Here is a 125,518-nt window from a genome sequence, read left to right as displayed (position 1 = left end):
TTGGTTGGCAGAAGTTTTTTCAGTACTTGGTGGACCAGGGGTACTTGGTCATCCATGGTTTCAGTGTAGATAAGGATGCCATCTAGGTAGACGAGGACCCCCTTCTAGAAGTGCTTGTGCAACACCTCGTTTATTAACTGCATGAATACCGCTGCGGGCCCCTGCAATCCGAAAGGAATCACTTTGAATTGAAAGCTCCCTAGGGGGCAGTTGAACGCTGTTTTCCACTCATCTCCCTCTCTGATATGTACTCGGTAGTATGCTTCTCTGAGGTCTAGTTTGGTGAAGACTTTTCTCTTGGCCAGATGAGATAGCATGTCCTTCATGAAAGTGAGGGGGTATAGGTTGTGTACACACACCATTTATCCCTCAAAAATCCACACACAACCTCATAGTTCCATCTTTTTTTTTCTTTGAAGAGGACTGGTGCTGCAACCCGTGGCTTGGCTGGCTCAATGAACCCCCTTGCTAGGTTTTTGTTTATGTGTTTGCGCATCTCTTGCATTTCTTGGGGTATCATGGCATATAGTTTTGGCTTGGGTAGTTTTGCCCCGGGAATGAGTGTGATGGCACAGTCTGTCTCCCGGTGTGGAGGCAGAACATGGCACTCGGCCTCGCTGAATAGTTCTGCGAGGTCCTGATATTCCATCGGAATCAGTTTGGCCTCTTGGGTTTTGTCAGATGTGGTTGCCAGTTGTTCTTGTGGGCTCTTTTGGGGGGTTTCCAGCATGGGTGGTGTTTCTGCTTGCTGGTGTGGGAGGGGTTGGGGGCCCCTTGATATCCTAAGTCTGCGGGTACCCCCTTGCCACCAGATGGTCGGTCCCCACTTGTCTAGCCAGAAAAGTCCTAGTATGACTGCGCGTGTCATTTTGGGGGATATTATGAATCAAATTACTTCCCAATGATACGCTAGCTCTAGTCTCACTGGTTCAGTCAGGTGGGTGGCATAGGCTCCTCTCATTAGGGACCCGTCGACCTACTCGAACCGGATCGGGTGGGCCAGTCTTTTTGCTCAGATTCCAGTTTCAGGATTGTGGTTAGTTAATCAAGCACCTTGTGCAGCCTGAGTCTATTAGGGCTTGAAAATCCCCCTGGTTTCCTGTTTTGGGGCTGTGGGGGCGCATTGGAAAAAGGAAAGGGTTTGTTGTTTGTTTGTTGTTTGTTTGTTTGTTTATTATATTTATATGCTGCCCTTTTCCCCCGAAGGGGACTCAGGGCGGCTCACAACTCAAACCAGGGAAGGGGGATACAGACAAAATTAAAAAAAATAAAAAACCATTCTCACCATTCGTCATTTTCTCCCTTGTCCTCGCTGTCATATGGTTCAGGCAGCTGGTTGTCATTTCCTGGGGTTCCTCCACTTTCGCCTGAGGGGGAAGGGGCGTCTGCAGCCTGGAGGTCTTTTCCGGACCTGTTGGTGGTCCCTTTGGGGACTTGTTCTGGTCGCGCCCTGGGCGGTGGGTCTGGCCTTGATTTGGGGGCTGGCGTTGGGCATGCAGCTGCTATGTGGCCCATCCCCCTGCATCTGTAGCATTTCAGTGGACTTCGAGGGAGGCTGGTCTCATGGCCTGCTGTGGTGCTGTGGTTCCCGGCTGGCTGGGTGGTTTCAGGTCAGGTTGACCCCTCTCTTTGTTGCTTTCTTGTGTCGTTGGCACGCAGCCCGCTGTCGACTTTTGTTGCTACACAGAACCACTCAGAGAGTTGATTTGGGAAGTCGCGGTATGCGGTTACCTGGGCAATTTGCTTGTCCAGGCTTGTTCTGAAGAAATGCACCAGCAGTCGCTCTGGTAAAGGGAGTAGCCTTCCTATGACCCTCCTAAATTCACAGATGTGCTCTTTGATAGGGCGGCCCCTATGCTTTAGTTTGCTGAGTTCCTCTTCCACATATGGGTCCTCCTCCTCCCCCTCTTCAAACCTGGCCTCTAGCAGTCACAGGAAGTCATCTATGTCTTGCAGTTGGGGGGCTCTCCTCTTGTGGAGGGCTGCTAGCCATTCCCTTGCTTCTCCCTCTAGACCCTCTGCGATAGCATTCACATGGTTCTGGGGGAGGGTAGAGGTGCCCATAGTGTTCTAGATGGATATCAGCTGAATCAAGAATAGGGCTAGCTGATCTGAGTCTCCGTCAAACTTTCCCCTGAATTGGGGCAGGTCATTCAGCCCTACTCCTCCAACCTCCTGTTGGCCTCTGTATGCTTGCGCCTGATATGTCTGGCCATCGTCTTCACTCCTAGTTCGGAGAGAGGGAGGGAGTTGCCTGCTCTTGGCAGCCTGCCTACTGCATGGGAGAGGCATTAGTTGCCATGTTGGGCTCCTTCTCCTTCTATCAGGAGGGGGAGGGGGCTGCGCTCCAGTCTGCATCTCCTTCCTCAACAGGATCAGATATCCCTCTCCTCTCTTTTGGGCAGCATGATGGCCCCTCATCAGCAAGGGTGGCCTGATCAAGATCCTCCCTCTGTTCCTCTATTGCACTCCCTAGGGATTCCATCTGGGGCTTTGGGAGCCTGGCTTGTTCTAGTCCCACCTCCAGTCCACCCTTGCCAGCTTGCTTGAGACTCTTCCCTGTATCTGGGGACTAGGGCAAGGGAATTCCAGCTCAGCTGCTTTAGGGGTTGATTTCCAAAAGTACTCATCTTGTCTTGCTTCTGCTGCTGGAGAAAACATCACTGCTTGGCATTGCCGCATACCTCCAGCTGCCTGATTTTCCCTCCAAGCACCCCAAATGTTGGGGGAGTGCTCGGAGAGCCCAAGATTCAGGAAACCCAGAAATCTTAATAGATTTTTTAAAGTCAGTTTCGGCTCTCTGTGAAGTTTCCAAGAGTTGGCCTAATTAATTTACGAGCCTCCAGACAAAGTTCAAATAAATACATTCATTTATTAGGACTAACATCTGGCATGGACTTCTGTGGAGCCGAAACTAAATCCCACTTAATGGCATCTGAACTTTACCCCTGTGTCCCCTCCCCTCCAACAGGATGTTATGGCAGGGTTTGGGACATGCGCATTCACATCCCAGTACAGAAATATGAGACTTTTACTCTGGCCAAAAGTATGCATGGCATTTCCGCCCCCTCCTCCTCAGGTTGATAGTAGTCATGGAAATGCTGTAGACATTGACAAATGTCTTACTCTTTGAGGAACATAAGCCATACAGAAATGTGAAAAATGAAGTGTCTTCAGAATGTTAAGACAAATGTACCACCTTGCATATTTAGCAAAATAAGACAAGCTGAAAGACTATATGGATTTTTCTGGTTAATAAGTTTATTTGTTTTGCGTGGCCACCCATCTCATATGTATAACTCTGGGCAGCTAACAGTTAAAAGAGAATAAAAACAGAATAGAGACTGATCTCCAAATCAGTGTTTCCCAACCTTGGCATTTTGGACTCAATTGTGGTCGTAAGTCAAAGACTACCTGTAGATAGTCCTGTAGATACAACTAAAATAATGCAGAACAGAAACAGTTTTGTGCTGCCAATGAATTGGGCTGTGGGAATTACACATTGTTCACATGGTCCTTATTAATAGCTAGATGCCACTTTTGCAAATGCTTTTTCATATGCAGAGTGAAGTGGGTCCCAACTTTTTTTTTCTTCCTGGAAGAGGGAGCTGAGAATTTTCAAATTAGGACAGCCAGATCTGGAGTATAAAAATCCAGATAATCTTCAGATGGCAGCAAAGACTTACCGTATTTTTCGGAGTATAAGATGCACCATTTTCCCTTTAAAAAGAGGCTGAAAATCTGGGTGTGTCTTATACACTGAATACAGCATTTTTTCACCTCCAGAAACCATGCCCCCTTCACCAAAATGGCCGTGCATAGACTTTAGGAAGCTTTCAGAGTGCTCCTGGGGGCTGGGGAGGGCAGAAGTGAGCAAAAAATGGGCCTTTTTTGCTCAGTTTCCCCCCCCCCCGCCAGCCCCAGGAGCACTCTATAAACCTCCTAAAGGCTATTCATGCCATTTTGGGGGAAAACAGGCATATTTTTGCAGAAAATGTGCCATTTTTGTTCATTTTCCCCACACTCCCACCCCCAGGAGCACTCTACAACCTCCTAAAGGCTATTCATGCCCTTTTTTTTTGAAAAAACACTCCCGTTTTTGTGAAAAAACGGGCCGTTTTGTAGAGGTCTGCAGAGTGCAAAAATGTTTTTTAAAAAATTATCTATTTGGGAATTGCCTCTTCAAAATTGTGGCTCATCTTACACTACGATGCGTCTTATACTCTGAAAAATACGTTAAGAATTTTCTACATAACTTTGTGGGATATTTTTCACCCAATCAAGCAATCAATCACATGAGAATAAAGCTGGAAAGAACCTTGGAGAACTTCTAGTGAAGTCCAACAGCCTGCTCAAGCACGAGACTTTACACCATTTCAGATAGGTGGCTGGCCAGTCTTTTCTTAAAACTTTCCAGTGATAAAGCACCTGCAACTTCTGATTTGAAATCCTGATTTGCTGCCCTAATTTTATCCAACTTCCCTTTTATTGCTACCACTAACTATTTTCCTTATCCTGAACCAGAGAACATCCTAACCCCTCCATACTTGCTAACAATAGTGGGTCTCCCAGAAAGGAGCCCTGGAAGAAAACTATTGTTTAGAAGTTTGAATCCAAGCAATGTGCTTGTTTGTAACTCATAAAAGGTAAAATTGTCAACTCGCAAAGCATCCCTGGCCTGCTCTCAAGTTGTCATAGGAAATGGTTGATGGGAAACCAATGAAACAGCACAGCAGCACAAGACAGATGCACATTCCACCTGAGGGAAGAGGTCTCTACAACCCGTGAAATTGCCATGTTGGCTAATGTGATTGACAGCACATCATGGGGGACAGGGGGGAAACAGATTCATGATTAGGGCTGTAAATTTTGTGGGATCAGAGTTGGCTTCACTTGGCACCTGCCGATAAATAGTGATTAAATTCAATGAGAAAAAAATCTCTTCCATGGTCACATTTCAACTTGTTCTGGTACTGTTTCAAACAAAGGGCATGTGCATGTGTGCAATTTCTTGCCCTGATTGAGACATGAAAATGAAAACCTGACAAAGGAAAGATCAATAAAACACTACTGGTAGTCCTCAACTTACAACCGGTCATTAAAGACCGTCAAAGTTATGATGACTTCAAATAGCTACTTACAAGTAACGTATTTTTCAGAGTATAAGATGCACCTTTTTTCCTCAAAAAAGAGGTTGAAAAACTGAGTGCGTCTTATTACATCGAATACAGCATTTTTTTTGCCTCCTGAAGCCTCACCCCCTTCACCAAAATGTCCGTGCATTACCCTTATGGAAGATTTCAGAGAGCTCCTGGGGCTGGGGAGGGCAGAAATAAGCAAAAAATGGGCCATGTTTTGCCCCCCACAGCCCGCAGCAGCACTCTATAAGCCTTCATAAGGCTATACATGCAATTTTTTAAACAAAAATGGGCCCATTTTCTGTGAAAATGGGCCGGTTTTTTGCTCGTTTCCACCCCATTCCCCCAAGAGCACTCTGCAAGTCCCTCCAAGGCTATTCATGCCTTTTATTTGAAAAAAAACGGGCCCATTTTTACGAAACGGGCCATTTTTGGGAGGTTTGCAGAGTGCAAAAACTTTTTTTCCCCCTTTTGGAGAGCTCTTTAATTGATTCATGAGAATTACAGCAGGAACAAAGTTAGGTACTACAGATTGTCAGCGATTTCCTTCTCCAGCACATGGATAATACAACTGGAAACATCTACCTACCTACCTTCTCTCTCTCTCTCTCTCTCTCTCTCTCTCTCTCTCTCTCTCTCTCTCTCTCCCTACCTACCTATCTACTGTATTTCTTTCTCTCTCTCTCTCTCTTTCTATTTGTCTCTCTCTATTCCTCTACCTACCTACTCTCTCTCCCTACCTACCTATTGTATTTCTCTCCCTCTCTCTTCCTCTATCTACCTACCTACTTTTTTTTTTAATTTGCCAATTCAAAACCTTGGTGCGTCTTATACTCCAGTGCATCTTATACTCTGAAAAATACGGTAAGTCATCCTTGAAATTCTGACCCTCTGTCACTTTGGTCACGTGATCACATTTTGGTGCTTGGCAACTGACTTGCACTTACAACCAGTTGCAGCATTCTGCGGTCATATGACTCACATGACCACAATTTGTGATGGGTTTTTTGCCAGTTTCTGGAGGGGGAAGGCCATCTGGGAGAATTGATTTGCTTAATAAGCATATAGTTCACTTAAGGACCACAATGACTTATTTTATGACCTTCATTAAAATATTTATAAATTATGTCCTATCACACAGTGCTTCAACATTTTTACTTCAGTAACTTATGACCAAAATTCTGAACTGTATTGTGTCATAAGTCAATAACTACCTGTATATTTTCATATGTTTCGCATTAATTAAGCTTAGCTGTATAAAATCGTATTTGCAATGGAGGATAATATAGGATAGATTTTTACACAACTAAAATTGGGGGGGAGCATTAACAGAAGTAATAAAGATGAAATATTTAGCAAACATCCAGGGTATTTCTGGAGTGGAATAAGAATGAATGCATTTTATTATTTTTTAACCATGACTGGATCTTGCCTTTAATGAAATTCTAATTCTAAATTAATAATTTCTCAAGAGTTTCTGCAAGTGTTACCACTAGATGTCAGTAAAATTATTAGAAGCAAACTATACTTCTGTGTTCTTAAGCATGCAATATATTTTCTGGTTGGCTGAGGTTGTGGCATTCATTAACTGTATTAGGCATGCCTAGTCAGAAAGACCAAGAAGACTCACAGAAGTCCCATGAATTTATGGGAATATAGTCTTAACAGTTAACAGTTCTATGTGTCATGTAGTAATAATTGCTTAGTGCTGAACTGCACACATTTACATGAGCCTCTTAAGTGTAGCCTTTAATAAATCCATTTTCATCTTCTTGAGAAGAAAATGTCTAGTCTCTGTCGCCTAGAGGTGGAGCTCTCACCTCATAACCAGGATCCTAGGTAGAGGCAGATGTAGGGTCTCCTGCTTGGGCAGAGGGTGGACTAGATCAGTGTTTTTCAACCACTGTGCCGCGGCACACTAGTGTGCCATGACATAGTGTAAGGTGTGCCGTGGGAAAATTACTTTATATATAGTCAATATAGGCACAGAGTTAAATTTTTTTAACATTTTCTAATGGTGGTGTGCCTCGTGATTTTTTTCATGAAAAAAGTGTGCCTTTGCACAAAAAGGTTGAAAAACACTGGACTAGATGACCTACAAGATCCCTTCCAACTCTGTTAATGTGTTTAAAACATGAGAATTTACTTAACACGTAGAGCCCAGGTGTCAAACCTATGAAACATGTTGCCATCACGTGGTGATGTTTTTGTGAGGTTTTTTTTCCTTTGCAGACCCGGGATGAGCATGGGCCTGTGTGTGACACATCTGGCAAACTGACCGCCAATTTGACACCCCTGACTTAGAGTGCTGCTAATAGTGAATACAGATAGTATACAGAAAGTGACAGAAAAATGAAGCTTACCTATGGTTAAATTATCCATGGGGTATTATGCACTATTATACCATATATTAGCCAACCATATTTTAGCCAAGTATGTTGTGTGAATCTTTCCAGAAGAAGTCAAATCAGACTTTCATTTCCCCCACCCAAGTTTGTTTGGCAAAATCTCGCTTAAGTTTCATTAAGTCACAATTTCCCAGACAGAAGATTGGCAGATGAGGCAGTAAATCATATCAAGACATTTTTTCTCACTCGCCTAGATAATTTACATTTCTTCCATGCTGTGCTACAAAAATCTAAAGGACTATTGGACCCTGATCTACTAGCCCAGGGCTATCAAACTGGCAGCTCATGGGCCAAATGCATCGCATGCAGGCCATGCCCGCCCAGCTCCGCAAATGGGAAAATGTCACAAAACGTCACATGACATCAGCGTGACATTGGGAGTTTGACACCCATGCACTAGCCCTAACTCATTCGTGCATAGACTGGAGTCACATATTCATTAATATGTGAAGCCAGCCATTGTGCTTTTATATAATTGATTACAAAATGAGAACCCAGCCAGTTGCGTTTAGTCAATAAATCGTAGCTAAGAAAACTGCAGTTTAATGTAAAAGGTAAAGCCATCCTTGTGGCATAGTCAATGAACTACGGTTAAAATGAATTAAGGCACAGGGGAATAGTGTGTATTAATCTAGCCATGCACACACTATCATATGCACATGATACATTAGGACAGTGGTTCTCAACTTTTTCTTCAACTCACCTTAGATACCTTGTGTGCCATGAACCATAGCCACAGAACACCAAGACTTAACTCCAGATTTAAATCATAAAAGTTCTTCCAGCCTTCGTGGACTCCCTGTGATGGCATCACGCCCCCCCCCCAAGGGGCCACAGAATACAGGTTGAGAACCACTGCATTAGGATATCCAGTGCTTTTAAAACTAAAAACAAGGCAATGTGGAAAACACCTTATATCTCCCTCTGATCCTTAAATATATCTATGCTAGATATGTTAGAGCCATGCCTAACCATATAAGGAGCCTTAACTTGTGCCAATTAGGGGTTTTCATGAAGCACTCTAGCCCAATTGTACCAACGCGTTAGTACAACTTGCCTTCTGTCTAATGCGAGGGTCCAAAACCCTTGGTCCATAGATTGGCATCGGGCTGCAGCATGCCAGAAACTGGGCTACGCAAACAGAAAAAATCCATCTACAGGATGCAGACAGCATGGCAAAACCACGTCCCCTCTGGTCCCATGGAATACCCTTTCTCCACAGAACCAGACCCTGGTGCCAAAAAGGTTTGGAAGCTGCTGCTCTAATGCCTAGGCCCAGGATGGCTAGCCTTTTCTGGACCAAGTGCCAAAGCGCGTGACTCCCCGAAATGCAATGCGCATGCGCCCCTGCACATGCATGCCCTCTGCATGCACCTCACCTCCCCACGCATGTTGTGCAGCCCCCCGCATACACCCCCTCATGCATGCGCAGCAGAGAACTGAAGACCAGTTTGCCCGGTGGGGAGGCACGCGCTTGTGAGGTGGAGCTGAGCTGGGGGAGATGGCTTATGTGCTGATAGAGAGGGCGCTGCATGCCATCTCTCGTACAGGTGTCATAAGTTCACCATCACGGGCCTTGAGGATATTCCTGTTAGCGGGCCAGCACTTCAAGAAGAGCATAGCTACTTGAAAGAACATGGCTGCATTCCACTGCAGGAAATTAGTTTAATTGTTACTACGAACAGTCCCACCTTGTTCAGCCTCGGTATGCCAACTGAGGCTACTCTCTCAGCAATGTGCTAACTGTTAATGAAGTTATAAACCAAAGTCTGAAGTGAATTATTAAAAAGATTAATTATTATACATATTTGTCATATGTATCCTATCTGAAAATTTACTGTTTCTATGTACATTGGGTTTCCAGGTGGAGATTTCTGCTACACTGCTAGTATTATACTAGCATACTATATAAAAGCCATATTTAAACAAGCCACTGGTTAATATGATGCAGGAATTCAGCCAGTTGGGTTGTTACTCAGAAAGGGATGCAAGATTTGTAATATTTGCTTTATTTGCAAATATGTAGGATAAGTATATTGGAAGCAAACAGATCTCCTGCGTTGAAATCCTGAAATGTATCTTTTACAGCTTTTTTCTCTACTAGAAAGTTGGATACCACCAAGCCTCTTGCAACTAATATAGCCAGAACCTCTCCACATTCTTTCCATTTCAGCCTTCAAATTTTTGTTTTTGCTGACTCTGCGGGCCCACCCTTCTTGTCTAAATGGGAACCTTTTTCCTCCACCTTAGGATGAAGGTTGAGGACAAACTAACTTGTATAGTCAAATCAGAACCACCCATCCAAATGAGAGAACAGCAAGGGGAAAATTTCATTCAGCACTTGCACGAGTATTAAAAGAAACATTTAAGAAGAAGAAAAGTAAACAGCTCAGCAGTGATTGAGTAGGCTAATGGGCAGAAAATTACAAACAGTGCATGGAAGCCACTGAATGAAAACAGTCTAAACCCTGAAGAGAAAATCCACCAGACTGCAATATTGCTATTTATTGCTATGTATTTTAAGCTAATTTAGATGGGTGTCCCTTTGCCAGATAAGGTATTACAGGTTTGTTTTGTCCTTCCAATCACAAAATTGTTTCTCAGTTATTAGTAGTCCATCTAACCATCATTATCAGTCACCTTAATAAAGCATAAACTTTCATTTTGAACTCTTAGCCATCAATCTACTTGACTGTTATACCTATAATAAAGGTAAAGGTTTCCCCTCGCACATATGTGCTAGCCATTTCCAACTCTAGGAGGTGGTGCTCATCTCCATTTCAGCACTGAAGAGCCAGCACTGTCCAAAAACATCTCAGTGGTCATGTGCAGTGGGCATGACTAAACGGCGAAGGCATATGGAAATCTGTTACATTCCCACCAAAGGTGGTTCCTATTTTTGTACTTGCATTTTTACATGCTTTCGAACTGCTAGGTTGGCAGAAGCTGGGACAAGTAACAGGAGCTCACTCCGTTATGTGGCACTAGGGATTCGAACTGCCGAACTGCCGACCTTTCTGATCGACAAGCTCAGCATCTTAGCCACTGAGCCGCCATGTCCTATACCTATAATAGTCCCTGTTTAATAAAATAGTGTGGGATGTTTACCCAACATATAGTTCTGTAAAAACAATGTATACACTATGAGGACTGTCCGGTCAAAGTTAAGAAATATATAAGATACATTCAATGGAGAATTTAGCACTTGTTTAACTTTTTTCTTACAGAGCTCAGTAAAGCTTCAAAATCTTGCCACTTTTGGCTGGATTGTGATATATATTGAGCACTATTAATTAAGTACTCTAGTGTCATTTTCTATTAATATTTTTTTCTTATCCAACATATAAACTCAGACTTTAGAAACAACTAAATAATGAACTTCTTAAAAAGTGATTAAAACCACAGACACTTTATTTGCATTGTATGTAACCCAAATAGTATAATTTGTTTGTTTTTTTAAAAGGACCAATGTTAAATTATTTTTTGCTTGTTTTATGTCTCCACAGAATCTAAAAAGATTGTATATAATCATTTGGGAGAATCTACTGAGTACTTGTGAAGAAAGCTGTTATTCTAGCAAACATTAACCAAATGCTATTTTTCAAATGCTATTTTTTTAACTGGGTATTTTATTTTAAACCTTTGTCATTGTAGCTATTATTTTGCCTTTATCTCTATAATAATCTTCTGTAATTGAGACATATGGGAATACAGTATACTATTTCCTGTAACAATGTCACTTTCCAATATGTGGAGAAAATTGGGTTTAGCCATACCCATTAAAATTAAAATGATTTAAATTAGCTTAATTTGTTAAGTCTCATGTGTCCACCGAGTCTATACTAATCTTTCATTACATTATCTGTTACTGATTTTAATAATTACATTAAGCCATTGTTAAGCCATTTTTAAGGGAAGAGATTAACATTTTATAACAAATATACTGGAAAAAATATTTACTTGATTATACAGCCTTTATTCTATAATGAAACTAAATTGCATTTAAATGCTACCCTAAAAACTACTATCTTCCTTTCTAATGGACTGATAGACATCTATAACATGCTTGTAGCTATATCATGGCAAATGCATCTATTGTAGAATAAACTTATTTTCACACCACTATTTTTGTATTATTTTCTATTCCGTTGAAGACTATATGCACAGCCATATTTATAGAAAGTACAACAATGGTTCCGTGTTTGCAGTTTTGTTTTTCAAAACGTCAATTAGAAAGAAAAAAACAAGATTTAGAGAAATTATTCTGCTGACTTCCCATTAGCATTTCAAGGTCACTTGTCCAATTGTGGTGAAAGTTGTAACAAAAATGGTAAATGACAAATGTGGGTTCCTTCATAAACATGGGAATTAAAGCATTCAGACATGCTGAAAACACTTAAGACTAAATAAATTAGCTCTGTTTGGTACCAGCTAGAATGAAACTGGTTAAAGAAACATTTGATGGGAACAGTTTCAGGACAAATGAAATTCCTTGCAACTAGCAATACACTGAGTTCAGTTACGTAATAGTATACAGTATTTCATTTCCTACATGTGGAACACCAAGAAGAGGTGCATGCCATCAGTATCCATAGCTCCTTTTTGACATCAGGAAATGCCCCTTGGCTTATCTTTTTGATATAAAGTCAAGACCATGAAAATAAAAAAACAAAGATGGCTGCTTGACCAGTTTTAAAAGTATATTCTACTCTTGATTCCCACAAGGTCATGTTTTTAATACTAGAACATTTCTGCTGCTTTGTATTTGCAAATCTTATTAAGCTTGTAATCATATCTGCACTTTTCAGATTACTTCAGTAAAAACAAATATGATATGACGGCTGTATGATGTAAACTTCAAAATTCTCATGACAGGTTCTCAATCTGGTGCATGTTTTTGGATCCGCTGGCTAGTGAACATCCAATATTTTTTTAAAAGGCGTATAGGTACAATCACAATTGAACCCAACATTTCTGTGGTTAAGTGAAAGATTTGTTACAACCTTTTACAGATAGAGCCGAGGTGGCACAGTGGTTAAATGCAGCACTGCAGGCTACTGCTAGATCAGCAGTTCAGCGGTTCAAATCTCAACCGGGTCAGGGTTGACTCAGCCTTCCATCCTTCCGAGGTGGGTAAAATGAGGACCCGGATTGTTGGGGCAATATGCTGACTCTCTGTAAACCGCTTAGAGAGGGCTGAAAGCCCTATGAAGCGGTATATAAGTCTACTGCTATTGCTATTGCTATTACAACCTTTCCTGCCATAGTTGTTGAGTGAATCATTGGAGTCATTAAGTTAGTAACACTGCTGTTAAATAAATCTGGTTTCCCCATTGACTTTGCTTATCAAAAGGTCACAAAGGGGAATCACATGATCCCAAGATGCTATGACCGTCATAAATATGAGTCAGATGCCAAGTGTCTGAATTTTGATCACGTGACCATGGGGATACGGCAACAGTTGGAAGCATGAAAAATGGTTGTAAGTCACTTTTTTCAGTGCCGTTGTAACTTTAAACGTCACGCAATGGACTGTTGTAAGTCAAGGACTGCCTGTACAATATTTGAATAATCTTAGAGCAGGGGTGTCAAGCCCGCATCATCACGGCGGTGACATGTGACATATCGGGACTTTTTTCCCCTTCACTAACCGGGGGGGCGGGGGGGTGGAACAGTGGTGGGTTGCAGGTGTACACCCCGGTACGGGTGTACTGAACCTGTCCCGGCACCAGATACCATTCTGGTACAGTGCTCCGATGGGCTCATCCGCCCGCCCCAGTTCCTTACCGATCTTTTAGTCTTCCGCCTTCCGCACATGCGCACAGCGCGTACAGCACCTGCACTGGAATGGGATCCAGAACAGAACCCACCACTGGGGTGGAGCCAGCACTTGACACATCCGACTCGCAGGCTGCCAGTTGACATCCCTGTTTTGAGTATTGTAACAGTTCGTTCATATGGAATGTAGTGTTGCTAAGAGAAGCACAATATAAAATATTTCTTTGTCCGTGCAAAGAGGTCTGACTTATTTTATTTCTTGGATTTTTACTCTAGAAGAGGTCACCAACCTGTCAATCCCCAGAAATAATTATTTAAAATGCTTTTAAATGTAAATCTATATTCCAGTTAAGGCATTGGAATAACAGAAGTAGTAACAGAAAAGCAGTTCCAAAAAAAGCAGTAAAAAAAATATCTACACTATAACTGCCTGTTTGGACTGTTCCAGTCCAAAAATCATAACATAGGTACTAAGCTGAAAAATATAATAATCTAAATAATTAAAGTACTTAGGATTCCATCATCCATACACATTTAAAATGAACATGCCTGATAAATCTTGTTTTGAAAGAAGTTGTATATAGATACCCGTGTTCCCCGAAAATAAGAAAAGAGTCTTATTTTCTTTTGCCCCATGAAATAGGCCTTGGGCTTAGTATAGGGGGAGGGCTTATTATTTTCTGGGGCAGGAAGAAGCAAGGTGTGCCTTTTACCTTCCAGCTCCATCACGTTCCTCGCCATTGTAATCCAGGGAAGCCCGCTGGTTAAAAAAAAAAAACCTTCTTGCAAGTTCAATCAAACTTCTTGAACTCACGAGAAGGTTTTTTTTTACCAGGGCTTCCCTGGACACAATGGCGAGGACCGCAACAGACCTGGAAAGGCCTCGCGCCCAACACCACCCACCTCACTCCAATGGTAAAGGGAGCCTGCCTGCTTCCCTTTCCCGATGTCCCTTTATGAGGGGTGGCAGAGGGGGAGAAGCGAGACGCGTGTCCTACTGCTTACCAGAGGCTGACAAACTCTGCTGCATTCCTCGCCCTTTCATCCAGTGAAGCTCCTTGTTAAAAAAACCTCACCAGTTGAACTCATGGGTTTTTTTACAAGGTGCTTCCCTGGACAAAAGAAGGAATGCAGTGAAGCTGTCAGCCTCCAGTAGAACGCAGCAGAGCTGTGCCAGGGCATTGTGAAGCTGGGAGGTGTGCGATCGGGGAGCGGAACAGCCGCCCGGGAAACCCCTCTCCAGCTGGGCACAACACCACTCACCGACCTAGCAGTATCCCAAAGGCGCCAAGCAATGCGAGTGCCTTTGCTCCCTGGTTCCCGCGGCTTGGTGCCTTTGGGATACCGCTAGGTTGGTGAGTGGCACTCTGCCTGGCCAGAGTGGGGTTGTCCAGGGGATTTATTTGGGGGGGGGACTTATATTTTTGCCCACCTGAAAAATGTGGCATGGCCTTAGTTTCAGGACATGTCATATTTTCGGGGAAACACAGTAATACCACTTTAAGGAAGGTTCTGTTTTTGATAAACCTGATGAATCTGGTAAGGTATCCATCATTCAGAATTCTCCAAGTTATACAAGACATCATTTCTGGATGGCTATGTGCAATACTGAGTTTTGAATGCATAATAAGATGTGGGCAAAGATGGAATATAGAGATTTTTAGAAGAGATTGCCATTTTCCTGCTTATTTATATATTTAATTCTTTACCTTCCCTACATATAGCTTTTTCTAACCAGGCAAATAGAATTGGAGCGGGGGGGAGGAAAAATTATCAAGAGAACACCATTAAGAGAAAGTATGGTTGTAATTGTTATTACAGTAGTTTATTTTTGAGCTACTTTGTTTTGTATGAGACTGAATTCCTCCAATATCATTACAGTATTTTGATCCACGTTTTTCTTTGCCAGTGTTTAATTGCTAACGGTGGCCCAGTGGCTAAGACGCTGAACTTGTTGATCAGAAAGGTAAGCAGTTCACCGGTTTGAATCCCTAGTGCCGCGTAACAGAGTAACTCCTGTTATTTGTCCCAGATTATGCCAACTTAGCAGTTCAAAAGCATGTAAAAATGAAAGTAGAAAAATAGGAAGATAACAGCGCTCCCTGCTGCTCCGTGCACCCTCGGCATCTAGTCATGCCGGCCACATGACCACTGAGACATCTTTGGACAGCGCTGGCTCTTCGGCTTTGAAACAGAGATGGGTACCATCTCCTAGATAGGGAACGACTAGCACATATGTGCAAGGGGAACCTTTACCTTTAATTGCTAAATTGAAAAAGGACAGGTGTTGATAATGTTTTTTAGTTGCTTTTCTTAATTTGCTTTCCATCTTGTAGGAGCCACAGTAAAGAGTTAACCTCTGGGTGAATAACCTGAACACGGAGAAAATCACAACATTAATCTTCCAGGCAGAACAAACATTTCAAGAAAAGAAAAAAATGCTGCATACAAAGGGTGTGTTTCTAATGCCATGAGAACAGTGCATACTTGTAAAAATATAACTTACATAATAGAGGTAATAGAAGTATTTATTTAAACTCATCAGAAGTGGCAGTTGCATAGGACAAATTTATCTTTGTGTCTGTCTGACTCATGTGCAAGTTATTGATCTGCAAAGGATTTCATAATTATTTGAAGGATAACCTTCTTTGGGTCTGCTAATGGCCATCTCCTTGCATTGTCATGCTTGATAAAATGCCTGGGTCTTGTCAAATTATATCACTAAGCCTTAACAAAAATAACTCCAACCATGATGATACATACAATCCTTCCAACCAATTGCTAGAAGGCCAAAAATAGATGTCAGCCATATAAGATGTAAGAAGTATGAAGATTGCCTTACAGCTCTGTCTCAGTGTGCTGCATTGGTTCACCTCTAGGGAGCGCTGAGATGATGATGATGATGATGATGATGATGATGATGATGATGATGTTGTTGTTGTTGTTGTTGTTGTTGTTCACAAATCACACCACTGAGCAAAGCACTACAGCTGTTATGCCCCTATGCAGATAAACAGGGCATTGCCTTACTTTGAAGGAACACTTTGAACCAAACTTCAGGGAAGCTAAGTGCCCCTTTGAAGATCTGCACACAATGAATAACTAACTAGACGACGGTTGGGTCAACATTTCGGAGATATTTCCTCAAATAAACAAAAATGGAATGACCAAGGGTGGGAAGAAAAGCAGTGGGAGCAGGAGTGATTTCTGACTTCCCGCTGGTTCCTCATTGAGTTTCCTTGTGGTAATCTGGCAGGGAGTATTGAAAAGCCAGCCTGCCTGCCTTTCCAGTCCTTTCCCTTCCCTTTCCAGCAATGGCTGCTACTGGTAGGGGAATAAGGCAATGGATTGCAAGGCTGGCTGGGAAACTGTCATGCAACATTGAAAATTAAGATCACATGACTGAAGCAGCAGTGCAGCACCAGCCAGCACTGAAGCAGTCACAACCTTCCCAAGTTTCATTCTGTTGTGAACCATGGATCCTGGATTTTGGATACATTCTGTAATTAGTCCTTTTGAGTACCTTGGTTCAAAAATTGTTGCCCGTGATGCTCTATTTCACCCAGTCATGATGAGAGTTTTAGTAGTATATAGATTCTAAAGATATATAAAAGGCATTTAAACTTACTGGTAATTGCTAAACTTTTCCATTTCTCTTTCATGAAAAGCAAAGATCATAATAAATCTGTAAAACAGGACTTTAGTGTTCATAAAAACACCTGGAAGAATTCTCAGTAATTCACAAAAACCTATGAGAACAAAGGAAAAGATATGTATCTGTCTCTAACCCAAAATAGGCAAGAGAGCCACTCATTCATTTATGAAAAAAATGATTTTTTATAATGCTAACCAGAACAACATTAAGGGAAAGTAGAAGGGGGATATTATTTGCCTTTCAGTCCATGTATGATTATGTCTCAGGAACACCTATATTACCAACCGACTGATTTCATAAAGAATAAGAGTAGACCATGTGTTGATTTTTGTATGCTCTATCACTGCAAACAAAATTTCAAAATTACATTTTTGTTGTAACAATCTTAATCATTTTTAGCACTGGTATTTCAATCTATATATAATTTTTTTGGCTCCAAATAACATCTAAAATGTTTCTTCTGATACAGACTTTCCCATATAGTTGCAACTAAGGAAAATTCTAATTCAGCTTATGCCTGCTATCACTGAACTACTGCTAATTTCAGTAAGGAACTCACTATTGGGCCATCTAAAACTGCAAGCCGAGTAATTTCGCAAGATTCTCCTTTTAAAAAAATTCTTCATATTACATTACATGAATCTACACTCTTAAAACAACTTTTGAAATTCTAGTTGCACCACTTACAATTGGATTCACATTTCCACACTTTTAGGCCTACTGTTGGCCTTTTAGCTGAAATAGGAAACATCAGAATTCAGTTCCTCTTTCAGCTCACCTTGAAAGTGACTAAAGTAGTTCGCTCCACTATAATTTTGAAAGAACTGTATTGGGATCCTTGTTTATTGGAGATTTGGTTACAAGAGTTGCTCTAAATGCTGCAAAATATGTAGGACAACAGTGGGTCACCAATTTATTGGTTATCCAATAAAAGTTTATATTATGGGACAACCAAACTTTAAGAATAGCTAGTTAAGTCCATGTTGTGGGCAAAGTAGATTTTTCATGATTGCTTTACCTTAAATCAACTTAATTCAGTGTGATTAACACATTTGTATTGAATTCAATCCAGAAATACCATGAACCTTTTATTTTTAAAAGAATTACTTGACAAAGTGTTCCAAATTCACGAATGGGATCAGGCAAACGTAATTAAAACCTCTATCTTGACAGTTTATTCTACTTTAGAAACATGCTTATACCATCATCACTCTCAAGGATACTATGTTTTTTTAACTATACTTGTTAGTCATCATTTTGTATTTCTTGATGATTGAAATCTTCAGTGAGCAGAAAATAGAATTATACATCTCATTACCATTAACACAGTGACCTGATTCCTATATTGGACTTAATAAAAGTATGAGTTCTTTAGCTTCACATTTTAACCTAGCCAATGTGCTTCATAAATAATGGTTTGTGATTATTAACCCAGATAATGTTAAGCCAGAAAGCATCACGTACAAGCGTATAATGTTTGAGTTTACTCTAGAGTTAGTAGATCTGGCAGCAAGAATCTAGGCAATCACTTGATAGCAGCAGAAAGAAAAACCCATCCTTTGCTGTCATCTGGCCTGGTGTTTTGCAGGTCAGATTTGGCATAATCTTAGTTCATGAATTCTGAGCCACACTCTAAAAGCACAATGCTTAAATTCAATCAGAATGACAAACCATAGCTAGTCCTGTGTTAACCCAGCCAACGAAATGTGTTTGGCAGTTTCATGTATGTTTCTTACCAATAAAATATAAATTTACAAGAAACATCACAAATTGCTACAGATAGCAATTCCATAATACTTGTTACCATTTAAAAATATTTTCAAAGGCAGATCACTAGTTCAACTTCAGATCGTTACTCCTGAATTGTGTGACACACACCCCTCCTCCTTTTATGTCAAAAAGATGTTTAATGTATTCAGGAAAGCAGTCCGTTTTTTTTTTCCAATTCTAGTTTGATTCTGATTTTCCTGTTTTTGAGTTGTAAATTATCCAGAGCTCTAGAAAGACAGCAAAGGGGAAATCACGTTTTTCCTGAAACGCTTCCATTAAAATGCCTATTTCATTAAGAATGCAAGTTGCAGTTTTGATGGAGAGGAAAAAGTCAGCCTACAAACCAAAGCTGGGAAACATAATGGATGCCAATCAGACAATAATTCATTTGAGAACATTCCCAATATTTAAACCAAGGCCGCTTCATAAAAATCTGTCACAACTGGACAGGAGGAAAAATGAACTAGATGAAACTTATTATTGATCAATCACCTTTACAGAAGCATACTTATCCACACAAAATCTGGCTATGGTACTAAAGGACACAAACTGACTGTATAGCTGAAGGCATTCGGAGCAGCATTTCGGAAAGGCCAAATTAAGGCTCGCTGGTGCCTAAGCATTGCACAAATCTTGGTGGCCCCCCCCCTCCTTTGTACATACTGTACAAATCTTCACTGGTTGTTGTTTTTTTCCTTTCTCAACTTTGTGGGGCCCCCCTTGTGCCTGGTGCCTTTAAAGTATGTGCTTAGTCTGCTTAATGGTTAATACACCACTGATTCCGGATCAGGCACCAAGTGAAGTTACGGCAATTCGCGCTATCTCTGTGGATAGGTAACCACGCTCGTTTTAACACCGCGTCTCTTATCGCCTTCATCGCCCGGCCAGCCCAGCTATTTATAAGGCTCTATTTTAACCTGTCCCGTTCAATTGGTTGTCGATCTTTATGACAGCACAATCGCGCCCAGGGCAAAGTTCCACCGCCCGCCCTTCGTTTGCCCCCGCCCCGAGAGAACGAAACTAGACGGGAGAGGAGCGGTAGGCTCTCAGTTTACAGAGGCGGAAGTTTCCGCCTGCGATTCTTTTATGTACAGAGACTTAATTTGACCTCCTCTTAGGCTTGGCTCTTTTTTTCCTTTTCTTTTTTTGCGCAGCAAGCGGCGCCCTCGCCGCCTCTGACAACGTGGACAAAGGACAGGTGGTTTAGGAGTTCCGTCGTCGACTTCTCCGAGGAAGTAGTGGCGGGGTAGATGAAATCGGAGGGGAAGGTCCAAACTGACAGACAACACCCCCCCCCTCCGCCGCCTCCGCTTTCCTTTTCTGAAATATATTTTGAGTCGGAGTTTTGTTTTGGGTTTTTTAATCACGGAACTTCCACGATTTGAAAAGATGCCGTGATCTTTTCGGTACTTCAAACGAAGTTTACTGATGGGGCAACACTGAGGAGGAGGGCGGGTCCCGCAGCTCCCGCTGAGTAGGAATACTTAAGAGTGGGCTATTCAACATTTTCATGCCTCTGTATCCAGGCTGCAAAATAATCCACGGAACAAGAGGACCTGCTGTTGTAAAGAAATGTTCCGTGAGAACAATGTGGTGCTTTTATCTGCCCTGATTTTTATTCTCAGGGATCCTGAAATCTTTAGACTAGAGGCCATACCTTCCTGAGGCCATGTAAAATTGTACAAATATCACTGCAGGCATTCCGTTTCAAGAACTTTTTTCCTCTGGCAAGTTGGTTAGGAAGGGGGGTGAAAAATGGGGAGGTGATCCAAGTTGGTACCATCAGTATCTCCTTGGGTTAAATTATCTCCTTCAGTCATGCAAATCAGGATTTATCAAATGCAGGAGAGGATGTAGGTGAGATAAGGACTTGCCCAAAAGTTCCTGGGAAGAAAAGCAGATCCTTGTGAGTTTTCATTTTAGGCAGATCCGGGAATTCTACATCTCAGAACTTGATATGCCTCACCAAAAAAGGGATGTGAAGCCAGCCTTGCAGGTGTTGTGTAACAGTGATGCAACAATCAGTGTCACTGTTTCGAGTAGGAGTTACTTTCATGCTGCAGACTCAAACAAGTATGTAGTTGGGCAATTGTGGCAGAAATGAACAAAATTGTAATTGCACGTTTTCTGCAAGATGCCAAGTGCTTAATACAATAAGCATCATACTAAACCCAACCACATTTTTTTTAATCAGGGAGTTTTCAATTTATACTCATCTTGAATGGAATCTCAAATAAAAAGGTGTGTTTTAAGATGTATTCAAGATTAATCCCCAAAACAAGACACTGTGACTTAAAAATAGTTTCTCATGGTAATTTTTTATATGCCATCATAGCTGCATTCACAGCAAACATCAAGCATCTTTTCTTTCCTCTTAAAACAAATAGCTCATATAATCAAATGGGGTAGCTTGGAAAGTAATTTTCCTTCTCACTTCTAGGAAATAGATAATGATTGAATAACCATTATTGAAGTTCCAACCATTGATTGACTTTGAGTCATGAGAGCCTTAGATCTGTTCTGCAATTTAATTTGAATTTCTTGAACAAAGTTATGCAAGTGTGTTATTTTTGCTTCCCTCTAGTCAAATGTAAAGGTATCCATTCCAGTAAAATCACATTACCCCATATTTGCTGTGACAGAATCAGCCTTTCTGCTAATTCTTCTGTAGTTCAACCTCCTCCTCACTAGAGTTAATTAAGGGTTAACTAGAGTGAGTTAGTTAAGTTAATAGGAATTGATGACACAGAAGATCTCAAAAATGAAATGATATGGATATTTTATCCACCATATTTTCCAAATAAGAAGTATGTTTTGATATCAGCACCAATAATTATAGCTATGGAGATGCTGTCAATTCTGCAACACTGTTTTCATTTTCTATTGATGAAAGAAATGTCCTGGGTTCGGCTCCAAGTGGAGAAAAGACACAGGAGACATGGAGGCTGCTTGGAAAGATGTTTTATTGGTGGACAGGACCACATGGCTTGAGTCCTGAACAGAAAAGGTGATCAGATGCTTCAATGTTGGTGGAGAAGAAAAGAAGGAAGGATTGAGAAGCTGAGTCCCTGGTTTTATGCCCTCTCTGGTCTTTGATCTTGAGCTTGTATTCTGATTGGTTGTCAGACTCCCATGGGGCCATGCAGGGGCAACTCTCTAGGCTGCGTTTTGAATCCAGGTTTGGTTGAGTTCTCAGATGCCATGGGGTCAGTTGAGTAAAGGGCCAATATTCATGCTTTAATCCCATCCCCTGGAGCTGAAGCAGAGAAGTCTTTATAATGTAAAGGGACTAGCTTGGCCTTCTTAATGGCCCATTGACAAAGTGGGGAAGGGCAGGAAGCTACAGGCAGCTATTCTGTCTTTTAAAACATGTTCTTTCTTTTCACATCCAGAGAAAATATTCTGCCTTTTCAATATTTCCTAGGATATTTCATTTTTCTGGGAGAGGGCTGGGTGATAACTTCCTGCACTATCAAATCCAGTACAGTATGGAAAATAATACATTCTTTTCTGAATCGCCCTTTTTCCCCACTTCTCTGCTCCTGTCATAATAAGGGGTTGCCACAAAGAAGAGGGAGTCTATTCTCCAAAGCACCTGAAGGCAGGACAAGAAGCAATGGTGGAAACTAATATAGGAGAGAAGCAACCTTGAACTAAGGAGAAATTTAGAAAGTTAGAACAATTAATCAGTGGAACAACTTGCCTCCAGAAGTTGTGAATGTTCCGACACTGGGAGGTTTTAAGAAGAGATTGGACAGCCATTTGTCAGAAATGATATAGAATTTCCTGTCTGAGCAGGAGGTTGGACTAGAAGACCTCCAAGGTCCCTTCCACTCTGTTATTCTGTTCTGTTCTGTATCCAGAATATGTACAGGCACATAAGCACGTGTATGGAAATACTTTGAGGAAAAAATTGAGCCTTTTCTGTATTTTGGGCAACATATGTTAACGCAGGAATGGTGAACTGTTTTGGAAAACATCTCACACTTCAACATGCATTTGGGGGCATTCCCCCAGAAGGGAATAAATACCCAGAATGGGAAAGGACAAAGTTTAGTGATAATCACATATTTCATGCAGAATGTGGCAGCACTAACACCCCAATAAAAGGTTAGCTTCTCATAAACCATGAATCCTATTCTCACTATGGCATAGGATTAGGCTGTTGAAATGTTATGTACTTCACGTCATTAAATGTGCCCTGTGGATATATTATTTCTCTAATATTCATAGCTCAAAGGCATCGTCCAACTGAAGAAAGGAATTGGTTTCAGCTGACTGTGACTCAGCTTCCACACATTCCATTAAGGCACGATTTGGTTTAATCATGATTTAATGAATAAACTACATTCAATAACATGCTAAACCATCAAACATGGATTGCAAAACAATGTATGATGAAGCTGTGCCACGAAGCCAAGACTTCCAAACTTTTATACAATAAGATACATTTCAAACCTGAATCACAAAACATTGAGAATTATCTTGGAGATCATACAGTCCAACCCTGTACCTTGTGCAAGAAGTCATTTTTGCAGAATGCCCAGAATGATCATCCAGCCTTTGCTTAAACACATCCAGCAAAGGACAGACCACCACTTTCCAATGCAGTCTATTCTAACTGCAATTTAAGAAATGTTTCCCCAAGTCCAACTAAATATATTTCCTTGTAATTTAAACTCACTTTCTGGAACAACTCTGAATAATTCTAGTTCAGAATTACTGTTCTTGAAAGTCCTTTGGATTTGTGAAAGCAGTTATCCTACCTTCTGGGTGTCTTCCCCCACCCCAAATTAAATATAATCAATAGTTCCAACTATTCCTCAGAAAACATTCCTTCCAAGGCCCTTGTCGTCTTGGTTACTTTCATATGAATATGCTTTAATTTGTCAATCTGCTCGTAATGGTGTAGTCTGACCAATGCAGACTAGAGGAGGACAATACTTCTCTTCATCCTCAAACTATTATTTGGTTGATGCAGCCTGGGATTGCAGTTGCGTCATTATGGTGTCATGTCACACCATAGGTTCATGTGTAGCATATGATCTATAAAAACACCCTCTCACTCTATCCTATATTCATACCTTTATTTTTTTTACCCAATGTAGGACTTTGCACTTATCACTGTTGACATGCATGGGAAATTCAGAAATTCATGTTCTAGCTTGTGAATATGCTCCTAAATTTTGACAGTGTTCTCTAAATTGTTTGCTATTTTTTGTTTATGTCAGCTACAGATGTAATAATTGTATAAAATTGTACCTGTAAATCTAATAATTGAACACTTACCCCAATGAACAAAGTCATGCATAAAAGTGTGGAATACTACAGGCATAACACTTCTTTCGACCTGGGTACAGAGCCATTGACTAAATTCATCCATTCATTGAATAAAATTCACTGTGTAAAATTGATCAGCCAGTTTCTAATCCATCTGATAACAGCATCATCTCCTTTGTGTCTCTTGCCTGTCATCCAGTGGTTATCTGGATTTTTGCAGCTGAGCATATAATGGTATTGTCTTCAAGGTAGGACAAAGTGGGTTTGCATGATTTGACATAGTGTGCTGTATAAACCAGGCCACCCTTGGTTGTTCAGCAATCCATTCTAAAACAAACTTATTTTGAGAAACAACTTTGGTTTTAACAGCTGAGAAAGCAAGGGAGGGAGGGAGGGAGGGAGGGAGGGAGGGAAGGAAGGAAGAGGAAGGAAGGAAGGAAGGAAGGAAATGTATTTAAACAAGGTGGCTATCTACCTAATAATATACTTCCTTGACTCATTAGGGGCTGCAAAAATAGAGGCCACTACTAAATAGCAACTAAGGCAAACCAAAAACCTATTTATGTTTGTTATATTCTAATGGTCTTCTCACTTTTGCAGCCCTACAGATAGTCCTATGGACTAGATGCAAGTCTATCGGAAAGGGCTGGTTCTCCAGATCAACAGATATGGTGTAGTCTTTAAAGCGCCTAATTGCAATTCAAGGTATCATGCATTTAACATTAAGAAAAAGAATAACATTTTAATATAGATTACAATGCGTTAGAATACAAAAAGTAATTGAGACAAGAAAAGGAAGTCATTGTCAGAATGTGGTTTAGCAGAATGTTTTGACAGGAGTTGCTAATAAACACTTTTTGTTTACTGTTCTGCTCATGAATCATAGCTAATTCTTTCACAGTGGTGTTCCTCCGGCTAGGTGTGTCATAAGGAGAGACTGAATAAACCATCCATTTTCGATGACCTCAGTGCTCCATGTTGCCAGGTGAGGAGAGAGAGAGCCTTGCCTTTTCCTCTAATCTCCCTCCCACAAAGTTCACTGAGGCCTCCATAATGCTTCATTTGCTTCTGAAATTCGACTCCCAAAGTCCCAGTGGTTGACTAGATAAGGAAGGAGTTCTGTAACAAATCTGCTTCCTGAATTCCTCAAGTAAGACAGTACAGTATGTTGAAGCCTCGTTGTACAGGTTTTGTAGGGGCAAATTCAAATAGCTCAATATTGAACTTTTTATATTTGAGCTGGTTGTTATGCAGTTAGCTTTGAGTCTCAAAAGCAAGCTGTTATGCAGAAATTAGAAGATATCGTTGTCTGTTCTTCAACCAGAAAAATATTCTGTTACTTAATCTCTGCATGTCAAGCATATGACTATTGGGGGGGGGGGATACATGAGATTCCTAAAGCAACAGAAATCCATAGTTTTTTCAGGATTGTGATAATCAGGAGCCAGTTCAACACTGGGGCTACGCGGGGAGGGGGGGGTGAAATGCAAGGAGGCTGAATTTCTTTAATGAAGTATAGGAGAACTACTGAAGTTAAAGTAAAGGTAAAGGTAAAGGTTTTTCTCGCATAATGTGCTAGTCGTTCCCGAATCTAGGGGGGGCGGTGCTCATCTCTGTTTCAAAGCTGAAGAGCCAGAGCTGTCCAAAGACATCTCCTTGGGCATGTGACTGGCATGGACTAAGGCGCACAGAACGCTGTTACGGTATCTTCCCACCAAAGGTGGTTCCTATTTTTTCTACTTGCATTTTTACATGCTTTCGAACTGCTAAGTTTGGCAGAAGCTGGGGCAAGTAACGGAGCTCTCTCTGTTACATGGCACTAGGAATTTGAACCGCTGAACTCTTGATCTTTCTATATCGAGAAGCCTCAGCGTCTTCTGAGCAACTGCGTCCCTTTCAGTTAGGTACCTGGAAATTTCAACAAAGCTTTAAAATGAATATTATATAATAAAGCAATAAAATAGAGGAGGTCATTTTCTTTATGCTTCACCCCTGTTGGTGGAGATCTGTGGCTAGAGATTTTAGAAGTTAAAAGTAACCACGGAGTTGCAATCAGTATCTAGAAAAATGGCAAATTTCATTCTTTTCTTGTGTACTGTATCTCTGATCTCAAGTGGTTCTGCTTTGAAGACATCTGAAGACACAGCATGAATCTCTCCAAAGCATTTTGAAAACAATTGGCAGGATTGCCTGTCTCTCACTATTGAGAATAGAAGCAGAAATAATTTAACCTGAGCTGCTGTGGCGGGATTCAACCAGTTTGCAGTGGCGGGATTCAACCAGTTTGCACCACTTCGGGAGAACCGGTTGTTTGGTGAAGAAATTGTTTTTTGGAAGAAATCATTAGGGCAGAGAACTGGTTGTTAAATTATTTGAATCCCACCACTGAACATATGTGTCTGATTGGAAGAGAGGGTCCTTTTCATCTCAGCTTATTTAGACTGGGCTACAGGGAGAAATAAGAAACTGTCAAATTAGCATTTTATTTACAGTGCCTTCCAAGGCAGGGAAGCTCAGAACTGGAAGAGAAAGCTAGGACTCCCAATGGAGAAAACTCCTATCCACAAGCTACTCAGACCACCCTAGGTCCTAACTGAAAATGGTTTAAAATGGAAGTGCCACATGGAGCAAGATTAAGTGTGAACTATTAAATTTTCCTTCTAACTTTTTCTCAACAACTTTATGATGATTGGGATATACCCTGTTGCTATCTCACGACAGGCTTCTTGTATCAATACTCTCCATATCTACGCTATTTCCTTCCATGTGCAACATAGACAATGTTCATTAGTAAAGGACTAAGTATCCAGTTTCCTCCAACTTTTTTAAACTGTAACTTCCATATACCCATGCCATTTGCCATGACAATTGAGTTGAGGGAGTTCTAATTCAAGAGCTGGGAGGTTTATCCCAAGTTACCTGTCCTTGAAATAAAGTGATAGGAGTGGTATGGAGGACATCAATTGAGGAAAACTACTCTTAAGAGCTTTAGAGAAACTGGACCAGTTTTCAGAGAGGAGTATGCCAAAACTGTAGACTGAAAGTCAGTGTTTCACAACACTGCCCTTGCTTGCACCAGGCCTAAATTTAGCAAGCATATGGTATTTCACAACAAATAGGGTGACTTTAAGGTAGATGCGTTTTTGGATTCCTGCTTCTCCTTTAGTATTCTGTGATCAGAGGGTAGGAAACTCATAATGAAAAACCAATGTGGGAACTCCCACAGATTTAATGCATCATACATGTCTAGGTATGATTTTCTATGACACAAAGATCTGATGGCAACTGAGTGGGAGTCAGCTTTAAAAAAAGTAGGCAATTATTTTGTTGACATCATATTCCTATACCTTTTTAGTTCACTTCTATGCCATTTAATTATTTCATTAGAAATATTAGCTGCAGATCTGCCAAATTCTTTGTACGCCTAGGAGGGACATTTTTAATTAATTTGTTTGACAAATTTACATAGTTGCCCAACTCACACATAAGTAAATCCTTGCCCCCTCTTGTTGGTGATTTCCAAATAGTTATAATATGTTTTTAATGTCATCTTTGAAATAATTTTCTTAACTTCAGATAGGTTTAGGGGTCTTGATTGAAGTGACCTGATCTATTGAGCCCATTTAAAGACAGCTTGTGTCGGCTTAAGATATTGTTACACTATTGTGCTTGTCACCAAAAATTATTTCTGCACAGTATGAAGTTATGTTGCTCTGCTTCTAATTCAATTCTCTTCCCAATTCCATGAATTGTATAACAAATTGTATGGAGGCTTAGCATAGCATGTGCATTTACCATGTGATCTAACCAACACATGCAAGAATACCTGGCTAGTGAATAACAGTATGTTTGACCTACCTGAGAATTCAAGATTTGACCTAAGATTTTTTTGTAAGCATTGTTACAGTGCTTTTAATTGAATAATTTACAGTAACTCAGTTCGTCTCCAAAGCAATTACTCAGTACAAAGCACTCTCTGTATTTTAAAATGAGGTGAAATATTTCTCTAATTGCTCATACTTGTAGAATGCATTGACTCTTAAATCTGAACTCAGGAAGTTTGCAGTTTGCTTGCCTAATGGGAAGAGGTAAATGCTGTTTCAATGTAAAATGGTTAGCAAACGACAAATAGACACAGGCAGCAGATAGAAATAAAAACATTAGCAACTTGTTTTGTTCTAAACTTTTTTCCCTGAGCTTCATAAATGTCATTCACAGTATTTTAAAAAGTTTGTGTTTTTGAGCACATAATTTACACTTCACATAAATATTATATTGTTAACTATGTTAAATTAATATATTGTTAACAGCTTCCTCGTTTATGCAACTTACAGTTTTCCCGCTCTTTTTCAATCAAATTAATCTCTATCTCCACACTTGTCACTCTCAGCAAGCTTTGAATTATTCTAAATTGGAAACTACCTGTCTGTCAGAATAAGAGTTGGAAGAGAACTTAGAGGCCCTGTTCGAGCAGGAAACCCTATTACCTGGGATGGCGAACATGCATGCACCTGCCAGCTGACTTCAGCCTTTTTTTAGGCCATTTTTTCGCCCTCCCCAGGCTCCAGAGGCTTATAGGAGCATGAGGAGGGGCGAAAACAGCCTCCCCCCGGAGGCCCTCCGGAGGCTTCAGGAGCTTCCCCTGAAGCCTCGGGAGCGCAAAAAAACAGCCCTACAGGCAAACCGAAGTTCGAGAACAGACTTCCGGTTTGCTCGTAGGGCGTTTTAGCCCTCCGGAGCCTTCAGAGGTCTTCTGGAGGCTTCCCTGAAGGCCCCAGAGGGCTAAAAATGGCCCTACAAACTGGTAGTGATTTCCGGTTTGCTCCTAGGGTCATTTTTTTGCCCTCCAGAGCCTTCAGGGAAGCCTCCAGAAGACCCCTGAAGGCTCTGGAGGACTAAACCAGCCCTACAAGCAAACCTGAAGTCCGTTTCCGAACTTCCAGTTGCCCATAGGGCCAGTGTTTTTTGCACTCCGAAGGCTTCAGGGAAGTTCCTGAAGCCTCCAGAGGGCCTCCGGGGGGGAAGGCTGTTTTTGTCCTCACCAGGCTCCTATAAAGCCTATGGAGCCTGGGGATGGCGAAAAAAGCATGCAAAAAATTGGGGGGAGCGCTGGTCATATGTGCATGCGTGCTGGGGGTCGCACATTGCATTATGGGTGTGGAATGCCCACGTGCGACACCCCCCATGCTCCCCCCCTTTTGGAGGTCAAAGAAGGTTCGCCATTACTATACCATTTCAGACAAATGGCTGTCCAATCTCTTCTTTAATACCTCCAGTGATGGAGCACCCACAACTTCTGGAGGCAAGGTCATTCCACTGATTAATTGTTCTGTCAGGAAATTTCTCCTTAATTCCAGCTTGCTTCTCTTCTTGATTAGTTTCCATCCATTGCTTCTTATTCTGCCTTCAGATGCTTTGGAGAATAGGTTGATCTCTCTTCTCTGTGGCAGCTCAATAGGTAATAGAACATTGCTTCAAGAGGAACACCTCTTCAAGACTGCTATAAATCAGAAAATAGCTACGTCATCATCAGTATGGAAAATCAGTGGTGAGAGTTAAATGAGATTGCAGGTATGGCCTGGCTCTAACCTATAGCACGTCTTTATGGGTCTTCACAGAAGTGGTTCTTCTGTCCTGCCACCCCTACATTGCAGTTGTGATCTTCTGTGGTCAGGTAAGAATTATGGTGTTGGTACAAGAGATATTAGTAACTGTTTCCTGCCCTTTAGTTTTTTCCCATACCACCTCTAACCTTGATTGATTATAAAGAATCTAAAATGAAAAAATGATAAGGTTGGTTTGGCCCATGCTTCTTGATTTTTTATTTATTTATTCAATTTATGGCCAGTGTTCATTCAGGAGGTCATGGAGGTGTACACAGTGTGCCTTCCTCTTTTGTCCCATAAGTCCCTTTCAGGTGAGCTGAGCTGAAAGATAACTGGCTGTATGACAAGCAATGAACTTCCATGGTTGAAAGCCGTTAAATATGGGCAGTCCTGCTCAGTACCTTAGCCATTATATTACACTGGTTTGGATAACTTCTGGTAGCAGGAATATAAATATAACCTCATTGTATAGAAGAAACTATTTTATTTGTCCGTCTATGATATAATATTTTTTTTAAAAAAGTTATCAATGAACTCCAGAAGAACATTACAATAAAGAGGCTATGCATCTCTACACACCATCATATGCTTAAAGGATACTTGAGGAATATTTCTAATAAGTGCTCTACTGTAAAATCTAACTAAAACCCCACCTTCCCTGTATACAGATAGGTGCATTTCGAAAAGATCAGACTGCAAGTTTTCCTCATTACAAGTTTGCTGATAGATAGCTAGATAGATAGATAGATAGATAGATAGATAGATAGATAGATAGATAGAAGATAGATAGATAAAGATAGAGATAGATAGATAGCTAGATAGAGATATATAGAGATAGATAGATAGAGATAGATAGAGATAGATAGATTAGATAGAGAGATAGATAGATAGATAGATAGATAGGATAGATAGATAGAGATAGATAGATAGATAGATAGATAGATAGATAGATAGATAGATAGATAGATGAGAGATAGATAGATAATTACAAAGCCAAGATGGCAACAAAGTGAGATTGAAACCCTATCCTTGCCTGGAATTTTGCAGCAGTGATGGGAGCTCTACTTGAGGGTGTTGAAGTTCAATACATATGGAATTCCTAAGGTTAGGAAAGTTCTCTTTTACATACAGGTTCGTCTTTGCCATTTCAATAAAAAGCAAGCATTTTCTGATATTGAAATTCATAAAGCTATTTTTCATAATCTTTCCTTCTTTCCCAGCAATGCAGCATCGCAGTAGCAGACAGCAGAAAATGAACTAAAACAGGAATACCTATGTCATTGTCACCTTTTCCCAATTGATTTGCATAAGAACTTAGGCATCTGATTAGTGTTGCTTCTGCTTAAATATTCAATCAGGTTGGAAGGGTTAGCCATACCTACCTCTTTTATAAACCTATAAATAATATCTCCTCTCCCCAAAGGGCTTTTGGTTTACAAAAATAATAATTATGTCACAAGGGAACTCCTCTGCCTTTGTATAATTAACTAACTGAAAATAAACCTCCAGTTTTACTTAGACATCAGCCACTTGTTGTTTGCCTGCAATATATCATTTATATGTTTCAAAGGAATCCCCTTTTCTTCCTAGAAATTCAAAGCAAACCCGTAATTATTTCTCATATGATTTCCATAGCAGCTCGTGGGAATGGCAAGTGTCCAAAGATTATCCAATGAAGTCTGTGGCTAACTGGAAAGTTATGAGTTCAGATCATTATATTGCATATCTCTTGCATATTAAACATGAATAATAAAATGTTATGTGCCTATCTTGCATTCTTTAATAAGCATTAAAACATTTCTTGATTATTCAAACTACTTATATCCAAACATTCCAAAATATTTGCACTGCTTGGAGCAGTTTACAAAAAAAAATAATTCAAAACTGAAAACAGAATTAGCAAATAAAATTACACAGAGCCAGTGCAAAAATCACCATCTACCTGAAGATAAAATCTACTTCAAACAGTCAAAATCTTTGAAGATTTCAATAGTCAAAATTTTGAAGACAAATCTACCTCAAACAGTCCAGCAATAATAGAGGCTAACAAGTAAATGGACATTTTTTGGATTAAAGGAGTCTACTGTGTCAATATGGCCATTAAGTCTTTTAATCTCATTTATGCCTTCACTACATATTGGATATATATCCCTAGCATATTCTAGGAAGTAAGTAGCTGATATTTGTGGTGTCCCCTTAATATAGATGTGGACAACATTTGGTCTGGAGATTCATCTGGCCCACAAAGCTGGTCTACCTAGCCAAATCTATTTCCTAAACCGATAAATAAATAAATAAATAATAAATAAATAATAAATAAATGAATGAATGAATGAATGAATGAATGAATGAATGAATGAATGAATGAATGAATGATGAAGCATGACTCAGTCTTTGGGACATGATATATTCCCTAAGATCTGTTCTGGATAATGAGATGGGTGATATATAAATTTAATAAATAAACAAAGGGGGAAGTTGAGATTGCAAGAAGTTATGCTCCAAACAGAACAACTACTCTCGTCTCAGCTGTGCTACATTATCATCAGAAGATATGGTACAGAAGACCACTGAGAGCAGAAGATGCAGGCATCCCAGCAGAATGGCAGGAAGCATAGCTCTTTCACCCAAAGCATGGCTGCTCTATTCAGAAAAGAAAGAGGTCAGCTTTGCTCCTGCTGGAGGGCAGCAGTCTGGTTATGAGTAAGGTTTCCTTCATGCAGGGGAAGACAAAGAACTGTCATTCACTTCTGCCTTCTACAAGAAAAATGCAAGTGTCAGGGGTTGGACTTCCTCTTCCTAAATTCCAAACCCCTGACTATCCAGCCTGATAGAGGAAATGAAGGACTGAATCCAGTCCTCAAATCATATCTAGTTCCCTATTCTGGCTTAAGCACTTTGGACTTAAGACGTTTATGGCTTTCAAGGTAATCACCAACCTTTGTGCTCAGAAATTTTAGTTCTCAGTGCCATTGTTCATAGTTAAATATCCCAAGAGAACTTCCTCACTAATCACTTAAAACTGGTCCAACTTTTTTTAAAATAGACTCTGTAGGGATCTATATAGCATGGATGTCAAACTCAATAGGATCTTTCCTATTTGATGACCATTGGCCTTTCAAGCCAAGAATGGCAATCTCAAAATCTAAATTTTGACACTTAACACTTAATCTTATTAATTTCAATAATAGGCTAAAATAATTTGTTAATCTTTGCCTATTAAGTCCCTACTATTGCAATTAATTCTAAGATTTAACAGTGTATTGATAAAAAGAATATGCATGGAAGGCAATCTGATGGAAATTATATGCAATAAATGTTAAGACTTATTTCACGCAAGTCTGGGAAGGTACCTTCCTTTCCTCCATCTTTGCTTCCCAGCTATTGAGATAAAGTCTCTATCGCTGAGATGATGAAGTGCAATAATGATTTCAACTATTATTCTAACAATATACACCATTTCTTTTAGCAAATTACACAAGCAAGTAAGCTTATGCATCTGGTGACTTGCGAATTACATAAGCAAGTCACCAGATGTGTTCAGCGCACTTTACAAGCCATGGAGATGCTTCGTTGGTCATTAGACATTTCTCTCCCTGACAATGTCAGCAATGACACAGTTTGTAAGGAAATGGACATCACGCCAATATCAGAGAAAATGCAGGACAAATGCCTACAGTGTTATGACCATGTTCTACAAGCAGCACCCCATCACCTTCTATTTTAATACTGATGTTTATTTTAATAAACAAATGAAAAGCCAAAGCAAAGATGGCAGGATACATGTGAACCAGTGGTGGAATTCAATTATTTTACTACCGGTTCTATGGGCATGGCTTGGTGGGTATAATGTGGCTTGGTGGGCATGGCAGGGAAGGATACTGCAAAATCTCCATTCCCACCCTGCTTTAGGACCAGCCAGAGGTGGCATTTGCCAATTCTCTGAACTACTCAAAATTTTCTCTACCATTTCTCCAGAACCTGTCAGAACCTGCTGGATTTCACCCCTGATGTGAACATGAAAATATCCAGTTGGATCAGGGTGCTGCATTTGGTTATGTTAGTTGATGCTTGTTGATCCAAAAAGCAAACCCTGCACCTGAGAAAAAGATAGGATGGTGGTAAAAGAAGCCACTAAAGTTCAGTTTGAGATTCATAATGTGGACATTTACTCACGTATATGCATGCTCACAAACATCACCTTCTTGCTATCCTGGCTGAGTCCCATAAACACATACACACACTCATTGAGGTTTCTGAATTCTTATAGTGGAAAAATAAAATCCACATATGGACTCTATAGGAGAAGAGAAGAATCTTCTTTCTTTTTTTTTAATCTTGATTGTTAATGTGTTTTTATTTTTCCATTTTCATTTCGTACAGTCACATATACTGTGCATAACCGGGGCCATATAACATTAAACAATAAACACAGCCATTCCTCTTGTCAACAATACCCCCAAAATAGAAACCCAATGTACCTCTTCGACCCTCCATACACCCTTTCTTTGCCCCCCCCCCAACTTTCCATCTTCCCTCCATCATTCCCCTCTACCCTACTTCCCCTCCCCCTCTATCACTCCTCTCTCCCGGTACACTCCCTCCCTTCCTTCTCACCCTCCCTCCAATCCTCTCTCCCACCGTCTCTACCCCTCTTTCTTCTATCCCTCTACTCCTCCCTTCGGTGTATTTCTACTATCTATTAATATATTCAGCTTGTCCTATTTTTACAGTGGAATTAAAGAGCAAGAGTATACAAGTGCAGTCGCGTTACTTTGAAATCTAACACCTACTATATATCCCCCCTCCCCCCTCCCCCCTAACACCCCACTTCCCTTCCCCCCCCCGACATTTTTTTAATCTTAAAGGAAAAGATATTCTTATAACTTTTTTAAATTATGAATAACAGTGCACTTTCAAGAGCTCTTTCTTGTTCAAACCTACAATTATATGTAGACAATATTTCTTCACCACACTGAACTATGAATTGCTCCAAGTTAGTTTTGGCACCATTTTCTCTTCAATAATACTGTACTTAAGTGCAAATGCAAACCAAATTAGGGAATATATGTATCACTGGCCCAAGCACTGCTTTGAAAAATTAATCCATTAGGATCAATGATCTTTAGCCAGCAAAGCCAACAAAGACATCAACAGAGGATGGGACTCCCTTCGCACAAACTACTTAGCCCTTAGCTCACCATTGCAATATTTCATGTTAAATGCATGGTTTCTGCTACCTTGATTGTGAAAATACAACTGTATGTAAACCAAATTGAATGAATTTATTTCCCAGCTACAAATTAATGAGGCAATTACTTAAAGCATATATCAAAAATTAAAAGAGTTGTCACATAGATTGAAAAAATAAAGATATAAAAATCTAAACACTGTTCTTAAAATATCATAAAATGGGAAGTATCCACAATAAAAAGGCCGTTAAGTGGACTGAGTGGCAAACATATTCTTTTACACTTACTCAGATTTTTCATTGCTAATGTGTTACTAATTATAGCACGTACCAAAGAAGCCAATGTTATTATTGTTCCTGTGTGCAATAGTGTTTTTCACCTTTGCTTTCACTATAGTCTTTAAAATCATATAATGTTCATAGTTATCTGTTCTGTACCCCCTTCTTCGCTCTTTCAAAGACGACAGTCAGACAGACTTAAAAGGAAAGAACTTTATCAGCCTCGGCTCACGCTGGCTGCAAGCCCAAAAATAAACATAAATAAAGTCTCTGGCAAGAAGATAACAGAATGCAAAAACAAAGATCTCTTACAAAGCAAATCACTTCTCCAAGTGTCTCTTTGAATCAGGGTTACAGAAAGCAAATCACTTATCCAAGTGTCTCTCACAAACAAACCACGACTGATGATCAATGAACCATGCACGAATGACAAACGTTGACTTCTGCAACTAGGGCGTGGCACCATCAGTCCTTTTATCTCCAGAAGACCACACTAACCAGCCCCAGCTGCATTGTTATTCCTGCATCCCGACTCAACTCACAGCAAACTTCTGCTGAGTCACAACAGTTATCTATGACCAATCTTCTGATGCATCCTTCACTGGTGTCAAGATGTTCTACTATTATACCTCAGCTATCATGTGACCAGGCTTAGAGCTATTTTCTATATAATGGCAACAGTGATGGCATTTTTGTTTGAACATATCCCCCTCCAGATACAAAGTGCACATGTGGGGGAGTGCAGATGTGGGTGGGTGGGTAGAGAGAGAGAGAGAATCACTGAGCCATCTTTCAAAGATACTGGAGCACCAGGAATCTAGCAGATGACTGGAAAAGGGCTGGTGTAGTTTCCCTCATCCAAAATGAAAAAAAATGGATCCAGGAAACTACAGACCTATCAGCCTGACATCAATATCTGGGAAGAGTCTAGAAAATATAATCAAACAATGAATCTGAGAACATCTAGAGGCAAGCAAAGACATGGCCAGAGGCCGACATGTGTTTTTCAGAAACAGGTTGTATCAGACAAATCTTATTATATTCTTTGACAATATGACAAAATTAGTGGACCAGCAAAATGCTGTGGATATAATTTACTTAGACTTCAGTAAGGTGTTTGATAAAGTAGATCACAATCTACTATTTGATAAGATAGAAATGTGTGTTAGACAGCTCACAGATGGATTCATAACTGGCTGACCAACATCAAGCTGGCAGGAATGGCCAACATTCCAAAAGATAAGCTCAAGATCCAGATCTTGATGGATCTTGACAGACCTCAACACTGGAACTTATCTAATAAAATGAAATTCAATGGTAAGAAAAGCAAGATTCTACATTTAGGCAAGAAAACCCAAATGCACAGGTATAGAATAGGTGGTACCTGGCTCAACAGTAGTAACTATGAAAGGGATCTTAGAAAGTTAGTGGACAATCACTTAAATATGTGCCAACAGTGTCTGCAGCCATCAAAAAAACCAGTAGAGTTTGCATTAACAGAGGGATAAAATCAAGATCACATAAAGGGTTATACCACTTTATAATGCCTTGGCGAGACTTGAAATATTGGTTTTGGTTGCTAGGGAAAAAATGATGTTGAGACTCTAGAAAAAAATGCAGAGAAAAGCAACAAATATGATTAGGGGACTGGAGGCTAAAACATATGAAGAATGGTTGCAGGAATTAGGTATGTCTAATTTAATGAAAAAAAGGACGGGGAATGACATGATAGCAATGTTCCAATATCTAAGAGACTTCCACAAAGAAGAGGAGATCAATCTATTTTTCAAAGAAATGAATGGAAACTAATCAAGGAGAGAAGCAATCTAGTACTAAGAAGAAATTTCCTGAAAGTTAGAATGACTTTCAAAGAAAAAAGTCCTAGTTCTACTAAACAAGAGACTTTTTTTTGGTCTTTGGGCATTTTGTTGTGTAAGGAGGAAAATGGAAGAAGCAACTTTAAAAAATCCATCATAGCCCAGTGACAACTGAAGGACAATGCGAAAGAGACAGTACATCAATCAGGCAGGATGATTGCAGAAGAAAATTCTTGATTGGAAATGCAAGCTGTACTTACTACAGTAGCAGTAAAAATAGCTTGTCTCTATGTTACAAATAGATTGACAAATACGAAGTTTTAGCTGAATGAAGTTTCTTCCCTACCAGTGGATTTTGGTTTGGTTTGGTTTGGTTTGGTTTGGTTTGGCTTGGCTTGGCTTTTTTGGAACAAAATTCAGTGAATCATTTTCCAAGAAGATCATGCATATCTTGTTTAAGAAAATTGTGCATGTCTTGTTTAGACCAAACAAACATGTCGGTTGCCCAGTTTCAATACAAAACAGGATCTACTCAAATAGAAATATACTAGCTTGGATTTGAAACTGATCATGAAAGTATTGGCTATGTATACATATAGCCTCCCTGAGTCATTGAGAGTAATGTGTCATCCAAGCTTAAATTATTATGGTTGGTCTCACAGTCATTCAGATGTCATCCAGACTGGATTTGGCATTTTTGTCCCTCTGTCAAGTCCTTCTCCAGGATTTGGGATTATTATTATGGTTGGTCACATAGTTTATGGTTTAGACTGGATTTGGCACTTTTATCCAGCTATTAAATCTTTTCCATGAATTTGGAATAGGCAGATGTTGTTTGATAGTGTTAAAGCTACGTATCATCACAGGATGTAAACTGTTCCAAGTAAAGCTGCCTTTTGCAATTCACCAGTGGTGATTTTTGTCAATGCCAGTGGTATTCTAAGGATTGGATCCAAGAGGGATATTACTATTTGTACTATTTTTACTTTCTTTTGCCACAGTTGTTCTATTTCTATTTGCAGGTCTTTATATTTTGTGATTTTTTTCTCCAGTTCTTTCTCTTCTATTCTGCTGTCTCCATATTCCAGTTATTAATGTGGGCCTGCAATGTTCACAAACTCAACAGAGTGGACTTAATCACAATCCTGGCCCCCTTCTAGAATACAATATCACAATCAAAATGATGGCATCCACACAGAGAGCAGCGAGTAGCATCTTTTATCAATATAAGGTGTGATAACTTCCTTCATAATAGACTATACTTTCTACTAATGTAGAATGCATACAGTAGTAAAAACTACAACGATCCTTCCACCATTCATCACTTTGCACATCCAAACAGACTGGGTGCATTCGCCGAATGTCAGAGTTCTATTAAGGAAAAAAACCAAGTAGATTCACCAGGCTATTCACTGCTAAACTGGAATATATGAAACCTTATGCCACAATAAAGGTTATCAGATTTAAAGGTTATCAGAGTTATATATTGTCTCTGAACCATAAATATTGTTTCATGGAAATACTTAAGTCCCTACTTGGACATGGATTATTTCATCAGAAAATCTAGGCCAGGGGTGTCAAACTCAAGGCCAATGGGGTGCTTACATCTGACCCACGGGGCCCCCGTGGAAACAGTGAAGCACCGGCCCATGGTGCCACTGCCAGTGAAAATGGAGCTAGGGAGGGCCGCATGTGTGCCCCCCCGAGCTCAGTTTTCACTGGCAGAGGGCTGCAGAAGGTTGCCATGGTCAAAAATTGGGCATGGGGGAGCCGCACATGTCCCTCCCGAGCTGCGTTTTCACTGGCATAGGGGTGCAGGAGGCTGTTGCAGCCCAAAACAGCTTGGGAGCCCGTTCTTGCTGGCAGAGTGCTCAGGCTGCCACAAGTGTCCCCAACATGAGTGACATCAAGCTGGCCATGCCCACCATAGCCATGCCCCTCCCCTACCTCTCTGAGGTCAAACACTACCCTGATGCGGTCCTCAATGAAATTGAGTTTGACACCCCTGATCTAGGCATTCTATCTTGTTTTGATCTTTAGTCCTAATTAAACATTACAAGCTGATTCTGAATTGTACTTCCTCTCATTCCATTTATGAAACAAACAAGCAAAGCCATCACAACCAGGATTTCCCTGCCCCTTTCAGCCAACTATTACTGAACTGGAATGTGGAAGCTGAAAGATTTTTTTCTCTCTCGGGAAATGTATCTTACATTTGTCTATATATGGAAAATCATGGTTAAATCATTAATAAATTATCTGTGTATTTTGTTCTCTTTCCAGAATAAGTAATCCTAGATTTCCCCATATGTGAAATCCTAAAAAAAGAAGTGCATGGATGTAAACATTAATCTTTAGTAATGTAAACACCAAAGACACCAATACATGAAACTATATTCATGATTGGACAGGCCAAAGAATCCTCATAATGCCTAGATCAGGGTTTCTCAATCTTGACAACTTTCACATTGTTGGCTGGGGAATTCTGGGATTTGAAGTCATTCATCTTAAAATTGTCAAGGTTGAACTACACTGGCCTAGGTCAATGCAAATTGTACAAGTTCACGTTAAAATTATAAAGCTGAGCTCTGTATATGCCAGAATTCCATCCCCAAATAAGGAGAGAAAATTTGATTTGTAACTATTTTTAGCATCTGTAAGTTGTCCTACAAAACTGTTTTCTGACCAACCAGTATAAAAAAACATAAGGGAGTGGGGTAGCAGCCCCAGTCTCTATCATTCTCTCTCACTCTCTGATCTCTTAAATCTAATCTTTCATCCATCTGCTGTTTCCAGGATTTCTTTTTGGTGTGGTTGAAAGAGATCTTACCATTTATTTTTCCAATTTTTTCAACACTTATTGGCTTCCTGCAAGTATCGTATCTTATACCCTGTCCCCAAAATATCCTTTCTTACAGCCTGAGACAATTAAAAGCTACAAAGGCATGAACTATAAGGACAGGCAACATGCCTTGCCTGTCTAATCTTCTCCTTAGTTATTTTAAAAAGAATTAAAATGAGAAGTCAGCTTGTTATTCAATAGGCCCAAGCATCTAGCACTGATTGCATGTCTCTGGCCCACCATATAACATGTTAAAATAAAAATGGTGAATCACTGCAGCACTCAGGTTTGCCAGGATGAACACATGCCTGCCCCACTCCCCCATATAAAAAAGCAAAATGAAACAGTACTAAACATCCTATAACATTAGAAAACATAGAGGAGAACTGCAGCATTTTGCATAAAATTGGTATTTCGTGATTGGCATATCACAACCGTTGTCCAAATGTACAACCATGTCCATGAGAACCATTTGGTGAAGACACTGATGTAACAAATGTACTCAATGGCCAATGAGTTGTCTACTTCTGTCATGCAATATAAATATGTGCAGTTCAGATATGTGCCATGATACATGTAGACATCTGTGCTGCCTATAACACGATGCTTTAAGTTAGAGCTGGAATTATAAAACTGCTTCAAAGAGTTTGCTGCTCATTCCCTTCTGAGGAACTTTGATTTATGTAACAAAACAACAATTGGGGGCTATACAAATATAGTATCAAAGAACTTTTCACTGATTTGTCCATTTCTTCTATGAGCTACCCACTCTTCCGCTAGGACACTAGATAAAAAGCAAAGAAAAAGAGAGATTATATTAATAAATAACCTATGTCAAAGTAGCCAACCAGCACAAGTAGTAAAGCATTTTGAGAAGATCAGTAACATTGTGTTAGGCCATGGGTTACTTACTCTGCCATTGTTTCTTCTCCACTAATTATTTACATGTCGAAAATAAGTAAGATGTCCACATCAACACACCAATATTACAGCACCATCTGCTTTTAAAAGGTTCTTCCAAAATTCTGGTAAATACTCTGGCTCTCCTTTCTGATTTCATCCAGAGGGCAGAAGTTACAATGTCCCAATAATTTAAATTCTAGCTATTGTATACTGTTTTGAGTAGGACTAGAATCAAGGAATAGAATTGTCTTTGGATGAATAGAGCCTGAGTGAGCTTTGCCAAAGCTGACAGCATTAGCAAGATTAAACTGATGATGTCAAAAGTTAAGCAACATCAGACATGGTGAATATTTCTAGACCAGGAAGAAATCTTACATCCATAATTAGTTGGGGAATAAAGGTATCACCAAATTACTTTCATAGTGTTGAAACAAACAAACACACACACACACATGCGCGCACACACACACACACACACACACACACACACAATTTGGAACTGACCATCAAAGAGCCCAGGTCAAGATTTTATCTTGGTCCACGAGTCCAAGTAATAGGAGTATCTTCAATGAATTCCAGATAGAGCTCAGTAGTATCAGGAAATTATTGTTTTAATCTATTGCTGCCAGTGCATATATCTTTAGTATATATTGTGATGCTGTGCAAATGCCCATGGCTACACTACTGATCTGGAAATTGGAAATTCATGAAAGTCATGTGATAATCATTTCCTCGGTGTTTTAAAATACCACCTGGTGCTTTGTAACATGATATTGATGTCTTTGTAAAATCATGGGTATTTTTAAAATCAAACCAATATCATTATGTAGGAGACACATATTCATATTCATAAGGGCTAGGTAGTGAATTTTAAAAAAGAGAAATGCTACTTTTTCTTCCATCTTTTGCTTCCCTGGGGTTGCGACTTGGGCTTCCTTTTTTACTGTTTTTCTCAGGTGATCCATTTTCTGCTTCAGGAAGTTTGAAGACATCTATAGCCTACACATGTTTGGTCTTGTTTCATTAAATTCTTTCATCAATGAACAGGATCAATGGAGTAACATGGACACCCTCACAGGGGTGGCAGTGATAATAATGGTTTAAGCCAAGAATGTCCAACCTTGGCTACTTTTAAGACCTGCAGACTTCAACTCCCAGAAATGATGCCTGGGGAATTCTGGGAGTTGAAATCCACAAGTCCAAAAATGACCAAGGCTGAACACCCCTGGTTTAAGTTTCTCAATCTAAAGTTTCTTTCCTAGGTAGCCAAGACTATTATTACTTCAAGTTGCTTTGTGTCCTGCTTTTCCCAAGAACCTTTTCACTACTTCACCATCACTGCTGCACTTTCCTTCAACAAGGTACACGCAGAGAAGTAACTTTTCAGGCTGCGTCGCGATTGTGCGTGAGGGTGGACGGCCGAAACGGACCAGACGGGCCTTCTTTCTTTCTTTTAACAAGAGTTTGAAAGTAAATGTCCGGGCGCTTTGCAAATCACAGGACTCGGCCAGGCTTAACACACCCGCTGCGGGCGTGTTAAATCTTTCTCCTCCGGTTCTCCTTTCCTCGGGTTGACAACCATCTGGGAGGTCACTGCAAGGCTTCGCATGTTCCCGGCTGGGTTTCCACCAGCACGTTGGCTTGAGGGGCTTCGGCAGCGAAACGAGCGACCGGCCACGCTCGCCCTCTCAACGCCGTCAGCCATGTTGACGCGGCCAGCCGGGGAGGGCCAGGGAAAGGCACGCCCAGAGAAAGAGCCAAAGCCGCTGGGAGCAACCGCGCCGCAGCAAAAGCCGCTCGACCCGCTTGAAGAGAGAGGAGCGCCGACGAGGTAAGGCCGGCAAGCGAACCTTTTCTCCGCAGGTTGCCTTGCGTTGGCGGGAAAGGAAAAAACAGGTGGGGGCCGCCGAAGGATCCGAAACAGTTTCGGGAAGCTCTCGCCTCCGAGGCGGGAAAGGAGGGGGTGACGGGGACGCATAAGGCTTTGGCCACAGGTGCCGCGGCGGGGGATTCCCACGCTGCGCTTCTCCCTCAAAGGGAATTTGGGCTTTTCTTTCGGGGCGGGATTTGCGCATTCTCTTTTTTTCCCCTAAGCCTCCTTAGGAGTTTGGAACAAACTTCGCGCTCGGTTTCCCGAAAGTTTGCGGAAGGGAGAAGTGTCCCTCCCTCCTCGTCCCACGGAGTTGAAGGAAACTTCTACCCCAGGAAGCGTGTGAAAGATTGGCGCTTCCTGGAATCTGGTTTTTCCACGACGGTTTTTTTTTTTTCCCTCGCGCGAAAAGCCCCCCTTGATTTAGGAAGACCCACCCCCTTCGGCGTGGGTGGCGTTGCGCTGCTCTTCGGGTCGGCTTCGTAAGAGCGCGTTTACGGAGAGTGAATAAGAGAGCATTTCATCTGGCTACTGAAATGGAAGAACTGAGCTACTGAAAAGAGTTGATCTCTCTTCTTTTCGCGTGCAGGAATGCGAAAAAAATAGAAAATCCGCTCTTCCCTGTACGTGAACGTGAAGGTGGCGCTACCAGTACAAAATGAGGACGTTTGTGTCCTTTGGGGGAGGCGGGGGGGGGCGTTGAACGAAAGGGTCTCCCTCCCCCCCCAAAAAAAAACCCCATTAAGTCGCTGAAAAAGACTGCGGGTTACATCTGACCTACATTATCAGAAAATGTCCCCTTCCCTGTTTATAGTATGAGGGGCACCAGAGAACAATTACCGATTCCCCCCCCTCCTCCCCATGGTTAAGATCGACCCCTCCGTATGTTTGAGTCCTATGTGGAATGGGCGCTTGCAGTTTGCTTATTGCGGAATAGTCCTAATCAGATTGCAGCCATTGTCTTCTAAAGAGAGCCGACTTTGAGAAATACGAGCTATCAACTGGTGGCCTGAGAGGCTTAGCACAAGTTTTCCTTCCTAGGGGTTTGGTTGATTCTCTTGTTGCTGGGATACTGGCTTTAGATACCACCCCAGACAAGTCAGTCTCTCTCTCTCTCTCTCTCTCTCTCTCTATTTCTCAAGAATCTTGAAATTATAGCTGCTCTTATGGGTGTGGCTGGCAAAATGACCTTCTCTACTTACAATTGGACTCTTTTTTTTTCCTACTGGGTGAGGCTGCTGGTTCTGTTTCTTTGTAAAGTGGTGGTGTGTTACTAAGTAATTATTGGTCATGAGTGAATCATTTTTGCTTACTTAACCTGCCTAAAGCTCCTTAACTATGTCATGTGTCTTGAGTTGGTCTTCCTTGTAACCCATTCTACCAGATCTCCTGGAAGCAAAGAGGATATCCATAAACTGCTGTATGAATATTTGGTCTTGGATCAACAGGAAAACCTCAGGAATCAAAAATGCCGAAGCCGGTAAGTAAAAATAAAGAGCTTTACTTTGTTTTATGATGTTTCTTCCATTAAAGTTTCCTTTAGTATGAGTTGCAGAAATTATCATTTATAAATCTGCACTTACATGTAAGATGTTTTTTAGGGGCCTTCTGAGTCTAAAAATGCAAAGAAATTTATAATCTTTGATTAAAATTTAATTAAATTATACTATTAATTGTGGGTTATTATCTTCTGATTCGGAATCTATTCCATTTTAATTGCAGTAAACCTTCTTAACATTATAAAACAACCCTGAACTGACAGGTATAAAATTGTCATCATAGGGAAAAAAAACTGCAGTTTTTTTTACTGGCAAGAAATCTAGGGGGAGAGAGAAAGATTTGGATGGCATATTGTAGATATGAGACTAAATAGATTCAATTATACAAATGCAACCACTTTTTATATAAATCTGACACATTTTGTGCTTGTATATTGTCTGGCTAGATTTTGATGGTCCTAAGTAAAACTAACAGCACTAATGTTATATGAGATCTAAATTTCTCCTGTGTTGTTATTAATGTGGAAAGAACTGATTGAGGCTCTGACAAGTGACATTGAGGTAAAAAAAAGTTACAGTTTCGGATTCTTAAGGATTTTGATGATAATAATAATAACGAGCCGTTCCTACACTGCTTTCTGCAGTGCTTTGATACAGTAAAAGGGAGTGGCACACTTTCGGCTTTTTTATTGATCTCTTCCCTCAACTTCCAATTCCTTGAATATCACTGTTAGCACCATTTTACAGAAACAACTTGAAGAATATGTTCCTTATTTCTCCACTCAATTTTCTTCATGCTCTTATTCAGCCAATGTGAATTTTTAATATTTTAGTTTATTAGAACATGAATATTACCATCTATGATTGTCTATGTATGGACTGCTTATTGCAACTATAATAAAACATTGTTGTCCTAGACTTGCATTGGTTTCCTGTTGTCTGTTGAAATGTAAAGATAAATAAGGACACCATACCATATAATTATCCTGAATTCTGCATAGCTTTTACCCATGCTCAAGTCTTGCAGGTAGATTGTGTTCCTTTAATTCATCACATGAATGTAAATTTCTTAAGAAAATTAAAGTTGGCTCCTTTAAAAAAAAGTTAATGTGAAGGAAGACCACTGTTTCAAGATAAGAAATTGAGACATTCTGTAAGACATTTCATGTGTTTTATCAGTTTCTTCTGTGATTCTTCTCTCTCTATTGGAATGCTTTCCCCTTTGTCTTTGGTGAGGTTGATAATGTTATATTGTTTATTCTTTGGACCCAAGATTGCAAATATTGATTATGCAAGAATGGATTCCTATGAAAAAATCTGGACCTTGCTTTCTCTCTCCAACACCCTGTTGCACTAATTCACACTAATTGTATCTGGCATGCTCCTTCCTAAGTATCTGTGGTATTAGCTATTGTTCTTTACAGATTGACAGGAGAGAAGAGCCTTTGTGCCTTTGACCATGTTTTTCTCTGTTTATTTGGGCAACAGGGGAGACCCACCTTTTCCCCAAAATTAAATTTAAAGACTTACCTTGAGCTCCCTAAATGACATCAAGTAATTCAGCATACCCTTATGAAGGCTTCGACTATTCAAGTGTTTCTTTTCAGCCCAGTAATAGGTACAGGAACATCTCTTGCATGAAATGTCCTTCATTTTTTTCTAGAAATTGTCTCATTTAATAGGATTTGCTGAATAGCTGCACTTTGAATTCTAGCTTAGTCAGAAAACCTAAAGCAATTAATAACTTTTTTATTTAAAAATTGTATCCAACTGCTTTCATGTACGAAAAGTAGAAAGTAATATGCACAAAATAGTCAGTTCCATGTCTAGTACACTATAAGCCATTTCTTGTCCTGAAACATTAACTTCCGGAAGGTTGCCAGACTAACCCGGGAATGGCTGGATTGTCATAGAAAAAATATGGAACATTCTGTAAATTCCTCATAAGTTTGATCTCCAGAGCAGAATGTTTTGAGCAGTCCTACTACATGTATGACCGTAATGGAGTCTGCCCATCACAGTCATAAGTCACATATAGTCTTAAAATGAGTTGGTTACATGGCCAACCCAATTTTTATGACCTTTTTGTAATGGCCATTACATTAAGACAGCAACTATAAAATGGTCACTGTGGTCATTAAGCAGTTAAATTCTTCGCTATGGAGATAGTTTTCCCAAAAGAAAGGAAGTGCCGATTTTCAGAGAAACGATTGTAAAATGTGGTCATGTGACTGCAGGACACTGCAAATGACCATATGTGTGGTTGTGATGTCAAGACCCAAAAGTACCACTGGAGGGACACCTATTTAACTTTAAATCCATGTCATAAGTAGCCCCAAGTTAGAAGATCCTGCATAATTTCAAATGGTCTCAAGTCCAAGACAACCTGTAAAAAATTCCAGAAGGCAGGTTCCTCACATTTCTCAGTTGTAACCTTTTTTATATACACATAGATTAACAGGAGTGGTTGCTGTAGTTCCCCCTATGACCTTGAACTGTGCATTTGCACTGAATGGCTGCTGTTCTGAATTACTTTTCCACAAGTCACATGGAAACCAAGAATGTGCTTCTCCAGCACATTGGTATCTAAAAAGCTGTTTAATAATGAACTTGGAATTCGGAAAGATGGCAGAGTTCATTAGCTTCACAAAAGTAGGTTCCTTCCAAGAAGATATTGCAATATTTGTCTGTGTGGTTAAGGCTAAAGGAGCGGTTATTGCGCAAAAACGATATCTTGCTGTGCAATGGATTGTTGAAAAGTTCTATTAACTTTCCACAGAATGCATATTCATTTTTTGCAATGACAGGGTCAGGGCCAGAGAGCCAGGGAATTACTGTTATTCCAGTCAACTGGTTTAGAGAGATGCTCAAATATCGTACTGCTCAAACTGCAGTTCTCATTATCTTATCCAGGGATTATTACAACCATTGCTCTCTATGACAAATCTACAGAACACTCTCTTCTTACTAGGCTTCAGTTTTCTAGGGCCACATTAAGTGTAATGGGAAGTTTAAAAAGCAAAGAAAAAAATATATTAGACCTTCGGAGAACTAGAGTTCCAATGGTACAAGGTTTATTCGTGAATATTAGTTGCTTTTTAAGAATCACTCTGAAACATTTACTTCTGACAAACACACTAGTTATGTAACTCTGAAAACCTATTAGCTATATTTGCATTAGCAAACAAAAAGGCCAGCACAACTCATGGAGGGGAAAGGACCTGACCGATACCTTAAAAATAATCATGTGCCACAAAGGAACACCTGGTGCATTGATCAGCTCTTCAATGACCCAGTCAATGAAGCCTGGAGGCATTGCAGGTGCTCAGCAGCTTGTCTTTTGGGCAGAGATGGCAGCAGATTCTTCTGGCAGCAACAATGTTTAGTGGCAGGGACTCTTTAAAAAAAAACACCAGCGAGTCACAAAAGGCTGCTAGGAAGGCCATAGTATGTGCAGGCCTGTAATACAGTATACTAAATAGTAATGTTAAGAAAATCATGCCCACTCCGAAGCTTTGGAAGACTAGAAAAGTTGGGGTAGAAGAGTCTGTTCTTAGGGGCAATTTGCTAGTGCAATTTCTACTTTTCTTAAAGAAATTTGCAAGCATGAAATGGATGCAGAGATACAGCTCTTTGACCTAAAAGATAAAATAGCTAATTACTAGGGTGAAGGTATAATGGTTCTCTGTGTTCTTTACAGCTCAAAACATATCAGTTATAGGGTTTTTTGTAGGTACAGCATAGATCCACAGGTTCAGTAAGATAGGCCTATGGAGATTGTAATAATTAAAGCTATGACTTGAGAAAAAGGAAGATAAAGATGCTTTCACCAGTGCTGCTTTTTGTGTTTCCACAAAAGAAGGAAAATTTATAGATAGTTTGCAAGTTAGCACCTTAACTTTGAAAGTCAAAAAAAGTAAGTTGCTATGTTTTTTTATATTTTATTTTTTAGAGGGCCTGAGGATTTCACTTGTCTTTTCTTCCTTTTTTTTTCAATCTTGTATTTATCAATTTTCTTCGAGTTCTAATTTTATTCCCGAGTCTAAAGTATTTAGTATGCTTTATTTCTTAAGCAATCTTCTAGGAATCTTTATTTCCATATTACACAAGGTAATCAGTTAGCAAAGGGATCTTTTCTGAAATTGTAGTTTAGAAATTATAGATTATCAGTTAGAAAGTTAATGTGATACTGAGAAAACCATGGTTTTAAAAGACCACACAACATAGGAAGCCAACCAACATACCCAAGTTATGATGTTATCCTTAAGATCATTAGTATTGAAATCAAAACTAACATTGCCAGTTCTGTAATACTGCGGTCTACTTGCAGCAATGATTAGGAGTATTATATAGAGTTCTGATTGTTAAATCTTTATGAGTATTGTGCATCTGGATAAAAGTTACAAAGAAAAATCAAATTTACCAAGCAATTGAAATAAGTCCTCTCCAGGTAAAATTGTAACTCATGATGTTGATATCACTTAGCCTAGGAATGAAATTCTGCAGGAAGAGAAACTAACTTGAGAATACCAAGAACTCAATACTGAGCTACATATATTCTTCACAATGGGAAAAGTTTAACACGTGGATTTTATTTAGTCGGTGGGAGTGATAAGGGTCATAAGATAAAACTCCTTAAAATTATTCATGTTGTGGATAAAGTGGTTAGAGAGGTTTGTTTTCTCAAAATAGTACATATGGAATCTGCTTAAGGTTTTTCATAAGGCTGAATTATTGACAAACAGAGGTACTTAAGACAGCATATAGTTAACTTTCTCTATGAACATATTCTTTATAAATCTTTAGTTGATCATTGTGAGAAATCATTGTGAGAAATAAGTTACTGGATTAGATAGATCTTATTATTTATTGAAATATAGTAAGTAGACGTTATTTTCCTAGCCTGAAATGTTAACTAGGAGTAATTTATTTTGATGTCTTTTATATCCGTAATTCAAGTTAATGTTGAATTCAGTATCTTTATTAGTACTTTCTCAAGTTCGGTTGCTGTACCTTTAAATGTACTCCTGCTGTTTTCTGCTGCCACCCTATATTTCCATTGCTCCTTCACCTCTCGATCCTGAATAGTCTGCACTGATAAAAAGAAACTGCCCTCCTCTACAATCAGAGGCTTTCTACACTTCTCAATCAAGCATAAAGTGGTACAGTGAATTAGCTAATCAGACTCTGTGATAGGGTTCTGTTTCAATATGACCTCCTGGACTTTATGTCTAAGTTACACAAGAATGTTCTGTGGGCTGAGGAAAAGTTCCTTCATCTAATCAACAAAAGCTGCTTACAGTATGTTCTTAACTGTGCCTGAGTTAGATTTGTCACCTGACATTTAGAAAAAAAGTTTTTTCCAGTCTTTCTCCCCCCCCACCACCACCTTTCTGCTGCTAATTAATGCTAGGAAGCCGAAATGCTGATGTGTTTCTGAAATGTATTGTAAAAGGAGACAAGAGGCATTGATTTTTATGTTACGAATGTGAGGATAGTACTAAGATTTGTAAGCATGGCTGTCCAGGCTCAGCTTTCTACCTAACTGGTAATTAAGCAGCTCTTTGACAGGATAATTAGAAAAGGAAAAGAACCATCATAGGAGATTACCCTGTTTTAAACATATTAGTCACCTACTAGTTTCAGTAGAGAGAAGATGGGAATCATTTAGCTTTGTCCTCCAGTTCTGTGGTTCCCATCTAGTACTTAGCTAGGTGACCTAGGATTAGACCTGCTATTGCACATGAAACTGACCATTATAAATTGTCCTAAACACCCTACAGTCTTTTTAGATTGTCCTAAAGAATACAGGTATCTTAGATACACAGCAAGATGTCTGAAACAGACATCTGTTTTTCTTACGAGAGAGAACCTTTGGAATACAAAGTGTATATATCCCATTGAGTTTGGTTAGCCTTCCATCCTTCTGAGGTTGGTAAAATGAGGACCCAGATTGTTGGGGGCAATGGGCTGACTCTGTAAACCGTTTAGAGAGGGCTGTAAAGCACTGTGAAGCGGTATATAGGTCTAAGTGCTATTGCTATTATGTAGCTATATTAAATCATGAAGGGTAAGATTCTTAATGCATCTGTCAAGCCCAAATTTGACATATGTGTACAGCATCCTTGTGCTAGTCATTCACTGGTAGGTTGCAGGCGGTACACCCCAGTACAGGCGTTCCAGAGCCTGCCCGGAGCACCGGGTACCGTTCCGGTACGGTGCTCCGGAGGGCCTGCCTGCCCGAGCTCCTTACCTGTCCTTTAAGCATATGGCGCATATGGTATTTGCGCAGTACTCCTCCGAACAGCTGGAGCATTGTGGAGGCATCACAGATGGGTACAACGTATGCACATGCTATGCGCATGCGTCTATGTGGGTGACACAGGGCCCATTCCAACCCTACCGGTTGGAATGGGATCCGGAACCCACCACTGTAGTCATTAATGATCAAATATAGTCAATATTTATTGAATAGCTATAAATTTGGTCTTAAGAGCATAATGCTAGAAAAAAAGTGAGATTTAAAAGTAATTAATTGGTGACAAAAATTAAACCTATGTATGATCATTACATGGTTTTCCTATTTTTTTTTCAAGAACTGAAAACTATTGTCTTCTAGGAACTGAAGGTATATTATACGGAGAAGTGGGATGGCGGAAGTTTTTACAAGCTTCTGTAACATCGAATTTGCATTCTTTATGAATTATGCAAATTGTCCTTTTGTTTTGCAGAAATTATTTTGCTAGTTGAGGATGTAACAAGAACTTGTACGCTTTGTTTAAATACAGCTACTTAAACTTTTTGAGTTTCAATTGATATCAGGAATACACGTAAGAGAAAGCAGCTTTACTTAAAAAATATGAAAGCTGAGTTTTTTAGTCGAGAAACGCAAAATAATGATATTCAAAAGATTACAAGGATTTTATACATTTCTATGGAATTGTGGTTTGCATTCAATCCTATTTATATCCTTAGATGTTGGGCGATAATTGAAGATAAAAGAGAAACAGGAAGGGATAATTTTTTTTCATAAGAATGTAGAAAAGGCTTTTTTCTTTCTTGCTTTGTTTTTGGCACTTGTGCTGGAGCGTGATTACATTGTTATAGATTAGCCATGTGTATCTTTATGTGCATGTAAGTTACTATTGCTTTGAAATAAACAGCAAGTTAGAATGGGATAGGAAAGCTTATTAATCAATCTTGTTGCAACAGTAACTGCCCAACTTAAATTGTAGTGCCTTATTAATTCAGCAAATCTAAGTGGAACTAAGGGCTAAACTACAGAAGTTATAAAAACCAGACATTATTAATAGTAACAATTATTTCATTAGATTGAATGGTTAATTAATTCCAGTTTAAATTAATATTATATTAAGGTCAATATTTTAAAATTCTCATACCACTAGCAAAATCCAGATTTTTTTCTGGATCAGGCCCTCTAGCATTTGACTCATAACTAATTGGTTCTTGATTGATACTATAAATGAGACATATTTAAAAGTATCAACATATTTCTTAAAACATTAATAGGGTCACACATAAATCATAACTTCAGCCTCAAACCTATCCTGATATACCTTACCCCTGAGTATTAAAATTGCATTGTTAGGTTAGGTAGAAGAAAATCACCAAACTTACCTGGAAGAGAAGGGAGGGAAGAGGATATTTCTCACAATTGATGTTCATGCAGGTGAATATAATTCTAAGCACTTTCTAAAGCAGGGGTGTCAAAGATGTGGCCCATGTACTGGCCACGCCAGGGGTGGTTCCTCCCAGATCACCCCGGTTCACGCGAACCAGATGGTCGGTGAACCCGGAAGTAATTAACTTCTGGGAACACCGGTACCGCTCCTGGCCCCTGTCGCTGCAAAGCGCCCTTGCCGACAAGGCAGCATGACCCGCTCGGCATGTAGAAACAGCAAAAGAAGGAACAGGAGAGGAGTTCCAAGCCGGGCTTTTCAAACAGCCGAACTTCTCTCCTGTCCCTTTCTTTTGCTCTTTGAACAAGCCGTGCAGGTTGCGCTCCCTTGTCTTTCATAGCCAGCTCGTGGGTGGGCGGAAGGTTGCCCTGGCGCAACCGAGGTGGCACATTGTGTGGAGGCTTGGCGGGCATGAAGGGCTCCTGTCTTCCCTGGCCAGGCTGGAGCATGGGACGGCCTCGTAACAGGTGCGTCTGCCACTTGTGGAGTGAAGATATGGCACTCGGATGCGGCGGTGGGCTTGTTTTCCAGCCGTTCCTGGCCCTGCAAAGGTTCCAAAAGTGCCTGCGCTCTGGGACATCCTGTGCTGTGCCTGCTTCCGCTGCCGCCACCTCCGCTCCCAAACAAAACTGTCAGCTGCGAGCAGGTGCCGGAAGCTGCTGCTTGCAGTCATTTACGGCTGCAGATAGATTGTGCCTGTAGTGGGAAGCTCTTCGCCCTGTGAGAGCTCCTCTCCAGCACTCCTAGTTTGGTAACATCATCAGTGCTAGAAGGGAGTGGGGTTGGGGGGGAAGAAAGAGAAAGGACAAACAGGAGAAAGAGAGGGAGAAAGAGGAGGTGGGGATAGTGGGATCCTTGCTGCTTTCTGAGCTTGGTGGTTTTCTTACAGGCATTTCATTACCAAACTAGGTAACATCATCAGTGCTAGAAGGAAGTGGGGTTGGGGGGGGAAGGAGGAAAAAGTTAGGACAAAAAAAGAAAAAGATAAGGAGGGAGAGGACTGTGGGGTCCTTTGGTGTTCTCTGAACGTGGTGGTTTTTAATTATTTTAGGGAAATTTTATTTATTTATTGTTTATAGAATGTTTATTACAAGAAATGTTAGGGTTAGGGTTATTCCTTTTTGCAAATGTTTTATTTGTGATGCAATATGTTGCTTTTAAGTGTTCAGACCAGGTTTATGTGTCTCAAAGTGGCTGCTTTTTTATGGGCAGACCAGGTTGGTGCAAGGCAGCTTTGCCAGATTTAGTGTGTTTCACCCTCGTTGTTTAGGTAATTCTGAGGTGGTTGATGGTTCTGTGAGCGCCTGTTCTTTATAATTTTCCACATTGCCTTGATGGTTTTTATTCCAGTGACTTTGTCTTTCCTGTCCTTAGGCTTAGGGGGAAAAAAAACTGGTTTCATTGGCAGTCTTTTTTTGGGGGGGGATTCTTATTTTTTTGGTGTTTTCCTGGCACTGTCATAGTTTGTGTGTGTGTAATATCCCGCAGTTATCTACGCATTAATAATGATCTAGTAATATTAATAGTATCTAGTAATTAGTAATATCTACTAATAACATCGTCTTGGCCACTCCCACCAGGTCACATGGGTGGCAGGCCACTCCCATCTGTCACATGGGTGGCAAGCCACTCCCATCCAGTCACATGGGTGGTAAGCCACTCCCACAAAGGAGGCCACGCCCACAGAGTAGGTTTGAACAATTTTTGAAACTCACCCCTGGGCCACGCCCACACCCAATTTAGCAAAGGAGAAAAAAGTCGTGATATGTGACATGATGATGTGACAATGCAAGTTTGACACCCTTGTTCTAAAGGAACACTATAAAAGTTACTTGGGCTGGTTATTGCGCTAGTAAGCAAAACTTGATGTTAACATCTTTATATTATTTGTGTTCCATTACATTTTATATTTTAGGATATGTCAGAACATTAGCAAAATCTTAGGAGAATATATCCAGTGGAAAGTTTAGGAAAAACTGAACAGTTGGAGGTGGTAGCAAAAAGAAATATAGGTGTTCTAGGTTGTATGTAAATTGTGTTTGAAAATGATGCTACATTATTATCTCAAATATTCCGTTTCTAGCAAATATGATTTAAAACAAAATTTTCATTAGTATACTTAACCCTATCTTCTCAGCATGCAACTCTGTCCCTCCATATCTCCTACTTTCTTGTTAGAGTTATCTTTTTAATCAATATTTAATCTTCTACTTGTATTTAGGCTTCTCCTGGGCTAATAAACCAGTTGGTATACTTTGGATTCAACATGTGGAATGGTGACTTGTATACCATTTTGTGCTTGCTGTGTGTGTGTGTGTGTGTGTGTGTGTGTGTGTGTGTGTTTGTCTATATGTATACACCCCACACATATTGTGACACACTGTATATACACACATACACAATATACGCATAGTGTGTTTATAAGCCAAATTGCTATGGCTTGTGTAGTGCAATATGTCAAGATTAATACTATTTGCAGCATGTCAATTCACAAGTAAACTGGACTTCACTGTGACCCAGCCACCTTTTTGCTGGTTTCATGAAGAAGGTTCTATTCTGTGAATTCAGAGCAGAGAAGGGAGGGGGGACCTTTGGGATAAAATGTGATATTTATAATAACACAAATTATGTTTCTGGAAACATGAGCACTCATAAAAAGACAGTTTGTTGTTTTTCTTTGAGTATCACCCAAAAAATGAATTGCTTTGGTCCATTTCCAGTATTTAGCAGATACAGAGATTGCTTCCTTTCTTGCTGCAAAGACAACTATGTAAGCTTTTGGAACTTAGAAATATTGAGGCTGAGCAACTGTTTTGTACCATCATCATCATTAAACAAACTTAAGTTCTGATTTGCATACAGCTGTTAAAACAGTGCAATCTGCTTGGGAAGACATTTGCTACAACTGCTGCTTTTCTCTTTGTCCTTTTCGGAGTCTCTGCATGAAACATGAACCATTTGTTACCCTAATTGGGCAGTGATAATCCAATCAGCGTAAATATATGCAGCATAATTCAGCCACAATTGCTTTAATTGCTTATATTCTGTGGTGAGTCCTGCAACCTGTTTTGCCCAAGTTTAGCCCTACTTTGTGAACCAAGGCCCAATAACCAAAAGAGATTCCCATCCTCTTTCCAAAAAGGTGCAGCATACACCCAAACTTTGTCCCAAAGAATTGGAGGATTAACTAATGAAGAGAATTTATTCTTGCATAAGGATGTGGTGTTGGATATCGCTCATTATCTGAAACAGTGCAGTGTCAACAACAATTTTAAAAAGTGGGAGACTCTTAAGAACTCCTCTGTCCTATCCTTTTCAAAATGGCACAAATGCACACTTAGTATAAGTAAGTGGAATAATAAATGCAGGAATGAATTGAGGCATATAAAGACTTTGCTGAGAGGAAGTGGAAAGCTTGAGAGCAGCTTTTAGAAAAAAATCAGCTGCTTCTTTTAGACGCTAACCAAATAGGAAATTTAAAGACAGAGAAATAAAAATACATCCTTAAGCCAATCTTCCACAATCTGTTGCCTCGCCTTACAGATATTTCGGTCCAATTCTTATACTTAATAGGTTTTTTTGTTTTTGTTTATTATGTTAACATTTCAGACTGTTTGTTTTTTCAAAAGATTAAAGTAATACACCTTGAAACTAGACAGTATGCAGCATTTTCTCTTCTAGATTTTAGTTATGATAGTTTAAGTTGCAATGTATAAGAAATGTAAAAGGTTTAAACAGCCTTGGTTGCCCAGGGCTAAATAAGATCAGGGTTTTTAAGCTATAAAGATCAAAGTTCAAACTGTAGTTTGTGACTTTACACTCGTATCACTTGTTTTCTCCTGACAACAGAACACAGCATACAAATAACATTTCTGCAGCTAAAAGATTCAGATTATTAAAATAGACTCAAGCAGCAAGGTTATTTTTTTATAATACCTTTTAAAATTTTGTTTTACTTAATGTGATTAAACATATAAAATCATGAGATTGTGAGTAGATCACAAGAAGTACAATAATGGTGCGTAAAATACATAAAGGTCTCAGTGAAAATAAAGAGAACATTCTTGTCAAGTATAACATTTGCACAGAATGTTTACGTAGCTACTTAACTCCAATGTTCAGATGATCTTTTAGGGTCTAAATAGTCTAGGCCAGTGATGGCTAACCTTTTTGTTATCACGTGCAAAAGTGCATCCATAATGCAATGTGCACGTGACACACGCCCCCCCCTGCACCCATCATTCCTGTGCATGCGCGTGTGACACCCTCCCCGTGCCCTGTTTTGGCCTCCCTGCAGCCTCCTGGGACCAAAAATGGGCCACTGGGGGGATGCACCGCACACACACCCATGCTCCCCCCCCACCCCTGTGCATGCGCACACAGCCCCCCCAGTCGCCCATGAAAGCTCACATGTCTCTCACATGTGCCTCGTGTATGTACTGCAGAGGCCCAAAAATCAGCTGGCTGGAGGGAAGTCCGAGTGCATTTGTGATAGAGCGACAGCTTGCATGCCCACAGAGAGGGCTCTGCGTGCCACCTATGTCACACGTGCCGTAGATTTGCCATCATGGGTCTAGGCCATTTTATCCCTTTTTTCTACAGTTCTCCATATTCTTGAAATTTAAAGCACTGTTGAGATCAAATGCCTTTACAGCCATTATATTATCTGCAGTAAAATTTGATAGTGGAGAACAATCTGTTACCCCAGAATCCTGTGCAATACCTGAAAGTCTTATGTACAACTACTAGATCTCTAAAATGGTGTAATGTTTAATGTAATAGAAGAAGATGTGTTATAAAACCTTGAGTGGGAAGTGATTCTTTTTAGTTGCATATAAAAGGAAAGATTTTTGTAGGTAACCGCGTCTAAGCTACTTGGCTTATCCCCCCCCCAAAATTGATAGGTTTATATAGACCAGGAGAGAATAATTAAGCTATAGGCTAAACTGAGAATTGCATAAGAAGTAGCCATTGCAAATGGCCTTAGTTTACTGCTTTGTATGGTTCTAGTACTAAAGTTTTTGATTTGTTCACCCCTCGTGATTCAAACAGCAAATAGCTTCTTTTCTTTTTCTTTTCTAATTTCTATTAAATAAGTTTTCAATAGAATAAAACCAGTACACATTTTGAATCGTAAAAAAGAATAGGGAAAAAGAAATAAAGCAAAAAACACAGAAAATAAATTGTAATTCTTTTGTGTTTTAAGTAGCAAATATTTTGTTTCTTTTCCAAGAAAATAATTTCAGCCAAAGAAAAAAATTTATGGCAGAAATAGTGGATTACTAATGGAGCAATTACTTAGTTTGTACTATTAATAGAGGCTAATAAGAGAAAGGAACTGTTTTGTGTTAATGAATGTAACATGCATGTATTTTCAGAACAGAATAACCAGTTGGAAGGGTCCTTGGGGGTCTTCTAGTCTAATTCAATGCCACTGCTCAAGCAGGAGACTCCATACTATTTCAGACAAGTGATTATCTAATTTTCATTGTCCAGTATTAGATAATGTTCATTATATGAATATGAATATATATTAATATAATGATATTTCCTTTCCTCAATTTCTATCTGGAAATTTGTCACCTTCCAGGAAATCAGAACTGGAAGGTGCTATTTTGTTAATAGCTGCCTGCATACATGTATGCAAATCTATGAGTTGCATCCAGAACATCCAGGAAGAAGGCAATAATAATAAAGTATTACAGGTCGTCTTTGACTTACCAATCTCTTAACAAATGTTAAAAGTTACAATGAATTTGAAAAAAAGTTAGTTACCATCCATTCTTGAAGATATCATTGCTATACCACCCCAGCAGTCACAGTCACATGATCTCACTTCAGATGTTTGGCAACCAGCTCCCATTTGTGACTTTTTTTGTGTTTTCCATTGGTGAGCTGAATTCAGACATAACCATGTGGTTAACTCAACAGTGTGGTGTCTCATTTTGTAGAAACAATTTTAAAATTGTATCCGGTCACATGGTGACTAAACTTAGGACTACACCAACCAGGGACATGCAGTCACTAGAGGCAGGGCAGGCGGGGCCTCACCAGTCTCCTGAGGAAAAGAAAGAATTTTAAATAATTTTTTTAAAATAATTAAAGCCAGGGTAGTTGCTACCAGATTCAAAGTCACAGTGGCTTGGTGTCTGCTCTCAGTGTTAACTATGGGAGGAGGCGAGAGAACTCGGAGCCTCTTTTGCCTAAGGAATTGTTCGCCTTTTAAAAGTTAAGGTGGAGTTAACAAATGAACACTTTCATATGCAAAAGAGGCACTGATTCTCCCGCCTCCTGATCGGGGAGCAGCGACTCATGCCTTAAGAGCTTACGTTGAGCACGCTTACGTTGGCCGGACAAGAGGAGAGTTGAGAGAGTTTCCACAGCTGGAAAAGGTGGATCAGACGGAGGGGGGGGTCAAATTTATTGTAATTTAATTTGTAATTTAATAAAAAATTTAATTTTTTATTGTGAGGTTTGTGTGTGTGTGTGTTTTTTCTTTCTTCATAGCAGCGGTGGGGTCGGAGGAGGCAGGGGGGCGAGGCGGCGGAGCACGGAAGCGGCAGGGACGTTCTCGCCGCTGTGTTTCAACAGGCCAGGCGTCTCGCATTTATGTCCGCCATAAACGCGAGACACCTGGCCTGTTGGACACAGTGGTGGTGGGGGAGGAATTAGCTGGGTGGGCTGGCTGGCTGGGGAGGGGAGACCCCTTTAAAGCCCAGCACCGAGCGGGACGAGGAGGAGGAGGAGGAGGAGAAGACCGGTGAGTCCAGGCAGGGAGCAGGTCTGGTGAGGGGTGGGTGGGCTGGCTGCAGGATTGTTCATCAGAGGAGGCGGGGGGCAAGGCGGTGGAGCGCGACGGTGGCGAGAAGCAACACCCCCGCCACTGTGTCCGACAGGCGTCTCGCGTTTATGTCCGCCATAAATGCGAGACGCCTGTCGGACACAGTGCCAGGGACGTTGCTTCTCACCGCTGCTGCAGTCTTGCCTCACCAACAGTTACCGTCACCGCACGTCACTGACACCAACATACAGCCAAAATTCCAGGATCAATATGGTCATAAATCAAGGACTCCTGTACAATATTCTCAAACTTGTTCTGTGTATTAGTGCAGGGATCTCTAACCTCTGGGCTGTTTGCCCATTAGTGGGCCATGAGCTGTTTGCAACCAGGCCGCAGACACTTCCCATGAGCAAATGGAGCTGCATGCACAATTACCAGCCACTTGTGGGGAACTGTCCCCTCTCTCTCCTCTCATCGCCAGTCTGCAGAACTGAAAAGATTGGGGAACTATGTACTAGTGTAAAAGTATTTCGCTGATAAGTATAATTTAATTGTACACTGCCAACAACACAAATTGTTGTTTTATATTTCTAATGCTATATTCTCTACCATATTGATAGCCATGAACATTTTCTTTCTGTGACCTTTAATACGTCTTCATCAACCTAATGCCCTTAAGATATGTTGGTGAGCATTAATCATCTAGCCAACTGCGAGTTGTAGTCCAGTAATATTTTGGGGTATTTGTGAAGGCCCACATATATTAATTATGCACACCCTGGCATATTTGAATTTATAGAAGAGCAGACCTCAATCTTCTGAAATTCAAGAACATTGAACAAACCATTTTGAAATATGTTTTTCATTGAGAATAGGGGAAAAAATGGATGTATCCAAAATAACATTTTCACATTATATATCAGATCAAAAGATAGAGATGTGGCTCTCTTGGTATAAATCTATTGATCTTACTAGAACCATAAATTTAGGTACCTAAATGGTATAGTTGGTAATGGTAATGATTGAGAAAAACATTGAAAATTGTAAAGTAATAAGTAAATCTTAACATGCAGTGGAATCCATGGAATTTAATGTCCTTTGTTATAAACAGTCAACAATACTGATAACTAATAATAGAACAAAAAGTGACCAGTACAAATTGCCAGTTGTCTTACCATATATGGTATTCAGTATTAAATAGAATTCAACATTAGAAAAAGAGGTCATTTTATACATTTTGAACCTAGAATGATCAGTTTTAATATTTTGCTAATGCATTGATTTTAGCTAGAGTCATGTGTGAGAGATAAATGGCCGTGTGAAACAAACATTATAGTTCGGATTTTCAAATTAACATACTTTCCTGTAACTGTCTATGAACTGGGAAATTATTGAGCCTATTTATTTCCTTATGCATTGTTTTAATCTTTTCTTCTAGGTCAACGTTCGAGTTACCACAATGGATGCAGAACTGGAGTTTGCCATCCAGCCTAACACTACAGGGAAGCAGCTGTTTGACCAGGTTAGTATAAGCATGCATGGAATTTAGAAAAAGAAAAAGAAATTGCAGGTGAGAATAAACTACCACTTATTCTGCTATCAGCTGCAGGTTCAATAAATGTGGTAGTTGACATTTCCCTTGCCATTCTATTAAGCTAGGTTTTTGACTTTTCATTATTGTATTTTCATAATGAGATTATTATCAGCTAACAAAAGTTGTCCCATGTCTTTTAATATATTTCTTATAGATAAAAAGACAATGAGCATTCGTATCTTATCCTCCTTCCTATTCTGAAGCATTTCATTTTCCCAGGCTCATATCTTATAGCAATTTCTTATTCATTGTAAAGGTTCCTCTGAACACATAACACAGGTGTGTTATGACACATCTATTAGCCTGAATATAACTAATATTCTGTCACCATTTGCAGATCAGAACAAATTGAAATCTCTTAATAAGTTTTGTTCTCCTTATTACCTATCTTACATTAGCTATCTGATCATGTATCTGTCTGCCTTTTTGGAAACTTGTCTGTTTATTCCACATAAAACTTCATTATTCTTCACAGGATCTTAAGCAAAATGTTGTTTTATTTAAAAAAGATAGTACCATGGAGGTAGTTGTTGTTTGCTTTTGTTTCATCTCTTCTTTATTAGTATCTTTACCTTAGCTGTATATTTTCCTGTGATTTTTCCAAACCTCAAGTTATACCTTATTTTTTCTTTTATTCACTATATTGATATTTTTGATTGAAATAGAGGGATCTAGGAACCATATGCAGTCCACTGGTTGCCTATATTATCCTGCTATAAAATAATCTATTAGATTTTCTTTTCCCACCATTGGGGTGGGATGGCATTATTGGATGTTGAGTAAATCTGTTTGAAAATACTGAATTAAAATTCTGAGAAACAAATCCTAATGCACTTTCTTAGAATTCTAATTAGAATGACATAACAATGACATTAAATACTCAAGACTGATTATTGATGATGTTAGCCTTAATTAACTTTCAAATCTTTAACAGCAATTTGCAAGATGTTCCGTCTAGATTACTATCATGTTCTCTATTGAACAATTTTGCTGCTGTGCCCTTCCACTTTTCAGTTTCAGGAAAGCCAATTTGACCAATCGATTGCTTTTCTCAGTATATACTGGTATACTGTATATACTTTTATGTACACAAGTGTACACCCACAAATATTAGCAAAGTGTGTGTATGTGTATGTATATATATATATATGTGTGTGTGTGTGTGTGTGTGTGTGTGTGTGTGTATAAAGTCACTATATATATATATATATTACATTACACTAAATACAATAAAAACTAACACTCACATACCCTGTTTTCCCCAAAATAAGACCTCCCTGGATAATAAGCCCAATCGAACTTTTGAGCACATGCGCTAAAATAAACCCTCCCCTGAAAATAAGCCCTCCCCAAAAATATTGCAACACAGCAGCAGCTATGAGGTGACCACACTCGCTACCTCCTGCACCTCAAAAATAATAAGACCTCCCCGAAAATAAGGCCAAGTGCTTATTTCGGGAGTCAAAAGAGAAAAAGACCCTGTCTTATTTTTGGGGAAACACTGTGTGTGTGTGGGTGTGTAAGTAAACATGGACAGGTATTGTAGGCACAGCATTTTTTCTTTTTTTCCTGCTTTTCCTGACTAACACCTGCTACAGATTTTTTTACAACAGGTTTTCCTTGCTAGTGTAATAACTATAAAACTTGCCTTATTTCCCCTATTTGAAATTCAGCAGGATTTTTGGGGGGTGGGGGTGTTTAATTACTATTTTTATTATCCTGAGCTACCTGCTTTTTCTCAATATTTTAATTCTGGTGCATATATTTTCCAGACCAAGTAAATAACAATCAGAGAAGACAAAGAACTTGAGCATACCTATCCCTGAAATGTGTATTTTAAGGAAGCAGTTCTCAATATTTTTTTTCTTTTTTTCATTAATTTTTACAATCTTATTTGGAAATTCAAGCTTCTATGTGTCTTATATCTTAATGCCATGAGGAAATATGCCCAGAAACATTTTCATTTTTACCTTGCTTATATCATTTTTTGTTTTCTACATGAAATGAAACTAAACGCTGCACTTTATCATGTCCCACAGAGGGATCATTAGCATAGTTATTTTATTATTATTACTGCTAATTAAAAGTTGGAAGATACTTTATCTTAAATTAAATGCAGTAACCAGAGGGAAACTACAGCTACTGGATTATTTTTTGGCTGGAGGCAAGTTTGTTTGTTTATTGATTGATTAAATTTATATTGCTGCCTATTTGTCCATGGTGACTCAAGGCAGCTTACAGAATAGTTAATCAAGATATCTATCAATAGCCTACAATTTGTTCAAATTGGTGAACAGGTCAGAAAAAATAAATAAGTTAAAGCAATTGTCACGAACTGTAAACAGTCAGAACATTTGTCAATGCAATTGACAAACAATTGTCAACTATTGTCAAAATATCCATTTGATACAGAAAATAAATTGATAATGTTAAAGTAAAACTTCAACAGCAAGATAGCTGACATATAAATGTAATAATAAATTAAAAAAGAAATGTATTATTTTGAACTTGATTTTCTGCTTCGGCCATTGATTTCTCAAGGTAGTAAGATCCCTCGAATGCTTTCATATCAGTATACAAAATCTCTCTTGCTCATATCCCTACTACCATTGTTCTTCAGATTCTACAAATATGAATCACTCTTCTATTGCACAAAAAATTCCTTTCTAATTTGGCTGCTTACAGGAAAATGCCATTCCTCTGGCTTCTAGCTGCTCCACTCTTCTTTCCTTTTCTCTGAATCATGTTTATGATCCACACTGAGGCTCATCTCTCTCTACAGTGGCTTATCCCTATTGCTTGCCAGGTTTATTACCAGTATGAGTGAGCACCATTTTTGGAAGGTGGGAACAGACAGTGCCACCCACATATACCCAATCACAAATTCTCCACTTACAGAACTGTATTTTCCTACTTCTGTTGACAAGATGGGTCATAAGTCACTTTTTTTTAGTGTCATTCTAACTTTGAATGGTTGTAAATCAAAGACTACCCTTATAAATTGTTAATAGCAATTTCACCATGTTCCTCTAGTTTCTTATAGAATTGGATTGCTAGTTAGTTTGAAACTATGGAATATCAGAAACTGTACATTTTTTAGGCCACACAGCTGCACAGGGTCAGGAAGATTCATGTTTGAGTTTAAGAGGTGATGAATGGGCAGCAACATGTAGTTGCCCTCCGTTGCTGCTCACTTAATACTTCCTTAATTCAAACATGTATTTTCCTGAACCTGTGTTGCTACATTCAAGTCCATTGCATTGTTTATACAGAAAAAAAATCACTACAAAAGGGAAGCAACCATAATGTAGAGATATAACCTTTGACATAAAAAATAATCTTCCAACATGCATATTTAATTACATTGCATTAGTCTTCATTGATTTATAAAAGATGGAGTATTCAAACAACATTGTCATGCTTTATTAAGGTGTTGTTATTATTCAAAAATACAGTATGGATGCAATCTGAATTTTTCTTGGTCAAGACTCTGAGCCTAATGGGGTTACTGTTATAACAGTACTATTATAAATGAACTTATTTCAAGCAGAAATTGCATTTTAGTTTAACATTTTAAATAGTATTCTAAATAACTGTTTTATATTTTAATCTATCAGCATGAACAGTATGTCTTTCCTTCAGTCTTTGAAACCAGTTCTTTTTTCCCCAGCTTAGATTAGAAAGTTAAGTGTGGATGCAACACTTTTTGTCATTTGCTTGACATGGCAAAACTTTAATGGTTTAATATTACCTGTATGAATTGTTTCAGGAAGTGTTACAGCTTTAAACCCACTGCTTCAACCTTTCCTAATTCCTTTCAGGTGGTGAAGACTATAGGTTTGCGTGAAGTATGGTACTTTGGTCTTCAATATACGGATAATAAAGGTTTCCCAACCTGGCTGAAGCTTGAGAAAAAGGTAATGAAATAAGCTAATTTTGATTGTTAAAAGGTCCAAAGATAGGTTTGCACAATTTAATTGATAATCAGTTCCATCTAAAATCTTTAAATCAAATCACAGTCTCAGAAAATTATTTTTCCATTGACCTATTTGTAAACATTCATAGGAGGCATAAATAGTATTAATATCTGTTAGGAAAAAAGTGAAAATATAATTTGTACCTGCACTACTTAATACTTGAACAGATTAAAACAGTATGATGGTATTGAAAAAAAAATACAAAGTTTATGTTAGTCTTTCACTAGTCTTTCCAGATTGTGCTCAATTCGTGCAAAGTAAAAGTTTCCATCTCCCTCCCCCTGATTTTATAAAACTATATATTTATAGCTTTTGCAGTCAGTTCAGTTGAACTGACAATTGAAAGAACTGTGTCAATTATGAATGTTAATTTAGTAAATGCTGTTTAAAATGGCTAATCCTATATGCTTAACACAGTTTATTTTGTGCATAGTAGGAATGCTGATGCAGAAAAAGCAATTTAAAGGGACTATATAAATCTGTAAACTCAAGTTGTGTTGTGATACCGAGATAAAGAAGTTGCAAGCAGTCAAGAACACATAATCTAAGCGAGATAATGTTTAAAATATTTAACACCATTTTATTTTTCATTATTGTAATCCAGATGTGTTATAATGATGGATAACTTTTCCCTAGTGGGCCCTTATTAAGCAAATAAACAAAGAACAAGCATACTCTGGTTGACACATAGAGGGAACAAATATTAGGAAGTATCTCCAGCTCTCCTTACCACAAAGCCAGATGTGTAAACAGCAGCCTTTTTGTTTTTCAAAAAGACATTTCACTTCTGTTAAGTACTAAAGCACTTTAGTGCAAAAAGTTTGTGTGTGTGTGTGTGTGAGAGAGAGAGAGAGAGAGAGAGGGAGGGAGGGAGGGAGGGAGGGAGGGAGAGAGAGAGAGAGAGAGAGAGAATGTATGTTCATGCTCACTGAAAGTTAAACATGTCCTGACAGTGCAAACATTCTGAAAGATAGTTGCTCCTATTTCTAAACTTATCAAATCCTGATGTTTGCTACAGGGAAAAAACAACCTCAGAAATGTAAAGATTTCCTTGTTCAAACAACCCTTCCCCCCACGCATACATGTAGCTATGTTATAATATGACCCGTATTATCAATAATGGAGAATATTTGTAACTCGGGGTTGAACGGAGGGGTCCTTGGTGCTCTCTGAGCCTACCCTGTTTCCCTGAAAATAAGACCTCTCCAGATAATAAGCCCAATGGGGCCTTTGAGCACATGCATGAAAATAAGCCCTCCTCTGAAAATATTGCAACACAGCAGCAGCCATAAGGTGACCACGCTCGCTGCCTCCTGCACCTCAAAAATAATAAGACCTCCCCGAAAATAAGACCAAGCACTTATTTCGGGGGTCAAAAGAAAATAAGACCCTGTCTTGTTTTTGGGGAAACACCGTAGTTGTTCCCTTGCAGATGTTTCATTATCCAAACTAGGTAACATCATCAGGAGCACTGATAATGTTATCTGGTTTGGGTAATGAAATGTCTGCAACAAAACAACCAAGCTCAGAGAGCACCAAGGACCCCGCATGACCTTCCTAATAGTTACTGAGCAACATTATTGATCAAGTCATAAGAATCAGAAAGACAATTGAAATGGTGGTTTGGAGGGCAGAATAGCTTTTTATACGTAAGAGGCTGTTGTTTTTACAGATTTAAAATAAGTTGATTCTTTGGAGCGGGAGACAATCATACGATTAAAAATATGTAATAACTTGATAATAAAAATTTGTATTATTGATTGGAATCAATCGGCAACAAAATTGAATAAATAAATATCTTTGTGTTTAACAAGTTAGTATTTCATAATTTACTGATACTTGTTGTTGCTCCTCTTGACTTATCTCTATTTAGGTCTCTGCTCAAGAGATCAGGAAAGAGAATCCTCTCCAGTTCAAATTCCGGGCCAAGTTTTTCCCTGAGGATGTGTCTGTAGAGTTGATCCAGGATATCACACAGAAACTGTTCTTCTTGCAAGTGAAAGAAGGAATTCTTAGTGATGAGATCTACTGCCCACCGGAAACTGCTGTCCTTCTTGGATCTTATGCTGTGCAATCCAAATTTGGAGATTATAATAAAGAACTGCACAAGGCTGGGTATCTCAGTTCTGAACGTCTGGTCCCCCAGCGGTAAGCACTTCTGTTGAAACCTTGAGGCCCAGCTCTCCCCAATTCTTATTCCTCAAGATAAGAATGTGGGATGTGTAAAAGACACTTAGAACAGCTTTTGCAGCTGTTACGACTGATAGCCAATGTATTAAGAAGAGAGTGACACGATAAAATGAAAAGTCTGAGGTTTGTTTTTCAAAATGTTGATAAAATACCAATAATAGAAAAGAACTACAGTGTGTTGTAATTTTCATGAAATTTAGCACAATTTAAGATTTTTAAAAATGTTTTAGAATATTAGGGATGCTCATTGCTTATAGGGTTCTAGTACTGCACATAATAGTTAGCAACTAAACATGATACCGTGTTTCCCTGAAAATAAGACAGGGTCTTATTTTCTTTTGCCCCACGAAATATGACCTTGGGTATATTATAGGGGGAGGGCTTATTGTTTTGAGGTTGCCAGGCAGCTGCTCCCTTGCGAACTGGCTCCCGAAGAGCCAGGCACAGCCTCAGGAGTGAAGCTGCCATGAGGTGACCACACTCACGAGCAACCACCCGGCTGCCAGACAGAGAGTCCTCCAGACAGCAAGAATTCCAGCAGCCAGCCCACAACCATAGAGTGCACTCCTAGAGCGGCCGCTGCTGGAAGACTCGGCAGCCGAGTTTTGGAGTTTGGAAGCCATAGAAGAAGTTATGCTCGGAGCGTGGTGGGGGTGGAACAGGCACTCACGCAACCCCTTCTCCAGCCGGGCAGAGCTCCATGCACTGACCTAGGGGGTATCTCGAATGTGCCAAGTCGCAGGAGCTGGGGGGCAGGCAGAGTGCCAGGTGGCTTGGTGCCTTAGGGATACCCCTTAGGTCAGTGAATGGTGCTCTGCCTGGCTGGAGAGGGGTTTTGCCGGGCGGCTGCTTGTGAATGTGGTCACCTCATGGCTGCTTTGCCCCTGAGGCTGTGCCTGGCTCTTCAGGAGCCAGTTCGCAAGGGAGCAACCTCCCGGCAACTCCCCCCTCTGGCCAGGCCAAACACCACTCCCAAACCTAGTGGTATCCCGAAGGTGCCAAGCAACGTGAGCACCTTTCCCCCGGCTTCCGCAGCTTGGCGCCTTCGGGAAACCGCTAGGTCGATGAGTAGTGCTTTGCCTGGCTGGAGGGAGGTGTTGTCCAGGGAGCTTATTTGCGGGGGAGGGCTTATATTTTTGCCCATGCGAAAAATGTGGCAAGGCATTAGTTTTAGGACAGGTCGTATTTTCGGGGAAACACGGTAGTGAGGCTAATACTTAAGGTTTTGAATCAGTCGCTCTTCTCAAACTACTTCGAAGGATAGTTGTTATAATGAAAATTAAAGGAACTACATGTACCACTTTGAGGTCTTGAAATAAAATGTGATCTAAGCCTAATCAAAATTGCAACAAACAAATGGGGAAATATTATCAAGATAGAGTGTTGGTTGAATAGGTTTATTATTTCTCAATTCATTTCTGGTTTCAGTTAACAAACTAATAAATTGCTGCTATTTAACACTGCCTTAAGGCATCAGTTTGTTCCATGGAACTCTTGAGTACAAAAATCATTGTCCCAGGGATTTTTGCAGACATTTGCACATCCTTAAAGAATAACTTTATAGTAAAGCTAGAGTTTAATCATTAAAAGATTAGTATTGGAACTTGATCAAGGTTCATCTTTTTTAAAAAAAATCTCAAAAAAGTGACTTTTTTTACTTTAAACGTTTTGTGCCATCTTTTCCATATACCCAAGTTCGCTAGCACATTTTTGTAAATAAAACAAATTAAACCTTAAATTTCATGGTATACCTTTCTATTTTTAGAGTAATGGATCAACATAAACTATCTAGAGAACAATGGGAAGAAAGAATTCAAGTGTGGCATGCTGAACATGGTGGAATGCTTAAGTGAGTTATATCATTGATTTTTTTTAATTGACTTTTAAAAATTGGTCTTAATTATTTTCAAAATGTCCAATGTTTAATTCTCTTATTCCAAACCCACATCTTATATGAAATCTAAGCACTAGAGAAGATTTTTAAAGCACCACTTTCTTTTGTTCTGCACTCATTATATTAAATTACTATTGATATAAATAAAAATATCTTGTATGTATATATACTATATAGGCAAATCCAAGATGATTCAATAGAGTTAATGAAATAATATTGAACAAACAATGGGAAAAAACCATAAAAATTGATAAATGGAGGAAAGGGTTAGTAATAGGGAAGTGAGTTGGTTCTTTTAGATCTTTTCTGTTACATCTATCAGTCTGGATATTGTATTTTCCCAGCACCTCAAAGCTCTGCATCAGTCTTGAAAACAAGTCTTAACATTTCCCATTTCGTATTAACCAGAGAAAATGCCATGCTGGAATATTTGAAGATTGCTCAGGATCTTGAAATGTATGGAATCAACTATTTTGAAATAAAGAATAAGAAAGGAACAGACCTTTGGTTGGGAGTAGATGCACTTGGGCTCAACATTTATGAAAAGGAAGACAAGTAAGTGGAGATATTTGTAATCCTTTGTAAGAGTAAAAAGCTGCTGTTGTGCCAAAGAATTACGTCATCTCTGATGTGTAATTTTATCGCAATCATATCTGCTAAGGTCACCTTGCCTTTCAGATTGTATGCCAAATAATATTGTGCTGGAGTGCATGTGACTTCAATGTCACTTGCCTTGCTTTATCGCATTAACGGTGCTGTTTTCTTCTTAAATTCATGTACAGACATGTGGTTTCGGAAGGACAGACAGGGGCTTTGGAAATAATCATCACATGGCTTGTCTTTATTATTATGTATCATACCTTAATGATAATTCTAAAAAAAAATCAGAAGCCAAGTCCATTTTCAGTTTTGGACAGAATCAGGAACAATCATCTACATGATCTAAGGTTTGGATATGAGCCAAAGGATAATGTAGACAATCCATGATCCATTGGCACATTCTGCTTTCCGTGTATACTATACACTTGTGATGTTTGCCTTCACTCACGAATTTCAGGAAAGCTCTGGTGAAACTACTTCCTCCACCACTTAGCTGACCTACAGAACTTCCTCCCATTTTGTTGGGGGGAGGAGGAACAAAGGGAGTGGCAGACCACAAGGAAAACTGCACCCCACACCCTATTTTGGCATGACACCAAGGGACCCCTCTCTCCAAGGAGAAAGAGGGCCCACCCGTTGACCATCAACACACGCTTGCCAGCAGGCATCTGAATCACTCATTCCTCCCTTACTGGTCACCACCATTAAGAGATTTCAGATTTCAGCCTCAGTTCCTAAGCAATCTGTTAGTCCTTACTGCCAACCAATTGGAAACAGGTTCCAATGGGCGATAAGGGAGTGAAGATAAAGTCCTCCCATTTTTCCTTGTGCCAAATAACTTAAGGATTTTTGGGAAGTGTACTCAAAAGGTATGCTGCTGAATTCGGCCACAATTCGGCCAAATTTCAATCCCTTGGGAATCATGGGTTCCAGTTGTTGGATGTATTCTGTAAATTAGCCTATTTGAGCTGCGTTGTAATTGTTGCCCTATGATGCATTGTGTCATTGAATTGAAGATTACAAAGTATCAAACAGACACATATATTATAGTCTTATAGTCTTAATAACCTGTTCTGTATTGTATGTGTTACATAGTCAGGGAAGAGTGCATCTTTTGCATGTAGAGAGCCTCAGATTCAATTCCTGTCATCTTTAGTTAAGGCTAGGGAATCTCTGTTTCGAGAGCTGTGGTTCATTAGAGTAACCAAGTCTGAGCAGAATGCATTCACAGTATCGTCACCATTTAAGAAGCCTTGCTGAATCATCCAGGATTCTCACTCAGCTTTTTCCCCACTGGAGAACTTTCATTATGCTTATTCCAAGCTAGGAGCCATTAGTGAGAAATGATTCTTAGCCAACAGGTTGGCTTTATCTGGAAATAGTGCAGGTAAAGTCAAGTTAAATCCTTGGAATACCAAACTGACAATCTTTGTTATTTTAAGCCAGTAGCTCTAGGGTTCCTTATTAAGGAAGAGATTCGAGGAAATAGCATTAGTGATAATCTGGAAATCAGACAGAAGTAACCGAATGATAACAATTAAATATTAAAAGGAATGGTTCCTTTTCACATAATACTTGTTCAATACAACAAGGATATTCAAGTTTTAAATTAACTAGAGCTTACTTTTGAAGCATAGTAGATTATTTATAAATAGTAACTTGTTTCAAAGGCACATTTTAAACCAGACAAACATTCAAACAGGAGAAACTGTCTGCAAACATTGAAAAAAAAGGCTACATGCTAGGTCTTTCTTGAGGTTTTTAATCAAAATTATACCAAGATCATCGAAGAAGGGTTTTTTTTTCCTAGCAAACCAATCACACCTAGAAAATAAGGAGTGTCACTCTAAGGATTGCATGAGTGAAACTACTTCTGGATTCTTGAATGACAGGTCTCTTTGTGTAGCCACAGTCATTCAAACTGGTTTTACAAGCTATATAAAGCCTGCAGGAGGAAACATTTGCTTCTGAAGGAAAATCTGAGAAGGGGGATGTGCACAGAAAATTAAACATTGGCACCTCTAGTGATTCATAATTGAATCTTTATAATATGTAAGTTGTTGCTGCTCCCCCCCCCCCCTTATTTATTTTTACTACATACTTGAATGCATAGAAATTACTGGAGGTTGGAATATGGTAAGGCACACCTATGGCTAATACTGAATTTAGCATATAAATAACAGCACTTCCATTTTTCATTATGAAAACTGCCTTTGCATTCCAACACTTAATTACCACATCAATAGCTTTAAAACAGTAGTCTGTATATGTTGAAAAGCATTAACACACAATGCTCGTTATTCTGTGTGAGTTATATACTTGTGTGTTTCTTTGTATGAGGAGGATGATCTTTGCTCAGATTTTAAGTTCCAGTGTAAGCCTTGCTCTAACTATAACATGGATCTCTCCAAGATTAAATTAATACCTATATATTATAAAGGAGATTTAAATGGATGAAACCTTTATGTGGAAGAGCCTTATGTCTCTGTGAAGATTAAAGATTTAAAAAATGTGATGTAAAGAAGAATACAGGTGTTAGAACTATAAGGGTACAAAGAGAGAGAGGGAGAAAGAGAGAGACTGAATTATTTTTCCCCCCCAATCCCTGGAATTTGATGCTATACAGAATGGGATGGGCAGTCATGCAGCTCATGTACTCAAAAATGATATTTATTAGCATGTCAGAGTTGCAGTGGTTAGAGCGCAGTACTTCAGGTTACTTCTGCTCATTACTGGCTGCCTGCAATTTGGCAATTCGAATCTCACCATGCTCAAGGTTGATTCAGCCTTCCAGCCTTCCGAGGTGGGTAAAATGAGGACCCAGATTGTTGGGGAAAATATGTTGACTCTGTAAACCACTTAGAGAGGATTGTAAAGCACTGTGAAGTCTAATGCTATTGGTATTGCTATGTCAAAGTACAGCAACTAAGCCAGGTACAAAATTGTGTTTTGCGAACCACATAGTGTTGACTCAAATGCCATTCATTTAATGACAGTTCAAAGTTACAATGGCCTTGGAAAATATATGTCTATCCTCAAAGTTCTTACTGTTGCAACAACTCTAGAGTCACGTGATCGCAATTCAAGCAATAGTTAGACTTATATAACGCTTCATAGGGCTTCATAGCACTTGGCAATCTGCTCTCATTTACAATGATTCAGTGTCTTGTGGTCACATGATCACAATTTCAACCTTTTCAGCCAGCTTCTGACAAGCAAAGTCAATTGGAGAAGCCAGATTTCCTTAATAATTTCATACTTCACTTAACAACTATGGTATTTGCTTAACAACCGTAGTAAAAATATTGTACAATTAAGACTCATCACTTGATGACTTGTTTAGTGACCAAAATTCCAGTAATTGTGGTTGTAAACCAAGGACTACCTATAATTAAGCCAGATTTCTTGGTCTGTATTGTAGATTGTTTCCTTATCTGTATCTGCTTTTTTTGTTTCCAGGTTAACCCCTAAAATTGGCTTCCCTTGGAGTGAAATTCGAAACATATCTTTCAATGACAAGAAGTTTGTTATAAAACCCATTGACAAGAAATCACCAGTGGGTATAACTGATAATTAGAGTTGTTCCTAATGAAAGAGAATTATTTATTTACTATTTTTAAAAGCCCTACCTCTTAATTTGCATAAAACGTAGAATGAAATTGCATGCCCATTCAGTAGTTAAATTATAATGGAAGCACTTGTTTCTATCAAATAAATTTGGTTAATGGTTGAAATTGTTTCAACAGAATATGGAATGCTCCCTTCTCTTCATCATACCCACATCAATATGTTAGAATGTTTGTTAAATCATTTTACTGTACTTATTGAATATTAATATTATAGACATCACTTTATTTCTCTTATATTCCGCAAAATTGGGAGTCTTAAAATTGCAGTCTTAAAATGATAACTTGTAAAAAAAACCCATAGGAATATCTCCTTATTCAATAACATCTTCTATTGTTGCATTATAGAATTTAATTTTCCAGGTAATTTTGAAATAATCTTTCTATAAATCTTTTGTAAGAGGTTGGCATATTGAAAAATATGTCTCATTTTGCTTTCCTTTATAATATAAATAGGTCTCATCAGAAATTGCTTCAATTTCAGAAACAACTTCCTCTCTTTTAAATATTTGATAAGTAGAAATAATTCATTGCAGCTGATGAAAAAAATTAGTTATGTAGCCATTAAACATATCGACATTTTGTATTCCAAATATTCACTGGAGCCCTGAATAACTTTATTGTGTTATTTCTCTTAAATGTTAGCCTCACTTTCTTCTTTTGGTATTTCATAATTTCCCTTCGGTCTCTGTTCCATCCTGCAAATGTATTTGCTTTCATACTTGGCTAGTAAGTTCTTAGGGACAGAAGTTTTGAATTTGAATGATTTCCATACCATTACTAACCCATGCCCAAAGCACAATGAATATCACAAAATAGGCTTTTAGAGAAGGATTGTTATAGTAGTTATTAAATTGGTCGGGCTCAGAAATTATTAATGTATTTTTAGTGCTGAAATTAGCAATCATCGGTCAGTCGTGGGAAAAGATCTAATCCCTATATCAGCAATGGCGAACCTTTTTTGGCTCGTGTGCCATAAGGGAGAGGAGTGCATGGGGGTCATGTGCGGGGGGACGCACCCATAATGCAATGTGCGACAAACACCCCAGTGCGCATGCGCACATGAGAGGCGTGACCTCTCATTTTTCCATGCTTTTTTCGCCCTTCCCAGGCTCCAGGAACTTTATAGAGCCAAGGTGGCGCAGTGGTTAAATGCAGCACTACAGGCTACTTCAGCTGACTGCAGTTCTGCAGTTCGGCTGTTCAAATCTCACCGGCTCAGGGTTGACTCAGCCTTCCATCCTTCCAAGATGGGTAAAATGAGGACCCGGATTGTTGTTGGGGGCAATATGCTGACTCTGTAAACTGCTTAGAGAGGGCTGAAAGCCCTATGAAGTGGTATATAAGTCTAATTGCTATTGCTATTGCTATAGGAGCCTGGGAATGGTGAAAACAGCCCCCGCCCCCCTGGAGGCACTCCAGAGGCTTCAGGGACCTTCAGGAGGCTTCCCTGAAGCCTCCAAAGGGCAAAAAATGATCCTACGAGCAAACCGGAAGTGACTTCCAGTTTGCTCATAGGGTAGTTTTTAGTTCTTCCGAGGCTTCAGGGAAGCTCCCTGAAGGTCCCTAAAGCCTCCAGAGGGCTTAAACCGACCCTATGAGCAAACCAGAAGTCCGTTCCCGAACTTCCTCTTTACTCATAGGGCCGGTGTTTTGCACTCCTTAGCCTTTAGGGAAGCTCCTGAAGCCTCCACGAGGGCGGTGGAGGCTCTTTTCACTCTCCTCAGGCTCCTATAAAGCCTCTGGAGCCTGGGGAGGGAGAAAAATGGCTTTAAAAAAGGCTGAACTCAGGTGGCCAGCACGCGCATGCCCGTTGGCCAACTGACAGAGCAACGCCTTGCATGCCCTGACAAATGGCTCCACGTGCCACCTGTGGCACGCGTGCCATAGGTTTGCCATCCCTGTCCTATATGATTAAGCAAGTTAATTTGTTACTGCTTGGATTTTCCATTACAAAGAATTAAGCAGCAAGTAAAAAGTTTAGCACAAAAAGTATAAAGTAGGGCACTGCAAGTCTGAGTGTGCATGGGTGTCTTTTTAACCTTTTCATCTCTTCTTGCCAGGACTTTATATTTTATGCTCCTCGCCTAAGAATCAACAAGAGAATCCTGCAGCTGTGCATGGGAAATCATGAGCTGTATATGCGCCGTAGGAAACCTGATACCATTGAGGTCCAGCAAATGAAAGCCCAGGCCCGGGAAGAGAAACACCAGAAAGAGCTAGAAAGGTGAGAGCAGAAGCATAGGCATTACAATATGGTATAACTCAATTGGGCCCCCTACATTAAACATGATCATTCTGCAGGAGATATTTATTTATTTATTTATTTTATTTATCAACAAGTACAAGGAAACAAATATCACTATAGACATAGACATGGACACATGAAAAATGGCACAAATAAATGAATATAAGTAAGCCAAACAGCCATAAAATGACTACTAATGAGTACATATAAATGGGGACAGTAGGACAGGTACGGAGGGACGCTGGTGCGCTAATGCATGCCCCCTTATGTGTTGATATGTTGATAGTCTTACCATACCATAGCATCCATGGCAATTAAAGGGTTACCAGAAATTAAATCCAGAGTAAGTATAGATTGGTAAGACGTTGAGTTGCCTTAGACCAGTGTTTCTCAATCTTGGTGACTTTAAGTCCTATGGACTTCAACTCCCAGAATTCCCAGCTATGCTGGCTGGGGGATTCTGGGAGTTGAAGTCCATAAAGTCACCAAGGTTGAGAAACACTGCCTTAGACCTTTACATCCTCTTTACTTCCTATATGGGTCCTTAATAGAAAAGTTTAGATCACCAATCATGAGTGATTAGAAATGCAATCATTACATAATAAGTACTACTCTTCATTTAAACAAGTGTTCAGATACTTTCATGTTGTTTTCTCCTGGTACTATGAAAAAAAAAATCAGAAAAGTGTGGTAAAATGTTTTGTAGCCTGTTCCAGTTCTAAAACTAATTTAATTTTATATCTAAAGAGAGATGTTGGAAAATGAGAAGAAGAAAAGAGAGACAATTGAGAAGGAAAAAGAGCAGATGATGCGAGAGAAAGAAGAGCTGATGATGAGGCTGCAGGAGTATGAAGTGAAGACACAAAAAGCAGAAAAAGGTACTACTACCATTGTGTTGTCAAAACCCAGATACATCTTTCTATGTTCACCACTTCTGATCTGAGAAGCAGTGTTTTTACCAAGCAATGACAACATAAATTGTCACGGTAGTACTATAGATTGAGTTTCCTAATCAATAGAAATACCCAGACCAATAAACATCTCCTTCTGAAAGGAGAATAGTCTCACCCTAATGAGCTCCCAGGATCTTGCTCTGAGGAAGAATCCCTCAAAGGGAGTGGGAAGCAGGAAGAGGCTTCACTTTACCTGCAGCAACAGGGAATCATGACATGTCGTTGCCATCAGGATCTGATGTTTGGCAGCATTGCTGCATAGTTCCAAAGTATCAGCTTCCTATGTTAATAGTTTGGTTGACCAAAAAATTAACCTTTGAAGTAATGTTTGTGTGGTGTCAAGTGAATGAAATCAGAAGTAACTGATTATCTTGGCAGGTATATGATTGGACAGAGTTTTATAGATAGAAATCATCACAATGTGATTATAAAACCCAAATGGATTACATCTACCTTCAATCTATAACTTGCTCACAACATGGACACATCCATGTTAGTTTCTTGGCCACAAAGCAAAGGTGATTTTCCTCTGCTTTCTTCTAAGATGTCCCAAAGGTACTTTTTTCAAAAGAATCTAGGATTTTTTTTTCTTTGAAAATGTTTTGCTTCTCCTCTAAGAAGCTTCTTCAGTTCATTTAAAAAAAAACCCACCTTTGGGGCAACCATGACCTGGATTATTGAGAACAGACATTTCTTCTAAGATGTTTTCCAGTCTTCCACCTTAGTCAACAGCCTGGGGACTTCCTGCAAGTCGGCCAGTGCTGTCATGTCTGGTGACTAAAGCTGTAACTATTTATCTTCAAAGAATATCTTACACATAAAACGAGCACCAGCATTCCAAAAGCATAAGTGTATGGAAGTCAGAAGTCTTAATTGCATGTCATACTTAGCCATAAAGTGATAAGGTGAAGGAATTGCTCTACTCTGTAAATAATACAGGTAATCATTGATTTTTGACCACAGTTGAGTCCAAAATTCATGTTGCTAAGAAAGAAATTTGTTAAGTGAGTTCTGCCCCATTTTACAACCTTTCTTGCTGCAGTTGTTAAGTGAATCCCTGCAGTAAAGTTCGTAACACAGTTGTTACATGAATCTGGTTTCCATATTGACTGCTTGTCAGAAGGTTGCAGAATCTGATCACATGACCTCAGGACATTGCAATGGTCATAAATGTGAGTCAATTGTCAAGCATCCAAATATCAACCTGCTGCAATCGTCATGTGTAAAAAATGATCATAAGTCACTTTTTTCAGTGCTGTTGTAACTTTGGTCACTAAGCAAACTGCTGTAAATCAAGGACTACCTGTACTACTTTCTCCCACAAGAAGCCAGACTGGTGCAATTTCTAAAGAGTGGTTTGTGTTTTTTTTTTTGCCAGAGCTCTCAGACCAGATCCAAAAAGCCAGGCAGCTGGAGGACGAAAGAACAAGGGCCCAGGTGGAAGCAGAGCGCCTGGAGAATGAGCGTCTGATGGCTCTGCAAGCTAAGGAAGAGCTGGAGAGGCAGGCGGTTGACCAGATGAAGAGTCAGGAGCAGCTGGTATGAATCGGAGGCATTTCAGAAGGAAACTTGGAAAATAGATATGAATCTTAGCAAAGTAGTTGGGCTAGGTTCCTCAAGCATCATCAATGGTTATAGCTTTTTAAACCTTGCCTTTGGTTCTCAAAGCCTTCATGCCAACCTACAGTGAATTTTCAAAGTAAATTTAAAGCATATAAAGTTGATAATGATACCTAAAATGGATACAGTACAGAAAATGGACAACACAAGCCAAATATTTCCTGAATCAATGACAAAATAAAATTTAAGGGCACATCAGTTTTTACAGAACAGGGACTTCTACAATCTAGTGCTGCTATAGAGAAAGTGGTTGAGCTGCGTTTGAGCTGGAAATGAATTAAAATCCCTGCAGGGATCAAAGATATCTGATAGAAAGAAATTCTCTTTTCTTATCACACGTGCCTTTCTGAAATGTTGCATTATAGCTCTCAGACTTTCTAGGCATTATGCGTAAAATCTGGCTCAGGATACTGATAGTTGCAGATCCATCATATCTGGAAGGTACCAGATTGGGAACCGTTTGCTTAAGTTACATTGGCTATAAACTAGTTTTTAATGTTCTAACTTGCAGCCAGAAATAAAATAGACATTGTTGATGCTGCAGGAATAGACAAATTGTTTTTTTATAGTTGGGGCTGACAAATTTTATTCGGGCAATATTCAATAAAATTTGTGAAAGTTCTCTTAAGGCCAGCTTAATAAAGTTGGATGTTAGTTATCCAGGCTTAGCATAACTAAAGTTTGCCCGCCTATGTTTTACTTTTTTGTAGCTGCTACGGTATCATTTTCTGACCCAAGAACAAACAAAATATCCCACCGCATCCAAAACCGGAGGCTCTAGGAATAGCGAGCAGTTCTGTTACTGATCCCAAGTACTTCTATCTCATGTAGTTTATTTTTCCCACCTTTCAAAAAAGGCTACAGAACTTGCAGAATACACAGCCAAGATTGCTCTTCTGGAAGAGGCAAGGAAGCGTAAAGAGTCTGAGGTTGAAGAATGGCAACACAGGGTAAGCTAATGTGTTCCACTCTTGTTTTACTTTCAGCGGTTTAGCAACTTTAGGTCTTCCCTGGATCTTGATTACAACATGGTTCATTGGAAATATAGATTGTATAGTCTATTGTCCTATAAAATTTGCTATACTATAAGAATATAAGAGGGACACGGTGGCTCAGTGGCTAGAATGCTGAGTTTGTCAATCAGAACGGTCGGCGGTTTGAATTCCTAGCTTTGCGTAACGGAGTGAGGTCCTGTTACTCATCCCAGCTTCTGCCAATGTAGCAGTTCAAAAGCATGTAAAAATGAAAGTAGAAAAATAGGAACCACCTTTGGTGGGAAGGTAACAGCGTTCAGTGCATCTTCGACGTTTATGAGCATACATACCTAATCAAAAGACGGTATTGTTGACCAGTAAATTTCCATTAGGTCCTTGACTGTCTATAATTCCTATATTTTTATATATATTTCTGGATCTTGCTTTCTTTACTGAGGCCATCCTTTCAAAATAATTTTCTTTAATAATTATAAGGACCTATCATGTAATGTAATATTTAAATTGTTTTCTCTCAGACATAGATAATAAGACCTCATCCTATCCACAGCAATATCAGTACAATCCAAAACATAAATTTATCACTGTTAAATTAAAACAAAAACCTCTAGACATCTCAAAAATTATTTCCTTTCCAGGTTCATTAGAACTGGATTGCAATTGATAGTTTTGCAACATTAGTAACCATCATTGATGCACTCTGTATAATGGTTTGCTTAAAATAGCTTTCAAAGGTTTGTGATCAGGCCGTACTGAAACTTCTTCTCCATAAAAGAAAGCAATTAAAAATCCTGACTCTAGATGAATATGGAACTCCTCACTGAAGCAATACTGCAGCTAAACCAGATACGCTGCCATTTCCTGATACAGTTTTGTCACATTATAATATTTATATGCAGATTCAATCATTAATAACACTTAAAATTTATTAATTGTTTCTTGTACAGCTATCCACTAAAATCCCATGTTCTGTAACAACAATTAATTGAATTGAATTGTCACAATTGTCATTCCTGGGGGAAAAATGGCCATACTGAAAAAACACTATTCATTTATTTTCTTCTTGGTATTTTAACAATGGCTTCAATCTTTATTTTTGTCAGGTTTGCCATTAGAGGTTAGCAGATGTCCTAACTACTTTACCTCAGTCCAAATCAACACAAGATTTAAATCAGTAACTGCTTCTAACTCTGGACAATTTTATATAGGCTATAAACTTAGTATTCAGCCCCCTTGTGAATTTTAAACATTACAGTTTTATAGCATTAATAACTAAACAAACAGCACATTCAACTTCTAAACCTTCCATGTAATCAGTCCATTACAAAGCTCCAAAGAAGTTCTTCCTCATATAACATACAGTACATAATGTTTTAGTTTTAACTTTTTTTGTTCTTAGTTCTTCACTTTTTATCAAAGATTCAGCCACCCACATTTTCTGCATTCTTTTCCAACCATTGCCCATGTGCCTTTGAGAACATGTATCCCAGACATGGGTGCTCCCAATTTTTGGTCTTTGGCATTGCAGCTAATGATTGGAGGTTTAAGCCTTTTTCATTACTTCTCAGAATAACCAGTTCCTTATCAGTACACCCAAGGTCTTTTAAGTGAGTTACAGCCTACTCCTCAACTCTGCAAACATCAACAACATGTTCCAGAGTTAAATCATCTGTCCCTAAAACTCTGACTCTTACTCTTTCAAGTCTTGTTCCACCTAGTCACGTAACTGTCCAAACTCACAAGACTACACTAAAAGTTTTAATTCTGCTACATAAGCCTCTCTGTTTCATTGTAAAAAAATGTATTCCTCCCTTATGTAATGTCCTTGCTTGATACATAGCAAGTTTCAGATTTCTGAACACCTGTAACATCTGCTTATTAAACTTCTCTTCAAATTAGAATTAAATATTAAATATGTCTGTTGTCTCCTCCCCATCAACAAGTTGAAACAAGACTGCTTGTAATTTCTTATTATTTTTATTGGCCCCACTTGCCACAATAAAACTCATATAAAGCTTTGTTTCCATCTTCTCCAAAATTCAAACAAAACTTACACCTAGAGACAGTTGATTACACCTGCACCATACGCAAAGCTTTTCAGTTGACTTCTCTGTTTACACAACAGACATATATAATAAGGAAGACAAATTCAGTACACAGGTAGACTTTATTGATAACTTGCAGATTACATTATCGTTAGAGCCATTCATGCAGAGATGGCTCATTTTATCCATATTCTTCTTGCAAGTAATACATTGCAACATATAACTATACATATTTGTATAGTTGCAACATATAACTTGTTTTTTCCAAATACTATATTCAAATGCATATTGCGTCTAAGGACCCAGACTGGGGGCGATATGCTGACTCTGTAAACTGCTTAGAAAGGGCTGAAAGCCCTATGAAGCGGTATATAAGTCTAACTGCTATTATTAACTGCTAATAGTATAAGTAATGCATAGCCATTGTGACTGGATTAGTAATACTGAGAGCTTTATTCCTCACAGGTTTGACTATTGTCTTTTAAAAACATTCAAGTTTAGGGAAGTAATTTACTCTATTTTGAGATAGAGATTCCATAGTTAAATATGTCAGGAAACAGCTTCTCATCAAACAGCTGGTCAGGTGGCTAACCCATTGAGCCATGTGACATAATTTAGGGGAACATAAACCCCATTTGCCAATATGGATGGGTAGAAAAGTGCATCTGAGCTAGAAGGACGATAGTCTGAACATAGTCATTGTGAAAAGGAAATGAAGGCCTGGTTGAAAATTATTAATTGAGATATTATTAAATTATTATCTGTATATTTGAAGATTATTTTGGGAACACATGAATTGTCATATCAGATCTCGCCTATTTTCTAAATAACATTATCACTGAAAACATATTCTTGGTTTCCCTTTTCTAGGCTAAAGAAGCCCAAGATGATCTGGTGAAAACAAAGGAAGAATTACACCTGGTAATGACTGCTCCACCTCCTCCACCTCCACCTGTATATGAACCAGTGAACTACCATGTCCATGATAATTTTCAAGATGAAGGAACCGAGTCCTCTGGCTACAGCGCAGAATTCTCAAGTGAAGGCATACTGAATGATCGTAATGAAGAAAAGCGAATTACTGAAGCCGAAAAGAATGAACGTGTCCAAAGACAGCTGAAGGTAGGACTTACTGCACAAGAGAGAAAGATGATAATTGAAATTTATCTTTTTTAAAGGCTTAAGAAAGGTTTCACATTTTATGGGGAAAGAAGATAATGACATAGGATATAATCCAAAAATCTTTTCTACCATGTATCTTATAGTAAAAGGTAGAAATGGGTTTGCAAATTTAAATGATTTAGATCTTCTATCATCTTCTAACGCTAACCATTATAGGCTCTTAGACATGACTATGCTTATGACCATAGAATGATATGTACAAAACTCACCCTCAGATAGCATTTGCAGAATTTCATATTAGTTTTTTGTTTTCCTCTTGTCAATTTTACAAATTTATTATTTGTGCAAGTGTGTAATACTGTGTTTAAATGTTGTAGACGCTGACCGATGAACTAGCTCAGGCCAGAGATGAAGAGATGAAGACTCCGAATGACCTCATCCACACAGAGAACATGCGACAAGGCCGAGACAAGTACAAGACACTGAGACAGATACGACAAGGGAACACCAAGCAGAGAATTGATGAATTTGAAGCTATGTAAATGTAGTTTCAATGAAGACTCTTGAAAATGCAGATTTTGACTGTTGAGACGTTTCTTCATGAAAGGTCACTTGCAAAGTCTTAGAAGTAAATAAAGAAATACTCACACACTGTCAGGTGTCAGCTGAATTTAATAAAAGCAGTCACCAGGATTTAAGTATAATAAGGAGAACGGTCACAGAGATGTAGTAAAATCTTATTAATATTGTGTAAAAAAACTAATGTCAAGGGGTGTCTCGCAATCACTTTTTTTTCTACACATTAAAAGAATTTTGCAGCTTTAATAGAGGGCTTTTTACTACCACAAGTATATCCAGATTTCTTTAAGGTGTGGGAAAATGTTGTGCCATGTTTCTTGTTCTTAAACACCCATTGTATTTGAAGATTATGATGTTAAGTCTCAAGTAAGTCCTCCATCTCACTTCCTCTTGTTATTGCTGTAAAAATGTCACAAAAGGACTCTAAAAAACCTTCCATCTGGAATCGGACAGGTTCCCCATAATCACGATAGACACACTTGGATGCCTCTCTTATATCACAGATAGAGGGAAATTGTTGGTGTTCAATATTATTCAAGTATTGAACTGCAGCTTAACCAGTCAGCTGTAGTATCATATTTATAACATATATATATATATACGTATATACATAAGGATGTTAAAAATATAAATAGCATATAATTCTAGTTTGAAAAGGATTTTTTTTGCTTTGTATATTTTGTTATTATTTCTTGACTTGTTAAACAAAAGATATTTTGGGGAAAACATCTAATCTCTTGGATGAGGCACAATCTAGAAAACATTTGTAAAGATGATTTTTTTACTTGAAAGAAAATTGTAATGCATGCCTGTGAGTCAATACAAATAATTTCACTATTCCTATTTTTTCTAGCAAATTTTCTAATTTTAAAGAAATGGTACCGTTTCAGACTCCATCCATGAAGGGGCTTTTATCAGCTTTTAAAAATATCTCTGTTGAAGAGAGTTGCTATAGATTTGCCTCAGAATCCCCTTGTTAACCTCCATTTGGCCACCATCACCTCCTAGCCTCCCCCCTTCCCCTCCCCCCCCCGGGGGGGGGGGAAATCCCATTTTAGGTTTGGGAAATCATCAGCGCCAAGAGTGCAGTATGTTGCTAGTCCTACTTTACATACAACTTTCTGTGCTGCTTTGTATTTTGAAGTTTATACCTCTGGAATCCTGATATAGTGTGGTGGGATGAATTGTTGAATGCAATCGGGCCATAAATAAAAATCTGCAAGGCAACTTTTTTTTCTGCTTAAATTTCTCCATTTCTTTTTTTCTGAAAAACTATTAACCCGTTTGTTTAAGCAACAGGGAATATTAATAATAAAACAGAAAGGTAAAATAATTATGGAAGAAATTATGACACTGAAAGTAAATTTTTAATAAAGTTCAATATGCAAACTAGTAACACAGAACAGCAAAATATTTGCCTTGGATGCAAGGTAGAAATTAGTAACAATAAGCTTTAACCAGTATGGTAAGATTTTTAAATATTGTGACCCGTGTTTAGCCTTAATCATAGTCTAGCAACTGAACCAGCTGATTAGTGAATAGTACTAAATAATAGGAATGGCAGCTGCAATCACCTCTATTGGAGATCAGATAGCCAACAATCTGCATGATAGTACTTCTGAGGAATGGTGGGGTTTTTTTGTTTTTATTTTTGCTTTCCTGTTTTCTGCAAAGAACAAAGTCTGCAACAACCTGATCAGAGCCACCACATCCAGGATTCTGAAAGGCTTAGCGTTTGTTTCCCAGGAAAGAGGCTCCTACTTGTGGATGATGAAAAAAATCAATGTGGAATGAAAGAACTGGTGGCTTCTGTATTCCATGTTATTTTCTTGGAAGTCTAGTGATTGTTTAACTTTAGACTGGGTTTGGAAAACATTAGACTGAGTCTGAGGCTAAACCTGTAATAGGCCATAATTACATCTTATGAGTAAAACATGTCTCCTTAACCAGGGCCTAACCTATTGTTTAGATTCTCCACATGAACTTAACCTGATTTGTGTCTTGTAAATGTATGTCTTTGTTTCACCTCAGTTCTAGGTAAGTTTGCATTGTCTGTAGCCTTGTGAATATCAAGAATAATTACTTGACGATGAGAAGGGGGGGTGTTGCCCCACCCTTTTTTTAGCTTCATTTGTTCACCAGGACAGCTGCCTTCACATTTATTCAAAAGCCAGTGCAGCATTCTGCATTCCCGTTTTATCAGGACCTTGAGTTCATGAAGATGTGTACAACCCAACGTGGTATTTTGTAATTACCAAATGACCCATATTATTTACTTCTTCCATTTATTAAAATGAGGTTGATTGTAATTTAAATGGGGAAGTAGCATACTGTAAAATTAAGTAGCATCTTTAGTAATCATCTTCATCTCCCAGATGACATTTGGTTCCAAATGTGATAGTTTCAAAACATGTTCTTAGTTTTAAAACAAAAAGATGGCTACAGATTCCCAGATATTTTTGCAGACAGTAGAGCTAAAAGAGGTAATACTTCTTGTAAAAGATGTTCCAGTAGCACTATAGGATACCCTGAGTATATTTCGTATTAGTAAGTTTTCCCTTTATTTTTTCCTATCCTGACATTAGAATGTATGTAATGCTTTTCTAAATAATCTTAGCACTTCATAAAAAGACTAAAGAACGCTGCTTTTCTATGTAAAGGATACAGGCATATGGAGAGCACAAGAAATAGACACAAACAACTGTCAGTTGACTAAATATGCTGTTCAAAGATGCCTCCTGAGCTGCATTTTTATAAACAAAACCGTATATAACTTTCCCATAAAATAGTAGTAGCTATGTCACCCATGAGGAAAAAAATAAAAATCAATATGGAACATATCTTTATTAGGGCCAATAGAAGTTTCATAAAATAATTACAAGTTTCAAAGTTCATTTTTATATAATTGTATTCAAAGTTTTAAAAAGGAAGATAAAAACTAATACAAACTAATAAAGGGAATTTGAAAGAAAGCTATGATGTGCAATAAAGGAAAAAATAGAAGTGGCTTCTGATCTTCACAGCAAGTTATAAGTACAATTATAAATTTCCCTTTTACGCTTAAGTTTACAAATGACTTCTCTTTCTATATTCTGTCGAATTATAAAACCATAAATCAAAAATCATTTTTCTGGTTTGTGCAAAAAGTCCATAAAGGGGACAGTAAATCAGTAAGAAATATTATTTCTCTGACCAGAAAGTATACATTGATATATATTAATCTTTAAAATCTTCTGATACTGTATATGTATTTGAATTAAAAGTTTCTAGCTTTTTTACATGTCTTCAAAGCATAAAATGTCCCTCCTTGTCAGCATTTCAATTATTGTAAATTTCAATTATTTCAACCACATATTTCCCATTGTTCCATCTACATAATATAGCCCACTTTTACTTGTTATCCTGTTTTAAATTTCAATAAACCTTTATACATTTTAGCAATTTACATTTGCATTATTAGTACACGATTCTGCTTCAAATCCAGTCTTAACAATATTCAAAACCATAAATTCTATCAGCCTGCCATAAGTAAGAACTCTTGATTTTATTTTACAGTCCCCTTGACAAAAATAATTACAAGACCTTCCAAAAACCAATACAAAGTCATCTGCAAAAAGACATTAACTTATATTTTTCTTTTTTAAAACTTTACTCCCACAATAGTCTTATATTTCTATTCAGTTTTTCACAAACCAAACTAACCCGAGAGAGGAGATAGTGGGCAATCCTGTCTTACTCCTTTTTATTTCTCACAAGGCTTTGTTAAATGTCCATTAACATTTTTGCACTTTCTATGAAGTATAGATTGATCTTACCTATTTTACCCAATTATTTAATAATGATTTGGTCTATAGGTTGTTATTTAAGTCAAATCTTGTTCTACATATCAAATCTTGTTATATTGGCCTCTTTCGAACTCTGGCATCTTTCCTCCCTGAGTTCCTGTAAAAGTTAATTTGTTTCGTAAAGAGTGTAAACATTCATCCTCAAAACATGTATAATAACCTGATAATCCATCTGGCCCAGGCACTTTGCTTGGTTTAAATCTTTTTTATGGTTTCAGAAACTTCCTCTCTTTTTATAGGTCCATTATCTGCTTCCTCTGTAATCCTTGGTAATTTTTTGTTTTTTTAGATACTCATCTATTGTCTCCAGAGAGATGTCACTTCCTTTAAACAAATTGGAATAATATTGATAAAATACTTTCTGTATAGACATGCTTTCTATTAATACAGTTATCTCCTTGAAGCTATTTGCCTTGAGTTCTTAAAGACTTTCAGACAGAATTAATTTACAACTTTACAAGATAATTTTCTATGTGGCAGGATAAGACAATTCCATTTGGTGAATCAACATTCTCTCTGAATTAAAAAGCAAGTAAAAAGAAAAGTGGTTTAAAAGATTTAAAAACTTTGGCAAAAAAAAGCTTAACAAAAAGTGGATGTAAGTTGGTTTAAAATGAGTAAAGGAGATAGTTGTTTTTAAAAATTATTTTTGGTGAAAGTGTTGAACAAATTAAAATAGTAAAATGAACTGAACCTTCATAGGAATGTTTATTGTTTACTATTAAAGAGTGCAAACAATTGGTAAATTTTACAAAACAAAAGATAAAGGCAATATGGGTCAGACTGATGCTGACTATAACAACAAAGAGCCATTTGAGAGGAAAGTAGGGCAAAAGAAGATACAGCAAAAAAAAAAGTGAGGGGAAGATTTCCTTTTACTCTATTCCTTGTAATTGAGACACTTTCACTTTTGGATGGCAATGGCACCCATTAAAAAACTGCAGAGGTGGGGAGAGGATCACTAGAGAAACCTGCAGAGAGAGGAATTGCATCAGATTTACTGCAGAAAATGTTTAAGAAATTAGTCTATAGGATAGCTGAATCCCTTGCTACTAAATTGACAGCTTTTAAAAAAGAATGGATCAAAGATTTGCAAAGATGAAAAAGGAGATGAAATAAAGTGGTAAACTGTAAAACAAGCTTCTGGGGATGTAAATATAATGACAAAATGGTGATTCTGGAAACTAAGACAAGATTTAAAGGACAGAGAAAAACAAATAAATAATTTGGCTCTATTGCAATTCAGAGGGATGAGATGTAGAGCAATCCCAGAAAATTCTGGTGAAGAAATTTGGGGAAAGGTTATTAAAGCTTTACCATTTTTTAACTGGAATAATGGGGGGGTACAGAGGCTCAAATATGGTTTTAAGTAGAAGACTACCTGTACTGTTCTATAAAGGATTTATCGAGGGACTAATAGGTTTCTCTTAGGAAATCGGTGTTTGGTGGAAAATTGGAGTGATCTCCACACAACTGGATAGAACTTTTGAGAAAAATATTAAAATCACTCAGGTTTTATGAGAATTCTACACAGACATAATTCATTAGAAATCAAACAAGAGGAGGAAAGGAAAAATATTGGCCCATTCTTGAGCCACCTTTATTCCAGTTTTCATTCTTAGATGGATTATTCATTATTTCTTCTTTGTTTAACATCAAATAAAATATACGCAACTATTTTACAGTTGAACTGGATTTGGAGTAATTATTTGATTCAGTGGTACGCAAGGATGGGCTTCAAAAATTATAGTAAGGGGTTCTCTGCCCGGTTTCTGGGTGGACATGGCCATGGTGGGCGTCGCATAGTCACAGAGGGGGACTGTTTTTGCCCTCCCTGGGCTCAAGAGTCTTTCCTCGAGCCTACAGGAGGGTGAAAACAGCCTCCCCTGGCTCTAAGGACCCTCTGAACTTCCGTTAGGCCCGTTTTTCACCCTCCCTGAGCCTCCATGTGTGCCCTGCACTTACCTGCATCCAAAATGGGCTGCATGGGGAGTCCGGGGAGGGAGGGGTAGGCGGGGCCAGCCAGGAGTGGGATTTGGAGGTTCTCCAAACTGCACAGAATCTTAGCTAGTGGTTCTCCCAAACCCCTGCAAACCCCCAGCAGCTTACCTCTGGTTGTACGACCTTCTGCATTGGGTTGGCTTTTAAATGTATATTTGGCATTAGGGAAAAATTGATTGCTACAGAAAGAGACTAATAGGATACAAATCAATCTGAGAATTATTCCATTTACCGTTGTTAGTGTCATATCTGCTAGTGTCATATTTGGTCCTTGAGTTGTTTATTAAAGAGAAGACTATTACAAAGAAGGCTATTACAATAGGGAACACTAAAGTAATTTCAGCATGCAACCACTAGATAAGTAATTAACGTGGATGGGTTTCAAAGTTTGTAAGTTTAAAATGCAAGCATGATTTTTAAAAAATCAGAAAAAGGTCTAATAAAAAATGAAAATGAAAAAGGCAGTAGTAAAACAGAAATGAGCATGAGAAAGAAATATTTATTCTTCATACCTGTGATAGAAGATGTGTCAGTTGAAAAGTTCCCACTGAAGAAATCATTCCATTAAGGGATTGTATTAGCTAACAGCACCTTTACAGGAATGTCTAATTCTTTGAAACATTATGTGACGACTTTATCAGGACTATACCATTTCAGATTCAAGGTGGAAGCTTACATTACTGAATACATGTATGTGTGTGTTTTGTTTTTAATGTAATACATCAAGGGGGGTCAACCTCATGGTGTCACATCATCAGATGACATATTGTGACTTTTTTCCCCTTTGCTAAATGGGGGGTGGGGTAGTCAGCATGTGACACATCTGGCCCGCGGGCTGCAAGTTTGATACTGTAATACATGGACAATAAATGTGTCATTGGGAAGGCTTAGCTTCATTATAACTTTCCTGTTTCTTATGTGCATGGAATGTTGATGTGTGGAACAGCATTCCATCAGATGGTCGTTCCCTTTGGAGCTTTTGGTCTGAACCTGGTTGTTTGATTAGATGTTTTAATATCCACACTCCATAGCACTGATTATGTTACCTACAGGGGTAATGAAACATCTGAATGCAAACAACCAAACTCACAGAAAACAAAGAACTCCACAGTTCAATCCTGAGCTATATATATTCTTTTCTATTGGAGTCATTCTTTTTTATGAACTCTTAACCTCAGAAACAATGAGCATGTTTTTTGATGTTCCATGTGAAAGCTTTGTTACCACCTGAAATCTTCTACAAATACAAAATGAGTAAGTTTTGAGGGGGATAACATAAATGGGTTAAAAGACTAGTAGCAAAATTAGTATATATTGTGTTTTGTATTTTCTTTCATGCTCAAAACTGTTACACAGGAAAGGGGATGCTAGTAATTAGCCATCCTTATTAAATCACATGGTTTATAGATTTTACAGGCGAGGTAGATGTCAAGAGAATAATATTCAAGAAGAGCAGTTGAGAGTTTTGCTTTTAATGGAATGTAGGATATAAAATTGTAAAAATAAATAATAATAAATGCCATTAGCCCTTCTGATGAGCCATTCATATAATTGGTTGGCATACATATAAGCTTACTTCTAGTAAACACATAAAATAATAATATCGGAGTCAGCACCATCTTTTATTCATCTGTGTACAAAATTAGACAAGTGGTTTGACTTTCCTACAGATCAAGCTAGAAATCCTCATTTGTTATATTTTGAGAATGAAACTGGCTTGGGGAATATCTTGCTACTGATATAAAAATAATTATTATGTTGTGCTTTTTCCACGCAATCAAGAAATCCATCTACCACTATTACAATTTGACTCATTTTCATGCTTAGTTTTTAGTTCACCTGTAATTAATATTGTCAGTTAGTCTGGATTGTAATTCTTAACAGACCAAGATGTAGAAACTGAAAGTACTGCATGAAAATTCACTGAAGTGATTGATGTTATTCCACTACCCATTTGAACATCGGATATTCACTGGCACAATGTGTGACCTGATATCCCACTATACTAAGAGGTACGGGCTAGCTAGAATAATGATCTTCTCTAAGGGAAAAAAAAAAGAATTAACTCATTGAATCAAATCTAAGGCCAGGAATTTACTACATCCATTCAAATTCCGATGACTATATTTCATTAGATCCTTTTTTTCAGATAAGATATTTTCAAAACAGAAGTACAGAAGTATTGCACAGAAGTCATAGTTACCTCCAATTGTTTATCCTCCAACATTATGCCCTCAGGAGCACAGACCTGTTCTATATGAGGATTCCATTAAACTCTGGACTAGTTTTTAATTATGTTTTCCAATGCAAGCTAATGGCTATCATTATAACTTGAATGTGTTCAGACCAAATTTTAAAGCAGTCACAATGGCCGACTACAAATATTTAAAATACTACCGCATATATGATAGGACTTTTTTTTTCTCTTTGCTCCAGGGGCATAATAGAAACCAATGGGTTCAAAGGTATGTGAAACCAAACTTAGATTAAACATTTAAAGAATGAAGCAGAGTTCACTGAAAACTTCTGGTTTCTCTTCATTCGATATATTAAGGTATATTTATTTAAATAATTTATACAGCCACACATTTCACAATAATGACTCTGGTCAGCATACAAAGATTAAAACACAACAATAAAATATAACTCATGATATTCTGGTTAAAAGACAACCCCAAAACAGAAAGGCCTATCATCAACAGTGCTCACCTAACCAACTGATCCAAATGCCAGGGGGAATAACAGGAATCTGTTGACCTAGATCAGTGGTTCCCAAACTTGGCAACTTTAAGACTTGTGGACTTCAACTCCCAGAATTCTGGGAGAGCTGGCTGGAGAATTCCAGCAGAGCTGGCTGGAGAATTCTGGGAGTTGAAGTCCACAAGTCTTAAAGTTGCCAAGTTTGGGAACCACTGACCTAGATTTTTTTAAAAAAAAAATAGCAGGAACAAACTTGTTTAATGCTTTGGATGGGACATTTGTGGAAGAGCCAGGAAATTCTATGGTCAGATGCTAGATCAAGAAGTCAAAAAATCCTGGAAGGTTACGACAAGGCATTTATACTGCTGGCAAACATAACCTACTTGGATGTGTTTATGAAATTGCCAGGAGTCAAGCTCAGCAATTTTACCTAGATAGCACAGGGAAGGGATTACAGGATCTCTGAGATGGATTCTAATTGCAATCTATTTTTCTAGTAATGAAAACACTTAACAACTACATCATTGGAAAAAAAATGAATTGCTTACGGCACATTGATTCTTAAAATCTGAAGAAACGGGAAACACGTATAAATACAGTAAAAATAAATAAATCGAATGCAGTCATGTCCCTTTGGCTTTCAATTGGTACCAGTTGAATGACTGAGCAGAGTAGTTTTCAAAATCCCAGAATTCAAAATCTACCACCACTTCTCCGAGGAATACAGCATGTCTGAAAATTCCAGTGTGCCAGACGGATATCTGAAGCTGTCGGGATTGCAGTTGGGAATATTCAATATTGTACTATAAAGATAAATGGTGTTACTAATTGGTGTGAGATTAACAAATGCAATTTATACAGGTGCTGCCTTGTCATATAGCACTTTCACAGACTCCTGCAATAAATGACCGCTATCTAAATTAGGGTTAAGAATGTTAACAATTGATTGGGAGGTGGTCTAATAATCATTTAATCCTCAATCAAGTTACATCTAATGTTCTTCTTTCTTGAAGAGTGAGGCTGCCCAATCCCAATGAAAGCTGATCCAAAAACATAATGCTTTTTATTGAACCCCTTGGGAGTTTTGCTTGTCTGCAGTTAGATCCGCTTTACAATCTATGTTAAATTTAGGTCATTTAAATTAAACAGCTCCTTTAAGTTTGATAAATTACATATCAATAATAGAAGATAAACCATTTACCCAAATTGTAATATAATTCTGAAACCCTTTCAAATGTTGCATATTCTTTCATTTAATAAACCAGCTTCTCTTTTAGATCGTGTAGACCAGGGGCTTCAAACTCACAGCCTGTGGGCCAGATGCATCACATGCTGGTCACGCCCACCCTGTTTTAGCAAAGGGGGGAAAGTCACGATATGTCACATTACAACAACGTGAAGCTATGACAGGGGTGGGTTCCTGCCAGTTCTAACCTCTTCTATAGAAGAGGTTCCACAAATCTACAGTGCCGTTTAGAACCGGTTCCAGCTCCCTTCCCCCGCCCGTCCGCACATCATCAAGATGAAGAGCGAGAGGAGGAATTCTGGGAGTTGAAGTCCACAAGTCTTAAAGCTGTCAAATTTGAACACCCCAGGGGGTTTTTTCTAAAGGGTTAGGGGTGCAAGGGTCTTGTAACTTGACAGCTTTAAGACTTGCGTGCTTCAAATGCCAGAATTTCTCAGCCAACATTTTGGTTGCTAAGCAAGAGCATTGTTAAGTGAGTTTCACCACATTTTACAAGTTGGCCACGTGCACTCAGTCACATGGCTGACAAGCCACTCCCACCCGGTCACATGGCCAGCACGCCACTCCCACAAAGCAGGCCACACTTATAGAAGAGGTTCTCAAAATATTGAAACCCACCACTGCACCATGAGTTTGATATCCCTGGTTTAAATGCTGGAGTGTCACAAGATTTCTTCTTCAGCTCCAAAATGCTTAGACACGTTTACTTGTAAGTGTGACTCAGTAAGATATTTCCTACAAGTATTACTCAGTGGGTACAAAGAGAGTATGGTAGCATCTTTTAAACTAACAAACATTTCTCCCTAAAAAGGGTAAAGGCCCATTTGTATTTAAGAATCAATATTCAAGATTCAGAAATTCTATTAAATGCCACAAGTCATGTTCCTAAGTACAGTAATAGGCCATTGGTGTATATGCTTAGATATTTCTTCCTTAAGGATTTTTCCAGGCCGGGCAGTTTTCTCTACTATCAAGCCACAAAAATGAACAAGATCAGCACACTGGTAACCATTCCCACTCTTCGCATTCAGAGTACTAATCTCTGAACATCAACTACCATCATATTATGTAAAATGCTGCAAAAATCCTGGACAATAGCAAACAGATCTCTCAAAAGGCATACCTAGGCTTTAAAAATCCAAACACTCCTTTAGATTGGAGCCCAGAAATTTCCCTTTACTGTTATCTTTTGTTTGTTAGGATTTCACTGCAGAACTAATAATCCTAATACAGTAATACCTATTTTTTAATCTACATAGTAATTTTATAGAACTGTTTTGAATTATCCCTTTTATTCTGATAGGAGCTGTTTTTATAAACTCATAGGAAGAACTTTCGTTCATATTTTTTTTAAAAAACTGCATGTTGTGCTCTTCCTTGACTCTTCACAGTATGACCAAGAATTGCTGAGAATACCTTTAATATTTCTTGGAATGTTGGATTCAGTGTGTTCTTTTTGACAGAAGTCTTCCGTTTATTCAGGGGAGATTTATCAGGCAGCAAGTAAGTCTTGACGTATCTTTCAATCAAAGATAGAGATAATAATTAACACTTGTGAAAAGAAGGGAGGAAGGAAATAAAGGCATAAATAAAGAGAGTATAGTTAATTAATGCCTCTGAAGATGAATTGCATGAAGTTACTCTCTTAGTTTCAAAAATACAGTGTTGACCTTTTTGTACTTGAAGAGTAAATGGACTTCATAGGCTGGTTTATACAATACAATAGCAGAGTTGGAAGGGACCTTGGAGGTCTTCTAGTCCAACCCCCTGCCTAGACAGGATACCCTATACCATTTCAGACAAATGATTGTCCAACATCTTCTTAAAGACTTCCTGTGCATTCACAACTTCTGGAGGCAAGCTGTTCCTCTGATTAATTGTTCTAACTGTCAGGAAATTTCTTCTAAGTTGCTTCTCTCCTTGATTAGTTTTCACCCATTGCTTCTTGTTCTACCCTCAGGTGCCTTGGAGAATAGTTTGACTCCCTCTTCTTTGTGGCAACCCCTGAGATATTGGAACACTGCTATCATGTCTCCCCTAGTCCTTTTTTTATTAAACTACACATACCCTGTTCCTGCAACCGTTCTTCATATGTTTTAGTCTCCAGTCCCCTAATCATCTTTGTTGCTCTTCTCTGCACTCTTTCTAGAGTCTTCACATCTTTTCTACATTGTGGAAAACTGAATGCAGTATTCCAAGTGTGGCCTTACCAAGGCATTATAAAGTGGTATTAACACTTCATGTGATCTTGAATCTATCCCTCTGTTTATGTAGCCTAGAACTGTGTTGGCTTTTTTGGCAGCTGCTGCACACTGCTGGCTCATATTTAAATGGTTGCCCACTAGGACGCCAAGATCCCTCTCACAGTTACTACCATTGAGCAAGGTATCACCTATACTGTACCTGTGCATTTTGTTTTTCTTGCCTAAATGTAGAACCTTACTCTCTTCACCATTGAATTTTGAAAGGCCAGGGTAGGCTTTGCCCAGGTTCATCTGGTGCACCAATTGCAGCCCTATTTGGATCAGGAGGCACTTCAAACGGTTACTCACACCCTTGTCACCTCAAGGCTGGATTAAAAAGAGCCGAGGTGGCGCAGTGGTTAAATGCAGCACTGCAGGCTACTTCAGCTGACTGCAGTTCTGCAGTTCGGCTGTTCAAATCTCACCGGCTCAGGGTTGACTCAGCCTTCCATGCTTCCGAGGTGGGTAAAATGAGGACCCGGATTGTTGTTGGGGGCAATATGCTAACTCTGTAAACCGCTTAGAGAGGGCTGAAAGCCCTATGAAGCGGTATATAAGTCTAACTGCTGTTGCTATTGCTACATGGGGCTACCCTTGAAAAGTGTTTGGAGACTGCAGTTAGTCCAGAATGTGGCCGCGCGAGCGATATTGGGTGCACCGAGGTACACCCACGTTACACCTGTCCTCCGCGAGCTGCACTGGCTACCAATTGGTCTCCGGACGCAATTCAAGGTGTTGGTTATCACCTTTAAAGCCCTACATGACTTATGGCCAGAGTACCTTCGAGACCGCCTACTGCCACATACCTCCCAGCGGCCAGTAAGATCCCACAGATTGGGCCTCCTTCAGATGCCAGACAGTGTCGGCTGGCGGGTCTCCGGAGGAGAGCCTTCTCTGTGGCTGCTCCGACTCTTTGGAATCAGCTACCCCCAGACATCCGAACCATACCCACTCTCATGGCCTTCAGGAAAGCTGTAAAAACTTGGCTGTCCCGGCAGGCCTGGGGCTGTTGACCTCACTGTTGAGGTCCAGCCCCGATTAGAACGAATGTATGAGCTATTGCTATTTTAAACCGTTTTCTTTTGTTATGTGTTCGTTATGTGTCTTTTTTTTTCTCTTTATTTTTGTAAGCCGCCTGGAGTCCTTCGGGATTGGGCGGCATATAAATGTGGTTAATTAAATTAAATTAAATTTTATTAGATAGTGCCCAATGTTCAAGTTTGTCAAGATCCTTCTGTATTTTAAGCCTGTCTTCTGGAATGTTGGCTATTCCTGCCAGCTTGGTGTCATCTGCAAATTTGATGAGTTCCCCACTTATTCCCTCATCCAAATTATTGATGAAGACGTTGAAGAGTACTGGGCCTAAAACAGAGCCTTGGGGTACTCCACTGCATACTTCCCTCCATGTAGATGCAGTTCCATTGAGGACTACACATTGAATGCGGTTGTAAAGTGTGGATGTTGTTCATGTTTTTTAAAAGAATAGCTCAATTCCCAGTCACTACTATATCAAGATCTTTTAAGAACATTTTATTCTTTGGCCCATCCCCATACATACTTACACATACTTGATATTTTAGGATTTAAGTCTTTTATGTTGTATGAAATCCTTTTTCTTAAATGAATACAAATTAAATTCAGTATATTTGTGAACTGAAATTGCCCAGTAATGCCTAGTATATGTTGATGACTGAGATGGAATTCTTTGTTATTATATCCACTTTTTAAGAGTGAATTAAGTTCAACAATGAAAACAGATTGTAAGGCTAAGCTTGGTACAATTATTTTAAAAATATTAAAAACATTACAATCAAAGTCAACTCAACTCTGAGACAAATTTTTTTTTGGGGGGGGGAATTAATAAGATAAGCATATGTATGAAATCAGTTTTGTACATATATCGGCCTTGAGATTCAGATAGGAAAAATACAGTGATTCTTATCTCCATGTATTTGGCTCCTGCTTTCTAATTTTATTTTGTATTGTAAGAAGCATTTCTTTTTTGTTTCTTTTCTTTTTTTGTAATGAGGCTGTTTTCTTATTCATTTTTAAATTCTGTTTTGGTCTCTCTTAATTTAGTCCTGATGACTCATAATTAATTAGTCAGTCTAGAATCTATGTTAGTCAATCTAATCAATCCATCAATTCTGAGAAACAAACTTAGCAATTACATCATGAATTTGAAGAGTATTAAATCAACAAAACAGACACCATAGTTTAGGGTTTAGGGTTTAGACAGCACAAACATTTTTTAGACATCATGAAACTGCCCTAGAGCTATATGGGTTTGAACTTGTAGCTAGATTTTATATGATGTGATAGGCTGGATGCGCTCAGGCTTCTTCCCTTAATACTGTCATCTAGCAACATTTGACCCAGGAAGCACACTTTCTCCATCGTTGCCCCTGGCCTATGGAACATTCATTCCCCAGAAATCTGGCTGGCCTCCATTCTTTTAGCCTTCTTGGGAGGCCTTGAAGAGCTGGGTCTTCCTGCAAACATTGGGGAACAATGAGTTTGGAGCCCAGCAAGGCAGAATGCTGATGGTGAAAGTGTGGTGCCCTGGGAATGCCAGGAATGTTTATTGTGGTTTGTTTGTTTCTTGTAATGTTTTAGAGTTTTGTGAGCTGCCCAGAGTTATGATTTATAATATGGGGACCTATATATCTCTTTTTAATATATATGTAGTATGTTATATTTTATTATACTTTTGCTACTAAGTTTGTGTATATGTGCTTCCAAATAGTGTTGACTCTCTTGGTGACTGCCTGGACAAGTCCCTGCAGTTTTCTTGGCAAAATCTCAGAAGCAGTTTGTCCTTGCCTGCTTCCTGAGGCTCAAAGTCACCCAACTGGCTTTGTGCCTAAAGGCAGGACGATGGTCATGGCTATGGTCTCCTGGTTTCTAGCTTTATGGTTAAACCACTACTCCAAACTAGCTCTTGCTGCTTTGAATGACTCCAGACTCACCCCTTGTGAATGAAAAATTCACCCTCTGATCTTAAGCAGCACTCACATTTGCTGTAGATCACAATACATGAGCTGAAAATAAGGCGGCATGATGGAAAATTAGTCTACTCAAAGGTATAACAAAGATGGGAGGGAAGCAAGCTTATCAGTGGGTTCTTTCTAAAGCAAGGAAAACAAAGCACCTGTCAGTTGCAAAGGGTATCAAAGAAATGACACATTTAGCCATTTTTTCAACATTACTAATGCAGCTGTCAAGTGGCTGGGATATCCGGAGATTCAAGCAGTTCAAATGAATAGAAAGATTATTCTCTACAAGAATTTGGCCAACTAACAGTTAAGGGAAGTGTGTGGGAGATAAGAGAGGCATTCAAGTTGGGCTGAACTTAAAACTCTTTCAGGCGCACAGGGATTTGTGACTTATGACACATTTGACCCCTCCCTCAGGCTCAATCTGGTCATCTCCTACATCGGCTTCCTTATGGACTGTGCTTCATTGTCATGTTAAAGGGCATTTCTTTTATCCTTTGAAGAAATATTTGCCAGCATAATTAGTATTGTTCCAGGAATTAAACCAAGCTTTCATTTGTCTTAGCAATAAATGTCCTGAGTGCTCCAGTCCTTAAAGCTTTATTGCAGAACTATCTAACGGCAGAGATTTTCCTGGGGGGAGTTTCACACATTCAAAATTATCACACTCCTTAAAGTGTGGGCAGGCCAGTTTGGAAGAATGTGGTTGGTGCTTGGAGGAGAGGTGTCAGCCACCTTTCCAGTTGGGTATATGAGTGATGGGTCTCCAGTACACAGAGACTTGGAGTATTTCTAGGTATGGGTCAATTGGGCTTCTGGAAAGACAAAGGGAAAAGAGGGGGGGAAGAGGGGGTTGTTGGTTTGTGAAAAATCATCACCTCTGCTATTTGTAGATCAGAAGGTCTGGAAATGCTTTTAACAAGAAGCCCAAGTCCTATATTAGTTTAAAAACTTGATTTAGAGGAGAATAAAAGCCAAGTGGAAGAAAGCAAAGCAAACCTATTACTAATCTTATTCATGATTTTGCTTTTTAGGTTGAAAAATGCTATATCACCCTGTATCCACAGATGTATGCATAGATGTTTGTTTCTAATGGCGATGATATCAAAATAAGAAAAAGAGCATTGTGGCATCACAAACAAGCTCATAAAAGACAACGTTTGCATCATGATATACATTTCATCACATGTTCTCTCCTCTCCCCTCCTAGGGGATGCATCTTCACAAATAATACTGTTTTAGAATTAAAATACATCTTAGTTTTTTTTAAAATAAAAATAAATCGAAAGAAACTTACGGATTGCATTTCTTTTTTTCTTCCTTTCCGTAGGCCAAATTCTTGCAGGCACTGATGCATACTTCCAAAATGCCAAATTTGAAATTGTATCTAATGGCAAATTCTATTTCACCACCGACATCAGCTTTTGCAAAGTCAACAGCCCCACTGCAAACGCTGGTAATGCTGTATAAACTACCCTGTATAAGACAGTGAATTAAGACAATCAAAAGGGTCTGAAGTACATAACCATGTGTCTGTTTTCTAGGTTTCGTTTAGGATTCTAAAGTCTAGACTGACTACTAGATGGCATAAAGGGTTAGAACAAGGTTTCTCAATCTTGGCAACTTCAAGATGTGTGGATGTCAATGTGTAGAATATCCCAGTCAGCCTACCAGCTGGTGAATTCTTAAAATTGATGTTCATACATCTTATGATGGCTGGGAAATTCTGGGGGTTGAAGACCACACATCTTAAAGTAACCAAGTTGTGATGGAATGTACACTGCAGGAGCAGAAGGGGAGGCTTTTGGCAACACAGAACTTTCCCAGAAAGAGGCCCAGATCAAGAGGCTGCGGTCCTGAGATGGAGGATGGAAGAGGTTAGGGCAGTGATGGCTAACCTTTTTCTCTTCACATGCCGAAATCACCTGAACATGCATGCCCACATTCACAATGCAATGCGCTTGCCCCCCTGGGCATGTGTGTGTGACCCCTTCGCGGGCATGCACAACCCCCAGCGCAGCCTACTCGGCCTCCTGCACCATGGTGGGGGGGGGGTCATTTTTGCCTTCCCCAGGCTCCGGAGACTTTCCTCAAGCCTCCGGGAGAGCGAAAACAGCTGCCCCAGGCTCAGAGGCCCTCCAGAGGCTGGAGACAGGCCCGTTTTCAGACTTCCAAAACTTCCTGGAGGCCCCTTTTTCGGTCTCCCCAGGCTCTGGAGGGGAACATGTGTGGCAGAGACCCAAAAATCAGCTGGTCAGTGGGAGGCACCTGCGCACATGCACAGTGGAGCTGAGCTGGGCAATGGCTCGCATGCCCGCAAAGAGGCTCCATGTGCCACCTGTGGCACATGTGCCATAGGTTTGCTGTCACAGGATTAGGGGTAGCCTCACCCTAAAATTGTTCAAGATATACGTTATCTAGTAGGTCAGAAAGACATAGTTTTCATTTGGTAAGATTCTTTCAATTATATATAAGTAAATAAAGGATTTGATTCAGTTGGATCTCACTGTCTCATCTCTGGGCTTGGACCTAACATCAAGGTTGGAAAACACTGAGTTAGAGGGGGATTTTTTGCATCTCTTTACTATCATTTATTACTTGTCCAATCCAAATCAGAATAAAGCTTAATATCTGAAGAAGAAAGTTAAGATTTCCCATACAACTCATCTGAAGTGGTACTCTGTTCTGCTATCCAAAATAAAAAAGGCCCATTGTAAGGAGATAAAGACATATGTAAGGTTTTTATCATTATTTCTGTCTCTGAAACAGATGTTTTCTGAAGTTTTACATATCCTTGAGAATTATATGATTTTTTTGTGAAGACAGTTAATAAACTATCAAGCATTAAAAACCTATACATTTTCCATGCATGGTAATAGAAAGAGGAGAAACATGATCACTACTTACACGTTTTTTATCTCCACAGATTAAGGCAGCATCTATATCTATGGAGGATATGCATTCTTCACTTGATGCTTTTATGCAAGCAATTCGACTGTCCTCTTGTTCTCCACTGATACTTGAAGATCTCTTTGTTAAAAAAAAGGAGGGACAATAATATATAAACACTACTCGTCTTTATAAAATCAACACAAGGGGGCTTCTGAAATGCTGAATGATGCAGTCAGCAATTAAATTGCAATGATTCAATAATGCGAACCCATTGGTAATTATAACAATGCACAGGAAAATGAACAGTTTAAAAAGGAGGTCAGCTACGTCCATTCACTTGCAATGGATTGCAAGTGAATCAATGGACAGTCTGAGGTTAGATCTGGAAGCTCAATATGAATGTTTCCCCTTTTCATCTGTAACTGGGCAGGAGAATAAATAAACTGGTTTCCAAAGTATACACTAATGTGATTACAGCTATTATATACTGCAAACCTCCATACTTTGCATAATTTATTCAGTTCACAGAACTTGTGTTTTCTCATCAAATCTGATCATGTTTCAAGTACAGAATACCCAACATTCCATTAATATATTGCATAGTTAATGTCATTCAACAATACTATACCCTAGTTGAAATATCAATAGCTGTGTCAGATAGGCTTCTCCTATCCTTCACTGGATCTTTGTCTGGCCCATAATTTGCTGGGAGGAGGTATTTCTCATTGGCCACATCATTCTGTGATTTTGAGATTTCTAGAGGGGGGAAAAGTCAATTCAGTACATTCATAGTTGTAAGTCTAAAATTTATAATTGTTATAATACTTGCAAGGCTGAGCTGGCAGCATTTGAAGTATATTCTTGTTTGCATTTTATGAAACTAAAACAGCCCTATTAAAATATATCAAATATATAATACTAGAGTTTAGATTATTAGAGAGCCAATTTGGTGTAGTGATTAAAGTATCAGGGTAGAAGCTGAAGACTGGGAATTCTAGTCCCACCTTAGCCACAAAGCTAGCTGGGTGGCCTTGGATCGGTCATCTTTCCAATTGATCTTGGATCAAGAGATAAAGCTTTTATAACAGAAAAATTGATATATTTGAACACACTTTTTTTTGTCCATGGAAAAGTCTCTCATGGAATCTCAGTTCTTTTAGGAGCTTAGTGCTTCATAGAAAACATATTGAAAAACTCTGTTTTAGAGGTATCCCAGGGTTAATGGGATTATACTTTAATTTGGAAAACATGCATACAACACAGAGTCTACAATATCCATACAATAATTTTTTAAAAACCCACATCCAATCAGCTCCTGGTAGGAAGCACAGCCTATAAGTAGGTCTAAATTAAAGTAACAGTTTCAGTAGATATCTAGCCCAACAGTACAGGTTCAATTTGCATTCAATTATGTTCTCTCTTGAAACATATGTCTACTGTTATCACAATATCTATAGCACAGTTTCAAGGGAGTAGTATGAATTCAAAGGAGTGACTCATAGTCAGTTTATTGGAAATTTCTCTCAGGCAGTTGTGTATACTGTAGAACTGCAGTTTACATTGGCACAGAATGGAGAATGAGTTACAAATGGAGAGTCTAGGAACAAAAATATAAAAACACTTCATGACTTGCTCTTTATTTTCTCGTGTGGCTCCACATTTGATTTAACAATAAACTTGATGATAAGTAAGTAAATCTTTGTTCCAATTATTTCTCAAATAACCATAGGTGCAAATTATATGTGAATTTTTATTGCATAAGATGTCTCAAGGATATCACCTCCATGGAGGTAAGATTGGACCCCACTTTGACACTATTTTGCAAGGCCTGGATTTGGGGATACCAGAGTGGAATGGAGCCCATCAAATGATTTATTTGATAGCTATTGCCAGGATGTGAGGATGGGGGTAATTGGTTTTTGTTGTTGTTTTTATTGGGTTTGTATTGTGGTAAGCCACCCGGAGTCATTGAGAGTGAGTTGGGTAGCCATATAACTTTTCAATCAATCAATGTTGCAACAGTGGAAAATTTAAGAATATATTGACCACTTTGATTAATATTGTCATAAAGGGCAGAAATTAGAAGTGACTGTAACTTTTTGTTAGCTTGGTAAGAGTATGTGGAGCACTTTCAAATGATGTAAGAATAATTCTTCATGATAGATAGGTCTAACATCTCATATTCTGCATGGATATTTTTGGAGCAGGATAAATAATACAGTACCACAAGCTATAACTGCAATTAGAAGTGGCATAACTAAGAAATCTCACTAACCCCACTAGAATGTATTAATACATGTTGTTAATGAAAATGATGGAACACTTTAATCCAGTGTTCAAATCCAGTGTGAAGGACCCCTTAGATGCTTCAAAAGGGAATTGTCAGATGAGAAGTTCTTATTTCCTTGAGGAATGGCATTGGGGGATGAGAGGCAGAAAAGTAATATTCCTTGTAAACTACAATACTTGAAGTTCCAATCCAGATTCTAAGATTCAGTCAGATATACCTTTGATACTGATTGGAAATCTCTTTCTTTAACCCCCCAAAGCCAAAAGATAGATAGTAAAATACAGTACTACCATATTTGCCCCACAAATATGGCTTGGGCCTTATTATCAGGGGAGGGGTTATTGTTTTGGGGTTGCCGAGCGGCTGCTCCCTTGCAAGCGGGCTCCCGAATAGCCAGGCATAGCTTCAGGGGTGAAGAAGCCATGAGGTGACCATGCTCAGGAGCAGCCGCCCAGCAAACCCCTTCTCCAGCAGGGCAGAGCACCATTCACTGACCTAGGTGGTATACCTAAGGCACCAAGCCACGTGGCACTCTGCCTGCCCCCCAGCTTCCGTGGCTTAGCACATTTGGGATACCCCCTAGGTCAGTGCATGGAGCTCTGCCCGGCTGGAGAGGGTTGTTGCGCAAGCACCTGTTCTGCCCCCAGCATGCATGCCTCCCAGCAACATGAGCACCTTCCCTCCCCCACTGGTTCCCACAGCTTGGCACCTTCAGGATACCGCTAGGTCAGTGAGCGGTGCTCTGCCTCACTGGAGGGGGGGGGTTGTCCAGGGGGCTTATTTTCAGAGGGGCTTATATTTTTTGCCCACGCAAAAGAATGTGGCAAGGCCTTAGTTTCAGGACAGGTTGTATTTTCGGGGAAACACGGTATTCTTTTAGCTACCAGGTGACTAGACCTATCCTTTTACTGCAACATCTTATTTCAGAATAGTAAAGACCCTTACTTTTGATGTGTGTGGTAAGAGACAGAAAAAGGTTTTCCATAGACTTGTGGAAACCTGGTTTTAATTCCTGAAAGAAAAAGAGACAAGAATAAATAAATAGAATGGGACAACCTTCTCAAGGTTTCCTGAATGATAAAATTTTCAAGGAAGCGCAGGTGCAAACTTGCAAACAGAGCTATAATTCCTGTTTTCAAGCATTTAAGAGATTATATATGCTTGCATTGTTATTATTATATTTTTATCCCACCTTTTAAATATTTTGGCCAACTCAAGGTGGCAAATTTACTTAATACTACTTCCTCCTCCTATTTTTCATGCAATAATCCCATGTGGTAAATTGGTTTGAAAGACAGCAACTGGCCCAAAGTCACCCAGCCAGCTTTCATGCCGGTCCTTTGGTACATAAAAGATCACAGTGTTTACCACAGTAATTTTATAAATCAGTCAACATCCCAGTCTGGGTTGCAAAATAATAATAATAATAATAATAATAATAATAATAATAAGAAGAAGAAGAAGAAGAAGAAGAAGAAGAAGAAGAAGAAGAAGAAGAAGAAGAAGAAGAAGACAAAAATTCGCATTTACTATATATGGATGATTTGAAACTCTATGGAAAGTCAGAAATAGAAATCCAATCATTGACAAACACAGTCCGAGTATTCAGCACCGATATTTCAATGCAGTTTGGCATGGAAAAATGCGCCACTGTATCCATAAAAAGGGGCAAAATCACTGCATGTGAGGGAATTGAAATGCCCAATGGCCAATTAATTAAATACAAAGAAAATGAAGCCTACAAATACTTAGGCATTCTGCAGTTGGATAACATCAAGCATGGAGAAGTAAAAACTATTGTCAGGCGAGAGTACACCAACAGAGTTAGGAAAATTTTGAAATCTAAATTGAATGGTGGAAATACAATCAAGGCCATAAATACCTGGGCAATACCAGTTATAAGATACACAGCTGGTATAGTTAACTGGACACAAGCTGATTTGGACATTTTGGACCCAAAAACCAGGAAACTAATGACAATGCACTACAGTTTACATCCACGTGGTGATACTGATAGACTATAACTGCCCCGAAAATCAGGTAGCAGAGGATTATTACAAGTGAAGCAAACAGTTGAAGAAGAAAAACATGCACTGGCTGATTATTTAAAAGAAAGTCAAGAACATCTATTAATCGAAGTAAAGAACAAAAATCTACTGAAGGCCCTACAGACGAAACAAGAATACAGAAAAGAAGTGATAAAATCAAGAATGGAGAGTTGGCAGAACAAAGCACTGCATGGCCAATTTCTGGAAAAAATAAAAGATAAAGTGGACAGTGAACAAACTTGGTTATGGTTAACAACAGGTACATTAAAGAAAGAAACAGAGTCACTAATCCTGGCTGCGCAAGAACAAGCTATCCGCACAAATGCCATTAAGGCCAAAATCGAAAAATCCTCTGATGATGCCAAATGCAGACTTTGCAAGGAATCTGATGAAACTGTTGATCACATACTCAGCTGCTGTAAAAAAATCACGCAGACTGATTATAAATTGCGGCACAATTCAGTAGCACAAATTATCCATTGGAATTTGTGCAAAAATTATAATATTAAAACAGCAACAAACTGGTGGGAACATCAGCCTGAAAAAGTCACCGAAAATCAGATGGTCAAGATCTTGTGGGATTTCCGTATACAAACCGACAAAATACTGGCGCATAATACACCAGACATCACACTGGTTGAGAAAAATAAGGTCATAATCATAGACATCGCAATACCAGGTGATAGCAGGGTCTCCGAGAAGGAACATGAAAAAATCGCAAGATACCAGGACTTAAAAATCAAAATTCAACGACTATGGCACAAACCAGCAGTGATAATTCCAGTGGTAATTGGCACACTGGGTGCTATTCCAAAAGCACTGGAATTACATTTAAAACAGTTAAAAATTGACAAAAATCACCATCAGTCAAATGCAAAAAGCCGCACTGCTTGGATCTGCACGCATATTACGAAAATACGTTACGACGTCCTAGGCCCCTGGGTGGGGCCCGACTAGTAACCAATGCCAAATCCGGCGAAACAACTGGCCGCTGTGATACAATTATATAATAATAATAATAATAATAATAACAACAACAACAACAACAACAACAACAACCACTACATTTTTGTCACTTTGCTGCCATCTAATGACCATTTGGATTTTTGCAACTCTGGTAATTGATTATTATAATTATTTTATATTTTATTTTTGAAAATATTTAAATAAGAAATATGATTCAATCTAAGAGATCTAAAGCAGTAAATTCTAACACAGTATATACCATCGGCTTTCTAGTTTTCTTTACTTCAATCACATTCTCACTTTTCTTGAAAAATTAATCACTACTCTCTTCATTAAAAATTTTAAACCCATTTTAACTCAATGGGCACTTTAGACACTTTCAAAATGGGGCACATTTTTATTTGGCATGCAAGCCTTAAAACGGAAATCCAAGCTCTCCCATTACAACAAAAAGGCAAAATTTACCCAACACAAATAATAAGTAATCAATCATGATAATTTGCGTGACTCAGAATTAGGTCATAGGAATTTCAAATACTGCTCTCTGCCTTATATTAAAAAAACAAACCAAAAAATCAACTGGGTGCAGAGTTAACTAATCTTGGGAAATTGAAGAGAAGTAACGCAGACCAAATAACTTTGCCATCCTCATTAACTAAATTAAATGTATCATGAAGATGAGACAGATGAATAAACCATGAATATTTCTATTTTGCAATAGGAAAGACTATCCTGCAATATCCCCGAGTGTGGCAGACTAAACAAAAGGCAACCAAAATTAATTCCTTTCCAAATTAAGGAAGAAATTGCTACAGAAAATGACTTCAGCTTGGTGATTTTCCAGAAAAGAAGACACGTAAATAAATGTCTACAGTACTGAAATGAAAGGAAGGGCGAGCCAAACACCAAATAGGAATGCATTAGTGGACAAGAAAATAGTTTCTGTATTACAGCTGTATTCAATGTTGTCTCGGTTGTAGCATTTCAGGTGTATCCTAAGTGATAGCGGACCTCTATCTGCTACTGCACAGCCTCTTTCTCAGATACATTCCCTTCCTTTACCTGATCATGATTAACAGTGGAAGAGATGCATGGCAGAAAAATGAACAGCAGGAAAACAGAGGGCACTTCTATCTATTTTTATTCTTTAAATGTAGTCTCTTCCCTATTCCATACAATAGTTAATACATGGATGATTATACAAATTAATAGCTATGTCTACTACTTTAGGCTGAAAAAAAAATATTAAACATGCATAGAGATCAGTTCCTGGAGACAAAAAGACTTAGAAGATAAAAGAAAACCCATTAAGCTTAAAATCAATGATAGCTGAAAGCTTTGTGAGTAAGTAGGGGTGATTGGTCAAACAGAAATGCAGAGTGATACATTACCAATGCACTCGTTCTATTGATGGATTCAGCAAAAGGTGGAGGAGTTGGAGGAATCACCGATACCTTGCTAAGAGTTTTAAGGAAAAAAGAACATAAACAAAGCAATTGGTAAATATATCTGCTACATTTCCAGAATTGTCTCCTTCACATTTCATCATTTATCTCCAATTTTAGAATTCAGGAATTTCTAATGTATAAAGACATTCCACCCAATATTTAGAATAAAATAATAATAAAAAGTGACATAAAATACAATATAGCAACAGCCCATTCAGTGACTGTTCAAATGACACTAAAAAAAGTGTCGTTTAGTTACAACGGCGCTTTAAAAAGTGACTTGTGACCCAGTTTCCACACTTACAACCATTACAGCACCCCCATGGTCACATGATCAAAATTTGGACTCTTGGCAACTCGTTCATGTGTATGATACGGTAGTTGCAGTGTTCCTGAGTCATCTGATACCCTTTTATGACCTTCTGACAAGCAACATTAATGTGGAAGCCAGATTCACCTAACAACCGTGTTATTAACACCACCAGAGGTGGGTTACTAACGGTTCAGTTCCCCCCCCCCCCACTCGGATGCTTCTGCGCATGCGGGGGAGCGTGCCTGAACTGATAGTAAAAAAATTAGCAACCCACTTCTGCTTAACACAGTTATTATTATTACAGTTATTAACAACTGTAGTGATTCACTTAACAATTGTGGCAAAGAAAGTTATAAATGGGATAAAACTCACTTAGCAACTGTCTTGCTTAACAATGGAAATTTGGGGCACCATTGTGGTCATAAACTGAGGACTACCTGTACAAAATGCACTGCTTTCTCTTCAATGTGCATGTATGGTATTTTGTATTATTGACATTAACAACTAACTTCAGAAACCAAGTATCAAACTATTAAATATAATAAAATCTCCATCTGAAACTTAAAAGACTGCAAAGGATCATGAAAACCTTCTTAGGAAGAACTAAGAAAATGAATATATGTAAAACTTAGGAGATAAATCTTCTCAGCCTACGGTAACTTCCCAGTTCAAACAAAGAGCAAGAACTACTTCTTGATATGAGAAAGAAGTTAAAATTGACCTAAGATTTATAGGAATATGGAACCTCACTTTGGAATAGATCCATCTGTCTAAATGTTTATCTACTCATGGGTGGATAACATTTCTTCTCACAGTTTCCCCAATGGCATTAGCAAAGGAATCTATTATTATGTTGGTTTGAAACTAATATCAGTTTTTCAAATGCTGAAGTTTGCCTAACTTGATCTTCTTAAAGTCAGCAGTCATAACACTTCCTTATCCACACTTCCTTGCGGACATAACAACATGTTAGCAATGTCTGAAGGCAGGTCACCTATAAACTACTAGACTTCACTATTTTACCCTAATATTTGCCACTGAATGTAAACCATTTGTTTAAGTGTCTAATAAGATGTCCAAATGATAAGAAAAAAAAAATATTCCCCAGCTTTCCAACGTCTTCCCTCTACTATCTGAAAGTTACTACTGCTTCTCACTCACTTTGGCCATATATCCATCCATTGCTGGCCTAAAAATGATGTGACTATGCTACAGTTCAATGTATCTTGATCATTCAGAGTTAAGATCCATAAGAAATGCTTAAAATTCTGCCCTAGATAAACTTAGACTCATGGTAAGTAATATATGTAGCCTACAAAGAATATTTAAAGATTCTGGAAGGGGTTTTTTTGTCACTTAGATCATATCTGTGATTGAATCATGGAATTAGAATGTCTATGGAGAGTCTCAGTCATCCAGGTCATGGTTGTTCCAAAGATGTTTTATCAAGAGGCAACTGGATGTTGTGAGGGGAAGGGGTTTGAAGATATTTTCTTTCTCATCCAAGAAGCTTCTTCAGCTCAGAGCCTCTTGAAAAAGCACCTTTGGGACATGGAATTAGAACATTTGTCAGTTAGATCATGTCTGTGGTTGAAACATTAGGACAATGTATGAAATGCCAGAGAAATCTCATTTAAAGCATGCTTGTTTTATGTGTGTAAAGTATATTACATTTAAATTGTAACATTTGCATTTCAGTTCATATTAAAATGATTCTTAAATAACTGTAGGAAAGGATATCAGGATTGAAACTAAATATTTGATTGAATAATTTGCTGAAAGTCAACTCCCCAATTTCCCTTCAACATTCAAGAAGTAATACTATTTGTGATCTGTCCATCGCATTCCTGTTAGCCTTGGTATTTATTTTTAAGCTTTAAGCTTTTTAACCTTTAACTTTTTCAGTGAAACTGATACAAAACTTTACAACTTAATCCCTTTTACCACCTTTGCAAGAATGGCTTACAGTATCAGGGTCAAGGGCCACAGTGTTAAAGAGACGTCCCTTTACTCCTTCCCTTCCCCCAATGTTCTTGAGGATGTGGCCATAGCAAAAGCCATAATTACAGAGCCACACTGAGGTACTTGGCTAGACTGCAACGCTGAAATAAAAGGCAATCTTTTTGATGACTTGAAAGGTAACACAAGGAACACTGAAACAATTTCCCCAGGTAAATAGTTGGACATGGAGATTTCATGAATGAGTTTGCCAAAGACGTCTTATATTTTAAGCCTTTCTAAAGTTGGACTTAGAAATTCCAAGAATTTGGAATTTGTATATCTGAATGAGGCCAAGTTGTGAAATACTGCTATGGCTGAAGTTGCACAAGTTCTGTATCTAAAAAGAGTCCATGGCAATGAAATGTGTACTCTATCCACACTCACTACCAGTAAAAGCTTCAACAGGCTTCTTGCACGGGATAATACGCACTTAGTACTGCATCAAACGTCTGTGGGACACGTCAACCTTCTTGTCCTTACCTTAATTTCTGATAAGATTTCAAGAGTTTTGCACCAGCAGTTTCATATCTACCTATCAAGAAAGAAAAGAACCCAAGGTCACTGATAGCAATAAACTTCTACTTGCATGCCAATTTTTTTTAAAATCAGATGTCGCCATTTATATCAACTGTTTTTACTCCTTGACATTGCCAATATGAAAATGTTTGTGGCTCCTGTTTTTGTTCAATGCCCCATGTTATAATGAACTATGGAGATCTCAACTACAGCACACACACAAATTAAAAAGAAGTAAACATTAATAAGGCAAGACCATAAAACGAAAAGAAACAACTTTCCTATGTAACACCATTTAAATGTTGTACAACTTTTCAGTACACATAGTCCTGGAAAAATCTCACCGATTATAAACTATGGAGAGGCAATCAACTAAAACACAATCAACCCATGTGATTCAATCCATCCACAAGTTTCAAATGATGAATGGTGTGCAGCAATAAAAGCATTGATTATTAAGAATTACATTTGGAATGTGTTCTTATATCTGTCCACAAAGAAAATCATTCTGTATCAGGTAAATCATTAACAATATAGAAAATAATTCTTTTGCATACTCAACTAAACAAGCAATAAAAATTATTTTCTCACACTGACTAATCGCTTGATCTTTCATATTAAGTATATTAATAAAACATGGAAGTGTGTATGATATTCAGAAGTCTTCTAGCAGTAGTTCTGCTACTCTAGATTCATTAATCTATTCTATACAGAGAGAGCTATATAAATCAACCTAACCTGTAATAAAAGAGCTAGGGTCATAAAACACAGCAACTGGACATTGAAGAATGAAGGGAGAAAAACTCAAGTTTTAGTGTTCCTAAGAAGAATAGCTACTGGCAGAAAAGATCCCACCAGAACTGCAAGCTTTAATCAGTTTGAATCCCACTACTGGTTTGATCAATAGTTAAATCAACAGAAATGGCTTCTTCAAATTTACTTCACAAACTAAACAGCCTCCAAATTCAGAGTCTTAGCTTTAAATAATGAAATGATCCTATTCACACACCTACAAAGTTGAGGAAAAGATTTTTATGAAACGAAGTAGAATTAACATTTTAAAGGCATGAGCTTTTTAAACATACTTAGATTAATTGTTAACCAAGCCAGACTGAAAATAAAGGATGGCGTTGATGATTATTTCTCTTCTGAAAAACACTGCCCTGATAAGTTAGAGTCAATTCAAGCTTTATCCCAAAGCCTAAGAATTGTCCAAATATCACTGAAATATATGTATGTGGTTCTTGTTTTTTTGTAAATGAAGTCAAATAAGTCCAACTTTGTCAGCTGTTTTTACAATTGCATTGTTATAGTTCCTAATGTTCCAATAATTTATGAGGAAAAATGTTGCTGGTTTAGTCCATAATCTCTGTAATTCAATTGTTCAGTCCAAATATTTTAAAATCCTTTCCAGTTCCTTTTAAGCTACTCTAGTGTCATTTAATACTGTCACATTTATAAGTAAACATTATAGAGCTTTTCTTCAACTATTGTGGTGGTCAGCATATTATGCTCTAGATTTCTGTTCATCTGAATTTGGAAATGCAATAAAATGTTTAAACAGGCATTGTGAAGCATTATGTGCATCAAATCTACTCTCCTTCTATCATTATCATCATAGCTCTGATGAATTACTGTACTTAAGAAGCAATAAAGAGTAGTTTATTTATATTATTTATTTATATAGTTTATTAAATTAAGAAGAGGTTCAAGTTGTGATAGGGTGATAGAGAACATGGCCCACTAGTATGAAGATGTTAGATTAAATGCCAGATAACTGATTATTTGAAAAGTTGGAATAGTCAATAATTGATTTAATGAAGCAAAAATTTGGCATTCAAAAAATAATTTCATAATTTCATTTTGGGCTTTGGAAGTCAAGAGGTTGTCATCAGAAATTTGGGGAATAGCGAAGAGCGATGGGCCATTTTCAATCATTTGATTTTGGAATGTACCTGACGGGACAATGAATACCTAAATCTTTCATCCATTTGTTGAACAGGTCCTTTTATTCAAACTTTTTCTTTTTATTTCTGCTCTTACCAAATTTCCATATTGCTGGTAGGGTTAGCATTAGTTGCCGGACTGAATTTATTTTCTTATATTTGTCATGGTTAGTCATGTTGCATATGTCAGTTGAAACGCAGTCTGGAAATCTCTTCTAAAAAGGTCATTTTGCTTATTTATTTACGCCTGTCAGATAGATAACTGGTTGTTCAAATAATATTTTTGCACTATGTGAAAAACACCACACTAATGCCACAGAGCATTACAATAGATAAAAATGTATTTGTACTGAAGTTTTAAAATTAATTTATTATTAAGCAGTAAAATGAAAGTGTAGATGATTAGTTTTTTATGAAAACATGGAACTGATTTTATTTTCTGCAGTTCCTTATTGTTAACACTGTGCCAGGTATATCAGGAGTTTATTGGCCTTCTATAGTTATAAACAGTGTAAGCTGAACCCAGGGGCAATCAACAGATAATAATTATTGCTATTATGATTAATACTTACTAGTCTGTTATTTTGGCTTCAAGAGTTATAATTAAGGTTTACCTCTTTATACACCTGCAGCCAAGCATATTGAAGTCAGTTTATTTCAATGGGGCATAAGCACAATCATGGGTAGTAGGTTATTTCTGGACCATCTTTTACATTTATTCAGTTTCTAGTTATTGTTCCAAAGTTTAGGGTTTTTTTTAATCAAGAGATATTATATCCCATTCATTTTTCTTCATTTTTCAAGACCGAGAAATCAATTTGTGAAAGCATTGTGTCTACAAGATTATTTGAGTTATTTAAATTCCAATTCTGGGTGATCTCCAAGGATATATGAGTAGAATGCAACATTTATAACTGATTTTTTCTTTCCATCACTCCCCATTGAGCTTCCATCCCAATCTACTGCAGGATATCTCCATACCTGCAAAGCAGATTTTGAAAGCACAAATGTGAGGAAGAAAAGTTCTTTGTCCATTCTGCAAATATGACATTGCAATATCTGGATTGTAAAGATGCAAATGGATGATCACAAAAGAGTGTGACCCGACAAAAGGGCGAATGACAAAACCGTGCCGACTAAACTGCGTCGCTAAAACCGCGACGTCATCAACGCGGCGACAACAGTGCGGAGACAGATGGGCGATTTCAGTCGACAGATGGGCGATTTAAGTTAAGGTAAGGGTTAGGTTTAGCGTTAGGTTTAGCGTTAGGTTTAGGGTTAGGGTTAGGGTTAGGGTTAGGGTTAGGTTTAGTGTTTTGTTTAGGGTTAGGTTTAGGGTTAGGTTTAGGTTTAGCGTTACGTTTAGCGTTACGTTTAGGGTTAGGTTTAGGGTTAGGTTTAGCGTTATGTTTAGGGTTAGATTTAGGGTTAGGGTTAGCGTTACGTTTAGGGTTAGGTTTAGGTTTAGGTTTAGTTTTACAGCGTGCTTCTGTCGCCGCGCTGTTGTCGGCGCGATTCAGCGCTCATTTGTCGGAGTGCTTTAGAACACGCGGTTTTGTCACTGCGGTTTAGTCGGGCGCGGTTTTGTCATTCGCCCTTTTGTCAGTGAACCACAAAAGAGAGTTATTTATTGGTTCTGTATTTCACATATACTGTAGATATGGTAGTTCTATGCTAAGGGAAGTCCTTTCTCTAGCAGGATAGGTTAATATTACACTGCATTTTGGAACTGGATTAGTAAGAACTCTTAGTAATTTAGCATGCTTTTTCCTAAATTGTACCATAATAATGATTATATTACATTCAATTGCATTTAAAACTGAATAATTGTTTGGCATTATGATAAAATGCCAAAAGAGGGCACCATTTGAATTCATAAAATAACACCTCATTCATAAATTCAATAATCAATAATTTGCCCTGAAAACTGCTAAAAGTCCAATATTTTTTTAGGAAAATGTTGAATTATATGAGCCACCTTATATATTTAGACAGTTATTAAAGAAAACATCCTTGTTCTTATCAAAGAACAAATCTATCTTCCAGTGTTTTTGCAAGAGAAATGCTCTGGAATTAATCAGGTAGATAGGGAAAAGATTTAGAAAGCCTAATAAACACTGACATTTGATATAAGCAGCTTTGGCAAGAGTGTATCTAGAAATTTCCACTTAAGAAAATTCTCATGATAGCTGTTTTCCTTTTTAAGGAAGGTGTCTGATGGCCCATGAGGGAAAGAAACCCGCATCCATATTTAAGCAGAACATGGGCCAACCACACTGACACAGATATTGTGCAAGCCTTCACGTTATCCACAACTCTTCGTCAGACAAAAGCAAGAAAATGTAAAGTGTGGAGCATAACAGCAATTTGAGTCATAAATTCTGCTGTTTAAAGTACCATTTCTGAAAACACAAAGGATATATATCCTCCATCTGTCTCCAATCACTGACAAAGCACATAAGGTCCTAGTCTGACAAAGAGCAAAATTCAAGAAGATTTTAAAAACAATACAGAGGAAAGGCAGACAGTAAAGTTATGTGGTGTGCTAAGTTAAAAAAAGAACAATTCATTGTAACATTACTGTAGGAGAGGACCAGTCTGAACCTGAGGTCAGGGTCAAACGCATCATCAATTTGGAGTCTCTATGCCTCCATAAGAGATCTAAGTCCAGTCCCTTCTTGAAGTCCCTTAACTCTTACCTGGCACCAATTTGCCTTGACCATTGATTCTTGCGTATAAGTAGCATGAAATAAACTTGTAGTACTTTTGAACTCTATTTTGGTTCCTGATTTCTTGCATCTGACACTATTTAGGAACTGGAGGGATTTGAACTCTCAGCATGTTAAAAAAAAAAGACCCTCTGGTATGAAGGTTCTCTTTTTCTTCCAACCATGAACCAACAAGGTTATCATTACAAATGAAAGCAAATATACACATCTCAGGATAATGTTGCAGGATCCAATCTGGGTTGATCATTGGGACCAGAGGTTTAGTCTTCTGAGTTGTTTGACTTGTGCTGTAGCCCATCCTCAGAGAACTTCTTTCTACCAGAATGTGTGCTTTGGGATATTTTATGCATAGTATTTATATGGTGCCTGGTTGTGTATAGTTTTTTAGTTTTTGATTGGGGTGTTGATGGCTAGCTGTTAATTATGACTTAATAGCCAGGCATCACTATCCCAATCAACAACTAAAAAACTATACACAACCAGGCACCATATAAATACTATGCATAAAATATCCCAAAGCACACATTCTGGATAAAGAGAAATTCCCTGAGGATGGACTTGAGCATGAATGTCCAAAAGCTCAGACGACTAAACTTCTAGTCCCAGTGACTGATCCAGATTGGATCCTGCAAGCTTATCATTGCTGTTCTGTATCTTGGAAAATACTATACCCTACTGCCCAGGGTAGAATTTGCCACCAGAGAAAGGTCAACCCAGATAAGGAAATCCCTCAGCAAATGTCATAATATCATATTATTGTTGTAGTTCTAATATTTCTATCCATATGCAGAAATTTGCTGGAAATAATGGAAATGGGATTAATGGACATAAAGAAGCCACACATAAATGCAAAGAAGGACAACCAACAGAAATAGATTTGCCTACCTGTAATTGTACTAAAATCATTGAATTCAGCACAAAAAGTGAACTAACCTAAGTAGTTGAGTGTTATTACTTATGACAAATGCATATATTTATATTTTAAGGCAGTGTGAATTTAAATACCGTACTTTTCAGAGTATAAGATGCCTTCCCCGCCACCAAGTGGGTGAAAATTGTGGTGTGTCTTATACACCAAATGTTGCTGAATCCCTGTCCACCCACTGACCCCCATCTGCTGGGCGTTTTCTGACTCCGCATGTCACATTTTCAGCCTCCACACAACTCGTTTTTGGCCTCCATGCATTGCATTTTACGGTGGTTGCAGATGGCAGGGAATAGCGGCGGCGAATGGGCCACACCAAATGGGCCATGGAAGTTAACAAGCCACAGTGGTGGCGAACGGGTGGCAGCAAATGGGTGGCAGCGAACAGGCCAGAGTGAATCGGTGGTGGTGGTGAATGGGCGGCAGCAGCGCTGAATGGGCTATGGCGAACGGGCCAGATGAATGCCAGATGGATTCTGGGAAGCAAAGGCAGGATTTTTTTTCTTGTTTTCGTCCCCCCAAAAGGTAGATGTGTCTTACAGTCCGGAACATCTTATACTCTGAAAAATACGGTAATTCAATACAATTGCAACTATTATAGCTCAATAAAATTGCATTTTGAAATCTCAACACTTAACAGATTAGCATTCTTGAAGACTGTTTTTGCTAAGATAAAACATGAATTAGAATGAGAAACTTATCAAAGTTATCAATTTATCTGGCATATAACTTAATGCGTCTCCTGTTTTTATTTGGTACCTTCAGTTGGGAATTTCTTTGCTCTCTCCTCAAAGAACCATTCACCTGTTTTCACTTTAACAGACCTGCAAAAAAACAAAATGTGCTTATTTGAATTTTAAACATGCCTTTTTCAAGGAGGACTTTTGGAACAATAAATGGACTAGTTATTTAAATAAAGTCAAATCAGTTCCATCATGGTGATGAAGAGCAGTGAAACATCAACTCTTGCATAATCAGAGTTACGTATTCTGTGATTTTGCACTAGCATACAAAACCTAATTCATATTGAGAGCACCTATAGCTGCAGTTAATTTTTGAAACTCCATTCAGACACCGTAAATATTTGGCTCCTAGCTCCACAACTATTTTATTAATAAATAAAACCAAATTAGTTTTTTCCTGAAAATCAGCTCATACATATACCCACTTGAACCCTTTTTTCTTCTCTCCTCAGGAACTATTTTTCTAATTCTTCTTCTGAAAGGCTCATCAAGCCATTCTGCCATTTTCAGCAGCTGGCTATTCGGAAACTCCTATAAATTTGATTCCCAAGACAGGGGTCCCTACTGTCAAATATATACAGGTGGCCCTCAACTTATGAGTACAGTTGAGTCCAAAATTTATGTTGCTAAGTGAGACATTTGTCAAGTGAGTTTTGTCCCATTTTATAACTTTTCTCGCCACATTTGTTAAGTGAATCACTGCAGTTCTTAAATTAGTAACATGGCTGTTAAGGTTTCCCTGTTGACTTTGTCAGAAAGTCTCAAAAGGGGAGCATATGACCCTGGGACACGACACCTGTCATAAATGTGAGTCAACTGTCAAGCATCCAAATGTAAATCCCTTGGCCATGGGGATGCTGCAATGGTCCTAACTGTGAAAAATGGTCATAAATCAGTTTTTCAATGCCATTGTAACTTCAAATAGTCACTAAATGAACTGTTGTAAGTTGAGGACTTCCTGTACTTAGTTTGATTTGTTTTCATATCAGAAAACTAGTAAAGAATAATCAGCAATTCGAGTATTAAACTAAGGTAGGTTCTTACTCAGAAGCATAGCAGACAGTGCATTTCCACAGAAAGGCATTTACAGTAATGCGACATTGAGAGCATATAAGATGGCTGCATCCTTTGCACACTGCTCCTCTATCGATCAGGATTCCAAATGACTTCTGACAACGGGCACATGACCGTTTCTGAGATCCATAGTTGGCATTCTTTGTTCCTTTACGCCAAAGTTGCTGTAGTTGGATTTTCAGTTGGCTGTAGTTGGCCAGAAAGAAATAAGAATATTCACACATTTGCCAGGTGGAACATGTACCAGCATTACAAATTTTATTAAGCTTTAGCTGTGAATTATGATACTCTCTATGTTCCATGGAAAGGAACCCTTCTATTAAACCTCCAATGTAAAATGTCAAATAGCCTGGGAAATTACCCCAGAATATTTAATGGTCCATTCTTGAATAAAGTTTTGGAGAAGCAATTTTGGATGATTCTGAGGAGTTGAATATATTTTAATTTGATTCTTACATGCTCAGGACACAAAAAGAACCAGGAAGGGTTTCAACCTACAAACTCTCATGAACAATAGAATCTTGAGATGCATGGCTTGAATGATCTGAATGACTTGACAATAGGAAGATTCCAGTTTGTCCTGACTAGTAATTTGGCAATCTGACCCTGTTCCTAGATTATTTATATATTTCTCAGTGACTTTCACATATGGGGCATTGCAAAATTCTATCCTGTCTTACAACCCTTCTTACATCTGTAAATAAAGTGGATAGGGAAAGGGATCCAGAGCTCCAAAGGATCTCAAAAAGTGCAACATTCCTTATGTAGAATTCTAAACCTCTCTGAATGGTTAGGGCCAAATTTGGAGTCTTGCTCTGGCAGTTTTGCCAGTTTAAGGGGGGGAGTTTGAAGGGCAAAATTCTATAGAGCCATGATGGCGAACCTATGGCATGCATAGCCCTCTCCGCAGGCATGCCAACCGTCAACCCAGCCCAGCTTTACTGTGCATGAGTGCGTGCCTCCCGCTGGCCAGCTGGAGTTCAGGTCTCTGCCGTGCATGTGCTGGGGGAGGGGTGCATGCAGGGGACATATGCAGGCATGTGCAGGAGGATGCGGCGTATGTGTGGTGGCACTTGCATTGCATTTTGAGGGTTCGTGCACGTGTACGGAGGGGGTACCCCATTTTTGGCTTGGCAGCCTCCTGCACCAATCTGGAAGCCAAAACGGGGCATGGGGAGGAAATGCACAGGGGATGCACATGCATGTATGGGGGTGGAGCGCATGCTCAAGGGGCATGTGCATGGTTGCTTGCATTGCATTTTGGGGTTTTGCACGCATGTGTGTTTTGGGCACTCGGCACCAAAAAGGTTAGCCATCACTGTTATAACTTAACTCTTCAAAATACTTAAGACCTCTATTTGTTGTTTTTCAGTTGCTAAACCATGTCCCACTCTTCACAACCCCATGGATCATAGTACGGTAGGCTTCCTGTCTTCCACTGTCTCCCAAAGTTTGCTCAAATTCATGTCACTTGCATCCATGACACTATCTAACGATGTCACCCGTTAAAACCACTAAACCCTCCTTCTAAACCTGGCTCTTACCATCCTTCCCATTTCTGCAGCGTGATCCTAATGTAAAGGCTACGCAGCATTTTGAGCAAGTCAAGAATGCACACCTCTGATCTAGCCTCATCAATGCAGAGACAAGTTCTATCTTGATCATAGATAAACCATGAAACATTCTCTAAAAAGCGTTTTGAAGAGGGAGAATTAATTGAAACCTTAATTGGTGGGAAAGCAGATAAATCTGAATGAATCCATTTACTCTGTTTTATATGGGGTCTCAGTTTCTCTGAAAGATCAGTTAGGAGTTTTTTTATAATTTGGGGCTGATATTTGTAGTAAACCAAACCAACCATAGTGAAGAACTTTCTGCAAGCATATAAAATTGCACAAGCATTAAGATCTATCTTACCACTGGTATGAATTATTGAACATCATTATTGGTATCCCATTATTTGTGCACCTTTGCCCTCAAGAATATGCTTGTCCAGTACAATAACAATCCACCAATTGTTAAGGAGGCTTATGAATTTAATGAATTTTTAGAAAGTGATTGGTTTTGAACATGGAATTCTGTTTTCATGTTTAAAGATTGATGGCTAACTCTTACAGTTGCTTTACTGAATGGTATGCTTTCTTAATATTTAAATTTTTGAAACTGTAAACTGTTTTGGAATATTATGTTGAAAATCAGCACCGAAAATCCTTATTTTTTCCCCAAAAATTCTTAATTGCCAAGCTAATTCCACTGGCAATGAATGAGGGCACTTCCACACAGTCACCAGTTTCATTCCCCAAGCCCACAAAAATACTTCGAACTTGGTCTGTCAATCTCTCTGCTTCTGCCTGTTTGAATGTTGAGAGGGCACATAAACTACTGTCCCATTTCAAACTGCTGAAGACCTGTAATACAACAATTCCTCCACACAAAAGAGGAAGAAAAAGAAGTGGGAGATCTAAACAGTGGGAGATTGACTGCTTCTGAAGAAGAGGAAATTGACAAAACCAGAAACCAGTTTTACTCTGATGGTTTTATCTACTTAGAACTTAAGTCAACAGCTAGCATTTTCATTACAGTAATTGAAATATAAGAGTTGGAAACAAGTGGTATGCAGTCCTCAACTCAGGATAGTAATGGAGCGTGCCAATGATGGTCATAAGTTATGACGGACACAAAATAAGTTGGGCAATTGACTGACCTGTTTTTACTATTATTTTTTTGCAGCAGTTGCAGCGCATATCACCATGTTCCTTAAATTAATCCATGAAACCACTTAGGTTTCTTCCTACAAATGATTTCATTTAAAATTTCAACACTAGAGGGTGTTTTTGTGCTATCGTACCACAGAAGCATTCAGGATAACTCAAAAGTTTGGACAATAAACTTGTACATTTTTGCATGCCATTTTGTTTGGTCCTCAAAAGATATTGTATTATATATTTTGAACAGTAGATTAACTTACACAACCAACAGCAGCTTGCATTCCCAAATAAGAACACACATACCTTACTCTTTGTTCCTCCAGTTTTCTCAACATCTCATCACGGCAAAGGACATTTAGAACAATGTCTTGCTCTAGTTCCTTAAGTAAGTTAAAGTTAAATTCTTGAGACATCTTCTCTTCTGATGTTCATAAGACAGAATATCCAATATCATCCAGCAGGCAAATGAGCTATGAAAACTTACATCCTTCATTCATTAGTGAAACATTTGCAAGGCATTGTTCTTTTTAAAAACAGTAATAATAGAAGTGTGTATTTCAGACAAGCCTTTGTTTTCACAAACTCATTATCTGTTTAATACATCTGCTCTTCTTATTAACAGTTGTCTGCTTCCTCCCATGAAGATATGAACTTCAGGCTCTCAATCTACTGGAAGTAATATTAAATTGATAAAAGAAATAAATTAGTAATTCTGGTAGAAAATTGGTTCGGGAATATTTTTGTTAAATGTCTCCTGGTTCTTTTGACTATAACTTTGTTGGTACATAAGTGTAGTAGGAAAAGTGGTTTATCATTGCTCAATTTTACTGGGCTTATACACCTTTGTTTGTTATATGTAGCTTTCAAAAAAAAGTATTTAATAGCCAATTATAATAAGCAAAGTAATAAAAGGTAAAGATCTGTTTCCTAATTTCATGTGGGGGGTGTGAGAGAGAGAGTGGGTGGGAGAGAGGGAGGGAATTATGCTTTGTCTAAGTCTCTCAGGGCACATAATATCGCTTTGCATAAAAAAAATAAATTTCTAACTGACCACACCCCTCTCATGTCCTTTTGTTATTTCCTGCAATGTGCACTCATATTGCACCCATGCATATTGACTCATGAATTAGTGTACAATAAATAGAAAAACCGCGACCATCATCGCCAAGCAAAAACGTGGGAGAATTTCATTGATGTGACTTGAAGAAAGAAATAACAAGAGAGATCAAAAGAGAGAACTGTCTGAAAAATCACCATTCATCTCCAGTTTTGCAAATATGAGAAATATACCTCTAAGCAACCATGTTTTCTAGGAGGCCTAAGAATTTGTGAGTTGGAGATTATCTCTCTTTATGCAAAATGCACAATGTGTTTCAGATCAAAGGAAGAAGTTAGCTTTCTCTTCGTGCCACTTGATATAAACGGTAGCTTTATAACTTCATTGACCAAAGAAGACCAAAGAAATCTAATTGGTACTTCTTTATGTGTGAAAAGCTTGTCTAAATTATTTCCTAAATAAAATCAATAAAATCATCACCAAATTTAAGCAGATATCATAGCATTCACACCTTCATCAGACATAAGCAGGTGCAGAATCTTATTGTTCACAATGACAAAAGTGCCTGTCTCTGAATCTTTAGGAATGAGCTGAAATTACAACCATTTATTGTAGAACAGTGATGGCGAACGTTTTTCTTACAGCGTGCTAAAATTTCATGCACTGCTGCGTGCATGTGCATGCCCACTCAATTTCCCACCCAACTGTGCATGCATGCACGACACATACACACACACACTGCATGCACACGGCCCCTCCCCAGGCTCTGGAGGCTTTCCTGAAGCCTGGGGAGGGCAAAAACGGCTTCCCCCAGCTTTCCGGAAATTGGAAACTCGTTCCCAAACTTCTGGTTGGCTCGTTGGGGCCGTTTTTCGCCCTCCCCAGCCTCCAGAGGCTTTCCTGAAGCCTGGGGAGGGTGAAAACGGCCTCTCCTGACTCTCCAGAAATGTGAAAAATCAGCTGGCATGTGCGCACATGCGCGCCAGAGCTGACAGCTAGTGTGCCATCTGTGGCATGCGTGCCATAGGCTCACCATCATGGCTGTAGAATAACCGCATTGGCCTGAATGAGATTATTCAGAATTAAGGCATTATTGAGGTTAGAAAGTTAAATGTACCATGAAGAGGAAATGAGGAAACAACAGAAGTTGTGTAATGCATCATTTCATATTATGATTCTCCCTCTTTGGATGTCAGGAACTCAACTTTTCACTTACAAACATTTTATTTGAATATCCAATTACATCCTATAATTTTATTATAGAAAATCAAGTACATTCTCATTAGTAGTGGAAATGATTTTTTTTGCTAAATCAAGTATCTAGCATTCTACATGTATCTCTCAAAATAATATTAACACATTTCTTATTCTTGTGAATATAAAAAGGCAGAACTTGTTCAAGTTTTCTATTGGGAGAATATGGTTCCGTTATTGGATAATTATCAGCTCTTATACTACTTGTAGCTTTTGTTTAGGAATGGCAAGAAACTGACCAAATCTCTAAAATCCCTCGTTTGTTTTAGTCTTTTCTTTCTATTGCAAATTAGCTTAACCATGCCTCTTATTAAATACACAGGTGGTAATCACATTTTGTCACATTACTTTGATTAAACTTAAACTGAAATTAAATCAAATCAGATTTTATTTTTGTCCTGGCCTCACCTACTTCTTTATTACCAGCTCTCCCATTTTTTAAACAGATCCTCCAGCATCTTTAACTGGGTCCTAATGTGAATGTACTTGCTTGCTATACTATAGGCTGCTGGCCATACTTGCACTGGTGAGACACAGAGGAAAGTAATTTTGTGTCACATACAGAAAGAGTCAGACACCTCAGCCTCTCTTTGGTGACAGAACTCAGTTTGGCTGAGGAATTCTGGGAGTTAAAGTCCACAAGGCTTAATGTGGCCAGGTTTGGAGACGCTTCAACTAGCATACTGTGGGTTCAGCTTTTACTTCTATTTTCTCTTGCACTGGGAGTAGGTGATGGTGGGTGGCACTGCCAAGCTGCCAGACCAAAGAAGGAGATCTGGTCAGGGGATGAAGACCCACTGAGATTCTGGGAAAAGAGGCTTGAGAACTCTAGACTTCTATCCTACAGGCTGAACTTGTTTTGTTATGTGACTCCTGGTCCTGGCAAGAAAATGGCCTGCATTATCCCCATCTTCTACAGAGGAATGTAAGGTTGAGAGCTATGGCTTCCATCAGAGATGCCCTGATGAACTGAAGACTTCCCGATTAACATTTAAGTATCCAACACCATATCATAATGCACCAGTTCCCTAGATGAAGTGCATTTTCCAAAGACTTGGTCTCAAAATACTGTAAATGTTCTATCACGATAAATTTAAAAAGAAAACATGAGACTAATGTAATGGTGAACAGAAAGTATATTTTCTTTGAGGACATTTTTTCTTCTGGATTTATTAATAGCTCTCCTAATATTAACCATAATATTTATGTTAGGTTTTGAATGTTAAATCATTAGACCTGAGATAGGTGGCATGGTGGTTAAGGCACCAGGCTAAAAACCAGGAGTAAGTTCTAGTCTGCCTTACCCCCAAATCCAGATCAGTCACTTGTCCAGAATGGTATGAAGTCGCCTGCTTGGTCCCTTTTTGGCCCTATTCTATGTACTTTCACTCAGCCTGAGGAAAAAGGCAAGAGCAAACCACTTCTCAAAAAGCTTGCGAACAAAACTGCAGGAAGTCACCAGGAGTCAACATGGACACAAAAATACTAAACTAAACAAACAAAAATCCTTAGCCTTAGAAAATAAAAACGGATCAGACAAAAATTCCACGAAACTATTTTTTCCCATTAATAGCGACTTACCTATTCCTTCCAAACCAGAAAGAGGGCCTCGCTTTATGGAATAAGAGCTTGTTACCACCTTTTCATATGATTCCGTCTTGCTGAACCAGAATTAACATGGAGTTTTCTCTGTGTGCTTCACCTGATTGTCCTTCAGCCATCTGCACTGGAAGTCACCATTAGCAACACAATTTGCTCTCAAAGAGAGGCTCAACAGGTTTTGGAAGAAGCCATTCACTCAGGAGAAAGAAAGAAAAACAGCTGTTCTCATTAAGATAGGTCTGAAACGTCCAAGTCATGGAACAGGAAGAGTAATAGCAGTTAAATGTGATACTGACAGCGTTTCCTCCTCCTTCCTCTCTAATATTAGATGTGTGCAATTCTGCAAACCTCAGTTTCCGCAAAGCTTCAGAATAAGAAGCATACAATTATAGTCAATATGCCATTTACAAGAAATGATTGGGGAGGTGGTTGTTGACAACTTAGGCAATTAGACAATATTGCAGTATTGTTAATGTGGAGATGAAATTGTTTTATTTTACTGCGAATGTGCATACTTTTAATGGACGGAAGGGTTTTATCTTTGTTATTGGGCCAAAATCAAATTCATCACTCATCAAAAACAAGCAGCATCTTAGCTAGAGTCTCTAGATCTTCAGTGTCTACAATCACCTATATGTCTGTTTAAGAACCCTATCCAAATTTAAAGAGAATATTTTGGAATAAGTTAACTTTTGCAGTATTTCCCTTATTAAATCAATGATCCATCTAGACTTGCATTCTGTTTCTCACAGTGGCCAATTCCCATTGAATCTGGAGATTCCCAGAAAATAAACTTCTTGGTTCCTCATTCTCATATTTCCAGTCATATATTTTTCATCTTTGCTGGTGAAAATGATTCATATAGCAAAAACAATGTTCCGTATATTCTTGGCAACAATATGGAAGAAAGTTATCATTGCTTTCTGGGTTATTTTTTCAACTTCCCAGTTCAAACTACAACCTTAGGATTTACCGTCTAGACTATAAGATTAGGATACTCTTTCATCCTATTATCAAACAGGCTTGGCTTTTATCATCTCTTTGGGATCGGCTTTTTGGAACCAGTCAAGATCTACTCGTGCCTAGGAATTCTGTAAGGAATATCCCAGCATTGTGGGTTTTTTGAAGGAGATGGTGCCAGAACCAGATAAGGGCTGAACAGGTCTCTTCAGAAACGACATATTTCAGAACAAGGCTTTTCCTGAAAAACAGTGAGTTCAGTTTTACTCTTCATGGTATGGAATGAGAATGAGAATGCGAATGGGAATGGGAATAGAATAGAATAGAACAGAATAGGAATACTTTATCTGGCCAAGTGCGATTAAATACACAATTTGCATAGCTCTCAGTGTACATGCAAAGCAATAGAGTAATACTAATCATAATAATGATACCAATAAGATGGGGGTAGTAGAGGAAATGATGATGATGATGGTGGTGGTGGTGATGATAAATAACTAAATAAATAAATAAAAAAGAAAAAAGTTTGGTTCATTGACATTGCAATACCTGGTGATGTGTAAATTGAAGATAAGCAGCAAGAAAAAAATCACAAAGTACCAGGATTTGCAAATTGAAGTTCAGCAACTGTGGAAAAAGAAATCGAGTATTGTCCCGATTGTAATTGGAACCCTTGAAGCAATACCTAAAGGGTTACCTCGCTATTTGGAAATTCTAAATTTATCGGACTTCAACATAGCAATAGCAATGGCAGTTAGACTTATATACCGCTTCATAGGGCTTTCAGCCCTCTCTAAGCAGTTTACAGAGTCAGCATATCTCCCCCACAGTCTGGGTCCTCATTTTACCCACCTCGGAAGGATGGAAGGCTGAGTCAACCTTGAGCCGGTGAGATTTGAACCGCCGAACTGCAGCTTAGCAGTCAGCTGAAGTGGCTGCAGTACTGCACTCTAACTGTGCCACCTCGGCTCATTAGAGCCACATTCTGACTCTACAGAAAACTGCCCTACTTGGAACAGCTTATATCCTCCGACGTTACCTTAACAGTTCCTAGGTAA

The 125,518-nt window shown here is 38.7% G+C and overlaps 2 protein-coding genes across 3 annotated transcripts; one reads left to right on the top strand and one right to left on the bottom strand.

The window, feature by feature from the left end:
• The first annotated feature begins 42,398 nt into the window (after positions 1–42,398).
• EZR (ezrin) lies at positions 42,399–83,492 on the top strand. The gene is made up of 14 exons (XM_032215715.1): positions 42,399–42,498; positions 43,922–44,017; positions 59,956–60,039; positions 63,933–64,028; positions 65,962–66,236; positions 68,044–68,127; positions 68,581–68,727; positions 72,232–72,328; positions 74,462–74,625; positions 75,394–75,524; positions 76,978–77,138; positions 78,077–78,169; positions 81,127–81,378; positions 81,756–83,492. The coding sequence occupies exons 2-14, from the start codon at positions 44,006–44,008 to the stop codon at positions 81,918–81,920; spliced, it is 1,761 nt and encodes a 586-aa protein (XP_032071606.1). The 5' UTR covers positions 42,399–42,498; positions 43,922–44,005; the 3' UTR covers positions 81,921–83,492.
• Positions 83,493–90,698: 7,206 nt separating this feature from the next.
• SYTL3 (synaptotagmin like 3) lies at positions 90,699–124,862 on the bottom strand. 2 transcript variants are annotated; one of them, XM_032214818.1, is made up of 12 exons: positions 123,480–124,862; positions 119,891–120,256; positions 116,850–117,065; positions 115,822–115,886; positions 109,427–109,478; positions 106,576–106,642; positions 103,116–103,182; positions 100,509–100,636; positions 99,896–100,018; positions 98,286–98,464; positions 93,166–93,268; positions 90,699–91,306 (listed from the first exon to the last, which is right to left on the bottom strand). In XM_032214818.1, exons 2-12 carry the CDS (start codon positions 119,998–120,000, stop codon positions 91,127–91,129), a joined length of 1,290 nt encoding a protein of 429 aa, XP_032070709.1. In that variant the 5' UTR covers positions 120,001–120,256; positions 123,480–124,862; the 3' UTR covers positions 90,699–91,126. The 2 variants fall into 2 exon arrangements, with proteins under 2 accessions (XP_032070709.1, XP_032070710.1); XM_032214819.1 differs by having other exon boundaries at positions 119,891–120,253.
• Between the last annotated feature and the right edge of the window lie 656 nt (positions 124,863–125,518).

The sequence above is a fragment of the Thamnophis elegans genome, chromosome 4, assembly GCF_009769535.1.
Source record: "Thamnophis elegans isolate rThaEle1 chromosome 4, rThaEle1.pri, whole genome shotgun sequence".
NCBI classification, from domain to species: Eukaryota; Metazoa; Chordata; class Lepidosauria; order Squamata; family Colubridae; genus Thamnophis; species Thamnophis elegans.
Note: the sequence above shows the minus strand (reverse complement) of the source record. Positions and strands in the feature narration are given on the sequence as shown.

What these genes read in the sequence shown, in the direction of transcription:
- SYTL3 (XM_032214818.1), bottom strand. Translation starts at nt 120,000, where the DNA reads ATGTCTCAAGAATTTAACTTTAACTTACTTAAGGAACTAGAGCAAGAC. An exon ending in AAATCTTATCAGAAATTAAG is followed by an intron (nt 106,643 to 109,426) that starts GTAAGGACAAGA and finishes TAAAACTCTTAG; the next exon opens with CAAGGTATCGGTGATTCCTC. An exon ending in CTATTGATATTTCAACTAGG is followed by an intron (nt 100,019 to 100,508) that starts GTATAGTATTGT and finishes TTTTTAACAAAG; the next exon opens with AGATCTTCAAGTATCAGTGG.
- EZR (XM_032215715.1), top strand. An exon ending in GGCTGAAGCTTGAGAAAAAG is followed by an intron (nt 64,029 to 65,961) that starts GTAATGAAATAA and finishes ATCTCTATTTAG; the next exon opens with GTCTCTGCTCAAGAGATCAG. An exon ending in GACACAAAAAGCAGAAAAAG is followed by an intron (nt 75,525 to 76,977) that starts GTACTACTACCA and finishes TTTTTTTGCCAG; the next exon opens with AGCTCTCAGACCAGATCCAA.